Genomic DNA, 130008 nt, shown 5'->3' with positions numbered 1-130008 from the left:
GCCTGTGTAGGTAAGCTATGGTCCACCGTAAAGTCCCTAACGAAACCGACTACCGAAACCGATAATCTCCATCGCCTTTGGCGATAAAGTGCTGCCATCGTTCACGGTAAACCATCTAAAGCAGTAGGCCCAAACGGCGGCATAGCCATGCCGATGCTTAAAAAACTAGGCAAAGAGGTATTTAATTATCTAGCGCATGCCTTCAACCTGTCATCCCAAAAATGGAAAATGGCCAGGGTGGTTCCGCTATTATAGCCTGGTGTAGGGTTCTTATTATTTTTATTTAACTTTGTATTTGAGCTACTTTGAACTTTGTAATTTTTAAATGTTTTATCAATACTTTAATTTTCAACATTGATTTTTCAATTTTCAAAAATTTTCATGATGGTGAAAAATTTAAAAAGATATTGACGCATACATTTAGGCGTATTCTTTATTGAATAAAAGTTTTCTTTATATATAAAATTAAAGGTGGTTTCAATCACCACACATGGGAACCCAGCAAACATATCAGATTCTTATCGTCCAATATCTCGCCAAGACACCTGAAGCCGCTTCCCAAGGCCGTCGGTTCTATGTACCGGAGCGACTCGGGACTTTTCCCGACCAAGGACTGCCATTTCAGTGTAACCCCATTTAATTTGTTGCGTCCCTCCCACAAATTGTCATCCTCCCAGCAGCTTCTTGCAGCGGGACTGCTCCATATTCTCTTGCTCCGGGAAGGTATCGAACCCAATCCGGGTCCGTCTCCTGACCCCGGTCCTGAGAAATGGTTTTGCTGCATCTGCCGGAAAAGAATATTTTTAGGACGGTCATACTCTTGTCAGTGTGTCTCGTGTAAGGGATGGTTGCAACGGACAGGTTGTTCTGGGCTAGACCCCAAAACCCGACGTCCACGTAACTTTTATAAATCTTTTGTGGCTCCTTGCTGCTCACGCCCAAGGGCGTCCCGTAGTCTGCGCCTTAGCGCCCCCCCCCCGCTACCATCCAGCAGCCCCTCTGCTCAGCAAGCCACAACAACTACCCGCTGTTGCTCGCGCCCCACGGCGCCACCAACTCACACGGCTGCTCCCACTCATACCTACAATCTCCGCATCAGCCCCTGCCCCCGTCTTCTCCCCCCTCTTTTCCGACAGCAACTGTGTAGGTCAGGGAAACAGACTCTTGGTCCCTACCTCCCTTTGCACCGTGTGCCAGCACAGAATATATACGTTTGCGACATCCGCCCAATGCAGCTCCTGCCATGGACGGTGCCACTTTCCTAGATGTTCTGGCCTCCGCGACGGCAACCCCCCGACGGGTTTTATTGCGCCATGTTTCCAGGCCGCATACCCAAATAAACCCCAATGCCTACCAAAGGACGTCTAGTCCCAGGGCCTCAACAGCAATCGCGTACGGGCCTTCCACAACCCAGGCGTAGTCACCCGTCACTTACTCCCAGAGTAACGACGTCTCCTCCTATGCACTTCAGAATTCTGCAGTTAAACTGTAATGGATTAACTGGGAAGATCACGGAGATAGTCGACTTCATGAAGCGGCACAACATCCGCATTGCTGCGATTCAAGAGATTAAACTCACAGCAAGATCTGCATTGCAGACCTGTTCTGGGTATAATGTCCCTAGAAAAGATTGCGAGAGCGGAAATGGAGGCCGCCTCGCGTTTATCATACACCACACTGTGCAATAGCATATATTTGATCCCGACATCGACCGCAGGGACAGTGTCTTAGAACGTCAAGGATTATCTGTCCGGTCGGGCGATGCAAATCTAGAAATCGTCAACATCTACATCCCTCCTGTCACCTGTTGCCCAAGTGGATACCGCCCTGATATCAGCGGCGTACTCACTGGAAACAATCGCATTATCTTAGGCGATTTCAATGCCCATCACGATCTTTCAAACTTGCGGGTGGACAGTAGGGGTGAGATGTTAGCGGATCAAATAGAAGAAACTACGCTCTGCACTATAAACGGAGACGCCCCCACACGTATGGTAGGAAGCTGTCACAATTCGCCGAATATGTCAATCGAGAGCGCAGAACTCGTAAACTGCGGCAACTGGCAGCCGATGGTAACATTGGCATCCGACCACCTGCCTATAATTATTTCGCTCGAGCGTCCCGCCGATTTCATCGTCGCAGAAAAACGCACTTTCATTAACTTTAAAAAAGGAAAGTGGGACGAATACAAATCCTTTACAGACAACCGCTTTGCTGCTCTCCCTATCCCAACTGATGCCCGCGAAGGGGAGCGTGCTTTCCGCAAGGTCATAGAATCCGCCTCGGCTCGTTTCATTCCCGCCGGTAGAATTCCCGAAATTCGGCCCCACTTCCCGGGAGAGGCCGCAAGTTTAGCGAGAGAAAGTAACCTTATAAGACAGCTCGATCCCGGCGACCCCCAAATAAGGGATATAAGCCAAAGCATCAGATTGCTTGTGGATGAACACAAGCGGGCGAAATGGGAGGAGCACCTAAGCGGTTGTAACCTCTCTGCCGGTGTAGGTAAACTTTGGTCCACTGTAAAGTCCCTATCGAATCCGTCTAGGCACAATGACAAAGTTTCCATCGCCTTTGGCGACAAAGTGCTGTCGGATGCGAGAAAATGCGCGAGCGCTTTCTGCCGACAATACATAATGCATTCTACGGTCGACAAAAATAGACGGAGGGCCAACAGACACGCACGTAAACATAAGTTCAGCACGTCACCAATTACCATCACCGCCAAAGAGGTTGAGGATGCCATCGGTCGTGCTAAACCATCCAAAGCAGTGGGCCCAGACGGCATAGCCATGCCGATGCTTAAAAGCCTAGGGAAAGAGGATTTAAAATATTTAGCACATGTCTTCAACCTGTCTCTTTCCACCTTTGTCATACCCGAAAAATGGAAAATGGCCAAGGTGGTCCCGCTACTAAAGCCTGGGAAACCAGCTAACATAAGAGTCATATCGCCCGATATCTCTCCTATCGCCAGTAGCCAAGACGCTTAAAGCCACTTTGCTCCCCCACTTCAAAGCAAATTTGCAGCTAGCCTGTCATCACCATGGCTTTAGAAAACTCCATAGCACCACCCCCGCGCTAAATGCCATTAGCACCCAGATAAATTGTGGTTTAAATCAGAAGCCTCACCATAGAACAGTACTCGTAGCGCTAGACATATCAACAGCTTTTGATACGGTCAACCATGGCAGGTTACTGCAAGACTTGGAAGGGTCTACCCTTCCCCATGTCTTAAAAGGTGGACCGTAATTATATGGGTGGTCGGCAGGCATCGGTGCAATTCAGAAACGAAATATCAAAGCTAAGAAGAATTAAACAAGGGGTGCCTCAGGGTGGTGCCATATCCCCACTTTTTTTTATTTCTACCTATTTAAGCTACCTTCGCTACCAGAAACTATCGTTTCTTACGCCGATGACTCGAAGATAATGGCCACAGGCCCAGGCCCACAGATCGATGAGCTATGCAATAAAATAAACGGCTACCTCCCTGATCTCTCCAGTTTTTTCGCCTCGCGAAACCTGGCATTATCACCGACTAAATCTTCCGCGACCTTATTTACAACATGGACGCACCAAATGTCGACCATACGAAACATCCGCGCCGATGGCATTGCGCTACCGACTGTTTTACACCCAAAAATCATGGGTGTGACGTTCGATTATGATCTACATTTTGGACAGCATTCAACAGCAATTGTTCCTAAAATCCAGAGCCGTAATAAAATCCTGAAATCTCTTGCCAGCAGCACTTGGTTTAAAGACAAAGAAACGCCCTCAAATCTCTTGCCGGCAGTACTTGGGAGTGAAGATAAAGAAACGCTCATTACCACTTACAAAGCAATTGGCCAGCCGATTGCATGCTAAGCGTCCCCGATCTGATCACCAAGCCTCAAGACTACTCACTGGAAGATCCTACAGGCCTGCCAAAATACTGCCCACAGGCCTGCCTACAGAACCGCCACGGGTTGTCTTCTTATGTCCCCAAAACACCATCTACATAATGGGGCGAGAATATTCCCCAATAGGGAGAGAAATAAAATGCTAACCAAACAGTTCCTATTGAATACCCAGAAACCTAGTCATCGTAACAGACATCTGATTGATGAGCCAACACCGCCCAGGGGCTTAAGGAGTTGTTGTTGTTGTTGTTGTAGCAATGCTCGCCCCACCTAATAGCCGCGATCAATCACAAATTGTCATCAATATCCTCTAACGGGAGTCCAAGGAAACTTGCAGTTTCAACAGGGGTGGACCATAAGGAAAGGGGTGTTAGAGGCGTTGGTTCCACATTACAATTGAAGAGATGGTTGGTGTCATGTGGGGACACATTGCAAGCGGGGCATACATTTTGTATGTCGTGGTTGATTCTGGATAGGTAAGAGTTTAACCTGTTACAGTATCCAGAACGAAGTTGAGCAAGAGTGACACGCGTTTCCCTGGGGAGTATGCGTTCCTCTTCCGCGAGTTTTGGATAATTTTCGTTAAGTACTGGATTCACCGGGCAATTCCCGGCATAAAGGTCCGACGCCTGTTTATGGAGTTCACCAAGGACCTGCTTGTGTTTTTTCACTTCATACGGCTGAGTTCTCAGGTGCCGTATTTCCTCAAAATGCTTACGGAGATGACTCCTTGAGCCCCTAGGCGGTGCTGATTCATCAATCAGATGTCTGTTGGGATGCCCAGGTTTCTGGGTATTCAACAGGAACTGTTTGGTCAGCATCTCATTTCTCTCCCTAACGGGGAGTATTCTCGCCTCATTATGCAGATGGTGTTCTGGGGACATAAGAAGACAGCCCGTTGCGATTCTGAGAGCAGTATTTTGGCAGTCCTGTAGTTTCTTCCAGTGGGTGATTTTTAGGCTTGGCGACCATATGGGTGACGCGTAGCACGTAATCGGCTGGCTAATTGCTTTGTATGTAGTCATGAGCGTTTCTTTATCTTTACCCCAACTACTGCTAGCGAGGGATTTGAGGATTTTGTTACGGCTCTGAATTCTCGGAACAATTGCGGCTGCGTGCTCACCAAAATGTAGATCCTGATCAAACGTCATACCCAAGATTTTGGGGTGTAGGACAGTCGGTAGCGTAGTGCCATCGACGTGGATGTTCAAAATGGTCGATATTTGGGACGTCCATGTTGTAAATAAGGTCGCGGAAGATTTAGTCGGTGATAATACTAGGTTTCGCGAGGCGAAAAAACTGGAGAGATCAGGGAGGTAGCCGTTTATTTTATTGCATAGCGCATCGATCTTTGGGCCTGAGCCTGGGCCTGTGGTCATTATTGTGCAGTCATCGGCGTAGGAAACGATTGCGACTCCTTCCGGTGGTGAAGGTAGCTTAGATATGTAGAAATTAAACAAAAGTGGGGATAGGACACCACCCTGTGGTACCCCTTGTTTAATTCTCCTTGGTTTTGATGTTTCGTTTCTAAATTGCACCGATGCCTGCCGACCACCCAGATAATTTGCGGTCCACCTTTTAAGACATGGGGGAAGGGTAGACCCTTCCAGGTCTTGCAGTAACGAGCCATGGTTGACCGTATCAAAAGCTTTTGATAGGTCTAGCGCTACGAGTACTGTTCTATGGTGGGGGTATTGATTTAAACCGCAATTTATCTGGGTGCTAATGGCATTTAGCGCGGTGGTAGTGCTATGGAGTTTTCTGAAGCCATGTTGATGAGGGGCTAGCTGCAAATTTGCTTGGAAATAAGGGAGCAAAATGGCTTCAAGCGTCTTTGCCACTGGCGATAGGAGAGATATCGGACGATACGACTCACCTATGTTAGCTGGTTTCCCAGGCTTTAGTAGCGGGACCACCTTGGCCATTTTCCATTTCTCGGGTATGACATAGGTGGAAAGAGAGAGGTTGAAGACATGCGCTAAATATTTGAAACCCTCTTTCCCTAGGCTTTTAAGCATCGGCATGGCTATGCCGTCTGGGCCCACTGCTTTGGATGGTTTACCACGACCAATGACGTCCTCAACCTCTTTAGCGGTGATGGTGATTGGCGACGCGCTGAATTTGTGTTTATGTGCGTGTCTATTGGCTCTCCGTCTATCTTTGTCGACCGTAGGATACATTATATATTGTCGGCAGAAAGCGCGTCCGACAGCACTTTGTCGCCAAAGGCGATGGAAACTTTGTCTTTGTGCTTAGTCGGATTCGATAGGGACTTTACGGTGGACCAAAGTTTACCCACACCGGTAGAGAGGTTACAACCTCTTAGGTGCTCCTCCCATTTCGCCCGCTTGTGTTCATCCACAAGCAATCTGATGCGCTGGTTTATATCCCTTATTTGGGTGTCGCCTGGATCAAGCTGTCTTATAAGGTCACGTTCTCTCGCTAAGTTTGCGGCCTCCGCCGGGAAGTGGGGCCGGATTTCGGGAATGAAATGTGCCGAGGCCGATTTAATGACCTTACGGAAGGCACGCTCCCCTTGGCGGGCATCAGTCAGGATAGGGAGGGCAGCAAAGCGGCTGTCTGTAAAGGATTTATATTCTTCCCACTTTCCTTTTTTGAAGTTTATGAAAGTGCGTTTTTCAGTGACGATGAAGTCGGCGGTACGCTCAAGCGAAATAATTATGGGCAGGTGGTCGGATGCCAATGTTACCATCGGCTGCCAGTTGACGCAGTTTACGAGTTCTGCGCTCACGATTGAGATATCTGGCGAGCTGTGACAGCTTCCTGCCATACGTGTGGGGGCGTCTCCGTTTATTGCGCAGAACGTCGTTTCTTCTATTTGATCCGCCAACATCTCACCCCTACTGTCCGCCCGCAAGTTTGAATGCCATAGGTCGTGATGGGCATTGAAATCGCCTAAGATAGTGCGATTGTTGCGAGTGAGTAAGGCCCTGATATTAGGGCGGTATCCACTGGGGCAACAGGTGGCAGGAGGGATGTAGATGTTGATGATTTCTAGGTTTGCATCGCCTGACCGGACAGATATGCCTTGACGTTCTACGACATTGTCCCTGCGGTCGATGCCAGGATCAAATATATTATATTGCACAGAGTGGTGTATGATAAACGCGAGACCGCCTCCATTTCCGCTCTCGCGGTCTTTCCTGTGGACATTATACCCAGAGCAGGTCTGCAATGCAGATCTTGCTGTGAGTTTAGTCTCTTGAATCGCAGCAATACGGTTGTTGTGCCGCTTCATGAAATCGACCATCTCCGTAATCTTCCCAGTTAGTCCATTACAGTTTAACTGCAGAATTCTGAAGTGCATAAGGGGAGACGTCGCCACTCTGGGGGTAAGTGACGGGTGACTACGCCTGGGTTGTGGAAGGCCAGGACGCAATTGCTGTTGTGGCCTTGGGATTGGGCGCCCTTGGGCAAGCATTGGGGTACCCGGATGATTTGGGTTTGCGACCTGGCAACATGGCGCGATGAAACCCGTCGAGGGGTTGCCGTCGCGGAGACCAGAACATCTAGGAAAGTGGCACCACCCAAGGCAGGAGCTGCATTGAGCGGATGTCGCAAACCTATATATTCTGTGCTGGCAGACGGTGCAAACGGAGGCAGGGACTAAGAGTCTGTTTCCCTGACCTGCACGATTGCTGCCGGAAAAGAGGGGGGGAGAAGACGGGGGCAGGGGCTGATGCTCAGCATTGGGCGCTTAGGCGTAGACTACGGGATGCCCTTGGGCGTGAACAGCAAGGAGCCACAAAAGATTTATAAAAGTTACGTGGACGTCGGGTTTTGGGATCAAGCCCAGAACAACCTGTCCGATGCAACCATCCCTTGCACGAGACACACTGAACAGAGTATGACCGTCCTAAAAAGATTCTTTTCCGGCAGATGCAGCAAAACCATTTCTCAGGACCGGGGTCAGGAGACGGACCCGGATTGGATTCGATGCCTTCCCGGAGTAAGAGAATATGGAGCAGTCCTGCTGCAAGGAGCTGCTGGGAGAATGACAATTTGTGGGAGGGATGAAACAAATTAGATGGGGTCATTTGAAATGACAGTCCTTGGTCGGGAAAAATCCCGAGTCGCTCCGGTACATAGAACCGACTGCCTTGGGAAGCGGATTCATCTCCGTAAGCATTATGAGGATATGCTGCACCTGAGAACACAGCCGTATGAAGCCAAAGAACACAAGCAGGTCCTCAGTGAACTCCACAAACAGGCGTCGGACCTCTATGCAAGGAATTGCCTGGTGAATCCTGTACTAAAAGAACAATACCCCAAACTTGCAGAAGAGGAACGCACATTCCCTAGGGAGACGCTAGTCCCTCTAGCTCAACTTCGATCTGGGTACTGTAACAGGTTAAACTCTTACCTATCCAGAATCAACCCCGACATACAAAATGTATGTCCTAATTGCAATGTGTCCCCACATGCCACCAACCATCTCTTCAATAGTAATGTGGAACCAACGCCTCTAACACCACTCTCACTATGGTCCATCCCTGTTGAAACTGCAAGTTTCCTTAGACTTCCGTTAGAGGGCATTGATGACAATTTGTGATCGGCACCTATTGGATGTGGCGAAGCACTGCTACAACAACAACAACATGGCAGCCGGATCACGTAGTCAGGTTGGTCGAGCTGTAGTAGATTAAGATATGATATATATAGTACAGTAGGGTAGCAGTAACTGTATGGTAGCACTGCTACAACAACAACCATCAGTGGTGAATAAGTAACAATGTACACGGCGACACTATTTGAAATAAAACGACATTACTTTGTGAATATTCAACATATTCAACAATTTACTTAATACCACAGTTAACTATGCTTAATACTTACATTTGGTCCTAAGTAGGCATATAAGTAAATTTCTGGTATATCATGACTATTGTATCCCGCTACTTGTGCTTGCAAAACAATTCCTTTGGTTAGCTGACACAAAATATCTGTAGCTTCTGCTGACCATGTTGAATCTAGTATAATAGAAAATTGAATTACAAATAAATAATTAATAAAAAAAACCACGACGTACCCATTGGTTCCACATTTGATAAAACACATTCTGTTGCTTGGAATGGTGTATTCATGAAATCCGATCTTATTTGTCGCAGTTCATGAAAGTGTACATTCATATAGCCTCCAAAATCTAAAAATTTTACCACGCACCGCGCTTCATCTTCACTATCCTGTTCAACAATTTGAACTCTATACCAAATATCATTGACTGGTAGAACACACACAGCACTAATTTCGATTCCAGGCAACATAGGTGCATCTCTTGCTGTGTACGTATCATATAAACATTTTTGTAGAAGAGGTAAGTCAATATGTGAAGGATGTGAAGGATGTTGCACGAACATGTGAGCACCATTTACAACAGACGTGACAACTATGTCATTATTAATGCCTTCGATGAGTTTAAGCTATAGCAAAAATATATTATTTATTAAATTAATATGCTTAAAAATTTCAGTTAAACATTTAATTTGAGACGTATTCACAATAATTTCTCTAATTAATTTATTGTATTTATACTGGCTTTTAAATTCCTTCAGTTTTTCCATCATAAGAAAGATACAATAATTTAATAAGAGAAATTATTGTGAATACGTCTCAAACTAATGTTGTGAATATGTCTCAAACTAATTTACGAATGTTATAAATGAATAGACGATTAAATCAAAGATCAAAAAAATTAATATCACAAAAGGCTTGCCTGTAGATGAAGTATTCTTTCGGTAGGTAGAGGAACAACAGTTTGAGGGCGTATCCTTTGCATTGTGAAGTTAGGATAACGTTTGGCAGGTAGACGTTGTCTGATCATTGCCAAAGCAGCTTTAATTTCGCTATCAGAACCTTCAATGGCGCATATGCATACCAATTTGCCAGCATTGTTTGATTTGCGTATAACTACATTTGCTGAAGTTTTAACTTTAATATGATTTATAAATGAGTGTTTTCTACCATATAAATGACCAACAAAACTATTTGGAAAGAAGAATTCATATGTAGTTTTGGCACGATTTGCTTCGGAGCGTGGTAAACTTGAGCCTTTTCCGGAATCACCAGATTGTGCACTGCATACGCTTAATGATGGACTAGCAGCACCAACATCGCGCTTTTCATTTTCAGTTTCATCGATTTCTTCACTTATTACTTTGATTGATGCTTCTTTGTTACAATTTTCTTCAACATTCACTGGTTGCGGTTCATTTTCTTTCTGTTTGAATGACGTTGATTGGTTGAACCCTAAATTTAGTGCTTCATCTTGAGTTTCTTTTTCAACATTTCCTTTAGAATTTGTGTTGTTATTTTCTTCACACTCTTTGGTATATTTACTTTCAAGGAAAGAGTTCTCAGGCGATATTTTTGGGGTACGAGTAGCCCGAATCACAACCGGGGCATCATTTTTACAATTCACGTTGCGCGCATAAAAACTAATTCGGTTATCAACAGAATCTGGCAAATCAATCGGTGATGATAGATTTTCAAAGTCTTCATCGATTGAACGGAGGACTTTATTTCCCGCATCTTGAATTTTACTTTTTAGAACTTCGGAATCAATCTGTTGTTGCTTTACAGGTGAACTTCTGCAATTTTGAACAATTTTTATTGGAGCAGATTTTCCGAAAAGTCTGAGGGTTGGACTCTCATCGCCAGATGTTGCATTTTTTATGTTAACAGAATCGCTTGATAATGGATGTGAATTTTTCAAGTAGTTTAACTCTGAATGAGGTGTTGACGATCCATCGGATTTTTGGATATTCAAACTATCTTGTTCTCCCCCGCCACTTGTGTCTTCACCAATTATACGATTTTTATTGCGACGCCGATACCAATACACCCCCAGGATAAATACTACTCCCGGTAAAGACAAATATAAAAGGGGACGACCAGATACCATTTTCGTTGAATATTGGAAGCTGCAACAAAAAGAAGAAAAAAAAACATTTTTTTCCGTATTTATTACATATATACACATACATATTTTTTGTTAATTTAAAACTGGGTAGTTATTTCTGGGGTACATTAAAATCAAACATTTGGTGGTTAGGTATATGGAAAATTTCGGAATCAAGGGTCCAGCTTTTAAGTCGTACAGGGCCTTGTTGAATCCATCCAAATAACACAGCTCAGTATTTTTAAACAAACCTGTAAACCAAAGTTTAATTTGATTTGTGATTTTATATATCGCCCAACAAAGAAATATAATAGTGTAAAGAATATTAGCAACACTAAGGCATACTATCATCTCTATGCCGGTGCTAAGCAGTCACTTGCATATACATAAACAAATCAATCATTATGTCTACACATATGTACATATGAAGAGATATGCACAAACACATGCATATATCTGAGATAACTCACAAAAGTATGCAATCATCGCGCATATTGCTATGCGAGAAGCTATAAACATGCATCTGTAGTTTATAGTTGGTGAGTTTATAGCTGGTAACCAAGTAGTAAATTCTAGAAGAAGAAACGCCTAGAAATATGCCAACGAGGAAACCGAAGATTATAAAAGCAGCACCAGCTGTGGCATGAGCAATCAGTTTGATTTAAGCGAGCTATTGGCTGTGAAGTATCAGTGTTATTGTGAAGTACTTTAATAAAGGCCATTTTGCATTATTGAATATTAGTTATTTATTCAACAGTTTGGCGATACGAACGTTAGCAGAAGGTGTAAAATAAGCGGATTTTCACTAAATTCGTTACAATAGTTTATTTGCGAGTTAATTCCTATACATAGTACATACATACATTTGTCGAGTTACATATCAAAACGCATGAACATGTAATAGTTTCCGGAATTTTGATATATGTAATTATTTTTCCCTTTTCTATGTCTTCAGTATAGTTAGTTAGTTATTTATTTATTAAAGCCTAATTCAAGATACAAATAGTACTATTCTATCTTATAGATAGAATTTTATAAAATTCATATAATTTTGCCTTAAAAACTAAGATTTCATTACAGTTTTTAATTTCCAATGGGAGCTCGTTGTAACCCTTTAGGCCTTTGTAAAATTTATTTTGCTTATCTATTTCTGTTCGAAAAATGGCAATTTAAAATTATGTCTATTTCTAGTATTTATATTGTCTGTTTGCTCCACTAGAACTACGTTACTACTTAAATATTCAGCTACATTTCCATGTTTATATTAAATATCAATTTCATGGTATGAAAATAATTTTTTTGTTTGACAATCAACCAGTTCAACTTTCTCTCTCTCTAAAGAGAATAAACATCATACATCTATTTTGAAGCTTTTGTAGCTTATCAATTTCTTTGTCCGCTATTATGAATAATATCGATGGGCAATACACAAAGTGTGGTTCAATAATAGATTTATAAATAATTATTTTATATTTTTCTTGTATATACTTGGTAGATCTCTGCACAACACCAATCTTTTTCGCGACTTTCGCAACTGTGTAGTTTATATGTTCTTCAAATTTAAGTTTGTTATCAATTATAATCCCTAAATATTTTATGCTATTAACTTCTTGTATGCTTTCATTATTTATTTTTAGCCCACGTAAGTCCTCATCATTAATATTTTTTCTTGTTATGACCATACATTTGGTTTTGTTTATATTAAGCTTTAGCCTATTCGCACTGTGTATAAGTTGTTGAGATCATTTTGCATTTTTAATACCGCAGTAGTAGTATTATTATCACTGATCATAAGTAATGCATCATCCGCAAATAGTTTGATATCACAGTCTTGTATCGCATTAACTATATCATTTATATATATTAGGAACAATATTGGTGCTAGGACCGAGCCTTGTGGTAAGCCTATGGGCACTTCCAATACATCAGATATCGCTGTTTTTATAACTGTTCGCTGTTTCCTATATTTTAAATAACTGCGGAATCAGGCGCTCTATGTCTTTAATACCAATTTGTTGAAGTTTCTTTATAAGGATTTCGCTATCTACCGTTTCGAAGGCTCTTTTAAGGTCAAGAAAGATAGCAACCACCCACCACCTTCTTATTATTTAGATCATCTTTCCACTCCGATATCACAAATTTAAGAGCTGTTTCACACGAATGTTTTTTCCTAAAACCGGACTGTCTAGTAATTTCGTGAACCTCGTGCTTATTTATGAGCTATATACACGTATATTTGCAATTTGTATCCATATGCGTGTGTACATGTGAGCGGCTGATGATGACATGCGCTTGTGAGTATCTCTCTCTGTTGCCCCGCATGTATGTGTGCAGACATAATGATTAATTTGTTTACGTACATACAAGTGTAGCAGCTTGTTTCATTGTTGTTGTGGCTTTATTTAATTAGTATCAGATTAATGATGGGAGTATCACTTAGTGTCACTAATATTCGTCACAATACCATCGTTATCCCGCGCCAAGCAGGCCGTCGATTTAAGGTACTTCCACATATCTTTGGCGTTGTTTTCATATATTATAACTTTATTTTCCATGTATTTAATTTTCTTAATTTTAACTAGGTTTTTATACATTTTATTAATATTTTTGTATTCTTCCCACAGTCCTGTCTGTATAGCACATGTATACAAATAAAATTTATGTTTATTTATTTGTGCAAGTTCTCTATCGTACCACTTATTCATTAGTTTTATATGTACTACTTTTTCATAGGTTAAATTTTCCATCGCTTGCGTTAAAATGTGGTTCACTAGTTCAACTTTATCATCTATTAATAAATTTTCATAGAAAGTAAAATTAAAGGACCTAAGTAGGTTTAATAAACTGTCATTACTATATTTATCCCAAGCAATTATTTTCTTAATCACTCTCATCTTATATGATTTAGATATTTGAACATTGAACATTATTGTTTCATGATCAGAAATTCTGATATGCTTGCAAAGATTTACACTTTATTTCTTCAGAATTTGAATATATGAGTTCAATTTTAGATTCAGTTGTATCCGTTATTCGTGTATTAAAATCCACTTTTTGAACCATACCCATCACGGAAAATATTTCATTCAGTTTTGTACTGTATGTTGATATGTGATTCATGTTGGTATTAAAATCACCAACTAGTATATTGTAGTTACTTTTTTCATATTTATCAATTAATATTTAATTTAAATAGTATAGGAAGGCTGCATCACTTGTGCTGGGCGAGTGGTAGAGCACCCCTACTTGCCACTTTTTTCCAAGTTTTTTCAATTTTATTATAATGCACCACAAATTCATGTTTACACTACCATATATTAAAATTTATTTCTCTATGTACATATATTAGTACTCCGCCAGTATGCCTACTGTGGGAATCACATCTTATCATGTTAAAAGGTCCTATTTCTAATTCATTATCTTCAATATCTTTTGTTGTACACGTTTCAGAGCATAATATGATTGCCGGCTTGAGAACTTCCGCCGTCGCTTCCAATTCACTTTTATTCGACATATACTAGGTGTTTTTTTTTGGAAGCGAGCTTGAAAAAATGCTTCAACTAGCTAAACAGTTTCATTATGGCAAAACCATACAGATGGTTACTTTTTTTTAGCTGCTTTGACATTTCTACTTCTAGCGCAGTATGTTTTTGACACTCAAGTAGAGAATTACAAAAACAAAATACATGAAGTGCGTGTTTGTTTGTATGTATGTCACCCTGCCGCCACGCTGTTATTTCGTTATTTTTGTTTATCTGCACATTCGTATGTTCATTTCATTCGCTCGTTCACAATAGTGCTCTATTTTTGAATATGCAACACTATACAACACTATCAATCAGGTCGACAATTACCTAAGCGGTTTCAGTTGAAACCGCTTAGCCAACTCAACTCAATTACTTTTTATTGTTGCTTTCCATGCAATTTGGTAAGCTAGCTAGTGTTTTAATTGTAATAGTTTGCAACGAAATACAACTACTATTAATGTTTAGGTAAATACATTTTAATATATTGTTATCAGCTTTTGCAGACTTGCTTTTTCGATTAACTTTTGCGGGAATATAATCCTCAAGTTGATCTGTAACTTGAGTAGTGCATTAGTTGCTAATAGCCAAGTCTATGCTTTTTTGCACTTAAGTGCTTTAAATAAACCGGACCTTGTCGGCTATTACACAAGTGATTTACATCTAGCCCTAAGTTTAATTTTTCATTGGCCTTTATGCAATTTATACACTTGTTTATAGGCGTTTCATTACACTCCGTGGTTTTATGTTTACCCAAACATTTGCTGCACACCTCTTCAGTTTTACAATCGGTCGCTTTATGGTTGTATCCTTTACATTTGAAACATGTTGTCACATTAACACCATCGTAAAACCTGCATCTTTCCCATCCTACGTTTAGTTTATCTAACTTCATAACGTTGGTAAACATATCTTCATCCACCTCTACAATTGCATTATAGTAGTTTTTGTTGTTTGTTTTGACATTGTATTGTTTAATAATTTTTATTTCGTCCTGTTTTGGTTCTTTAAACACTCTATTAATTCAGTTATAAATATTCTTGGTTTATAGTCCCGTGGGATCTTTATTTCATATTCATCACTTATTTGTTTGTCCATAATTTCTTTGATTTTATCTCTTTCACTTTCATTTATACTATCAATCACCATAACACCATTTTGGCCTGTTTTGATATCAGTGATTTTTAGCTCTTTAGGGTTAATTTTATTGTTTAAATCTTTTTTTGTTTTTTCACTAGTTTGTTTTGTTTTCGGCTCCACAATTATAGGAGTGCGTTTCTTAAATTCCGGCACGTCCCTGTTTGTATGCATATTATGACTCATTTTCAATGCATTTGCATATGATTTTTGCTGTTGCGTTACACTGCCTTTATCTTTCACTATTGTTTTTATTTCGCTACATAATTTTTCATTTTCATTTCCCACTACTTCAACTTGTTTTATCATTTGCTCCGCTACCTCCCGCTCTTTCTTTATTTCTGCTGCATTTTTTAAGTACATTTCTTGGCGCATTTTTAGGGTCGCTAACCTTTCATTATACTTATCATCCATCGCTTTCATTAGATCTTTTAGCTCTCTCTTGCTGGTTTGTATTGCCCGTTCAAATTCATTTTTATATTCTTTTAAGTATATACTATTTTTGTTAACACATGCTGTTGCATGTCTCTTACAACTAAGTCAACATTACGTATATACGTAATGCACTCATCACAAATAAACTTCACCATTGGATGCGATCCTATTACATTGGCTTTGTAGCTATCCAACCCAGAACATTTTGGTGCAGAGTGGTATACCTTTCCACATACACCCACGCACCTGACACCTGTCTCTCAACGTATGGCAACTTTGCATTTATCACATTTGGTGGTTTCGGACATTTCGTCTTTGAAACCGCGCGCTTTTCACTATTTTATATTATTTGTATATATGTATCTCGTTAGACGAACATGCATACATACATATGTATATGTTTTATTAGTTTATTTGAGCCACTTTCTCACAATATTTTTGAGTAGACACAGTATATTGATATTTATAATCATAAGATTTTAAATATAACCTCTTCCTTAGCTTCCCGAGTCTCTATCTCACATTAATGACGATATTTCGACGATTTTTATATTGGTTTTGACCATGTTGTAAAACAAACTCCAAGAGCAAAATTATACACGTCCGACCCGCTTGAATAACAATTCACCTATCGTGTAAGGTTTAAGAATAATCGGTCTTACTTAAAACACTCTTTAAAAAATATTTTAACTAAAGCTCATTTGAGATTAAATTTTATGAGATAAAAGTCACAACTAAGAAATCGTTTATATTGTTTGGATAGGCAATCAAGTTAAAAGTAAGAAATAAACCAAAAAGTTTTTTCTTATTTCGACGGAATGATACATATTTGTTGGGAAAGTGAAAATCACAGGCGGAACAAACACACGAATGAAAGTGTTCGTACCGGAGTTTCTCTTGCTGACTTTCAAAGAACCAAAGCAATACTGTGGTCTATAGTAAATAGGCACTAAAGTTCACTTAATGCCTTTAAAGAATGTTGATGTCAATATATTTCTGCGATTATTTTATTCATTAACTAAACAAAATCTTTATATTTATATATGGACCAATTTCTGATATTTATGTTTGCTGGGTTGAGCACATATGGTCAAAAAATTAAAACACAGTTGTTGTTGTTTTCCCGACGCGTTTCGACGTTCTTTTTTCTCACGTCATCTTCTGGGGATTTTCTTTAATACTAAATATGTAAAAATAATATACATTTGATACTTTTTTCTAACAATAAACATGAAACTAACACTTCACACACATTTTTTCTTTTACTTACATTAATTATATTACAATTAAATTATAAATTGCATTTTATTTTTAAACAAACATAAAGAGTTGGCACTTGCATTTTTTTGTTTACTTTGATTTGCATCTCTGAATAACAGCTGAGTAGACGCTGCTGATGTTGTCAAAGTCTTCTTTAAAATTTAGTGTGTTGTGTATTTGTTGTTGTATTCTTATGCTTTCTAGAGACATTCTCGTTTTTTCTCTTTTTTCAATATCTAATATTTCGACATTTGAGAAGTCCGCTATATGGTTGCTCTTTGTTAAGTGATGAGCTAAACCGGTGTTCGTTTTTTTGTTTGCTGCGTCTTGTTGGTGTTCATTGATACGTATACCCAGTTGTCGTTTGGTTGTTCCAATATAACATTTTCCACATTTATCATCATCGCGACCATTGCCATTATTATTTTATGTAGTATTTGATTGTCAGTAAGACCCGGTATGTATGTTACACCGATGTACTTTTTATTAGTGTTATCCGGCGGTAAATTGTCGGGGTTTTGACTAATTCTGTTTATTGTGTTATTAATTAGTCTATAAATAAAGGTGCTTGGATAGCAATTTTTGAATAGTATATTCTTTATTTTCTTCATGTTTTCTTCAATGTACTCTTTCTCACTGAGTAGCGCTACTTTTCTTATCATACTTGTTGCGGTGTTAATTTTTTGTTTCCAAGGGTGGTTTGAATGATAGTTAATTAATCGGCCCGATGCGATGGATTTAGTGTACCAATTCATTAATAACTGTTTGTTTTTTCTAATTATTTCTACATCTAGGAAGGCTATTTTATTTTCCTTTTCTTTTTCCATAGTGAATTTTATGCTTGTATGTTGCGCATTTAATATTTTTAAGATGTCTTCCGCGCCCTTGGTTTTTATGATTGCGAATACATCATCTACATACTTGTTGATGTATTTGATGTATATGCCCTTTTCTTTTAATTCAGCTATGCTGTCGTCAAGTATTTTGTCCAATACTATATCCGCTATAGTAGGAGATAGTGGATTGCCCCTTGGCATCCCTTATGTTTGTTGGTACAACCTCGAGTTGTACATAAAATAATTATTTTCTCGTAAACAAAACTCTAATATATTTTGGAACTGTTTTCTTGAGATGTTTGTGTGTTTTTCCAATTGCGACCATTGTTTCATTATCGTCTGTATTGCTAGGTGTGATGGAGTATTTGTGAATAGTGAAATTACGTCGAACTATATGAGTACTTCATCATCTTCTATGTTAATATTCTTTAATCTCTCCTTTAGTTGAAATGCATTTTTTATGTTGAAATCTTCTGATATTATGTTTTTGAGTATAGCACCAATATGTTTGGACAACTTGTAACAAGGTACCCTCGCAGAAGATGAGATTGGTCTTAGTGGTATACTTTCCTTATGGATTTTTGGAAGACCGTATAATCTAGGCGCGACGGCTGCTGTACTAGCTAGTTGAAATTTTTCTCTTATGTTGATTTTGTTTTCTTTGAACAACTCATTAACAATTGCGTTATTCTTTCGCATAAGTTGTTGGGTTGGATCCTTTCTTATAGTTTTATATACCTTTCTGTCGCTAAGTAGATCACTCATTTTTTGTTCATACTCAGTTATGTTCATCAGAACCGTTTTGCTTCCTTTATCCGCCTGCGTTAGTACTACATTACCCTTATGCTGTCGTAGAAATTTCTTTGTATTTTCAAACATTTGAATTATATATTTTTCTTTAGGATTATTGTTTATTCTTCTCTGGTAGCTGCTGATTTTTGTGGCTATGTTGCTTCTTATTGTGTCTTTACTTCTGTCGTCCTCGATACCTTGTATCCCTTGTTCTAATTCTGCGATTAAATGTATGGGGGAAAATTACCTTTTGTTACTGGTAATGCAAATTTTGTGCCAAACGAGAGTAAACAAAGGCTTTCATATGGTACTTCAATGTTCGTTTTGTTGATGAACCCGTCTTCATTAAACCTAATTCCAAACTTGTCACTGTTTCGTGATATTTGAGCTTGTAGCTTTTTTTGGTGAATTTTTTCTGTAATAGTGCCAATGTGCTTTTAAAAATGATATTGTTTTTCCACCATAGGTTCATATTCATGTACCTCTAATCTCTCTCTTAGTGTTTTCGTTATTTGTTTCAAGTCTTTATCAATTATTTTAATATTTATGTTTGTTTCTTTTACTTCCAAATTCAGTATTTTTTGCAGAAAACCCGTTTCCAATTTTTTTAGTTGATGACGGGTAGACTGGTTTGTGAAGCAATGCGACAGATATTTTGTCTTACCTCGTAAGTGTGGTGGTGTGACCCCATAGCTTTTGCATTTGAGCAGAAACTTGAGTCTTTCTTTTTGCTTCGCAATAGTATATTGTATTTCTTCATTGTATTTTGTTTTGATGTGTCTAAAGAATTGTTTCATGTTTATGGTTGATTGTTGGATTTTTGTCTCGGATTTGCAATTTCTGATATTCATGTTTGCTGGGTTGAGCACATATGTTCAAAAAATTAAAACACAGTTGTTGTTGTTTTCCAGACGCGTTTCGACGTTCTTTTTTCTCACGCTATCTTCAGGGGATTTTCTTTAATGATTAATTATATTACAGTTAAATTATAAATTGCACTTTATTTTTAAACAAACATAAAGAGTTGGCACTTGCATTTTTTTGTTTACTTTGTTTTGCATCTCTGAATAACAGCTGAGTAGACGCTGCTGATGTTGTCAAAGTCTTCTTTAAAATTTAGTGTGTTGTGTATTTGTTGTTGTATTCTTATGCTTTCTAGAGACATTCTCGTTTTTTCTCTTTTTTCAATATCTAATATTTCGACATTTGAGAAGTCCGCTATATGGTTGCTCTTTGTTAAGTGATGAGCTAAACCGGTGTTCGTTTTTTTGTTTGCTGCGTCTTTTTGGTGTTTATTGATACGTATAACATCTTCCACATTTATCATCATCGCGACCATTGCATGTTATTTTATACACCACATCATTTTGTTGATCTTTTGGAATTGGATCTTTGGTTTTTGTAAAAATATAATTAAGTGTGTTGTTCGGCTTGTGCGCGTAGTTAATATTTTTGTTGTTTATTATTTTATGTAGTATTTGATTGTCAGTAAGACCCGGTATGTATGTTACACCGATGTACTTTTTATTAGTGTTATCCCGCGGTAAATTGTTGGGGTTTTGACTAATTCTGATTATTGTGTTATTAATTAGTCTATCAATAAAGGTGCTTGGATAGCAATTTTTGAATAGTATATTCTTTATTTTCTTCATGTTTTCTTCAATGTACTCTTTCTCACTGAGTAGCGCTACTTTTCTTATCATACTTGTTGCGGTGTTAATTTTTTGCTTCCAAGGGTGGTTTGAATGATAGTTAATTAACCGGCCCGATGCGATGGATTTAGTGTACCAATTCATTAATAACTATTTGTTTTTTCTAATTATTTCTACATCTAGGAAGGCTATTTTATTTTCCTTTTCTTTTTCCATAGTGAATTTTATGCTTGTATGTTGCGCATTTAATATTTTTAAGATGTCTTCCGCGTCCTTGGTTTTTATGATTGCGAATACATCATCTACATACTTGTTGATGTATTTGATGTATATGTCCTTTTCTTTTAATTCAGCTATGCTGTCGTCAAGTATTTTGTCCAATACTATATCCGCTATAGTAGGAGATAGTGGATTGCCCATTGGCATCCCGTATGTTTGTTGGTACAACCTCGAGTTGTACATAAAATAATTATTTTCTCGTAAACAAAACTCTAATATATTTTAGAACTGTTTTCTTGAGATGTTTATGTGTTTTTCCAATTGCGACCATTGTTTCATTATCGTCTGTATTGCTAGGTGTGTTGGAATATTTGTGAATAGTGAAATTACGTCGAACGATATGAGTACTTCATCATCTTCTATGTTAATATTCTTTAATCTCTCCTTTAGTTGAAATGCATTTTTTATGTTGAAATCTTCTGATATTATGTTTTTGAGTATAGCACCAATATGTTTGGACAACTTGTAACAAGGTACCCTCGCAGAAGATGAGATTGGTCTTAGTGGCATACTTTCCTTATGGATTTTTGGAAGACCGTATAATCTAGGCGCGACGGCTGCTGTACTAGCTAGTTGAAATTTTTCTCTTATGCTGATTTTGTTTTCTTTGAACAACTCATTAACAATTGCGTTATTCTTTCGCATAAGTTGTTGGGTTGGATCCTCTCTTATAGTTTTATATACCTTTCTGTCGCTAAGTAGATCACTAATTTTTTGTTCATACTCAGTTTTGTTCATCAGAACCGTTTTGCTTCCTTTATCCGCCTGCGTTAGTACTACATTACCCTTATGCTGTCATAGAAATTTCTTTGTATTTTCAAACATTTGAATTATATATTTTTCTTTAGGATTACTGTTTATTCTTCTCTGGTAGCTGCTGATTTTTGTGGCTATGTTGCTTCTTATTGTGTCTTTACTTCTGTCGTCCTCGATACCTTGTATCCCTTGTTCTAATTCTGCGATTAAATGTATCGAAATATCACGAAACAGTGACAAGTTTGGAATTAGGTTTAATGAAGACTGGTTCATCAACAAAACGAACATTGAAGTACCATATGAAAGCCTTTGTTTACTCTCGTTTGGCACAAAATTTGCATTACCAGTAACAAAAGGTAATTTTTCCACCATACATTTAGCCGCAGAATTAGAACAAGGGATACAAGGTATCGAGGACGACAGAAGTAAAGACACAATAAGAAGCAACATAGCCACAAAAATCAGCAGCTACCAGAGAAGAATAAACAATAATCCTAAAGAAAAATATATAATTCAAATGTTTGAAAATACAAAGAAATTTCTACGACAGCATAAGGGTAATGTAGTACTAACGCAGGCGGATAAAGGAAGCAAAACGGTTCTGATGAACAAAACTGAGTATGAACAAAAAATGAGTGATCTACTTAGCGACAGAAAGGTATATAAAACTATAAGAAAGGATCCAACCCAACAACTTATGCGAAAGAATAACGCAATTGTTAATGAGTTGTTCAAAGAAAACAAAATCAGCATAAGAGAAAAATTTCAACTAGCTAGTACAGCAGCCGTCGCGCCTAGATTATACGGTCTTCCAAAAATCCATAAGGAAAGTATGCCACTAAGACCAATCTCATCTTCTGCGAGGGTACCTTGTTACAAGTTGTCCAAACATATTGGTGCTATACTCAAAAACATAATATCAGAAGATTTCAACATAAAAAATGCATTTCAACTAAAGGAGTGATTAAAGAATATTAACATAGAAGATGATGAAGTACTCATATCGTTCGACGTAATTTCACTATTCACAAATATTCCAAGACACCTAGCAATACATACGATAATGAAACAATGGTCGCAATTGGAAAAACACACAAACATCTCAAGAAAACAGTTCCAAAATATATTAGAGTTTTGTTTACGAGAAAATAATTATTTTATGTACAACTCGAGGTTGTACCAACAAACATACGGGATGCCAATGGGCAATCCACTATCTCCTACTATAGCGGATATAGTATTGGACAAAATACTTGACGACAGCATAGCTGAATTAAAAGAAAAGGACATATACATCAAATACATCAACAAGTATGTAGATGATGTATTCGCAATCATAAAAACTAAGGACGCGGAAGACATCTTAAAAATATTAAATGCGCAACATACAAGCATAAAATTCACTATGGAAAGGGAAAAGGAAAATAAAATAGCCTTCCTAGATGTAGAAATAATTAGAAAAAACAAACAGTTATTAATGAATTGGTACACTAAATCCATCGCATCGGGCCGATTAATTAACTATCATTCAAACCACCCTTGGAAGCAAAAAATTAACACCGCAACAAGTATGATAAGAAAAGTAGGGCTACTCAGTGAGAAAGAGTACATTGAAGAAAACATGAAGAAAATAAAGAGTATACTATTCAAAAATTGCTATCCAAGCACCTTTATTGATAGACTAATTAATAACACAATAAACAGAATTAGTCAAAACCCCGACAATTTACCGCCGGATAACACTAATAAAAAGTACATAGGTGTAACATACATACCGGGTCTTACTGACAATCAAATAATACATAAAATAATAAACAACAAAAATATTAACTACGCGCAAAAGCCGAACAACACACTTAATTATATTTTTACAAAAATCAAAGATCCAATTCCAAAAGATCAACAAAATGATGTGGTGTATAAAATAACATGCAATGGTCGCGATGATGATAAATGTGGAAAATGTTATATTGGAACAACCAAACGACAACTGGGTATACGTATCAATGAACACCAAAAAGACGCAGCAAACAAAAAAACGAACACCGGTTTAGCTCATCACTTAACAAAGAGCAACCATTTAGCGGACTTCTCAAATGTCGAAATATTAGATATTGAAAAAAGAGAAAAAACGAGAATGTCTCTAGAAAGCATAAGAATGCAACAACAAATACACAACACACTAAATTTTAAAGAAGACTTTGACAACATCAGCAGCGTCTACTCAGCTGTTATTCAGAGATGCAAATCAAAGTAAACAAAAAAATGCAAGTGCCAACTCTTTATGTTTGTTTAAAAATAAAATGCAATTTATAATTTAATTGTAATATAATTAATGTAAGTAAAAGAAAAAAATTTGTGTGAAGTGTTAGTTTCATGTTTATTGTTAGAAAAAAGTATCAAATGTTAATATGTATATTATTTTTACATATTTAGCACTAAAGAAAATCCCCAGAAGATGACGTGAGAAAAAAGAACGTCGAAACGCGTCGGGAAAACAACAACAACTGTGTTTTAATTTTTTGACCATATGTGCTCAACCCAGCAAACAAAAACTTGTTCAAATTTCATATTCAAAGTTAAAACAAGATTTGAAATTTGATCAATAATTTAAATATATTGTCACTTGTATCTACATAAACGAATCAATCATTATGTCTACACATATGTACGTACACGCAGCGGAGAGAAAACGCACAAACACATGCATATATCTTATCTGAGATGCTCACAAAAGAAGGCAATAATTTGTGCAAGTATCACTCACATATACACGCGCATATGAGAAGCTATAAACGTAGTTATGGCTGGTAATTGTATAGCTGATAACTAACTAGTAAATTCTAGAATAGAAAAGCCTAGAAATATGCAACGATGAAACCAGACAGTATAAAAGCAGCAACAGTTGAGGCACAATAAATCAGTTTGATTTAAGCAAGCAATCAGTTGCGAAGTATAAGTGTTATTGTGAAGTACTTTAATAAAGGCCATTTTGCATTATTGAATAGTGGAGTTATTTATTCAACAGTTTAGTGATTCGAACGTTAGTAGAAGGTTGCAAATAAGAGGGATTGTCGTAAATTCGTTACAATATTGTTACGAATATTAGCAAAACTAAGGGGTGCTGCTATCTGTAAGCCGATGCTAAGCAGTGACGTGAATTCACATCAATAATTCAATCATTATGTATCTACATAAACGAAACAATAATTGCGTCTACACATATGTACCATGTATGTATACGAGCAGCGGAGAGTCAATGCACAAACACATGCGTATATCTTATCTGAGTTGTCACAAGAGAGGGCAATAATTTGTGCAAGTATTACTCAAATGAGAAATTATACATCTGTAGTTGTAGCTGAGAAATTTATAACTAAGTAAAATTCTGGAAGCGCCTAGAAGAGGCCACGAAGAAATCACAGAGTATAAAAGCATCAGCGGTAGAGGCGCTATGGGCAAATTTCGATTCAGACGCTATCTAGCGAGCAATAGCAGTATTATTTTTGATAGTAAATGTTCATTTGAGCTATCAATCAGTTTGGTTATTAAGCAAGCTATTCGTTGAGTTGTTGTTGTTGTTGTTGTTGTAGCAATGCTCGCCCCACCTAATAGCCGCGACCGATCACAAATTGTCATCAATATCCTCTAACGGGAGTCCAAGGAAACTTGCCGTTTCAACAGGGGTGGACCATAAGGAAAGGGGTGTTAGAGGCGTTGGTTCCACATTACAATTAAAGAGATGGTTGGTGTCATGTGGGGACACATTGCAAGCAGGGCATACATTTTGTATGTCGGGGTTGATTCTGGATAGGTAAGAGTTTAACCTGTTACAGTATCCAGAACGAAGTTGAGCAAGAGTGACACGCGTTTCCCTGGGGAGTATGCGTTCCTCTTCTGCGAGTTCTGGATATTTTTCTTCAAGTACTGGATTCACCGGGCAATTCCCGACATAAAGGTCCGACGCCTGTCTATGGAGTTCACTAAGGACCTGCTTGTGTTTTTCCGCTTCATACGGCTGGGTTCTCAGGTGCCGTATTTCCTCAAAATGCTTACGGAGATGACTCCTTAGGCCCCTAGGCGGTGCTGGTTCGTCAATCAGATGTCTGTTGGGATGCCCAGGTTTCTGGGTATTCAACAGAAACTGTTTGGTCAGCATCTCATTTCTCTCCCTGATGGGGAGTATTCTCGCCTCATTATGCAGATGGTGTTCTGGGGACATAAGAAGACAGCCCGTGGCGATTCTGAGAGCAGTATTTTGGCAGGCCTGTAGTTTCTTCCAGTGGGTGGTTTTTAGGCTTGGCGACCATATGGGTGACGCGTAGCACGTAATCGGCTGGCTAATTGCTTTGTATGTGGTCAAGAGCGTTTCTTTATCTTTTCCCCAGGTACTGCCAGCAAGGGATTTGAGGATTTTATTACGGCTCTGAATTCTTGGAACAATTGCGGTTGCGTGCGCACCAAAATGTAGATCCTGATCAAACGTCACACCCAAGATTTTGGGGTGTAGGACAGTCGGTAGCGTAGTGCCATCGACGTGGATGTTCAATATGGTCGACATTTGGGGCGTCCATGTTGTAAATAAGGTCGCGGAAGATTTAGTCGGTGACAATGCCAGGTTTCGCGAGGCGAAAAAACTGGAGAGATCAGGGAGATAGCCGTTTATTTTATTGCATAGCTCATCGATCTTTGGGCCTGGGCCTGTGGCCATTATTGTGCAGTCATCGGCGTAGGAAACGATTGTGACTCCTTCCGGTGGTGAAGGTAGCTTAGATATGTAGAAATTAAACAAAAGCGGGGATAGGACACCACCCTGTGGCACCCCTTGTTTAATTCTCCTTTGTTTTGACGTTTCGTTTCTGAATTGCACCGATGCCTGCCGACCACCCAGATAATTTGCGGTCCACCTTTTAAGACATGGGGGAAGGGTGGACCCTTCCAGGTCCTGCAGTAACCAGCCATGGTTGACCGTATCAAAAGCTTTTGATAGGTCTAACGCTACGAGTACTGTTCTATGGTGGGGATATTGATTCAAACCGCAATTTATCTGGGTGCTAATGACATTTAGCGCGGAGGTAGTGCTATGGAGTTTTCTGAAGCCATGCTGATGAGGGGCTAGCTGCAAATGTGCTTGGAAATAAGGGAGCAAAATGGCTTCAAACGTCTTTGCCACTGGCGATAGGAGAGATATCGGACGATATGACTCACCTACGTTAGCTGGTTTCCCAGGCTTTAGTAGCGGGACCACCTTGGCCATTTTCCATTTCTCGGGTATGACAAAGGTGGAAAGAGACAGGTTGAAGACATGCGCTAAGTATTTGAAACCCTCTTTCCCTAGGTTTTTAAGCATCGGCATGGCTATGCCGTCTGGGCCCACTGCTTTGGATGGTTTAGCGCGACCAATGGCGTCCTCAACCTCTCTAGCGGTGATGGTAATTGGTGACGCGCTGAGTTTGTGTTTATGTGCGTGTCTATTGGCTCTCCGTCTATCTTTGTCGACCGTAGGATGCATTATATATTGTCGGCAGAAAGCGCTCGCGCATTTTTTCGCATCCGACAGCACCTTATCGCCAAAGGCGATGGAAACTTTGTCTTTGTGCTTAGTCGGATTCGATAGGGACTTTACGGTGGACCAAAGTTTACCTACACCGGTAGAGAGGTTACAACCTCTTAGGTGCTCTTCCCATTTCGCCCGCTTGTGTTCGTCCACAAGCAATCTGATGCGTTGGTTTATATCCCTTATTTGGGGGTCGCCTGGATCAAGCTGTCTTATAAGGTCGCGTTCCCTCGCTAAGCTCGCGGCCTCCGCCGGGAAGTGGGCCGGATTTCGGGAATTCTCCCGGCGGGAATGAAATGTGCCGAGGCGGATTCAATGACCTTACGGAAGGCACGCTCCCCTTGGCGGGCATCAGTCGGGATAGGGAGGGCAGCAAAGCTGCTGTCTGTTGCAGATTTATATTCTTCCCACTTTCCTTTTTTGAAGTTTATGAAAGTGCGTTTTTCGGTGACGATGAAGTCGGCGGTACGCTTGAACGAAATAAGTATGGGCAGGTGGTCGGATGCCAATGTTACCATCGGCTGCCAGTTGACGCAGTTTACGAGTTCTGCGCTTACGATTGAGACATCTGGCGAGCTATGACAGCTTCCTACCATACGTGTGGGGGCGTCTCCGTTTATTGTGCAGAACGTCGTTTCGTCTATTTGATCCGCCAACATCTCACCCCTACTGTCCGCCCGCAAGTTTGAATGCCATAGGTCGTGATGGGCATTGAAATCGCCTAAGATAATGCAATTGTTGCCAGTGAGTAAGGCCTCGATATTAGGGCGGTATCCACTGGGGCAACAGGTGACAGGAGGGATGTAGATGTTGATGATTTCTAGATTTGCATCGCCTGACCGGACAGATAGGCCTTGACGTTCTAAGACATTGTCACTGCGGTCGATGCCAGGATCAAATATATGATATTGCACAGAGTGGTGTATAATAAACGCGAGGCCGCCTCCATTTCCGCTCTCGCGGTCTTTCCTGTGGACATTATAACCAGAGCAGGTCTGCAATGCAGATCTTGCCGTGAGTTTAGTCTCTTGAATCGCAGCAATGCGGATGTTGTGCCGCTTCATGAAATCGACTATCTCCGTAATCTTCCCAGTTAGTCCATTACAGTTGAACTGCAGAATTCTGAAGTGCATGAGGGGTGACGCCGCCACTCTAGGGGTAAGTGAGAGGTGACTACGCCTAGGTTGTGGAAGGCCAGGACGCAATTGCTGTTGTGGCCTTGGGACTGGGCGCCCTTGGGCAAGCATTGGGGTACCCGGATGATTTGGGTTTGCGACCTGGCAACATGGCGCGATGAAACCCGTCGGGGGGTTGCCGTCGCGGAGACCAGAACATCTAGGAAAGTGGCACCACCCAAGGCAGGAGCTGCATTGAGCGGATGTCGCAAACCTATATATTCTGTGCTGGCAGACGGTGCAAACGGAGGCAGGGACTAAGAGTCTGTTTCCCTGACCTGCACGATTGCTGCCAGAAAAGAGGGGGGGAGAAGAAGACGGGGCAGGGGCTGATGCTCAGCATTGCTACCAGCTCTACTACGAAGGTAGTAGTTATGAGTGGTATCAGCTGTTTGAGTTGTTGGTGCCGTGGGGCGCGAGCAGCAGCGGGTACTTGTTGTGGCTTGCTGAGCAGCGAAGCTGCTGGAAGGTAGTGGGGATACGCTTAGGCGTAGACTACGGGACCCCCTTGGGCGTGAGCAGCAAGGAGCCACAAAAGATTTATAAAAGTTACGTGGACGTCGGGTATTGGGATCAAGCCCAGAACAACCTGTCCGATGCAACCATCCCTTGCACGAGACACACTGAACAGAGTATGACCGTCCTAAAAAGATTCTTTTCTGGCAAATGCAGCAAAACCATTTCTCATGACCGGGGTCAGGAGACGGACCCGGATTGGGTTCGATACCTTCCCGGAGTAAGAGAATATGTAGCAGTCCTGCTGCAAGGAGCTGCTGGGAGGATGACAATTTGTGGGAGGGACGAAACAAATTAAATGGGGTCACACTGAAATGACAGTCCTTGGTCGGGAAAAATCCCGAGTCGCTCCGGTACATAGAACCGACTGCCTTGGGAAGCGCTATTCGTTGAGTGTTATTGTGAAGTACTTTATATATATATTGAAGTACTTTAATAAAGGCCATTTTGCATTATTAAATATTGGAGTTATTTATTCAACAGTTTAGTGATTCGAACTCAGCAGAAGATTCCAAATAAGACGAATTGCAAGTAAATTCGTTACAGTATTATATTAGTAGTGATAATAAATTTGTAAATGCCATTAGGTTTTGGGGGGAAATAATTCATTTCCTACTAAATATTTCGTGAATTGAAAAAGGGTTAAATTGGTTTGGTCATTCTTTCAGAATTCGTTTGAAGAATTTCATTCAAAAATACACTATCTCAAAATTTGTCTCAAAACTCCAAACAAGCATTCTGATATAAGGCGTTCTTCAACCTAATTCTGATATGAGGCGTTTTTGTGACAAATCCTGAAATGGGAAATTATTAAAAAATATTTTGAGATAGGACGATTTTGAACTGGCAGCCGACATGGCGTCTACTCAGCCGAACTTAGAACTTTATATTCCGGCCTTGACTTTAACAGAAGAGACAAGCTTTTGTACGGTCCTGCTACACAGGGAGTGTTTATTTTTTTATTTTAAAATTTTCCGTTTAAGTATTCATCACCCCTATTCTGCATTTCGATTACGTTCCCGTTCTACGCTCCGCTTCAATCGAAGTTTGGTATTCTGCATTACGACGGAATCGTAAAGAGAAGAGGAAGAGCAAATGATTTTTCGAAATCAGCTGTTGGTACGGAATGTGTGAACATTGGAACAAAATAAATTAAAGAAAATTTGTAAAAAACACTGAAAAACGTTTATATTTTATTATCCACGCCATTTTGTACAGAAAAAAGCAATAGAATATATTGCCGCAGTGTTATATTTTTTTGAGTGAAGTGCTTTCATAATTGTAAGTGTGTTTTGTCGTTCTTTTGGCCAATTCCCTGCCGTGGCCACCAAGTTTTGTTAAAACGGATTCCTGCACGAATATAGTTGACATTTTCTGAATTTTAAGGATGCTAATTTCATTGCACTGGCCTAAATACTTTATAAAGGTTTATTTATTCTTTCCGCAAGGATTGTTTACGTTTTCGCTTCGCCTTCCTCTACGCCGGCAGCTTGCTTTGGCATATAACTGGACCCAACGAACAGACACAAATTATAGCTGTCTATTATAATGGAATCAATAGCCGCGGTATTATTTATGGAGTTGGAAAGCAACGCATACGAAAATTGCCAGGCGAGAATGGAAAGGCAAATATTGCGAGATTTGTGTAATACATTTGAGATGAGTGACGAATTGTAAGAAATTGAACTTAAAATTGGTAAAGTTTAATGACTTATTTTCTTATTTAGGTTCAAAAAAAAACGTTCGACTTAACAAGGATGCTTTAAAGTATGTGTTAGATACATTTGCGGGGCAAGAAGAAAGTGCGAACGTCAAGCTGTGAAGTTGTGTTTTGATTTCTACTGTGCCTTATTTTGTCTTAAATAAATAAATTTGTTTGTTTAAATAATTATTGTGCTAAAAATAAGTGTAAACACGGTGTGTACTGCATTCGCAATTTAAAGTTCTGCTTTTCTTTACTAAAATAAATTGTATCTTAAAAATAATTGATAAAGTGTGTATATCCATACATACATACATATTTGCCGAGTCACTTTGCATATTTGTTGTTGCATTTGATTGGCATTTACATATTTTCAGTTTTCAATTGTTATTTGCTCGTGCACATTTACTTCATTTTCTTTTCACTGCCACAGCTGTTTGCATTGTGTGTTGTTAAGCGTCAGTTAATAGCGATCTTAAACTGCACATACAGTGATCTTCAAACTGCTCAAACAGTGATTTTCTTACTGTGATCTCCAAACTATTTTCACTGCCTCCGTCTGTTTAATCAATTTTACTTTAACTTATAATGTCTTGCAATTTTGTTAACTGTGAAAGGTGATACCGAGCGTTTCGTGTCGTGCTGGCTTTGTGATGAGCTTGCTCATATGAAGTGCGCTAGTTTGACAGCAAGGGTGTGTGATGCGATCAACGATAACAAGGGTGTGCGTTGGTCGTGCTTGAAATGCAGATCCACCGAAGTGGATCTTTTTAAGCTTTTCAAACATACCCGAAACGCATTCTCCGAAATCGGTAAGGAACTTTCCACATTAGGGGATAAATTCAAGTATTATGAAAACTTGTTTAAAACTTTCAAATGTATTACCGATTCAGCTGCTAATGCTAACAGCGACAGTCGTGACAGCAAACGAAAACGAACTGATGTCTCGGCTGGCGTATTGACCCTAGACCCCGTTCAAAACATCCAGAACCCAATCGTTCCTACACCTAGCACGATAGAATTAATAAACTTAGCATCTCCAAGTCCTCTTACAGTAGAGCCTTCAACATCAAAGGCACCTCCAACAAAACTAGCAGCTAGAAAAAATATTGAACCTGCAAACCGTTCTCAGGCGACTGAGCCTGGAACTAGGAAGTTGGTTGTAGTCCCTCCTCAAAAATCGATATTCGTGTCAAGATTCGACAGGGATACTACTGAGGAGGATCTGAAATCGTATATCTTCTCAAAAAGGAAAACCCATGACGTAACAATTCGGAAATTTAATTTTAGTTATGAAAGAAACGTATCTTCCTTTAGATTAGATGTACCTATTGACCATTTTGACACTATCTTGAGTAACGATTTTTGGCCCTCTGGGGCACTTGTGCGGGAATTTGAATATAGGCGGAATAAGAGTGTTCCAAACTTGGCAAAGATCCCTGTTAATAACACTGAGTCAAAAAACTGAACGAAAAATCTGCTTTAGATATACTTTACCAAAATGTTAGAGGCTTAAACACCAAGTTAACAGAACTGTTTTTAAAATCATTTAACTCAAGCTACGATATAATTGCTTTAACCGAAACCTGGCTGAAACCTCATGTTTTTAACTCAGAGATCCTCTGTAATGACTACCAGATATATCGAAATGACCGCCTGAACAGGGTTGGAGGTGGGGTTCTGCTTGCTGTACACTCTTCAATACCATCTGAAGAGATTTGCGTAACCGCCACCGATACAACTGAGTTCTTGTGCATACGCACACAACTAGCAAATATCCACATTTATTTGGCCATCTGTTATATGCCGCCATCTTCTGAACTGTCCGTTTATATGAATCACATTTCCTTGCTAAGAACTGTTAATTCGATGCTAAAGCCTTCCGATTCCATTATTGTCTTGGGTGACTTCAATATGCCACACATATCATGGTGCATCTCTGACTTTAATATCGTACCAGTTTCGTCAAAGTCTTCCAACAATGAATTTCTAGACGGAATGTCTGAGCTGTGCCTTCAACAAATCAACATCCAATCGAATAAATTCGGAAGAGTGTTGGATTTAGCCTTTGTGGATGATGAATCTAAATATTCCATTAGTCGATGCGAACCCATTATTGAACCTGAAGATGCTTACCACCCTTCCCTCAAAATAGTTTACGAAGTTGTAAATTATGCTTGTAACAGCGGAAATAAACGATACGACTCCAGTTATCGCTTCGACTTTGCGAAGGCCAATTTTAAAAAATTAAATCGTGATCTATCTCGAATAGTGTGGCCAACATTTAATGCTGATGTGGAGCAAAGCGTTTCTCACTTTTACAATACCATTTACTGTCTTTTTGAAAAATACGTACCTAAGCGGATTTGTGTACATTCCGATACAAGCCAAGTATGGTTCACTAAAGAGCTGAAAATTTTGAAGAATAAAAAGTCTCGATCTTTCAAGTTGTTCAAAAAGACGGGTTTACATAACCATTACTTACAGTACTCGATTCTACGCTGCAAGTATTTTCAATTGAACAAAAAGTGTTACAAAGCTTATCTTTGTAAAATGAAAAGAAATATAACTTGCAACCCGAAGGCGTTTTACGGATTCGTAAATTCTAAACGCAGGGTGAAAGGGTTTCCATCATCCATGAAATTCCAAGATAATATTTCCAGCGATGATCAAGAGATCGCCGACTTCTTTGCGGAATTTTTCAAATCAAATTACTCTATTGAGACCAACGTTCCACCTAATGAATACCCATACCATATTGATTCATGTTATTCAATCAGAGCTCCATTTATATCTTCAGAAGATGTATTATCTTATTTAAAAACTTTAAAAGTATCATATTCATACGGCCCCGACAGGATCCCGACACACTTTCTTAAAAAATGTGCCGCAAACATCTATCAGCCGCTAACAGATTTATTTAATTTATCTTTAATTTATGGCGTTTTCCCAACAATATGGAAGGAATCTTTTCTTATTCCGCTTCATAAAAATGGAAGCAGGTCTTCAATAGAAAACTACCGGGGCATAGCAAAGTTATCCGCTATCCCAAAGTTATTTGAGGCTATTGTTACCCACCACCTAACATTCCCTATTTCCCCCATAATTGCAAGCTCGCAGCATGGGTTCTGTAAGGGCAAATCACCTATCACCAATTTACTAGAATTTACCACCCACGTTTCTAATGGATTTAGAAAAGGCCTTCACACTGATGTAATTTACACCGATTTCAGTAAAGCTTTCGACAAAGTATCACACCCATTACTTATTCATAAGCTCAGTCAACTCGGTTTTCAACCCCGTCTTATATGTTGGATTTCTTCGTATCTTGGTTATCGTACGCAAAAAGTAATCTTTAAAAATACACTTTCTGGGGTCATCAATGTTTCTTCTGGTGTTCCTCAGGGCAGCCATCTTGGTCCGATTCTGTTCTTGTTGTTCATAAACGATATATCTGGTACAATTAAATACTCAAAAATCTTGATGTACGCAGACGATGTAAAACTTTTCAAATCATGTGCCTCGGTTGAGGAACATTCCTTGCTTCAAATGGATTTAAATCACTTGGTTACCTGGTGCAATGTAAATTATATGCCGCTCAATCTCAAAAAATGTAAATTCATGTGTTTTTCTCGGAGAGTTTCGCCACCAGCTTCATATACAATTAACAACTATAGTCTAGAAACTGTAAATAATTTTATTGACTTGGGAGTCATGATGGATTCCAAACTTAGTTTCAATCTTCATATTAATGCTACAGTGAATAAAGGCAAAGGTGTTTTTGCATTTGTTAAACGGTGGTCAAAAGAATTTAACGACCCTTACATAACTAAAGCACTTTTTACAACATTAGTTAGGCCAATATTAGAATACGGCTCGATAATTTGGAATCCGCGTTATCAAGTCCATGCAGACAGTCTCGAATCAATACAAAAACAATTTTTACTATTTGCCTTAAGAAATTTCCAATGGGACTCTTTAACTAATCTTCCACCTTATACTAATCGATTAAAGCTTATCAATCTTCCAACTCTTGCTAGTCGAAGGGAAATGCTTGGTGTGATATTTATGACAAAACTTTTAAATGGATCAATTTCGAGCCCATTCCTTCTGAATGAAGTGAACTTTTGCGTTCCCTCTCGGACATCGAGACACTTCAAACCTCTTCTGCTGAAACAATGTAGAACGAATTTCGAACAAAATGAACCTTTTCGGCGTTTATGCCAAGATTATAACTCTCACTCAAACACATTTGATAGCTCGGACTCCCTTTTTTCTATAAAAAAGATTGTTCTCACCTCTCTAAATTAATGTATAATACGTTTGCTTCTGTTCTCTTTAAGTATTACGCTTGGCTGATGAAATTTCTTCTGTAGCTGAGCAGTCTCAGATCGTGACGCTTGACAAACCGCTGCCCATCAAAGACTCGGCAAAATAAAAAAAAAAAAAAAAAAAAGTTATTATATATATATATAAATCGATCGCGTGAACAGGATTAGCCTGGTTTCATTGGGCCACTTGAGGGCAGCGCGCTGCCACAACGTCCATTAAAAAAAAAAAAAAAAAAAAAAAAAAAAAAAAAAAAAAAAAATACGTCCAAGGACTTCGACATCGACATGTTGTTTTTGACCTGGAAACATATAAAAAACAATCATCATCATCAAGCCTTCTACGTTTCTTAACAAGTTTTACTTACATTTTTGTTAAAATTCTGTTATAAATTAATAAAAAAATAAAAAGAAAACGTTTTTCCGCCAACAAATTTGCAACTTAGAAAAACGGAACTACGATCGAAATGCAGAATACAAAAAATCGAACGATTCGAAGTTGGATCGAAAGAGATTGGAACACAGAATACCAAAATTGCCAAATCGAAAAAATTCCAATCCAAGTCGAAATGCAGAATAGGGCTGCATGGAAGTGTTCCGGATAAGTCATTAATTTTGAATTTGGAACACGTTCGTTTGATAGTACCTCAAGAGGTCCGTCTTGGATGGAAGCGAATGTTCCGAACATACGGAATGAATAAGTTAACATGCTCAATGAGTTATGGCATTTGTACGTGAATCGATTTACAAGTCGAGTTTTCGACTTTGGTTTAGGATTCGTATGTTCATAGGTTTACGAAAGTGCACGACTCTTTGTGTCCGTAATTTTCATAAAATTACCTAGGCTCAGCCACAACAACACTATGGACACATTCAGTCTATATGAAGTCTTTTTTGACTGGCCAGTGCAACCTCCTATGCTCAGCCACACTAGTAGATCATGGCATCATAAAATTAAAAAAAATGTTCTAAGGAATTATGCAGTTTAGTACTTATCGGATATTTGTAAACTGAATGCTTCCTATTTCTACTACTAACATTTTAAATTTCGAAAACACAGTTAACGGCTGTCAATTCGATTTGGGAGCAAAATGTCAAAAAATTTGTCAGCCGAGCAAACCTCTTGTGATTACTTACTTAATTGGCGCTTAACCGTCTAACCGTCTATGGCCGTCCAACAATGCGCGCCAGTCGCTCCTTCGCTCCGCCAACCAGCGCCAATTGGTCACACCAAGAGAGTTTAAATCGTTTTCCACCTGGTCCTTCCAACGGAGTGGGGGCCGCCCTCTACCTCTGCTTTCATAGGCGGGTTCCGATAGAAACACTTTCTTGGCCGCAGCATCATCTTTCATTCGCATAACATGGCCTAGCCAGCGCAGCCGCTGCGTTTTAATTCGCTAAACTATGTTAATGTCTGCGTATAGCTCGTGCAGCTCATCATTAAATCTTCTTCAGTACTCGCCATCGCCAACGCGTAGAGGTCCATAAATCTTTCGAAGAACTTTTCTCTCAAACACTCCCGAAGACGCTTCATCTGCTGTTGTCATGGTCCATGCTTCTGCCCCATATAACAGGATGGGTACGATAAGTGACTTGTAGAGTATGATTTTCGTTCGCCGAGAGAGGACTTTACTTTTAAATTGCCTACCTAGTCCAAAGTAGCATTTATTGGCAAGATTGATTCTTCGCTGGATTTCAGTGCTGATGTTGTTGCTAGTGTTGATGCTGGTACCCAAATAAACGAAGTCTTTTACTATTTCGAAATTATGGCTGCCAACAGTAGTGTGCAGTGTTGCCATGTTAGCCTTTTCGAGGCTAGATTTAGCCTTTTTTTTGCCGTTAGCTTCGAAATTTTGGGTTTAGCTTCGTGACTTTTTTCTAGCCTTTTTTTACTCCGAATGTATTTTTAATAATTTCTAAAATAAAATAATTTCAATAGTTCCTGTGAACACCTAATACCTAATAATATGAGTTCTCTACAAAAGATTTTTTTTCTGATGAAAATTCGTTGAAAGTTTCAAAGCCAGATGTATTTTCTTACTTTGAAAAAGAGAAGTATAGTTATTCTTCAAGTCAAATAGCATTAATAAGAGCTGCAGTGGCGAAAACTTATAACAATACAATGGAAAAATGTACACTCCACCATGGAATTTTGGTCGGAAGTCCGAGAACATAAAACTGCATTAAACGAACCTCCTTTTTTAGAACTTGTCGAATTCATATTTAGTTTTTTTAGTATTACCACTCAGTAACGCGGAGGTTGAAAGAGTTTTTAGTGGCATGAAAATTCTGAAAACTAAATTAAGGAACAAACTAAAAATTAAAATTCTTAATGCGCTGCTTAATATTAGATGCTCGTTAAAACGCTTATCTAAATGTTGTAATGACTTTGAAATTACCTATGATCTCATATCTATGGTAAATAGCGAAACTTTATACCCAGACATAAGCTCTTCTGATTCTTCAGATGGGGAATATTTAAATATAAATAATTAGTTTGTAATATTTTTTTATGTATATACACATACTAGCAGACCCATCAGACGTTGTTCTGCCCTAAATTTGGTCTATCTCCATACATTTTAATAAACTTTTTCCGTCTAACTCTGCCCCCCCTCCCCCCTTCACTTTTTCTTAATCCTTTTATTCACTCCTCCCTCCGTCTTTTCGCTTCATCTATCTCTATTTTCGTCTCACTCTATCTCTTTCTCAGTCTCCTTCTCCTTCCGTCTTTTCTCTTCTCTAAAGTTTTTCCCATTCTTCTTCATTCCTTATTACCAGGCAAATCGAATAGGACGTATGTAAATAGTTATGTGGGTATTATTAATTCATGTCTTTATTTCGGCTTCGCATGCACATTTGTCAGTTTTGCCAGGTTAATGCAACTAAATCGAATATCACAATGAAAATTACTTTAAAGCTCTCGGCAACAACTTTCATTTGATATCCATATTACACACACATTCTAGGGGTATCCGGGTCCAGGTTTTGCCCATATTTTGAGACCCTAGTCACCCAGCGGTATAAAAATTACTCTGTACTAAAGCACTCATGAACAGCTTCAATTTTATACCCATAATGTAAAAACACATCCTAGTGTTACCCTGATGCACGTTTTGGCCTATATCTCGAGACCCTTCACAAATAGGTATGAAAACTACCCTGTCCTAAAGCACTCATCAACAGCTTTCATTTGTTGTCCATATTGTATAAACACTTTCTAGGGGTACCCGGGTCCACGTTTTGGCCTACATCTCGAGATCCTTCACAAATAGGTATGAAAACTACCCTGTACTAAAGCACTCATCAACAGCTTTCATTCGTTATCCATATTCTATAAACACATTCTAGGGGTACCCGCGTCCACGTTTTCGCTTATATCTCGAGACCCTAGTTACACGCGGGTACGAAAAATACCCCGTATCAAAGTACTCATAAACAGCTTACATTCGATACCCATATTGTACAAACATATCCCAGGATTACCCAGGTCCACATTTTGATAACAAGACCCTATCCAGAACGAGATAAAATTAGCCTATGTCTGTCTCTTGGTTCTAAGCTACCCCTCCACCAATTTTCAGTCAAATATGTTCATCCGTTACTTCCTCTTCAATCACTCTTTTTCTATTAAAAAAAAAGCGCATCAAGATCCGTTGCGTATTTTTAAAGGTTACATATTCGTCTACTAATAGCAAAAGCGTACTTAATACCTACGCTGCTTTATGGTTGTGAGGTTTACTCCAATTGTGACTATGTATGTAATAGGAAACTTAATGTTGTGTATAACAATATTGCTAGATACGTCTATGGGTTGAAAAGACTTGACCACGTCTCTCAACATGCTTACAGGTTGCTAAACATTTCTTTCGATAACCTTATTAAACTTAAAACGCTCACTACGCTACATAAATTAATATATATGAAGGAACCTGACTATCTGTATCGGAGGCTAAATTTTCTCCAGTCGTCTAGATCTGTTCTCCTTACCCACTTCAGACATCGTATGCTAATATCTGATCGCCAGTTCTTCATTAATTCCATACGTCTTTGGAACTCGCTCCCTTCTAGACTTAGGCTTATAAGCAATGCTCTGCTCTTCAATAAAGAATTAACAAGTTTCTATAATAACCTAGACAATTAAAATACTGATTCCTTCTAAGCAAATGTACTCTATCATTCCTTTATTTATCTATTTACTATTTATTAAATATATTATTTGTTGTAACCTTTTCTTAGCCATAGTCATTAGCTTTAAGTTTCAAGATTAGATTGTTCCTATTTTATGCCTTTTACCGACTAGCACTGTAAAATAATGTTTGTCAAATTGTTGTGCTGGGATGAATTGCCTAATAAATACAAATACAAATACAAAAGCATTCAAAGGGACATAGGGACAGAAAAAGCCACTTTGTTTTATACTATGTAGTGATCCATACATACCTATAAACTTACGCCCGAAGTTAAATAACGCAGCGAATGCTATATATGTACGTATGATGTGTCGCATCAAGCCTCACTCAAAAGCAATTAGCGCGGACAGTTCACAGCGAACAAACACACATACGCATTTTTTGATAAAAATGTTACTTTTGTTTAAACAATTTGGCTGATATAAGAAAGGAATCAAGTATTTTTTTGATGCAAATCGAAGGTAAATATTTCAAAGTTTTACTGAAAAGTAGAATTTTTTAAATCCATCCATCCGTTTATGAGTTATAGCTGTGTAAACAAAAATTTTATGATTTTTTACTACATTTTGGCAATTTGCCACGCCCCTATAATATATACCTTCAAATTATATTAACTGTACCATCTCACGTAGCTAAGCTTTCAAATGCAAAAAACCGTTTTAAAATCGGAGCATTCTGTGTGAAGTTATGTGCATACATGGCATTTAGCGACTTTATTTTATAAGATTTATAGATGCAATCATTTAAAGTAATTCCATGTGCTAGTCAAAGAAAATGTGCCTGATATGTTTTGAAACAGGAAATTATGCTTAAGTTATGTTTATTATAAGTTTTTATTTACAAATGTGTAAACTAAAATATAAAAAAAATTTAATGAATTAACCAAAAAACTTCTGGCCTTTTTTTAGCTTCTTTTTTTTCTAAATTTAGCCTTTTCTAACCTTTTTTTTTTGCCAATCTAGCTTCTTTTTTTTTGCATCACCTGGCAACACTGGTAGTGTGGTTGCCAGGACGCGTATGCGCTGACTCTTTGCTCGATGACAGCAGGTACTTCGTTTTGTCCTCATTCACCATCAAACCCATCTTTACCGCTTCTTTTTCCAGTTTGGAGTAAGCAGAACTAACAGCGCGGATGTTTAGGCCGATGATATTAATGTCATCAGCATATGCCAGTAATTGCACGCTTTTATAGTATATTGTTGCAGTGCGGTTAAGTTCTGCAGCTAGTACAATTTTCTCCAGCATCAAATTAAAGAAATCGCACGATAGCGGATCACCCTGTCATTACCCCCGGGCTTTGGAGGGGCCCGGGAATCTCAAAATGCTATCCAAGCTTTTTGCTTACAGAAAATAAACAAAACACACCTTTAATCACCTTTCGTACATATATAGCAATCATTTTAAATCTCAACAAATTTTAAAAAACTCTTAACGTGTCTGCACCCCGCATAAGGTGTTGTTGGTTTTTGGCGTTGGCTTTGTAGCATACAGTTGAATTCGTTTTCTGTTCCAGCAGAAAAATTCGGTATGATACAAATTCTTTTACAGCGATATACATGTATGTATGTTTGTAAAAACGTTGGGGATAACAGTTTTTTGAAAAAAAAACCAGATATCTTTTGGGTTTAGGGGAGTGTTTCGGTTGAAAAATTGACCCGTTCGCTATTTTTTTCCGCAGGCTCGAAAATTATTTTTTTGGGTATGCGTAGTGGAACTTTTTCTTCCTAAGCCCAAATCCTATCGAAAAATCGATGACGTGATATCGGTTAATAAATCGACCCAGCCTAATACGTATGCATGTATACGCTTAAATATACTTTGTATATACAAATGCATATAAATATGTAAAAGATGGTAATTCTGATTTTGAGAATTCGTTCATTTTAGTATAGGGACCCGTATTTTTTTTGCCCCCGGGCCCGGATTTTCTCTCGACGGTCCTGTGGTCCAGTCCTAGGACATCGCAATGTTAACTGGACCATATTTTTTGTATGAATTGTGGGTAATTTCGGAGCACACGCTTGGTCCATAGCGAGTACTCTATACATGCATGCATGGAGTACTCGCGATTTTTGCAGGAATTTGCCATAGATCGGCAAACTTAATATTTGCCTTTTAATGAACACTCGGTGGTGAATGTTTCAAGTTTACCCAAGGAAAGTGAGAAACTACAGGATATTTATCGCCAGTTTGATCTGATAACCCTTCCTTATGTAACTAGTAAAACTAATGTCCTGGAAGAATTTAACGTTAGGTGAAATGCATGTGATACTCTATGAAACGTGACGCTAACGTACGTACATATGTGGCATCAATTTGTTGTTTTATAGAGATCCAATATGGTCAAGACGTTTTCTCATAGACACCTACGGGACCCTATTCGTAACTATTTCGTGAAGAATACATTAGAACCAAATGAAATTTGGCGCAATGTCAACGCTTTTCGTTGTATTCTTTATATATTAGTAAATAAATTAACCAAAAGGTATATAAAAATTCACTTTTGAATTTTTTTGGATCCCAAAACATACCTTATCAATTTTGTATTTGTAATAAAACGTTGGGAAATAAGGTTATTACTTCGACTAGTCGGTTAAATTTTCGTTGACAAATTTTTGCAATTATCAATTCGTAGTTATGACATTTTCTTTAAAGAAAAAACATAGCATTGAGCGTATGTATATGCATAAAACCAATTAATTGCTATCAATAATAGCGTTCACTAATTTTGTGCACAGGGTCCATTATTACTAAAACATTTGACCAAAAAATAATTTATATTCGCAGAAAAGATGGTTTTTTGCATAGCATCTTCCTCCGTTATGGCACAAATCATTTAACATCATGTGCATTATTGCACTTTGTGTAATCACAACATCTGTACATTTGTATGGGACATCCTACAAATCGCCCACAATCATTAAGCGTTCGCACTATTTCAACTGTGTGCCTTACTAACGGAAAATTTAGTTCCTCCTAAAACTAGAACGTATTTTTAGAATGGGCATTCAATTGGATGCCAGCGGACAAACACAAACACCATATCTATTAGCGAAAATTCAAAGTGTTGAAAAAAAGAGAAGCACTGAGAGGGCATTTTACTTCATAAAACTCTTGGTATAAATTGCAGCGTACATAGCTGGTTTTATTCAGAAGGAATTAATTATTATGGAATAAAAAAAAATTAATACAATAACATAGATCATTATAAATATTTAGAACGCAAAAAGTTTGGCGACATAAATAATTGAACCGCCATCAAATATGAATATATTTACGGGGCAAAAATTTATTAGCTCTGTATTTTTATCAACATCCGTTGATCTTTATGTTGTTGTTGTTGTAGCGATAAGGACTGGACTTGACACTGCCTTCTGGCGTCGCATGCCTTAAAATTAGGCTTGGCCAGTGATAGCAAATGTAGGAAGTGCGGGTTGGAGGAGGAAACGATTGAGCACGTTCTATGCCTCCTCATGGTCCTCGTGGACCGGCCAGTTCAACCTAACCTAACCTAGCGATAAGGACACCCGCCGAAGGCCTTGGGGAGCGTTATCGATGTTCCGGTACCAAGCCCGACCATATCGGGAACGATTTGTTATGACCACATGCGACCTTCTTGGCCATACTGCCCTCCCACCCCCTATATCCACGAGGAGTGCATGCATGGAGTACTCGCGATTTTTGCAGGGAAGCCCTTGAAAGGTTGCATTCCACAACCCCTTGAATCATTTGGGTATTTTAGTCGCCTCTTAGGCATACCTGCCGCGGGTATAATCTAAGCCCTATTTACCGCTGAATTAAAAAAATGCAGTCTCATAGAAAAAAGAAATAAATTATACGGCCTAACATTTCTTAATCAAATTGGTGTTGTAATATTTCGATGTTGTTTGACAAGTATGCAAAGAATAAAATTTGCAAATATTCGTATTCTCCTGTTATTAAACTTTTCCCCCTTTTCCAGTAACGATCGCTAATTCATATCTTTTTAAGTTTAGGTATTTGCTGTAAGCCGTACATTCTTCCCAACATCTTAACATTTGTTTAGACTTAAGGAAAAAGTATGTCAAATCCATCAATGCTTTATTTTATGTTTATAAAAGAAGGGCAACTCCATAAAAAATTTTTGCAACTACAATTATAATTTTAAATATTCTTCAAATTATCTAGTTATCAACTTTGAGCTAAGCTTACGTTACAATAGCAAAGTGCAAAAAATTTTAATAGAGTAATTTAACTTGAACGCATTTAAATGTTTTTCGATAGTGCAAGATGAAATTGCCCAAACAGAAGTCGCGACATACCTATGAGGAGATTAAGGCCAAGCTTATTTTTTTATTATCCTTTTTTTTCAGAAATTGCCCGGAACGGATCCTACAAAGCATACGATTGAAAATTTGTGTTTAGAAAACATCTGTTTTTTTTTTTTTTTGTGGATTTACATTTTATGTTTTAATAACAGGCCGGTGTAATTGAGTTGAGTCTCATGTAATACGCAATGAGAGGAAGTGGGTAGATAAATGCCTTCGCACCTTTGCACCGTTTTAAATTTTGCTCATTGAAAATGCTTAATTTTTGAATGTAAAGTGAATCAGTACTGAATAAATTTGTATTCTACTATAAAGACGTTTTTTTTTTATACTACACTGATGTATTCAGAAATACTCCGTATTTACTATGAATGATGTGTTTGGCGGGATAATTTTTTAAGTTCAGAGTATTCAACATTCTAAAATGACAAAATTTTAATTGTGCTTTCGCAAAAACCTGAAATTTTGCGTTACATATGTTTCTAATACAACATATATATACACATATCTATATATATAAAAAGAAATGTACATTTTGATTGTCACTCCATAACTCGAGAACGGATAGAAAGATTGCCATGAAATTTTTAGGAAAGATACAGGAAGGAGAGATGATGGTTAGCTGATTTTGAAATCCCAAATCGGTTTAGCCATACATATATAAAAATGAATGTCTGTATGTATGTCATCGATGAACTCAAAAATTACTGGACCGATTATTATCAAAATTGGTGTACATATGTATTTTTCCATGGGGAAGGTTTGTATATTAAGTACTTTGATACCGGGTGACTAGGGTCTCGAGATATAGGCCAAAAAATGGACCCGGGTAACTCCAGGAAGTGTCTGTACAATATGGGTATCAAATGGAAGCTGTTTATGAGTACTTTGACACTGGGTATTTTTCGTACCCCTGGGTGACTACGGTCTCGAGATATAGGCCAAAACGTGGACCCGGGCACCCCTAGAATGTGTTTATACAATATGGATATCAAATGAAAGCTGTTGATGAGTGCTTTACTACAGGGTAGTTTTCATACCTATTGGTGACTAGGGTCTCGAGATATAGGCCAAAACGTAGACCCGGGTACCCATAGAATGTGTTTATACAATATGGATATCAACTGTTGATGAGTGCTTTAGTGCAGCGTAGTTTTCATACCTATTGGTGACTAGGGTCTCGAGATATGGGCCAAAACGTGGACCCGGGCACCCCTAGAATGTGTTTATACAATATGGATATCAACTGTTGATGAGTGCTTTAATACAGGGTAGTTTTCATACGTATTGGTGACTAGGGTTTCGAGATATAGGCCAAAACGTGGACCCGGGCACCCCTAGAATGTGTTTATACAATATGGATATCAAATGAAAGCTGTTGATGAGTGCTTTAATACAGGGTAGTTTTCATACGTATTGGTGACAAGGGTCTCGAGATATAGGCCAAAACGTGGATCAGAGTAACACTAGGATGCGTTTTTACATTATGGGTATCAAATTGAAGCTGTTGATGTGTGCTTTACTACAGATAATTTTGTATACCGAAATAAAGACATGAATTAATAATACCCACATACCTATTTACATACGTCCTATTCGATTTGCCTGAAATTTGGTATATAAATTTGCCTATATTAGTATTTACGATGCTTTTTTCCGGGAAGTAGACCAGAGACGGACTGGGACTGGGATTAGGACTGGGATTGAGACTGAGACTCGGAATGGGACTGGGACTGAGACTCGGAATGGGACTGGAACAAAATACATACCACCCTCTGGGACTGGCAATAAGATATGAAGAAGAATGAGAAAAACTTGAGAGAAGAGAAAATAGAGAAGGAGAAGGAGACTGAGACTGAGAAAGAAATGGAATGAGACGACGATGGAGATGAAGCGAAAAAGACGGAGGGAGGAGTGAATAAAAAGATTAGGAAAAAGTGTAGAGGGGTAGGGCAGAGTTAGACGGAAAAAGCTTATTAAAATGTATGCAGATATACCAAATTTTCTTTTTTTTTTTTTTTGACAAATGAAAATATTTTATTTTTATTTTGCAAATTTTGGGTACAAATATGTAACGAAAATCAAGGTTCTTGTGAAAAAAAAAACAACAAACGATCGTGCAATATTTATTTGGCTATATTTTCATAGTTTGATTGTGAAAAAATTTGATGAAAAATGAAATGAAAAAACTCAACAATAACATGTCAAACTTATTAATTTTGTGGGTAATATAAAGCAAAAATAAAGTAGTGTCATATAAGTATAAGAAGCAATATTTTCCAAACATTGATTTATTGTTTGCATCTCTAGATAATAGTAAGGACATTGCAGTTTCAACAGTGACAAGATACCCAATTTGACAAGCACTTTCTAATGGTCCTACTAACATGCCTATTATTAAATCCTGATATTTTTCAAGGCCTTTAGTCTGCAAATCAGGGTATGATGAGAAAGTGTATCGCTAGAGGAAAATGTGCCAGAATCAAAGTGAATTTAACAAAAACTGATTCAGTTGAATATGATCGTCTTGTATGGGACTATTATGTAAAACATTTTAAACAAATGAATTAACCCTATGAGGTGCATCTAGCATTTTATAGCTTCTGTTTTTATACCTTTCATGAACATGAAATGGTATATTAACTTTGGTCCGACGTTTGTAACGTTGAGAAATATAGAAGAAATAGACTCACCATTAAGTATACCGAATTGATCACGGCGACGAACTGAGTTGATATAGCCATGTCCGTCTGTCCGTCCGTCTGTCTGCTTGAACGCAAACTAGTCCCTCAAATTTTGAGATATCTCAATGAAATTTGGCACAAGGATGTATTTTTGTATTGTGACGAATATTAGTAACACTAAGTGATACTCGCATCACTAATCTGATACTAAGTAAATAAAGCCACAACAATAAAGCAAGCTGCAACACTTGTATGTACGTAAACAAATTAATCATCATGTACACACATTAATACAAATAGCAGAGAGATACTCACAAACGCATGTCATCATCAGCTACTACTTCGCTCACATATACACACGCATATGGTTACACACTACAAATACACGCGCTTATGGCTGGTGACCAGGTAGAGGATTCTAGAAGAAGAAACGTCTAGACATTTGGGCAGAAAGTATAAAAGCAGCAGAAGCTGAGTAGTCCGTATTCAGTCTGATTTAAGCAAGCTATTGGTTGTGAAGTATCAGTGTTATTCAGTGCACGGACTTTACCACTTTATTGGTAGATCTACCAACTTTTTAGCCCATTTTCATTTTCGACCACTTCTACCATCAAAGCCAAAAAATCTACCAACATTTGCCTTTGTAAGGAAATTAAGAAACTATTCAATTTCGAAGAAGAAAAATTACACCTTTTGGAATATTTTGATGCAAAACATATTCAATCTAGTCAAATGACAACGACTGTTCCCTTACTTAAAGCTTTTCCATTTCACAAGACTTCCATGGGAATTCTTAACAACGAAAGGCGATCGTTGATGTTATATGATAAGGAAAAAATAGAAAAAATATTTTCCGACGATATTCTTAAAGGATGGATAAAATTGGGAACTGAAAAGAGTGTTCTAGCAGAAAATTTGAGTGAATAAATATGCTCCTTAGCAATATTACCTCAAAGTTATGCAGCCGCAGAAAGGTCGTTCTCTATATTGAACGACATAAAAACCGCCAAGCGTAATGGATTAAAAATTTCAAGCATTTCCAATCAAAATTAATAAGTAAAAGAGTATTGTGTCGGACGGAATTTATTTCAGCCTCCAATTGAATTAATAAGGTTTTATAAAAAATTTTAATTTGTAGGTGATTTTGTTCCTTGTATTTAATAGCACTCATATGGCACTAGATTTTTCTTTTGTTTTTTTCTGAAAATTTTTTTTGTCGACAATTTGGTTTTTATTTTGAAAAATTTGTGCACAAATTCAATACAAGAAATAAATTTTTTTATGAAAGAAAGTATTAGTATTCATCAGTTATTATTGAATAATTTTGAACGAAAATAAAAATGTTTTAAGTAAACGATAACATGCCAGTGTGGCAGAAAAATACTGGTACATTGGAAAATTGTTGTTGTAATGAGACGTATCGATAAATTTTCCTCAGTATTTCAAGCTCAAAATACAGGAAAAAAGCAAGTATCATATAGGCATAAGCTATATATATACAAATTTACATACATTTTTTTGTTTTGTTTACTTGTTTTTTAAAGTGTTATTTCCGTGAAATGTGCTTTGTTTTACAATAAAATATGAATTGTTTTGTACAAATATAAAGTGTAGCTATGGTTTTCTTGAAAAAAAAAAACAAAATCTACCAACTTCTACCATTATTTTAATTTTTTCGTCTACCAACATTCTCTTTTTAAAATTCCGTGCACTGGTGTTATTGTGAAGTACTTTAATAAAGGCAATTTTGGATTATTGAATATTGGAGTTATTTATTCAACAGTTTAGCGATACGAACGTTAGTAGAAGATGTGAAATAAGCGGAATTGCAGTAAATTCGTTACAATTAGTGTCAGAAGTGGAATTATTGAATAAATTCCGAAGACTTCGAATACAACTTGGTCATGGCAAAGTTGAGTGAATTGACGATCCAGCAACTGAAGGAGGAGTTGGAAGTCCGTGGATTGGCTACTTTTGGCGATAAATCCCAGCTACAAAGACGACTAAGTGTAGCTATGGTATTTGAAGGAATCAATGCTGAGTATGTATTTCATTATGATAGCAACAAAACAACAACAAAAATGGAAGAAAAAAACGAAACACCGCAGACAGTGACGAGCACAATATCTGCACAAACATCGACAATGGCATCTCAGCTGGAGTCACAGGAGGCACGCATTTCAGAAATGGCGTCGCAAATGTCATCTCAATTGGAAGAACAGAAGACTTATGTATACGTCATCTAAACTGGAAGCGCAAACGGCACGTATATCTGGAATGTCGACAAAAATTTCGAAACAGGTATCAGCGTAGCTATTTGCGAAACTGGAAGAACAGGATGCAAAAATTTTACAACTCGAGGACAAAACTGATCCCGAGATAGAAGCGTTGAAAGGTCTTATGCAACAGTTACAACTAAATCGCCCAGCTGTTCCAGCGAGCAATCCGAAGGTAAAAACTCCATCTTTTGACGGTTCTGTTCCTTTCGAGGCATTCAAGCTTCAATTTGAGAAGACGTCAGCAGTGAACAACTGAAATGCTGAAGATAAAGTTGCTGCACTGTACGTGGCATTGAAAGGGCCTGCACTTGAAATCTTACAGACATTTCCAGAGTACGAACGGAAACACTATGAAACATTGATAAGCGCTCTAGAGAGACGTTACGGAAGCGAGCATAGGAAACAGATATATCAAATTGAGTTGCAAAATCGTTACCAAAAGGCGAATGAAACTTTGCAGGAGTTTGCGTCGGATGTTGAAAGATTGGCTCATCTCGCAAATGCAGACGCACCCGTGGAATACAACGAGAGGGTTAAAATTCAGAGCTTTATAAATGGAATACGGGATGCCGAAACGAAACGAGCTGCATATGCGAACCCAAAGCCAAGATTTGCTGAAAAGGAATCCCATGCACTGACTCAGGAAACAGCGTCACTTTTGAGTAAGCCCGCATACAAAGCTCATCGCGTGGAAGTGGAAAGGCCAGATTGGGTAGACACAATTTTGGAAGCACTGAAGGGATTACAACAGAAAAATGCCGGAGTTATGAAGTGTTTCAAGTACGGTAACCCAAGTCACATTGCACGTCACTGCAGCACCGGTCATGGTAGTTCCAACTTGGCTGGTCGTAAACGCAAAACTGGAAGATATAAGCAAGAGCGAGTCAGATGTAAAGATGGAGAACTTGCCCCAGCTATTGAATGTCGTGCGATACCTATCTCGCAAACTGGAAGGAAATCGAGCAGTCTTACCATCAAAGGAAAGGTGGATGGCAAGGAGCGTGTACTGACTGTAGATACGGGCGCATCTCATTCTTTAACCCGATCTGATTTGGTCAACAGGAGAGTAAAGCCATTACCTGGAGCAAGATTGCGTACGATTACTGGCGAGTATAACCAAGTCCAGGGAGAAGTGGTATGTGAAGTCTTAAATGGGGAGGTCATGGTTCTAAACAAGTTCGTTGTCGCAGAGATCGTTGATGAAGTCATATTGGGAGTGGATTTCTTTGTTGACTATGACATCTGGGTCAATATGCAGAGAAGGATTAATGCAGTATAAGAACAAGGATGTGCCACTTAACTTCAGGTTTGAGCAAGGGTTCAGCAGTAAGCGAGTGCTGGTGAAAGAGATTCGACAAAAGCCACAAAAGTCAAAGGCAGTAGATCGGGAAAAGGTTGATGGAACGAATCAAAAGAAATCAAAGATACCTGCGAAAGAAACACTGGCATAGACAAAACCAAATGGACGCACTAAAACGAAGGAAAGAACTTCCCAGAAAGAATGCAAGGGTAGCTTCAAGCCAGGGCGCACTACTCAAGTTCAGGCTCTGCGAAGTAGTTCATTGGCCAAACAACAGAGTGTGAGGGAACGGTCCAGGATAATGAGTAGTAGGATGAAACACAGGTACGACAAGAACAATTCGGAAGGTTTCTTGGAGGGAGATTTGGTACTGCTATACAACTCTCACCGGCGGAAAGGTGTTCCATCCAAATTTTGGTGCAGTTGGGAAGGCCCGTGCAGAATTGTGAAGAAGATCAGTGATGTCATCTACCGCATACAAACAATTGGGAAACCACAAAATAGAAGAGTGGTTCATTTTGAGAGGCTAGCAGAGGTTAGATCGAGAGATTTGTCTGATCGGGACGATCAGACTTAGGTGGAGGGCAGTGTGGCGAATATTAGTAACACTAAGTGATACTCGCATCACTAATCTGATGCTAAGTAAATAAAGCCACAACAACAATAAAGCAAGCTGCAACACTTGTATGTACGTAATCAAATTAATCATCATGTACACACATACATACAAGCAGCAGAGATATACTCACAAACGCATGTCATCATCAGCTACTACTTCGCTCACATATACAAACGCATATGGTTACACACTACAAATACACGCTCTTATGGCTGGTTACCAGGTAGAGGATTCTAGAAGAAGAAACGTCTAGACATTTGGGCAAAGAGTATAAAAGCAGCAGAAGCTGAGTAGTCCGTGTTCAGTCTGATTTAAGCAAGCTATTGGTTGTGAAGTATCAGTGTTATTGTGAAGTACTTTAATAAAGGCAAATTTGCATTATTGAATATTGGAGTTATTTATTCAACAGTTTAGCGATACGAACGTTAGTAGAAGGTGTGAAATAAGCGGAAGCGCACTAAATTCGTTACAGTATTATATTAGACATTTGCCGGATCCGGTAGGATCGGACCACTATAACATATATCTCCCATACAACCGATAGTTCAGATAAGACGATTTTGGTCATTCCTGCCGCAATTTAGAAAGTATAAACGTGAAACTCGGTGATATATATTCTAATATATCATAGAAGATATCCTGAAAAAATCACTTTGATCGAAGCTATATATAGTTATATCCCATACAACCGATCGTTCAGATAGAAAGATTTTTGGCCATTTCTCCCTTAATTTAGAAAGTATAAACGTGAAACTCGGTGATATATATTTTAATATATCATAGATTTTCTGAAAAAATCACTTTGATCGAAGCTATATACATATAGTATATATCCCATACAACCGATCGTTCAGATAGAAAGATTTTTGGCAATTTCTCCCTTATTTTCCAATATAGAAACGTTAAAATTTATGATATTTATTCTAATATATCATAGATTTCATGCAAAAATCATTTCGATCGGAGCTATATATAATTTATATCCCATACAACCGATCGTTCAGATAGATTTTTAGCCATTTCTCCCTTAATTTCCAATATAAAAGCGTTAAACTTGGTGATATTTATTCTAATATATCATAGATTTCCTGAAAAAATCACTTGGATCGGAGCTATATGTATATAGTATATACCTATCCCATACAACCGATCGTTCAGATAGAGATTTCTGGCCATTCCTCCCTTAGTTTCCAATAAAAAACGTGAAGCTTGGTGATATATATTCTAATATATCATAGAAGATTTCCTGTAAAAATCATTTCGATCGGAGCTATATATAATATATATCCCATACAACCGATCCTTCAGATAAGGGGGTTTTTTGCCATTTTTTACTTTATATTTATCTTAAAAATCGTTTAGGTATGTACATCTGTTCACTATATATTTCTTATCTTATACATCCGATTATTTGGAGATTACGAACGGAATAAGATTATTGTTCAGCCCCATTTATGAACGGTATGAAGTCTTCGGTACAGCCGAAGACAGTCCCGTCCTTACTTGTTTTTTTTTTTTTTTTTGCTTGTGTGACAGAATTATTTACGACTACAAAGAAAAGAATATTTTATTTATTTATTTATTTATTTACAGTCTTGTAGACTTAATTTCTTAAATTTCTAAAATTACATATATGAGATCTCTTTATGTTATTGCAAATGATTTTTGTGTTTACATCATTTAATTATCTAAAAGGCATTGTTTTGCAGTAGTTAAACAATAATTTCTTAAATTTATCGCTATTTCGACATCGTTTTATATCATTTGGTAGCTCGTTGTATTCTCTTATTCCATCGTAATATATATTTTTTTTGTCGAATTCCGATATTAAAGCTGGCAAATGAAAATTGTTTCAATTTCTCGTTTGATAAGCATGGACCTCATTATTATATAACACGCGGTCGTTCAAATATATCGGCAGGTTACCTAGTTTGACATTATGTATAAATTTTAAAGTGTAGTAAACAGTGAGTTTTTTACACTCAGCCAATTTAGGCTATTAAGCATTTCGTGTATTGGAGTGTCATATCGTTTTTTGAGGATGAACCGCATAGCTTTATTTTGCTTCACCTGTAGTTTTGTAATGCTCGAGTCAGCTAACGTAAATAAAATTGCAGGGCAATATATGAAGTGCGGTTCTACAATAGACCTATAGATCATTGTTTAGTAATATTTGCTCACGTGCTTGCACGTTCGGCACATAAATCCAATTTTTTTTTTGATATTTTTGCATCTATATATTTCAGATGCCCATCGAACTTGAGTTTCTCATCAATTATTACTCCTAGGTATTTCATTTCATCAACCCTTTGCATAGTACTATTTGCCATTTTTAGGGTAATATTGCCTTATGTTATTTTTCTCCTCATGATCATCCATTTTGTTTTTCCAATATTTAGTTTTAACTTAATTTGGCACAACCACTAATATATAGCATCCAAATCCGCTTGCATTTTCGACACAGCTTCTATCTCCGTTGGACAGCTTATTGTCAATAATGCATCATCAGCGAAAAGTCGTATCTTGCAATGGCTAAGACAGTTTTTAATATCGTTTATGTAAATAATGAACAAAATTGCTGCAAGTACAGATCCCTGCGGTAGACCTATTTCAACATCTATTTCGGGCGACTGTGCATTACTGATTACTGTTTTTTGTTTTCTTCCAGTAAGGTAGCTTTTAAACCAATCAAGAGCCGTATTTCGTACTCCTATTCCTTTTAGCTTTCTCAACAAGATAACCCTGTCTGTCAATTGTTTCGAAAGCTCTTTTTAGGTCTATGAAGACCGAAACTGTTATTTGTTTTTTTGACATGGCTTCTTTCCATTCCGTTATTACCAAGTTTAGGGCAGTTTCACAAGAGTGTTTAGACCTGAAGCCCGATTGCTCATGTATTATAATTTTCTGATTGTTCAGGTACCCTAGAAGCTGGTCCTTCACGATTTTCTCTATAATTTTTTCATCGCTGGGCAACGTATTAATGGTCCGTATTTCCTCTGGTTTTTCCGTCCCTTTGACTTTTTCAACTGGTACAACTGTTGAGATTTTCCAACTTGTCGGAAAGACACCTTTTTTAAAGCTTTCATTGATAATACACGTATGTATATGCGTATCCTAAGTATTCCATACTGTCTTTAAATACACCTTCAGATATCAGCTTTTATCCTCCGTACTTATTTTTTAAAGTCACACTTGTTCTCATGAGCTGTTCCACGTTTATTTGTTTAAATTTAAATACACTTCTAATACTATCCTCTGGGGTTTCATCTGGTGTAGTTAATATTATTGCAAATTGTTATTATGCTCTCGACGAAGTAAAGGTTTAGTTGGCTTGCAATTTCATAGTCTTGTTCAATGATCATATATTTATAACGATGCGTTTTATTTGCGATGCGTCACTGTTCAAGTTTCTGGCATCTTTTAGACATTTCCACATTAGTATTTGATTATTGTAATTTGCCACTATTTTATTTTCATAAATTGTTTCTTTTTTATTTTAATTGATTTCTTATAGTGCCGTTTTGTATGATTATAATTGTCCACTCATTTGTATTTTTCGCAAGCTTTAAAAGCTCATATTTTAATTTGTTAAGTTCAGTTAGTTCGCGGTCATACCACTTATTTACTAATTTTATTTGTACTCGTTTCTCGTAGGTAAGCATTCCCATTATATCACACAAGACAGAATTTATTGTTTGAACTTTAAGTCCTATATCACAATCATTAGCTTCCACGAAGTTGTAATTTTTAAATAGAGCTATTGGATTTTATTTTGTATAGTTATTCCACCACACGCGAATTTCGTATATTCTCATTTTATGCCTTTTTTGAACAGGCAGATTGAAGCAGATGGTTTCGTGGTCAGATATTGTTTGGTTTTCCATATTTTTTATTTCTATTTCATCACTATTACTGTAAAGTAGGTCTATTCTATTTTGCGACGTTTCATTTACTCTTGTATTGAAATTAATTAGTTGGTGCATTGACGTTGTCGCGAATGTATGGGATAGCTGGTTTGTGTATGTTGACTGAAGATTTACATTTATGTTAAAGTCGCCAATTACATGAGAACCTTAAAAGCCGACCGTAATTGTTTCAATAAAACCAAACACAGAAGTTAAATTTGCCTATCTGGCATTATACTAAAAGGGTATTTTTCTAAAAATAAAACATCTGTTTACAAACCCCTTATGCCTTTTTTTTTTGTATTTACTTGCCCAAGATTTATGCCTTTCCGCATTCATCATCATATACCTAACCTCCTCGAGCCATGTTCCATATATTATATCATTCGGAAGACTGCTTTCGAAATGGCTTTCTTTTTGAGTTTCCAAATTGGAAACATATATGGTATGTAACAGTTCGCCAGACTTATCAATCCCGAGCGCAGGACTAGTAAACTACGTCAAATGGCAGCCGTGGTAACATTGGCATCCGACCACCTACCCATACTCATTTAGCTCGAGAGATCCGCGACTTCATCACCACTGAAAAACGCACTTTCGTCAATTTTAAGAACGGAAAGTGGGATGATTACAAAACTTATACTGAAAATCGTTTTGCTGCCCTCCCTACCCCGACTGATGCCCGTCAATGGGAGCGTGCTTTCCGCAAGGTCATTAAATCCGCTTCGGCTCGTTTTATTCCCGCCGGAAGAATACCGGAAATCCGGCCACATTTTCCAGCGGAGGCCGCAACTCTAGCGAGAGAACGTGACCTAATAAGACAACACGACCCCGGCGACCCCCAAATACGAGATATAACGCATCAGATTGCTTGCGGATGAACAAAAGCGGGCGAAATGCAAGGAGCATTTAAAGAATTGTAACTTCTCTGCCCGTATAAGTAAGCTATGGTCCACCTTAAAGTCTCTATCGAACCGGACTAAGCACAATGACAAGATTTCCATCGCCTTTGATACAAGTGCTGTCGGATGCGAAAAAATGCGCGAGCGCTTTCTGCCGACAATATGTAATGCATTCTACAGTTGACAAAGCCATACGGCGGGCCAGCAGACGCGCACACAAGCATATATACAACGCGTCCCCAATTGCCATCACCGCCAAAGACGGCATAGCAATGCCGATGCTTAAAAATCTATGCAGAGGGATTTAATTACCTAGCGCATGTCTTCAACGTGTCCCTGTCCACCTTCGTCATCCCCGAAAAATGGAAAATGGGCAATGTGGTTCCGCTATTAAAGCCTGGGAAAACAGCTAACATTTGAAAATCTTATCATCCCATATCTCTCCTATCGCCAGTAGCCAAGACACTCAAAGCCATTCTGCTTCCCTATTTCAATGCAAATTTGCATCTTGCCAATCATCAGCATGGCTTCCGAATATTACATAGCAATACCACCGCGCTAAACGCCCTTAACGCGCAAAAAAATTGCGGATTAAATCGAAAACCCCACCACAGGACAGTACTCCTTGCGCTAGACCTACGAAAACCATTTTATACGGTCAACCACGGCATGTTACTGCACACCTGGAGGGGTCCTCCTTTCTCCAAGTCTGAAACGGTGGACCGCAAATTATATGTAAGATCGGCATGCATGGGTGCAATTCAGGAACATATCATCTAAGCCCTGAAGAATTAAACAAGGAGTACCACAGGGTGGTGTCCTATTCCCGCTTCGGTGACCTTATTTATAACATGAACGCGGCAAATGTCGACCATATTGGACATCTGGCATTACGCTACCAACTGTCTTACACCCTAAAATTTTGGGTGGGACGATCGAGCAGGGTCTACATTTTGATGAGCATGCAGTCGCAATTGTACCGAAAATCAATAGCCGTAATAAAATCCTTAAATCTCTTGCCGGCAGCACTTGGGGTAAAGATAAAGAAACGCTCATTACCACTTACAAAGCAATTGGCCGGCGGATTGCATGCTCCGCGTCCCGGATTTGGTCGCCCAGCCTAAAGGTTACTCGCTGGAAGAAAATGTAGGCCTGCAAAAACACTGCACTCAGAACCGCTACGGGCTGTATTCTTATGTCGCCAGAACACCACATCCCCATTAGGGAGAGAAAGTAAATGCTGAAAAAACAGTTTCTGTAGAATACCCAGAAACCTTGGCATCCCAACAGACATCTGATTGGAAACAGCAAGTTTTGTTATCGGTCACACCTGTTGGATGGGGCGGCGAAGCACTGCTACAACAACAGAGCAAAATAGTTAGCCGGCTCCTTGGCCAAAATGAGACACTGAGGAAAGCTAAAATGAAATGTATTAAAATTAAACGCTCTAAGCAAGAAAATAGAGGGCAACATGTTAATGCAGTTATAGAAATAGAACATAAATATTATAAGGTTATCTTGGGAAATAAGAAAATTAGTGTTAGATGGGATCGCTGCCCAGTTTACGCCGGTTAAACTGTAAAAAGGTGCTTCAAATGTTTAGGGTTTAACCACATAGCTGCCAATTGCACCCTGAAATAGAGATGTAGTAAATGTCTACGAGAACATGGGGTAGAAAACTGCAAGGAGAGTATACCCAATAATAAATGTGGCAATTGCGTATATGCCAATAACCAGTTGGGTTTTAAACTCAATATAGAACATAACATTATGAGTCATGACTGCCCAGTTTATCAAAGGAAGCTTAAACTGGAAAAACGAGTTGGTTTTTAACAACCAAGACGTACTAGCCCAGTGATAAAGCGGAGCTCGAAAGAATGTTAGCGCGCAACAAATCGGTACGCCCTTGAGTACCTAAAGTTACAAATTTAATCTACTTCAAAATACAACCTTGTGGCTGTATGTCAAGTAAATCGCCGACACGAGCTCAACTGACGTCAAGGCATTGCATTGGAGCTTTTGCCTTTTCCCCTTTCTTTTCGTTGGCGGCGTTGAACAAGGAGGACAAGCAGCACAAGTATTTTAGCGACCACTCTTATAATTAGAATTACAATCATATAATTTCAATATAAGTTAACAATTTCCTTTGTACAGAATTACATCTGAATTAAATGAATTTTACAAGGTAAAACAGCTTAAAAAACGTGTTATTTTTCCACCCGCCAACATTCTTGTGGAAAACGACAATCGAAAGCACGCTGTGGAAAATATATTGTTGGGAATTTCTATGCATCCACCATTTGCTAACACGCCATGAATGACTTGCAAAATTCCGAAGTTGCCCTTGTTAGTGATGCACCTCCGCTTATTGGTGCATTCAGCAGTTATTCGCAATCGCACGTTACGGGGGGCAATTTATCAATTGGAACAACTGCTACCACAATACCAGCGAGTGTGCCCGGAATATTTTCCACGAATAGTGCTTACCAAATGTCACCATACACATCGCTACATGCCGGGCTCGGAGGCCTGGGTGTACCCATAAACCAACAGCCATGTTATACTAGCACACATATGATGCATAACAAATATCTTTATAATGGTGTACCCTCTTATATTGGTAAACCTCAGCTAAACTCAACGTTTGCTCACCCATCTGGGTGCGTGTACGGTCAGAGCCGTCACGGACCAAATAGTACCATCACAGGCTGACGTAGGCACTGCACATATAGGAACATATGGCGCTGCCGCACCATATCAACCGGTCTCACCAGTGCACGGCTGGTCCGGGCAACCACATGGAAGTTTAGCGCCCGTCAGCGACAGCACGTGGTGTGGTCTATACACGCAGCCTCGGTACAATCTCGACGTAAGCCTGACACCATCACAAGCGGCAGCACGACACGTGCTTAGTAAAGATCTGCCACCCTTCTCTGGAAAACCAGAGGAGTGGCCACTCTTCATCACGAACTACGAGCAATCAACTGAGCGTTGTGGGTTTACCGAACAGGAAAATCTAATTCGACTTCAAAAGTCACTACGCGGGGCGGCTCTAGAAGCTGTGAGAGGGAAACTAATGATGCCCTCCACCGTTCACCTTGCCATTGCTACATTGCCCATGCTTTTCGGGCGACCCGATGTAATCCACGATACACTCCAGCGCAAGTTGAGACAAATGCCAACAGTAAAAACTGATCGGTTGCACACTTTAATCGATCTCGCTCTGGCCGTTCAAAATTATAGGGCCACGATGCAGGCGTTGGGTCTTAGCGACTATCCCAATGATCCAATGTTGATAAATGAGTTGCTGGCCAAACTTCCAGGGGATATGAAACTAGATTGGGATCGCCGACGAATGACCACAGCTCGCGTCGACATTATAGCATTTGATGATTGGCTTTTCGGCCTAGCATCGTGCGCCAGCCAAGTGACACCACTTAGTTCTCCCACTTATACGACTGGGGAAGAAAAGGCGGGACGAAGAGGCAACAAAGAACGAGTCCTCATTCACGACAGTAATTCAAAGGGCATGATAGAACAAAACCTCCCTGTCATCTGTGCGGCAACGACCATAATCTCTCCGAGTGTCAAGACTTCAAGGCAAAGAGCAGAAATGAACGTTGGCAGGTGGTGAAGGACAAAAAACTATGCATCCGTTGCTTCGAAACGCATTTGCTTCGGCGCTGTGCATCCAAGAAAGAGTGCGGAATTGACGGTTGTAGAATGGCCCACAACCCACTCTTACATAGTCGATCATCTACAGCTGACAACAGCAAGGTGGACAATAATGACGGGCCCACAGTCATATTTCATCAGCGTAAATTCAAAAGAGCAATCTTCCGCTACATTCCGGTGACTCTTTATGGACCGAAATCAACTTTAGAGACGTTTGCCCTGATTGATGAAGGAGCATCATGCACACTGATGGACAATAGTTTGGCCGAGCACTTGGGGCTTGACGGTCCCAGCGAAGAACTTTGTTTGAGATGGACAAGAGGCTAATTCGAAGTTTGTAGGTTGCGAAATATCTGGCAGAGGAGAAAACTCAACACGATACCGTATGCGTAACGTGCGCACCATCACTAACCTAGAGCTACCGCAACAATCTCTAAACGCCGAAGAGCTGGCAGAGCACCATCACTTGAGACCACTGCCTATTGTAACATACACTAATTGCAGAGCACGTTTGTTGATAGGTTTGGATAACACAAAGCTCTCCATTCCGATAGAGGTACACGAAGTCGAGGGTGATGATCTTGTAGCTGCGCGTTGCAAGTTAGGGTGGTCGGTATATGGCCATAAAAATTCCGATCATCCATTAGAGGAAAGCTTGTTGCACGTATGCCCTGCACGCGAGATAATCAAGTGGACAGCTTGATGAAAACATATTTTTCCATAGAATCGATAGGTACCAGTCCCACCGTCAAACCGCTCAGGCCAAAGGCAGACGAACGTGCATATACCATAATGCAGAATACAGTCAAATATAAACCATACGAAAAGAAGTGGGGAAACTGGCCCCTTATGGAGACATAATTGATTTACCCGACTCCTTCCAAACGGCTTATCATTGACTTCAATGTCTTGAAAGAAAGATGGAAAAGTGCGCCGAATTGAAAGAATTCGTCATTGAGAAAATGAATCACTACATCGACAAGGGGTACGTTCGAAAGATTTCCGCCGACGAAGTCACTAAAGGAGGTAAGTCCTAGTTCACACCGATGTTCACCGTCATGAATGTTAACAAAAATAAGAGACGAATCGTATGGGATGCGACGGCCAAGGTGCAAAATACAAGCCTGAACGACGTATTGCTTACAGGCCCTGACCTCTTACGATCGATGGTGGGTGTTTTAATGCGGTTTCGCGAACGACCGGTGGCTATATGCGGGGACATCCGTGAAATGTTCCACCAAATACATGTGAGTATAGAGGACCAGGTGGCGCAACAGTTTCTTTGGAGGGATGGCGATACCAGCCGGCGACCTGATGTATTGACTATGACCGTGATGACGTTTGGAGCGTCTTGCTCCCCATCTTTAGCCAACTATATAAAGGACAAAAATGCGCTACGTTTCGAGAATGAGCTTCCTCAAGCAGTGGCAGCAATCGTTCAAAACACATTTGTGGACGATTGGCTGCATAGCGTGGACGACGAAGATGAGATGATTCGCTTAGCTAATGATGTCCGCCACATCCACGGTGAAGGCGGGTTCGAGATGCGGAGTTGGCTGTCAAATTCTGCGCGAGTTGTGCAAGCACTCATGGGAGGATCAGAGTCCATAAACAAGTGCTTTGACGAGCCAAGTTCGGAATTCCAAAAGGTTCTCGGCATGTGATTGCTGCCGAACAGTGATGAGTTAACCTTCAAACATAATTTCAAGCAGAATCTTTTTGATAAATCATGCATACCAACGAAGAGGCAAATGCTCCGAGTGGTGATGACGATATTCGATCTTTTGGGTCTGCTAAGCTTTTTTATGATCGAGACCAAGGCAGTTCTGCAAGATGTTTGGCGGTCAGCTGCATGTTTTTGTAGACGCCGGTGTATCAGCATATGCGGCTGTAGCATTCCTGCATTCCAACGTAATCGGCGAAGTTCAGTGCAGCCTAGTAGCATCAAAAACCAGAGTCGCCCCATTGAAGCCACTGTCTGTTCCGAGGCTTGAGCTGATGGCTGCAATTCTTGGGCTTCGGCTCGCTAAATTTATACAGCAAGAGATCTCGATACGTATTAGCCGTCGTATCTTCTGGTCCGATTCGAAGGACGTGTTATGCTGAATATGGTCTGACACCAGAAAGTTCCACCAATTTGTGGCCGTACGCGTTGGCGAAATCTTAAAAGAATCAGAAGTCAACGAATGGCGGTGGGTGCCATCAAAGCACAACGTCGCGGACGACGCCACTAAGTGGAATCCCAAACTCGACGTTAATAACGCTGACAGATGGTTTAGAGGATCGGACTACCGGACACTTCCTGGCACATCCGAAATACAACAATCGCAATCCACCCTGGAAACAATACAGCACATAGCAGCTGACATCTCGGTTGAAGAGGGTGCATCACCAGATCCCAAAAGATTCAGCAAATGGGAGAAACTACGTTCAGCACAGATGTGCGTTCTCCGTTTTCTTCGATCGACTATAAGAGCTCCGATGAAAAACCCTATAACTCAGATACTGCTGTACGATACGACTTGCAAAAGTGCCGAGCTTCTGATATTTCGTATGTGCCAGCCCGAATGTTACAGCGAAGAACTCAATCAACTGAGAACCGGCGGGGTAAGTCGTAAAAGTTCAATTTACAAACTTTCTCCATTCACACGGTCTGCTGCGCGTAAAGGGACGAATCGACGAAGCAGGGGGCGTGCCATCAGATCTAAAACAACCGATAATTCTCCGGCGGCATCACAGCGTTACAAATCTCATCGCAGACTTCTACCACCTCAAATTCCATCACCATCACAACGAGATAGTGGTAAATGAGATGAGGCAGCGATTCTGCATTCCGGGATTACGTGCATTAGTTAGAGCGGTTGCAAAGGTCTGTGAACAATGTCGCAACCAACGGGCCACGCTAAATCCTCCAGAAATGGGCAGACTTCCGGCAGATCGTCTTGCAGCATTTACTCACCCCTTCGCATACACAGGGGTTGACTATTTTGGACCCTTTGACGTGTTGGCAGGAAGAAGGCATGAGAAACGTTGGGGAGTTGTGTTTACGTGTATGACCATTCGAGCCGTTCACATTGAGCTTGCGCCATCACTCTTGACTGACTCATTTCTCCTCATTTTGAAACTGTTCATTGCTAGAAGAGGCGTTCCCAGGCGAATTCTATCCGACAACGGGACCAATTTTAGAGGCGCCAGTCGAATACTGGCGGAAGAGATCGAGAAAATATCGTCCGACGCTATTTTGCAAAAATATCCTGAAATCGAATGGTCCTTTATACCACCAGTTGCAACCAAATAACAGTATTTAAAACAAAATTATATGAATATTGTAAAACCTTAGCTATAAGATAAAAAACTGTAATATTTTCAAATTTACGAATGTTAGCGCGCCACAAATCGGTACGCCCTTGAGTACCTAAATTTACAAATTTATTCTACTTCAAAATGCAACCTTGTGGCTGTATGTCAAGTAAATCGCCGACATAAGCTCAACTGACGTTAAGGCATTGCATTGGAGCTTTTTGCCTTTTCCCTTTCTTTTCGTTGGCGGCGTTGAACAAGGAGGACAAGCAGCACAAGTATTTTAGCGACCACGCTTATAATTAGAATTACAATCATATAAATTGCAATATAAGTTAATCATTTCCTTTGTACAGAATTACACCTGAATTAAATGAATTTTACAAGGTAATGCAGCTTAAAATACGTGTTGTTTTCCACACGCCAACAAAAGAATGTTAGAAGAAGTGGATCCGGATATTGTTTTATGTTCAGAAACACGTATAACTTCAGATATTCTTGATTCTGAAATTAATATTGCACCGTATACACTAATTCGTAGCGACTCTCAATAGTAGACATATGGGAGGGGTAGTTTTATTACTGAAAAGGGAAATCGAGTACAAAGTCAGGTTTAATAGATCAATTGATACAAACGTATGGTGTGATATTTTAGATAGATAAATAGATGTTGTGAGGTTAAGCACTGCGACCTATTGGTCTATTGTGCCCTCATTCTCTTTACAACACTTCATCCAAGCCGAGTTCTTTGAGAAAATCCAGAATGGTTCTCGGCTTCAGAGAGTGTATGTGACTATTTCCTAGTTTGGATGAGCCTAGGATACTAAGTCTTCGTCTCGCGACTGCCTCACATTCCTTCAGGATGTGTTCTGCAGACTCATCTTCGACATCACAGAATCGACAGAGGCTACTGGCTGATATGCCCAATTTATGCATATGGCTCTTTAGCCTACAGTGACCTGTGAGTATACCTGTTAAAATCCTAAGGCTACTTTTTGGGAGGTTAATCATAGCATTATATCGCTTCGAGTTGTACCCTCCTATTAGTGCCTTTGCCTGCCGAAGTCCTAGACTTTCGCGCCAGTGTTGTTCTCTAAGGCACGCCTCCTTTTGTCTAAAGTACTCCCTTATTGTATGTGATCCTATTGGCACCATAGGCTCGGGCCCTATTGCTTTCCGCCCGATGCCAACCTGGCAAGCTCGTCCACTCGCTGTTGTTGTTATTGTTGTAGCATTGCTCGCCCCACCTAATTGCCGCGACCGATCATAAATTGTCATCAATATCCTCTAACGGGAGTCCAAGGAAACTTGCCGTTTCAACAGGGGTGGACCATAAGGAAAGGGGTGTTAGAGGCGTTGGTTCCACATTACAATTGAAGAGATGGTTGGTGTCATGTGGGGACACGTTGCAAGCGGGGCATACATTTTGTATGTCGGGGTTGATTCTGGATAGGTAAGAGTTTAACCTGTTACAGTATCCAGAACGAAGTTGAGCAAGAGTGACACGCGTTTCCCTGGGGAGTATGCGTTCCTCTTCCGCAAGTTTTGGATAATTTTCGTTAAGCACTGGATTCACCGGGCAATTCCCGGCATAAAAGTGCGACGCCTGTTTATGGAGTTCATCAAGGACCTGCTTGTGTTTTTTCACTTCATACGGCTGGGTTCTCAGGTTCCGTATTTTCTCAAAATGTTTACGGAGATGACTCCTTAAGCCCCTAGGCGGTGCTGGTTCATCAATCAGATGTCTGTTGGGATGCCCAGGTTTCTGGGTATTCAACAGGAACTGTTTGGTCAGCATCTCATTTCTCTCCGTGATGGGGAGTATTCTCGCCTCATTATGCAGAGGCGAGAATACTCCCCATCACGGAGAGAAATGAGATGCTGACCAAACAGTTCCTGTTGAATACCCAGAAACCTGGGCATCCCAACAGACATCTGATTGATGAACCAGCACCGCCTAGGGGCTTAAGGAGTCATCTCCGTAAACATTTTGAGAAAATACGGAACCTGAGAACCCAGCCGTATGAAGTGAAAAAACACAAGCAGGTCCTTGATGAACTCCATAAACAGGCGTCGCACTTTTATGCCGGGAATTGCCCGGTGAATCCAGTGCTTAACGAAAATTATCCAAAACTTGCGGAAGAGGAACGCATACTCCCCAGGGAAACGCGTGTCACTCTTGCTCAACTCATTATGCAGAGGCGAGAATACTCCCCATCACGGAGAGAAATGAGATGCTGACCAAACAGTTCCTATTGAATACCCAGAAACCTGGGCATCCCAACAGACATCTGATTGATGAACCAGCACCGCCTAGGGGCTCGCTCGTTACCATCTACTCCTCTGTGTCCAGCTGTGTGCTATTTTAAAATTAACGCAAATGGACATTAAGTGGCAAATAGGTGTGTTGTACCATTCCCCAAGTTGCAGCGACAGTGAATTTCTAAATCACGCCGAGAGCATTTTAACAGAAGTATTAGAATCAGGTACGAATACCTCTCTAGTTGGAGATTTCAATATTAACTTAAATATTAATTCTTAAGAGTAGCTAAAAACTGAATGAAATTTGTGCACGTAGCGCAATGAAACAAAAATTAATTAAATACAAGAGTCGCGGAAACGTCCCAAACAAAAAAAGATTTATTGTATGCAAACGCTTGTTGTTATTGTTGTTATAGCGATAAGGTTATTCCCCGAAGGTTTTGGGGAGTGTTATCGATGTGATGGTCCTTTTCCGGATACAGCTCCGGCACGCTCCGGTACACAGCACCATTAAGGTGCTAGCCCGACCATCTCGGGAACGATTTATATGGCCACATTAAACCTTCAGGGCATCCCTCCCTCCCCACCCTCAAGTTCCATGAGCAGCTTGGGATCGCCAGAGCCTCGTCTGTTAGTGAAACAGGATTCGCCTCGGATAGGTGAGGTTGACAATTGGGTTTGGAGAAGCTATATTACTATTATTTTTATAATCATCATAGTTTACAAATAAATTTATAAACTATGGTTCCCTGCAGGAGAAGCTATATATTTCGCTGGCAACCCCTTGATTCACTTTGGTATTTTAGTCGCCTCTTACTCACTAGAAGAACATACAGGCCTTCAAACCAGCAAGCGGACAGCAGGGGTGAGATGTTGGCGGATCAAATGCACAATAAACGGAGACGTCCATCGCGAGCGCAGGTCTGGTAAACTGTGTCCAGCAGAACATTGGCAACCTAGCACCTGCCTATACTTATTTCGCTGTATCGCCGCGACCGATCACAAATTGTCATTAATATCCTCTAACGAGAGTCCAAGGAAACTTGCCGTTTCAACAGGGGTGGCCCATAAGGAAAGGGGTGTTAGAGGCGTTGGTTCCACATTACAATTAAAGATATGGTTGGTGTCATGTGGGGACACATTGCAAGCGGGGCATACATTTTGTACGTCGGAGTTGATTCTGGATAGGTAAGAGTTTAACCTGTTACAGTATCCAGAACGAAGTTGAGCAAGAGTGACACGCGTTTCCCTGGGGAGTATGCGTTCCTCTTCCGCAAGTTTTGGGTACTGTTCTTTGAGTACTGGATTCACCGGGCAATTCCCGGCATAAAGGTCCGACGCCTGTTTATGGAGTTCACCAAGGACCTGCTTGTTTTTTTCGCTTCATACGGCTGGGTTCTCAGGTGCCGTATTTTCTCAAAATGCTTACGGAGATGACTCCTTAAGCCCCTAGGTGGTGCTGGTTCATCAATCAGATGTCTGTTGGGATGCTCAGGTTTCTGGGTATTCAACAGGAACTATTTGGTCAGCATCTCATTTCTCTCCCTGATGGGGAGTATTCTCGCCTCATTATGCAGAAGGTGTTCTGGGGACATAAGAAGACAGCCCGTGGCGATTCTGAGAGGAGTATTTTGGCAGGCCTGTTGTTTCTTCCAGTGGGTAATTTTTAGGCTTGGTGACCATATGGAAAAAAAGTTGGCAACCCTGGTGTGTGAAAGCTAAAGTAATTTGTGCTCCTCTTTAAATTTTCAAATTCATTGTTTATTGTGAGTCTTAATTCTTACAACCTGTGTCTAAACATTAATAAACGTGACATTTGTCTGTGGAAAGTAAGATCCTCTGTCCAGGTGATCTCCAATTCAACTTTACTAACTTGGCAGTATATTGCGATTGGTGCTCCTGTTTTGTTGTTGTCAGTCAACTTGTTTTTCTTTGACACCTTCATCAACTGTGTATCTTCCCGCCAAAAGTTTTGTAGTCACTGAAGTTTGTTTGTGCTTCAAGCTTTATTTTGTGGTTTGCGTCTATGCTAAACTTGAACCTGCGTCATAATAATCTAAGCTGCGTTAGAGCTGCCACCCAGTTTCTTGGAGCAATATTTTTTGGCCCGTTTTTTTCGAACACCATGGATCAAGCCAATGGTAAACGTCGTGGTGACGACCTTAATAACGAGGTTGATAGCGCCAAAAAGGTGCAACGGATCAGCGGCTTCTCTCCTAGTTTAATGCAAAGCATGGATCAGCGATTTGCTAAGTTCAACGATCTGATTGCTAAGCAAATTTTGGACTCGGAAAAAAGGCTCATCGAATTCGTATGCAAAAAACTAGAAGACAAATTTGTGGTGCTGAAGAAAGAGGTCAGTGAGCTTAATGCAAGAGTTACTCAGCTGGAGAGTGTGTTCGAGCGCGTTGGTTATCTCGAAGAGGAATTAAAAAAACTCAAAAACAATGCGTCAAAGCAAGAGAGCCATATTGCCGCAAGTGAAATCCGTGTACACGGAATTCCCTTTAAGGAAGGAGAAAACTTAGCAAGTGTCTTTCATCACCTCTGTTCCACTCTTAGATTGCAACCAATACCTATAATGAGCATTTTTCGGCTACGGAAAATAGACAACAGCGTGACAGATCCGGCCGTAATAATCAAATTTCAGTCGCCGACAGACAAAAACAAATTGCTAAAAAGTATAGGCACCTTTAGGCGCCAAAACAATCCAAACATCAAGGGTCTGCAATTACTTCATGTGGGCATAAATTCAAATGCTCCGATTTATGTAAATGCTTCGCTGTCTAGGCAAAACTATGCGATCTTCAAGGCAGCGATCCGTCTAAAGAAGAAAAGGAAGGTAGTGGCGGTTTTTTCTAAGAAGGGTCTGGTACATATCAGACGAACAGCCAACGCCAGCCCTGAAGCAATACATAGCTTGGATTTTCTAGAGCGTCTTGAGAATACCGGCGAAGAAAGCGCGAGTTCCTTTCGAGTTGATGATGCGCCAACGAATAATGATCAATAAATTAATTTCTATGTATGGTATATTACTTAAGTTCTTGAGTCTCTTCGTTTCTGTCTTTATCTCTCCCTATCATACTTGTAAACAATCACTTATGTTGTCTTTATTGTTACGCATCGCAGAGCATTCTTTATATCCCATATATAGTGATGGTCCTAGACTATAGGTTGTCTAGTTCCAAAGACTGCTTACATACACTGTTGCGCGTATTCAACAAACGTACTAAAGGGCTCAAAGTCATCCATCTTAATGCGCAAAGCCTATATAAAAAGCTGGATGAATTGAGATTCATATCTGAGGGTTCTGATATAGATGTTATATGTATTTCCGAAATCTGGTTTTCTTCATGTCACAAAAATGATTTGGTGCAACTAAATGGATATCAACTTTTCAGGGCTGATAGACGTGGTCATGGTGGTGGTGTTGCTATATATGTTAAAAGTAGTTTATCCTGTAAACTTTGGTGCAGTGCTAGTCCAAGTGATTTTGTCGAATATGTGTTCGTAGACGTGTTCTCTGTAAATAATGAAAGGCTTCTTATCGGCTGTGCATACAGACCTAATCGTGGAGTTGACTTCTCTGGCTTTATTGAATTTCTCGAGCCTCTACTTATAAGCTATGATAATATAATCATCGCTGGGGATTTCAACTCCAACCTTCTCGTCGACTCAACTCTAAAGCTAAGTATGGAGACTCTTGGACTTTTTCCCACCAATTTAACTTCACCTACACACTTTACTGACTCAAATTCTTCTTTGCTGGATTTATTTTTTGTGAATGATCCCCTGAAATTGCTCCACTACGATCAATTGTCGGCATCTTGCTTTTCAAAACACGATCTGATATTTCTTAGTTACAACTTTCAAACGTCACACATACAATGTTCCTTTACATATCGTGATTTTAGAAGCATAGATTACAGTTCCCTTAATGCAGCGGTGGAGTCGGTTGAGTGGAGCTTGATTCGTACACTGACATCGGTCGATGATCAGGCATCATTCCTACAGAACCATATTATTAGGCTTTTCGACAACTATGTGCCAGTGAAACTCAAAGCTGCTACACACAATAATACCCCTTGGTTTAGTGCCAATCTAAAACACTTAATTCACCAGCGTAACCTTGCTTACTCACGATGGAAAAGATACAAAACCCTGGAGGCTCACAACTGCTTCAAAACAGCTAGGATCGCTGCAAACAAAGACATTAGGTCAGCTAAGCAGAAATTTTATAATAACAAGTTTAGTGCTGCTTTGAGATCGAAGGAAACCTGGAAGTCGATTAAACATATTGGTATCGGAAAATCCAAATGTGATATTTCTGTCCTCCCTGATGTAGACATTAATGAGATAAATATAAATTTTGTAAATCTGCCAATCTCAACTGACAATATATGTGCTGATAATTATTGTATTCGCGCTAATGTTGATTTTGGTCCTCTTGAGTTTGCTAGTGTCGATGATTGTGATGTCGTTCAAGCCATTCTTTCAGTAAAGTCTAATGCTATGGGGTTCGATGGTATATGTCCGAAATTTTTAAAAATAATTCTTCCTAAAATCCTTCCTCACTTAACCTACTTGGTTAACTCTGTGCTGACGTCCTGTGTATTTCCCAAATGTTGGAAAGTTGCTAAGGTAATCCCAATCCCCAAGCAAAACAAGGAGTATAGGCCTATAGCTATTCTGCCTTTCCTTTCCAAGGTCGTCGAACGAATTTTGCACTGCCAGATAAATACTTATGTGCAGAATAATAACCTTCTCACATATTCCCAGTCTGGATTCAGGTCAAATCGTAGCTGTAAAACTGCGCTCGGTGATAGAGGATATTCGAGAACAAGTTGACAAAAATTTTACTGCTTTCCTGACTCTTCTCGACCATTCAAAAGCGTTTGACTCGGTTGACCACACCGTTCCCTGCAAGAAGCTGGACAACCTATTTAATTTCTCCAATTGTGCAACAGCCCTAATCAGATCGTATTTGGCCGACCGAACTCAGGCAGTAAGTGTTGGTAGCAGAAAGTCTGACTTCGTCAGTGTTTTAAGAGGAGTCCCACAAGGCTCAATCCTTGGTCCCCTGTTATTTGTTTTGTATATAAACGATTTGCCTGGTGTTCTCAAGTATTGTAATATTCACATTTATGCTGACGACGTACAATTGTATATGTGCTGTCCTAGTGATCGTACCAGTTCATGTATTAATAACTTAAATTACGATTTGTGTCAAATTGGTACGTGGGCTTCTATGAACGGCTTATGTCTTAACCCTAAGGAGTCGAAATGTATAGTCATTCATAGAAGGTCACTAGATAAAAGTGGAATGGAAAATTTAATTTTAGACAACACTATTATAGAATACGTTGACACGGCAAAAAATCTAGGTATAGTTTTTAACAAAACCCTGACATGGAAAGATCACATCTTCCGCACAGTGGGAAAAGTGTATGGGATGCTTCGTACACTCTGGCTTACACAATATTTTACTCCGTTACATATTCGTCTACTAATAGCAAAAGCGTATTTAATACCTACGCTCCTTTATGGTTGTGAGGTTTACTCCAATTGTGACTATGTATGTAATAGGAAACTTAATGTTGTGTATAACAACATTGCTAGATACGTCTATGGGTTGAAAAGACTTGACCACGTCTCTCAACATGCTTACAGGTTGCTAAACATTTCTTTCGATAACCTTATTAAACTTAAAACGCTCACTACGCTACATAAATTAATATATATGAAGGAACCTGACTATCTGTATCGGAGGCTAAATTTTCTCCAGTCGTCTATATCTGTTCTCCTTACCCACTTCAGACATCGTATGCTAATATCTGATCGCCAGTTCTTCATTAATTCCATACGTCTTTGGAACTCGCTCCCTTCTAGACTTAGGCTTATAAGCAATGCTCTGCTCTTCAATAAAGAATTAACAAGTTTCTATAATAACCTAGACAATTAAAATACTGATTCCTTCTAAGCAAATGTACTCTATCATTCCTTTATTTATCTATTTACTATTTATTAAATATATTATTTGTTGTAACCTTTTCTTAGCCATAGTCATTAGCTTTAAGTTTCAAGATTAGATTGTTCCTATTTTATGCCTTTTACCGACTAGCACTGTAAAATAATTTTTGTCAAATTGTTGTGCTGGGATGAATTGCCTAATAAATACAAATACAAATACAAATATGGGTGAGGCGTAGCACGTAATCGGCTGGCTAATTGCTTTGTATGTAGTCATGAGCGTTTCTTTATCTTTTCCCCAGGTACTGCCAGCGAGGGAATTGAGGATTTTGTTACGGCTCTGAATTCTCGGAACAATTGCGGCTGCGTGCTTACCAAAATGTAGATCCTGATCAAACGTCACACCTAAGATTTTGGGGTGTAGGACAGTCGGTAGCGTAGTGACATTATTATTATTATTATTTTTTTTTTTTTTTTACGTGGATGTTCAAAATGGTCGACATTTGGGACGTCCATGTTGTAAATAAGGTCGCGGAAGATTTAGTCGGTGTTAATGCCAGGTTTCGCGAGGCGAAAAAACTGGAGAGATCAGGGAGGTAGCCGTTTATTTTATTGCATAGCGCATCGATCTTTGGGCCTGGGCCTGTGGCCATTATTGTGCAGTCATCGGCGTAGGAAACGATTGTGACTCCTTCCGGTGGTGAAGGTAGCTTAGATATGTAGAAATTAAACAAAAGTGGGGATAGGACACCACCCTGTGGCACCCCTTGTTTAATTCTCCTTGGTTTTGATGTTTCGTTTCTAAATTGCACCGATGCCTGCCGACCACCCAGATAATTTGCGGTCCTCCTTTCAAAACACCGGTCCACCATTAAGACAAGACAAGACAAGACAAGACAAGACAGACTTATTTCGCTCGAGCGAACCTACGACTTCATCGTCACTGAAAACCGCACTTTCATAAACTTTATGAAAGGAAAGTGGATGAGTACAAATCCTTTACATACAATCGTTTTGCTGCCCTCCCTATTCCGACTGATGCTCGCCAAGGGGAACGTGCTTTCCGCAAGGTCATTGAATCCGCTTGTTGTTGTTGTTGTATCAGTGCTTCGTCCCCATCCAATAGGTGTGACCGATCACAAATTGTCATCAAAATCCTCTAACGGCAGTCCAAGGATATCTGATACGTTGGTTTATATCTCTATTCAGAACTATTCAGAACTGAAATAGATCAGCAATATTTTTTATAAAGGTGTAGAAAGTTTCAATGAACTGCCTATAGATATAAAAAGTTGTAATGAAATCGGAGCTTTTAAAGCAAAACTTTATGAATATTGTAAAACCTTAGCTATAAGATAGTAAATTGTAATATAATTTAATTTATGAATTGGGCTTTTTTGCCGTAATAAATAAATGAAATGAAATGAAATGAAATCCCTCATTTGGGGTTTGCCGGGATCGAGCTGTCTTATAAGGTCACGTTCTCTCGCTAAATTTGCGGCCTCCGCCACCTAATTTCGGGAATTCTACCGGCGGGAATGAAGAATCAGAGGCGGATTCAATGAACTTGCGGAAAGCACGCTCCCCTTGGCGAGCATCAGTCGGGATAGGGATGGCAGCAAAGCGGTTGTCTGTAAAGGATTTGTATTCATCCCACTTTCCTTTTTTAAGGTTTACAAAAGTGCGTTTTTCTGTGACGATGAAGTCGGCGGTACGGTCGAACGAAATATGTATACGCAGGTGGTCGGATGACAGGTGGCAGGAGGGATGTAGATGTTGATGATTTCTAGGATTGCATCGCTTGACCGGACAGACACTGTCCCTGCGGCCGATGACGTGATCACATAAATGATATTGCACAGAGTGGTGTACGATAAACGAGAGGCCACCTCCATTCCCGCTCTCGCGATCTTTTCTGGGGAAATTATACCCAGAACAAGTCTACAGAGCAGATCTTGCTATGAGTTTAGTCTCTAGGCGATAAGGCGTAGGCTACGCGACGCCCTTGAGCGTGAACAACAAAAAGCCACAAAAGAATTAGGGTGTACTTCGCAGAAGGGCATCACCGTGACGGTAGCCACGGTTACACCACACACCCGGACTTGCCATGACGTAGACCAGGGTTATTTTTTATAAGCGCGGCCTAAGGCCCGCCTATGCAGAAAGGTGTTCTACGCAGAATTACTGTGCATGGCGGAGCCGGTGTTGGATCGGCTAACATAACAATAAACATAAGAGTTATAAAGTAATATCAACTCGTTCACGATGCCATTAGCACCCAGATAAATTGCGGTTTAAATCAAAACCCCCACCATAGAACAGTACTCGTAGCGCTAGACCTATCAAAAGCTTTTGATACGGTCAACCATGGCTCGTTACTGCTAGACCTGGAAGGGTCTACCCTTCCCCCATGTCTTAAAAGGTGGACCGCAAATTATCTGGGTGGTCGGCAGGCATCGGTGCTATTTAGAAACGAAACATCAAAGCCAAGGAGAATTAAACAAGGGGTGCCACAGGGTGGTGTCCTATCCCCACTTTTGTTTAATTTCTACATATCTAAGCTACCTTCACCACCGGAAGGAGTCACAATCGTTTCCTACGCCGATGACTGCACAGTAATGGCCACAGGCCCAGGCCCACAGATCGATGAGCTATGCAACAAAATAAACGGCTACCTCCCGGATCTCTCCAGTTTTTTCGCCTCGCGAAACCTGGCATTATCACCGACTAAATCTTCCGCGACCTTATTTACAACATGGACGTCCCAAATGTCGACCATTTTGAACATCCACGTCGATGGCTCTACGCTACCGACTGTCCTACACCCCAAAATCTTGGGTGTTACGTTTGATCAGGATCTACATTTTGGTGAGCACGCAGCCGCAATTGTTCCGAGAATTCAGAGCCGTAACAAAATCCTCAAATCCCTTGCTAGCAGTACCTGGGGAAAAGATAAAGAAACGCTCATGACTACATACAAAGCAATTAGCCAGCCGATTACGTGCTACGCGTCACCCATATGGTCGCCAAGCCTAAAAATTACCCACTGGAAGAAGCTACAGGCCTGCCAAAATACTGCTCTCAGAATTGCCACGGGCTGTCTTCTTATGTCCCCAGAACACCATCTACATAATGAGGCGAGAATACTCCCCATCAGGGAAAGAAACGAGATGCTGACCAAACAGTTCCTGTTGAATACCCAGAAACCTGGGCATCCCAACAGACATCTGATTGACGAGCCAGCACCGCCTAGGGGCTTAAGGAGTCATCTCCGTAAGCATTTTGAGGAAATACGGCATCTGAGAACACAGCCGTATGAAGCGAAAAAACACAAGCAGGTCCTTGGTGAACTCCACAAACAGGCGTCGGACCTTTATGCCGGGAATTGCCCGGTGAACCCAGTACTCAAAGTAAAGTATCCAAAACTAGCGGAAGAGGAACGCATACTCCCCAGGGAAACGCGTGTCACTCTGGCTCAACTTCGTTCTGGATACTGTAATAGGTTAAACTCTTACCTATCCAGAATCAACCCCGACATACAAAATGTATGCCCCGCTTGCAATGTGTCCCCACATGACACCAACCATCTCTTTAATTGTAATGTGGAACCAACGCCTCTAATACCCCTTTCCCTATGGTCCACCCCTGTTGAAACAGCAAGTTTTCTTGGACTCCCGTTAGAGGATATTGATGACAGTTTGTGATCGGTCGCGTCTGTTAGGTGGGGCGAAGCACTGCTACAACAACAACAACAACAACTCGTTCACGAATGCAAAAGAGCTTTTCAAATTTTTGATAAATAAAGACTAGAAAAGTTAAAGATATATATACATCAGATGAAAGGTATTTTTATGAGTTTTTCGATTCTGCACTTGTTCCGTTTTTTAGATGTGGCAGCACAGATTTGTAATGTCATAAAATATATATACGTATACACATATAAAAGTTGTACAGAAATTTGCAAACTTTAACAACAAATATCTTTTAAATTATAAGTTTGCGCACATTAAAATATATATATATGTGATCGGGAGAACTCCCTCTTTCATTTGATACCAAGTTAAACCCCGAACTCGGGTGGTGCTAAACTAAATCGCTGCCTACACGTCTTTTGACACCTCTCTCGATATTTTTGGTAGCGTATTAGCAGTCGACCCCTCAACTAGACTTTTACCCCTTCTTTAATTTTAATTACATAAATTTAACAAATCAATTTCTGTTATGCTTCCGATTTTTATTAAATTGGTCTACGGAAGCATTTGTTTTGTGTTACCCCGCCCGCCGTAAATACATTCGGATTAGTAAGTTATTCCTTGTAGTTGGTGTATTTACTCCCGAACAGCTATTATTGATTTTGTTGCACAAGAATTTTGCAGAAAACAATATAAACCATAAATATATTTTTTGCAATGCCAAATCCCAATTAAATAGTTAAAAAAAATTATATATATTAGGGTGTACAACACTAAATAATACGCACAGCAGACATCGGACTAGGTTATGTTGTTCCGATAATTCTATGCACTTACCTTTCCACGAGACAATAAAAAACTAATATTTCCTACACCTTGCAGATAAAATATCGCTTCAATTAACACACTTTATGTTTATTTTCAAACTTTTAACTCTTCGTTAGAATTGGCAAAAAAAATCCGCGTTAAACACGTGTCTAGAATATTTTCTTTCATACACACAATAACAATATGGCCGGCGTACGAATTTTCCAATACGGTTCGAAGTATTTCCAAATTTTCGAAGATTCAACTATGCACAGTGTTGCATATTATGGTAGATGCCATACCTAACCGAAACATATTAAAAAGTCGTAAGCTACCCTACAAGCGCTCATATTTTATTCACACTTTTGACAGTGCTGGGGGTCTATTCCCTAACTGTGAAAAACTCAAAAATGTACACTCATTGAAAACTCATTTGCACACACAATTTACACTTTCAATTTTCATGCGATTCTGTAAATTACTGTGTAGATTGTTTTGCTGAATGAGCGCAGAATGTAAAAGTCTTATGTCAGTGAGAAAATATTCATCAAACGCCATGAAAACAAAAAAGTCATTCTGCAACAGTGCGTATGAGTTTTGAATGTCAGAATAGTGTAAATTGGCTGCCAAGAAAAATCACGAAGTTTTTATCAGTGAGATTTTTTTGTTCACAGTTTTGCTTTACAGAATCAGAATTTCAAAGTTTACACAATTTCTTGTGTACACTTTAAAATTCACAGTTATCGAATAGGGCCCCTGATCCTGTGCTATACGCATTGAGATTAGAAATTGTGTATTTTATTTTTTCGCACACACGTGCCCGTTACGAAAACATCCTATGTGAGCTTGAATTCAATACATATTCATTAATTGAAAATTTCGAAGGACTTTAAAGACGCGACAATGCTGATTTGAGTATCATATGACAGTCCCGTGAAACTGTTTTTCATATATAAGATTTTAGTGAGACTGACATCTATCTCACAATCATAATGACGTCTACTGTATGTTCTTCTATTATACAACAGGTGTCCGAAGATGTCCAATCGAAGTCCTTTTACATGACTTCCAGTAGTCGCTGGGGACAATCGGATCATTCTATATCATAAACCACTTTTTCTAAAGTAATTTTTTGTTGGTTTTCCCGGAACTTAAACCAGGACCAGATGTGGTAGAGAGCCATAATTATAGTTTCAGAGCATTTCCAAATAGTGACAACTGGCGAACAGCACTTGTAATAGCTTAGATCCCTATGCAGATGTAAAACAATAATAAAATCCAAAATATCGTGTCAATATCCGAGATTAGACATTTTAAATGTTTTGTTCAAATTGAAAACTTTTCTAGACTTGCTTTATTACAAAAAAAGTAGCAAAGTGAAAGAAAAAAAAAATCGCACGAAACAAGAAAAAATACAAATAACATACATAGGGTATACGTTAAAATAAGGTTGCATAAAAGCATTTATTGAAAAAAAAAAATGTAGCAAATGTTTTTGCTAATTATCTTTTATTATTTAAATATATTATTCTTAAAATGTAAGTTTATTAGTAATGGAGTAACGTTTTACAAGATGGGTGTACCACCTAATTTTTATCAAAAATTATCAAAGGTGGTATCAAAAGACGCGTCTCGACCTCCGTTTTTAGAAAGCGAAATTTTTAATTTTTATTTCTGTCTCGGGGTAATTTTATGATTTTTTGTAAATAACTTTCGACAGAAATACAACTTTTGATTTCCGCTTTCGGATTCTTAAAACGGAGATCGAGGCGCATCTTTCGATAAAAATTAGGTGGTGCACCGCCTTGTAAAACGTTACCAATAATGGTACCGAAACACATCCTTCGATATCCCTCACAGTTTTTCTGTACCTGTTTTTCAGAGGAACCGAAAAATAACTTCTCGTTAACAAACACAAGATCAAGCAACCTAGAGCAAAGATGACCTAAGAAACGTATTAAACAAATGATTAATATTTTATAAGGATAGCTATCACCTACAACTTTGTGAGCGAGGAACTGTGAAATAAAGAATCTTGACTTTGATTTTTACCGGTAGGCAAGTAACATGCAGTTGTCAATGCGTACGATCACGGAAAACTCTTCACATGTACTTTAAATAAGATCTTTGCTTTGGAGAATGGTTTCACTGAAAAACCGGGCAATAATAGCTGTATACAAACCATGCTCGATCATTTCCTCCTCTAACGCACACTTCCTACATTTGATATCGCTGACCAAGCCTAATTTAAAGGAATGTCAGGCTAGTGTAAGGTTGTAAGACTTACACATGATCTTTGACACTTAAAAGCCCCGCGTTTGGGCTCATGCCTTTCTCAACTGATCAGTCATGTACAACTATTGCTTTCTCTTAATCTCACCCAATCTAATTGAACCGTCTACGGATAAGCTTCGTGGGATGAGCCATTTTTAAGCTAGGTCAACCGCTTTTTCATTCCATTTTATTTCCATATGCCCTGGAACCCAATATATAGGTATGCTTCTCACTACCCCGACCCTCTACAGGGACTACTTACATTCCAACACACTTTCAGATGATGTACCATGCAAGATTATTAACCTTAGTGCTGCTTGGCGGTCAAGATAAAAGTTGCGCTGCTACTTTCGTCTCAAAATCGCTACAGTGATCTGGCAGCTTTTAGGATCTGTTTATTTCTGGACCAGCTCAGTATACCTTAAACTAGTTTGGAACCATCTGTGTACACGTGTATCGCCTCGTCCGCCATTTGGGCACACCTGCGCCAAAAATCCACTTCTATTGTGGCTGTAAGAGCCCCTTCGAAGCGCAGATACAGTATGATGCCGCTATACCACTATGACCGTATGGTCGGCGCTCAAGCTGCCCTGTGGCACTGAGCCTTGTTGCAGTTGTTAGCGCTGTGTTCTTTGCCACCTGGTCTACATGTGGTTTGTGCAGAATAGCATACAGTTCAGCCGTCGCGGTTTTTTTCAGGGCTCCTGTAATGGCTAAGAAATGATAGGCTGCATACCTCCTCTAATTTCTTTTTCTACCAACTTTGTTGCATGCAGTTATCGCACGCCCGTTTAAAATATTGAATCTTCAGATATTGACTGGAAAATTGAGAAATAACCCATATGTTTCTACCAATCGTTTTGATTTTTCGAAAGCCAATTTCAAAAAATTATATGAAGAACTTTTCAAAATTACTTGCGCTCAACATAGTGCGGACATAGATCAGAACGTTTTTTATTTTGATGGTATCATTTATACCTTATTTAAAAAGTATGTGTCCAAACTTATTTCTTCATATGATGCACCAATACAAAATAGGATCACTAAAGAACTAAAATCTTTGTAAAACAAAAAGTCACATTACTTCAAATTATACAAGAAGATTAGCTTACATTCGGATTACGTTCGTTATGCTATTCTGCGTCATACTTAATAAAAGTGCTATAAAGCTTAAGTTTGCAAAATTAAGAAGAAAATTATTTGCAACCCGAAGTCGTTTTACTGTTTCGTAAAATCTTCCGCTACGAAGTTTAATGGTAACATCTCTAACTACAATCAAGAGATAGCGAATTACTTCGCCCAATTTTTCAAATTTAATTATTCAGTTGAGATTGCTTTGCCACCTGGGAAATATCTTTATGAATTGCATTCAAGTAATTCAATCTCTGCTCCACGTTTATTACCCTAAGGCAAGGTGCACACGAGGCTACGCGTCATAGACGCGTACAAGACATTTCATATAGCTACAATTTCTCTACGCCTCAAGATCTGCAAACGTAGCTACTTTCTAGCGTCGCTACAAAAAGCAAACAATTATTGAAAAAAATTTAAATTAAATTTCTTCAGCTTTATCCGTCCCCGAAACCAAAGGAAAATAGGTATTAAACGTTGTTTGCATCTCCGTGCCTTTGTAAATTATGAAAGGCAATTTTAAACCACCGCAGACTAGATAAAAAGGTTATTTCTAGTTTCCAACACTATTTAGCCTTTTAAACGCTTCAACAATGTCTAACCAAGCTGTTGTGGTATTTAATACTCTTTTTTGCTTTGGTAATATACCTTTCACGCACTTTTATTAACTAAAGTAACATTTTTTAACTAATTACACAAATTTGCATACAAAAAAATGTAAACAAACATCTTGTTCTTCCTTTTTTTCAAGCGTACGTACGCTCAGCGACCAACATTGCTGTACGCTTATGCGGCAGTTACCCACGAACGTACGTAGAAAAAACGTGTCAGCTGACACGACCTATCTTATGAGTGTGCAATGTAAACGAAAACTCACCGACGTGCAACGCCCGTACGTACATAGCCCGGAACGTAGAAATCAAAACAATTTTGATTTCTTCCGTAAGAACGTGTCAGCTGATCGCTCTCTCATTAGACAGAGTTGCCTAGTAAACTTTTGTGCGCTAATTTTTGACCGTTTGCAATTTTATGCAAAAACGCCTAATTAAAGTTGGAAAAACGTGGAAATAATTCGAAATAAATCTGTAAAAGTGCTGATTATAAATATTTAATCTATTTATACTTATTTAATATGTATTCCGGCCTTTTACAATATCAAAAATTAAATTGGAAAAAGTTGATGTTTCCATAAGCATACATGCAAAATGGTCAATGGCAACAGTGCTTATCTGTAAACAATACACACACAAATATGTTATGTACATGTACACAGACGTACACATTGATTCCTACGGGCTTGAGAGTTCGGTCACACGTGCTTCGTACGACAAACGTCCTTACGTACGGCACACGTCGGTGGGTAACTGCCGCATTAGCTACACGAAAATTTCATGCTTTGTCGCTTTCATGCAGCTGACGCCCCGTATGCAGCTCTCCATTTAAATACGTGTGTTCGGCATCAAAGCGTACAAATTTCGCCTGCAGCGTCTATAACGCGTAGCCTCGTGTGCACCTTGCCTAATGCCCGGTTTTTCAGAGCGAGTTTAAACTACAGTTAAAGTTGACTAGAGTTTAAAGGCTCCATTACTGATACTTAGCATAGACTTGACTTGGCTTGCGAACTGTCACTTACAGTTCTGTTAAATGAACATTGCATGTTACTGATTACTCAAAACTTAACTTGACTTAGAAGTCTGTTGAATTTTGATTTTCTATGTAAGTTCTAAGTGACGTTTACATTTTGTGATGCCATTTGTTTGTTTCCATTTCATTTTGACATTTTGTCGTACAAATTGTCACGTACACGTTGCTTTGGTTCCAGATGGTGGCCTTAGCTAGCTCAGTACGTTTGGCAGGCCGTGGTTCTCAACCCGCCATCTTGGAACCGGACGCACACATATATTTACTTACTTCCGTTCACCTCTTCGGACTCACTTACACACCGCACAACAGGAATCCCACCCAACCTTGGACCGCTCGCATCATGGAACCTATTCTGCGGTCGCCCTAATGCCATGCTCCATACTCCTACTTACCTCCTCGTCATCCCATCCTTACATCCCGCCCCAAAAGAAATTAGCAAGCCATACTACTGCTCTTTTCAGTTCAATGACGTATTTTAATAATTAACATGATCTTAAACTCTGTACACTAAGGAAATAAAATCTTACATACAAAGACTCAAGCTCCGTTTAAATTAAACAATATTTTCCTTCAAACACTTCACTTACATATACATACATGCAAATTTGAAATTAACATATATGGGTTTATTCTTTATCTCGCAAAGGAAAACGTATATATATATATATTTACACATATCTATAAAAGAAAAAATTAACGTATGAAAACAGTATTTCTTAACGTATACAAAAAGTATAATAAGCAAAAAAAAAAAATCAAAATGTGTACATAAATTCCGTATAAAATAAAAACATCTATGACCAATATTATTTTGAGACTATGTTCCTGGGTCTTTCCGTCGCCAAAATTACCAAACTCTTATCTACTGAACTGGAGTTATGTAAAAAAAAAGTAGTTTTAAAACACACCCTAATGCCTGCCTAAAAGAGCTCTTTTATGTGGGGATTGGGGGGCTTATTGGCGCAGGGTTCATACTCTCTGCAATAAAAAAGGTACGACAAAAAAAAAACAGTCTAAATCGTTTTGGTATATCTTGTGACTGATAGACACCTTACGATTTTATAGAATTTCCGATCTACTAGGAACATTATGTTTAAGACTAAAACGGATAATTGACTCGGATGCATGTCAAGGCACACCCATGTGATATTCAGATTTTATAACATGTACAATTTGGGATACAAAAAAAACAATTTTAAGACTACTTGTTTGTTAATTCCTATCTACCATAAAAAGCTTTTATGCTGCGTGCTACACTGAGGTAGGTCGCTCCAACGTTAAGGTAAATGGCTAGACGAATAAATAAATCCAATTGGACGCAGCTTTCCGAGATGCATGATTTGTTGTAGGGTTTTGAATAGATCGGCGATCGAATGTGTAGCGGATTTGCGCGCAATAACGCCGAGTACGTATAAAAATGACGTCGAATGTGTAGAACGAATATGGACTTTGCATCAAAATGGTGTCGAATTTTATAAAAGGGTTGATACTCGCAACGATTTTGATGTCGAAGTTGCACAACGAATTGTTGTATTGAAAAAAATTTGAAGCCGAATTCGTAGAAATTCGTAGCTTCGTAAAAATTGTGATTTTTGTACGATACGTGATTCGTAAAAAAAAGGTGATTCGCAAAAAAGTTTATGATTTTGTACAAATTGATGATTTTGTAAAAATTGATGATTTTGAAAAAATTGACGATTTTGAAAAACTTGATGATTTTTGTAAAAATTGATGATTTTGAAAAACTTGATGATTTTGTAAAAATTGATGATTTTGTAAAAACTTGATGATTTTGTAAAAATTGATGATTTTGTAAAAAAAATCGTGATTCCCTGGCGCTTTGAAAATGCTTCACTGTCCACCTCCGGTTCCCACTGATTATTAAATATTCCACATCTCTATGCCGCGAGGAAATCCTGTCCTGGTGGTTGGGTTTTGTATCGCCCTTCTCTTTTAGAGTTTTCGATCGACGCCGCGCTTTTACATAAAGGCAGTTAGCCTGATATTAAAATTTACAAATTACTGAGATTATACGGCACTACTCTGATCCTTTCTGGACCCTCGCGCACAGGGAATTTCAAAAAAAAAACTTACTCACACACAACAAGTTAAATATTTTTTCATTTATTCGCAAAGCGGCGCGCGCTCCTTCAGTTACCCCCTTTTATACTATCCGAACCGCTGAAAAGAACCGTTTCCTTATGCCGTTTCCCACGGTCTTTCTTTTGTCTATTGTAATCATGACCACCCTATATCTATCCCTGTCCTTATTCTCACCATATCATGCACGCCCATCTGGCAATCTTGCAAATAAAGCTTTTTTTCCTCATTGTGAACTTATGCGAATTCACAATGGTGTTTTTGGGACATTTCATTTGACATTTCTCGTGTTTACATTTCTGGTAAACACGATTTTTATAAATTTTATTATGAATAAAATCTAGTGGGGGATCGACTGCTACCCAAAAAAAATTTCGAGAGAGGTGTCACAAGACGCGTCTTAATCTCGATAACCATGCTCCGAAGGTGCAAAAATAAAAATTGTATCTATCCGGAGGTATTTGGTGTAGAAGTTGGTGATTTTCATGTGATTGTTGTTATGTTGAGTACCCAACAAAAAAAACTGTGAACATAAGTGTTTTGCGTGGATATAGTTTTGGTCTCCAAACCGGTGTTGGACCCACCCAGGGTACTATTTTATAAGCGCGGCCGAAGGCTGCCTACGTAGAAAAGTGTTTTGCGTAAACATACTGTGGATACCACCCCTGGTTTAGGAGGGAGACCCCCTGGTAACTTTTCGGTTTTTTTGTTCATATATTTTGAACGAGCAAAAAAAAATGTATTTCAATATTGCTGTTTTAACAGCGTACTCCACCTCACATATGAGGCTCTATACATCCGAGCGGGCCAAGGTGTGAGTGAAGCTCAACGCGGGGACGACCCACGACCTGACACTGTCTCCTGCTTCGCGAGCTATGCCGGGCATTTGCGTATATACTGGATATTGGACCTCTCCGGACGACTTGACCCTCATCGCCGGAGACAGATTTACGGGAAGTATTATTATATATAAAACTGCCATATAAGCGAGTTACTTTATGGATATTTTGTTTATCTTTCTTTCAGGTTGGCTGACATAATGGATCGGTTGTGGCTCTCCGGACGACTTGACCCTCGTCGCCGGAGAGATAGTGATTGAATGAAGGAGGACTATTGTTTGAGGTCCTTGGCATGCCACGCACCTAAGCTTCTTCCCGACAACGTTTCCAACAGGTACATGTTTTTACCTAACGCTCTCGTTACTCTGCACTTAATAAACTTTTTGCAAAACTTCGCGTTTACATTTTTGTTAAAATCGCTTAATACGAAGTTGCGCTTATATATTTCTTGTCCGGGTACAAAGCGCACCTCACGGGTTCTTTTGTTGTACCGAGCCGCGTTTGTTTCATAGGTTTCGTGTAAATTTTCTTTAATTTTCTCTCTCATTAATCTTATTCTGTCGCTGCCGTTCAGCAACAGTAATTCGTTGTCATTGAGGGAACTTAGTTTCCGAGCCAGCTTATAGTCTGCACCGCTGGTAAACATGTGCATGCCGAATAAGGCGAAATATTATGGCGACACACCCGTTGCGGAGTGTATGGCGCTGCGCAACGCGCACTCAATCTCTGGCAAATATAGATCCCAATCCCTCTGGTCTGTTTTTAAATATGAGCGGATAGCAGCCAAGACCGATTGGTTGACCCGCTCAGCGGCATTTGATTGTGGCGAGTAAAACGCGGTTTTCAAGTGTTTAACGCAGTACGTTTCTATCATTTTGGCAAAATGTTTAGAGGTAAACTGTTGCCCATTATCTGAGTGTATTATTTCCGGCACACCAAACTTATGAAAGATTTCCTCGGTGAGGAACTTCACGACATTGGTGGCCGTAGCCTCACGCATTGACTTTAAAAATGTGAACTTGAAAAAATGATCCACGACTACAAAGATATAGGCGTTGCCTCGTTTGGACCTAGGGTATTTGCCTAAAAAGTCAATATAAATTTTCTGAAAGGGGCGTTCGGTAACTACCTCCGATCGTATACCAGGTTTCAAAATAGCGTTGCTGGGCTTGCTTTCCTTACAAACCTGACAGTCGCGGACGTAGTTTCGGACTTGTACTACCATGTTTGGCCAGTAATATAAACGTCGCAAGCGATGCAAAGTTTTTGCCATACCACCGTGCGCAGCAGTTGCGCAACCGTGCGCATTCTGGATTAAGGTCGATGTCAATGCTGCCGGCACCCACAACTTCCATTCGTTTTCCTCCAGTTCTACATCTTTCGCCATCATTTTTTTTGAAAACAAACCCGTCTTCGACTTTCAGGTCCGGCAGCCGTTCAGCATTTTTTTGTATCGTGCCTATCAAATCTAAATATTCCTCCGACTCAAACTCTACCGTATCCATTCCCGCTATCGATGATTGAGCTAACTCCTCGATGCACCGTGACAGTGTATCTGCAACCACATTTTCAGAGCCCTTCCGGTGCTCTATTTCGAAATTAAATGCTTGAAGGTGCAAAGACCATCTCGCTAATCTACCACTCAGATCTTTTAGCCCCATGAGCCACTTAAGACTGGCGTGATCTGTCACCACTGTGAACGGCATCAGCTCAATATATGGGCGAAATTTTTGCACTACCATCACAGCCGCGAGGCATTCCTTCTCGGTAGTGCTATATTTGCGTTGGCAATCGTTTAGTTTCTGAGAGAAATAAGCAATAGGGTTTTCGGAATCATCGTGATTTTTTTGAAATAACACCGCTCCTATGCCATAATCGGAGGCGTCACATTGAACCCAAACACGTTTAGTAAAATCCGGGTGTCTTAGGACAGGCGCACAGGTAAGCGCCCTTTTCAATTTATTGAACGCCTCGACTGCTTCAGGTGTCATCTCGAATTTGTTCGTCTTCTTAAGGGCATCGGTCAACGGGGCCGCTATCGCCGCAAAATCTTTAATGAACCGCCTGTACCAACCGGCTGTTCCTAGGAAGCTCCGAACTTGCTTCATGGTTTTCGGCACCGGGATGTTCACGATCGCTTTTACCTTTTCGGGATCGGTCTTTAACATGCCCCCGCCCACAATATATCCTAGATACGGCAACTCCTTGAAACAAAACTTTGACTTTTTTAATCCTATTGTTAATCCTGCTTCTCTAAGACACATGGCAACTTCTTGCAACGCATGCAGATGTGAGTCAAAATCGGGAGCGATTATAAGTAAATCGTCCAAGTATATAAAGACATTTGCCTTCAATCTCTGTGGTATGACTCGATCCATCAATCGGCATAACCGTTGCGCCGCATTGCATAGTCCGAAAGGCATGACCACGAACTGATATAAGGGACGCCCCGGGACTGTGAAAGCGGTGTATGGTTTGCACTTGTCTTCCAGTTCTATCTGCCAAAAAGCGAACTTAAGATCTACGCTACTAATAAAATGTGTATCATCTATGCGGCTAATTATGCCTTCTATATTCTGCAGCGGATAAGCGTCTTTAGTGGTCAAATCATTTAATTTTCGGGCATCTAAACAAAATCTATTTTTACCGGGTTTAGGTACTATAGTGGTCCGATTACTCCACGGCCTCTCACTTTCTTCGATTACCCCCAATTCTAACATTTTGTCTATTTCTGTGTAAACTATAGATTGCATGGAAGGTGATAGTGGGTAATGGCGATCTTTCACAGGAACTGCATCTTCCACGAGTTTAATGGCGTGTTTTTCCAGCGGTGTACGACCTAAACCATCCTTTTCAAACGTTTTGAAACTTTCGACGACCTGATTTAAGCGCTGTTGTTGTTCAGCCGTGAGGTCATGAAGCACACGCCGTTCATTCCTGTCTTCCGCCGTCACCATCTGCTGCTCTAACTTGGACAAATCGATTTCATTTACATCTATGACATTCGGGGCCAATTGGAAAACGCGCCAGAAATCTATCCCGAGGTAAATGTTTTGTTCAAGGTATGGACATAAGTAAAACGTTATTTTATTCTCTAAATCTTTGTATATGACAGGTATAGTCATCTTTCCTAATACCGTATGTGCGCCACCATCTGCAGTTGTAACCTTCGAAATGAAACGTTCGATAGGTACCCCTAACTCCTCGACTAACTCACGGCATCCTCTACCTAATAGACTAACAGATGCACCTGTGTCCAGTAGCCCTCGTTTTTGGACACCGTTTATTTCGATGTCCGCGTACACCCGTGGGTCATATCGGCCTGCCCTTTTAACCGTGGCAACAACTGCTCGACGTAGCATCTTCCGGTTTCGAAATCGATCCCTTGCCTTCCGTATCTTGCGTGACACCCTGCGACGACCTAATAACACGCCGTCTGCAAAGATTCTTTCGCGGGCTTCCTTGTACCTCCTCATACGTTCTTCAAGGGACAGTCTAGCCGGGTTATTTGTTTTGTTATTAATAGTATAATTTGTTAGTTTTGGTTTTATCCGTGATATCTGCTGATCGTCCCCTCTCACGAGGTCTTCATCTACTGTGTTAGTCGACGCGTCTACTCTAGCGGGAATTGTGTGGAGCGCGATACCCCCGCTGTCATCGCGTTCCGTTTCGCGTTTCCCGATAAGCTACATATTGGACACTTCGGCGTGATGACGTCCGCCTTCCCACACTCAAAACAAAATATGCGCCTCTGAAGTGACATGCAATCGGTGAATGCATGTCCTTCGGCACCGCAATTCCAACACAACAGGTTTTTACGATTTGCTTGGTCGCGAGACGATGGGTGTTTGGTAACGCGCTGATAGCGGAGCTCCTCCACGGAGACTTGACCCTCATCTCCGGGGGACTCCTGCTCTTCCCTTCTTCAACTATTTCGTTCACTTGGTATGTACGAGGCACAAATCCACCTTGGGGAACTCGATCCCTGCGAGGAAAACACCTTTCAACTTCCTTACACTCCATACGGAGTTGCTCTATAGAGTAGACCGCAATGGGGTATACTAATTTGGCCAACGATTCCCGCAAGTTCCCTTTGACGAGCCGAGCCATTTCGTATTCGGGTATGGGGTTCCTTAGACGCGAACGCAGTATGCCGACAGCGTGAAAAAAATCATCAATCGTCTCTCCGGGTTTTTGTTTGCGTTCCGTGATCTCTCTCATTAGATCGAAATCCGTTAGCTGAGATCCGAACTGCCGTTGTAACGCGAATTGTAAACTTGGCCAGTCTAGGTTGCGATTCGTTCGGATGTACAACCAGTACCATTCACGGGCCTCCCCACTCAGCAGCCGATGAAAGTCTCTAATGATCTCAGCCCACGAACACCCATACTGCTCTTTCACATACTCCACCCTGAATAAAAAGTCCTCTATGGTCATGGAATCGCGGTGACCCTGGTAACTGATCCCCCACTTTTCTATATTCAGTTCAGCTCGGTAGGTACCAGCTCTGTATTAAGGCTCAGGTGGTGATCTTTGTGAGGAAGAACGATGGTCTGGTGCTGCAGGGCCTAGGATTGGACGCTGATTCGCCTGATTATTGAACGCCGGTAACGGACCTACCGCCGACCTAACAGGAATATTATTATGTGCATTACGATTGTTGTTGACGTTTTCATTAACTCTTTCGTTTTCAGGTATCGAACGCCTCGATTCTGCCGACTCGCTGCTAATGTTATGCCTCCTTTTTTTATACTGTATTCGTGGCCTATTTGTCTGACGCCCAGCTCCCACTTCGACACTGGAACCGCGTACGGTTTCAAACATCGCCTGCATACCCGCGCGCATTTCCGCTAAAAGGGCTTGTTGAGTTTCCGCCATCATACCTTTTATTATTGGTGTTACGTGCTCACGTATGTTTGGTGTTATAGGCCTACTGGCCACAAGATTAGTTGCGAAATTGTGAACCGGAGGGGGCGCGGAAATGGTAACGACGGTGGCCGGATGAGTACCGATTGGGTCACTTGGGCTTGACCATATTGTTTGGGCATTGTCCCCGTACTAGTTGTTAATGCTTGCACACTACCTTGTGGTGCGCCTTGCCCACTACCGCCTACATTTTCATCCCCTTTGTTTTTCGTACCTACGAACCTATCTGAAAGATCGATGGATGCGGGATCACCCTCATTCATTTGCTTATTTGCGTCTTCTGCTGGCATGTTGGCTGTCTTTGTTCTTGCTCGTGTATTATGGGCTGGTGGAGAGTGATTCATACGAGTAATGCAACAAACAATTTTTTTTAGGACAAAAAAAACTTTATGTAACGAGGCACCAAAAAAGACACACTGTAAATGTATCTATGTATATATATTAACTCTTTATGTACCCCTAAAAGGGAAAACTATAATATGAGAACACAAAATGTATGCTAACTCCTATGAGCCTTGAATGTCTACGGACACGTCTTCACGTACTAGCGCTTTAAAAAGATCAAAAAGAAATTTATGTAAAAGAAAATTTAAATCAATATAAAATATATGTATTTGTGCGAAATTATATGTACCCGTATTAAACAAACAAAAATTTTTTGGTAATGAACCACTTTAAAAACCATGTATATAAGTCGAAATGACTGCGTATGTATGTATGTATATTAGATCCTATAAAATTTTAATCTCGGCTAGCCCACACCACCGTATCAGCGCCAATAGTAGTAAGCAAAATCCAATTATTTTAGTAATAAAATAGAGAAAAAAATTTGGATGTATCAAAAAAAGGAAAAAATATACGATCTAAGGACAGTAGATGCACGTTAAATTCCCTCTGAATTGACTATGCGCATATACGACCCCATATATTAACACCCCATGTAATATAAAAAAAAAATAAAACGTGTATTAATACAAAAAATATTCATATATATAAAACTATAAGATAGGATATCTGTATATGCGTATGTTCAACCCTATAGGTACTGAACCTTATGAAAAAAATGTATATCTATTGGTATAATAAAAAAAAATATTTATGTAAACCAAAATATCAAGCAACCAAAGTAATCTCGATGTAATCTCAAAAAGGAGAATATACGACATAGCAAAATATATGTATGTTAAATGCTATAAACATTGAGTGTCTACGAGCACGCACCCATGTATTAGCGCTTCATACAACCCAACACAAAAAAATTATATACAAAATATATATATATCGATTAAAAACAAGTGTTTGTATTGATGAATATATATATAAGTAGATATTGCATGCATATAGTATATCCGTGGGTCAAATCCTTTGTTAACTGAATGTTCATAAACTTATACTGACGTATTAACGCAACACGTACACCAAAAAAAAACTCAAACCTTTGTACACTGACTCCAAAAAAAAATTAATACCAAATTTAAGATAAGAACTCTCCGATATAAAAGAATGTATACACAGAAAATTTACAATTTAGAATATTACGAGTTGGCGGGTGTTCGGATGGCCTGACTCCTTGAGGAGGCTTAGGGTTCTGGAGCATAGTTGTTCGTTCCTGTGTGGGTAGGTAGGTGAATCCTCACTGATAAACTAAATAACGAAACAAATTACGAAACGATTTTATGCTTCACAACATCTACCAATCGCAATGTAGTTGTGCTCACAAAATCTACTACTTATGGAACAACAAAACTCAAGACCTATGTTTTGGCTTCCACATTTGTAGCCATATTCCTGACACTAACTCTCTATAAAAGAAACAAACCAAAAAACTGAAATCTAAAATAAACTTTTGCGTTGTAAAAATGTCGATGCTAATAGATCACCCTCATGTTTTGTGCCTATGCCACCGTTTGGTTTTTATCAGATATGGTGGGCTTGCTTTGTAACACATAGACAAGCAAGTCACCTAACTAGCTTAGATACCCGCTTACACCATACCTTTTTTTCAAATGAAGGTTTTTTTTTTTTTTTTTTTTTTTTTGAAAGCTTGAATACATTTGTAAGTGCAAGATCACTTGAGTAAAAAAAAGACAATTTTATCTTTGCATTTCTACTAGATGTTACAGAGGGATATTTAATTTCTTACGAGGGCGCCAATTCAAGCTTCTTCTCCTGCGCTCTGTTGAATTATAAAAAAAAATTATTTCTCGGGTGCTATAAGAAATATAGCGATCCCTTCATGTGTTTTTAGTTTGGGCGCCATTTATAAATATATGTCACGTACGCGTTGCTTTGGTTCCAGATGGTGGCCCTAGCTAGCTCAGTACGTTTGGCAGGCCGTGGTTCTCAACCCGCCATCTTGGAACCGGACGCACACATATATTTACTTACTTCCGTTCACCTCTTCGGACTCACTTACTCACCGCACAACAGGAATTCCACCCAACCTTGGACCGCTCGCATCATGGAACCTATTCTGCGGTCGCCCTAATGCCATGCTCCATACTCCTACTTACCTCCTCGTCATCCCATCCTTTAATCCCGCCCCAAAAGAAATTAGCAAGCCATACTACTGCTCTTTTCAGTTCAATGACGTATTTTAATAATTAACATGATCTTAAACTCTGTACACTAAGGAAATAAAATCTTACATACAAAGACTCAAGCTCCGTTTAAATTAAACAATATTTTCCTTCAAACACTTCACTTACATATACATACATGCAAATTTGAAATTAACATATATGGGTTTATTCTTTATCTCGCAAAAAAAAACGTATATATATATATATTTACATAGATCTATAAAAGAAAAAATAAACGTATGAAAACAGTATTTCTTAACGTATACAAAAAGTATAATAAGCCAAAAAAAAAATCAAAATGTGTACATAAATTCCGTATAAAATAAAAACATCTATGACCAATATTCTTTTGAGACTATGTTCCTGGGTCTTTCCGTCGCCAAAATTACCAAACTCTTATCTACTGAACTGGAGTTATGTAAAAAAAAAGTAGTTTTAAAACACACCCTAATGCCTGCCTAAAAGAGCTCTTTTATGTGGGTATTGGGGGGCTTATTGGCGCAGGGTTCATACTCTCTGCAATAAAAAAGGTACGACAAAAAAAAACAGTCTAAATCGTTTTGGTATATCTTGTGACTGATAGACACCTTACGATTTTATAGAATTTCCGATCTACTAGGAACATTATGTTTAAGACTAAAACGGATGATTGACTCGGATGCATGTCAAGGCACACCCATGTGATATTCAGATTTTATAACATGTACAATTTGGGATACAAAAAAAAACAATTTTAAGACTACCCTGACTTGTTTGTTAATTCCTATCTACCATAAAAAGCTTTTATGCTGCGTGCTACACTGAGGTAGGTCGCTCCAACGTTAAGGTGAATGGCTAGACGAATAAATAAATCCAATTGGACGCAGCTTTCCGAGATGCAAGATTTGTTGTAGGGTTTTGAATAGATCGGCGATCGAATGTGTAGCGGATTTGCGCGCAATAACGCCGAGTACGTATAAAAATGACGTCGAATGTGTAGAACGAATATGGACTTTGCATCAAAATATTGTCGAATTTTATAAAAGAGTTGATACTCGCAACGATTTTGATGTCGAAGTTGCACAACGAATTGTTGTATTGAAAAAAATTTGATGACGAATTCGTAGAAATTCGTAGCTTCGTAAAAATTGTGATTTTTGTACGATACGTGATTCGTAAAAAAAAAGGTGATTCGCAAAAAAGTTTATGATTTTGTACAAATTGATGATTTTGTAAAAATTGATGATTTTGAAAAAATTGACGATTTTGAAAAACTTGATGATTTTGTAAAAATTGATGATTTTGAAAAACTTGATGATTTTGTAAAAATTGATGATTTTGTAAAAACTTGATGATTTTGTAAAAATTGATGATTTTGTAAAAATTGATGATTTTGTAAAAAAATCGTGATTCCCTGGCGCTTTGAAAAGGCTTCACTGTCCACCTCCGGTTCCCACTGATTATTAAATATTCCACATCTCTATGCCGCGAGGAAATCCTGTCCTGGTGGTTGGGTTTTGTATCGCCCTGCTCTTTTAGAGTTTTCGATCGACGCCGCGCTTTTACATAAAGGCAGTTAGCCTGATATTAAAATTTACAAATTACTGAGATTATACGGCACTACTCTGATCCTTTCTGGACCCTCGCGCACAGGGAATTTCAAATAAAAAACTTACTCACACACAACAAGTTAAATATTTTTTCATTTATTCGCAAAGCGGCGCGCGCACTGTAGCCCGATATGATGCTATATGTTACTTTACTTTTGTTCTCCTCCAGTTACCCCTTTTATACTATCCAAACCGCTGAAAAGAACCGTTTCCATTTGCCATTTTCCACGGTCTTTCTAGTTGAGGGTTCGACTGCACACTTCGTTTTGTGACGTCGTCGCGTAAAGTTCGGTTGTCCCCACAACTCAACCGTGTGTTATAAAGCGACTCTACTTATGCGGTTGAGAATAAAATGGCGGATTAGTGCGAGTCGAAATGACAAAAATTTAATAAAAATATTTATAAATACTTACGAATTGTGCGCGTTATCAGTTCGTCATAAAAATATGTAAATTGTGCAAAAAGTTTCAACTGCTATCGGGCAAAAATCTTAAAAATCATTAAAATAAAAATACGCACTTTGTGCAAAAATATACATATAATTGCTATCGGGCAAAATCAAATTTAACATAAAAATGTTAATAAATACAATAAACATATAAACAAATTTAATTTAAAATTAAAGGGGAAAAAAGCATATAAGTAAAACTTTCGTTTTATACATATATATAACTTTATGATACCATCATCAAAGTGAAACAAACGAAACATGTAACGGGGTAGTGATTACCTTATATATAAATTACAAAAATACATATAACGCCACCGAGGACAAATAACGGGAAACAAAATATCCTCATATTTTAATGTACACATGACTAGAGCAAATATTAATTCTATAAAATATAACACTAAATACGAAAGAAACACTTTTACAAAAATAATAAACACGAAAAATAATTATTATAATTTAATTTAAAATACGCAAATTAATGGATAATTAATAACCTAGGACAATTTGAATATAACCTGGCGTGGTGCCATTTAAAATACCATTTTACAAATCGCAGATAGTTAAATACAAATAGCATGCTGATACACATGGTTCTGGCCATTTGGCATTACCATTGTGTACTAGTGGATCCAAACTTACATACATACATTGGAAAGTTAATCCAGAAATTAATCATTTTTGCATTGGAAAATAACCTGGATCTGGGACTTTCACATATAAGAAGGTCCTCCTCCATGCAATCAAATTCCGAAAAAAAGGAGGGATCGACTGCTACCCACAAAAATGTCGAGAGGGGTGTCACAAGATGCGTCTTAATCTCGAGAACAATGCTCCGAAGGCAAAAAAAATTTAAATTGTATCTCTGTCCGGAGATATTTGCTGTTGAAGTTGGTGATTTCCATGTGATTGCTATATGGCGTCCCCACCAAAAAAAAACTGTGAACATAAGTGCTTTGCGTGGATATAGTTTTGGTCTCCAAACCGGTGTTGGACCCACTCAGGGTACTTTTTTATAAGCGCAGCAGAAGGCCGCCAACGCAGAAAGGTGTTCTGCGCAAAGATACTGTGGATACCACCCCTGGTTTAGGACGGACCCGCGGATAATTTTTCGTTTTTTTTTTTGTTCATATAATCTCAACGAGTCAAAAAACTTATTTTAATGTTGCTGTTTTAATAGCGTACTCTGCCTAAACATATGAGGCTCTATACATCCGAGTGGGCCAAGGTCTGAATGAAGCCCAACGCGGGACGACCCACGACCTGACACTGTCTCCTGCTTCGCGAGCTATGCCGGGCATTTGCGTATGTACTGGAAATTGGACCTCCCCGGACGACTTGACCCTCATCGCCGGAGAGAGATTTATGGGAAGTATTATTATATATAAAACTCACATATAAGCGAGTTACTTTATGGATATTTTGTTTATCTTTCTTTCAGGTTGGCTGAAATCATCGATCGGTTATTGCTCTCCGGACGACTTGACCCTCGTCGCCGGAGAGATAGTGAGTGAGTGAAGGAGGACTATTGCTTGAAGTCCTTGGCATGCCACGCACCTAAGCTTCTTCCCGACAACGTTTGCAACAGGTACATGGGTTTACCTAACGCTCGCGTTACTTGCCACTTAACAAACTTTTTGCAAAACTTGGCGTTTATATTTTTATTAAAATCGCTTAATACGAAGTTGCGCTTATATATTTCTTGTCCGGGTACAAAACGCACTCTACGGATTCTTTTGTTGTACCGCGCGGCGTTTGTTTCATAGGTTTCGTGTAAGTTTTCTTTAATTTTCTCTATCACTAATCTCATTCTATCGCTGTCGTTCAGCAACAGTAATTCGCTGTATTTAAGGGAACTTAGTTTCCGAGCCAGCTTATAGTCTGCGCCGCTGGTGAACATGTTCATGCCGAATAAGGCGAAATATGGCGACACACCCGTTGCGGAGTGTATGGAGCTGCGCAACGCGCAGTCAATCTCTGGCAGATATAGGCCCCAATCCCTCTGGTCTATTTTTAAATATGAATGGATAGCAGCCAAGACCGATTGGTTGACCCGCTCAGCGGTAGTTGATTGGGGCGGGTAAAATTTCCGGCACACCAAACTTATGAAAGATTTCGTCGGTGAGGAACTTCACGACGTTGGTGGCCGTAGACTCGCGCATTGAATTTAAAAATGTGAACTTGGAAAAATGATCCACAACTACAAAGATATAGGCATTGCCTCGTTTGGACCTAGGGTATTTGCCTAAAAAGTCTATATAAATTTTCTGAAAGGGTCGTTCGGTAACTACCTCCGATCCCACACCAGGTTTCAAAATAGCGTTACTGGGCATGCTTTCCTTACAAAGCTGACAGTCGCGGACGTAGTTTCGGACTTGCAATACTATGTTTGGCCAATAGTATAAGCGTCCCAAGCGATGCAAAGTTTTTGCCATACCGCCGTGCGCAGCAGTTTCGCAACAGTGCGCATTCTCGATTAAGGTCGATGTCAATGCTGCCGGCACCCACAACTTCCATTCGTTTTCCTCCAATTCTACATCTTTTGCAATCATTTTTTTGAAAACAAACCCGTCTTCGACTTTCAGGTCCGGCAGCCGCTCAGCATTTTTTTGTATCGTGCCTATCAAATCTAAATATTCCTCCGACTTTAACTCTACCGTATCCATTCCCGCTATCGATGATTTAGCTAGCTCCTCGACGCACCGTGAAAGTGTATCTGCAACCACATTTTCAGAGCCCTTCCGGTGCTCTATTCTAAAATTAAATGCTTGAAGGTGAAAAGACCATCTCGCTAATCTAGCACTCAGATCTTTTAGCGACATGAGCCTCTTAAGACTGGCGTGATCTGTCACCACTGTGAACGGCATCAGCTCAATGTATGGGCGAAACTTTTGCACCGTCATCACAGCCGCGAGGCATTCCTTCTCGGTAGTGCTATATTTGCGTTGGCAATCGTTTAGTTTCTGAGAGAAATAAGCAATAGGGTTTTCGGAATCATCTTGATTTTTTTGAAATAACACCTATGCCATAATCAGAGACGTCACATTGAACACAAAAGGCTGACAAAATATCGACAAACGTCAAATACGCATATATATATAGTTTGTTGTTTGTATTTTACATTGTGTTCACAAAAACGTTTAGTAAAATCCGGGTGTCTTAGGGCAGGCGCACAGGTAAGCGCCCTTTTCAATTTATTGAACGCCTCGACTGCTTGAGGTGTCATCTCGAATTTGATTGTCTTCTTAAGGGTATCGGTCAACGGGCCCGCTATCGCCGCAAAAACTATAATGAACCGTCTGTACCAACCGGCCGTTCCTAGGAAGCTCCGAACTTGCTTCACGGTTTTCGGTACCGGGATGTTCACGATTGCTTTTACCTTGTCGGGATTGGTCTTTAACATGCCCCCACCCACGATATATCCTAGATATGGCAACTCCTTGAAACAAAACTTTGACTTCTTTAACTCTATTGTTAATCCTGCTTCTCTCAGACAAATGGCGACTTCTTGCAACGTATGCAGATGCGAGTCGAAATCGGGAGCGATTATAAGTAAATCGCCCAAGTATATAAAGACGTTTGCCTTCAATCTCTGTGGTATGACTCGGTCCATCAATCGGCATAACCGTTGCGCCGCATTGCACAGACCGACTGTGAAAGCGGTGTATGGTTTACATTTGTCTTCCAGTTCTGTCTGCCAAAAAGCAAACTTAAGATCCACGCTACTAATAAAATGGGTATCATTTATGCGACCAATTATGCCTTCGATATTCTGCAGCGGGTAAGCGTCTTTAATGGTCAATGCATTCAATTTTCGGGCATCCAAACAAAACCTATTTTTACCGGGTTTACGTACTATAGTTGTCCGATTATTCCATGGGCTCTCACTTTCTTCAATTGCCCCCAATTCTAACATTTTGTCTATTTCTGTGTAAACTATGGATTGCATTGCAGGTGATAGTGGGTAATTGCGATCTTTTACAGGAACTGCATCTTCCACGAGTTTAATGGAGTATTTTTCCAGCGCGGTGCGACCTAAACCATCTTTTTCAAACGTCTTGAAACTTTCGACGACCTGATTTAAGCGCTGTTGTTGTTCTGCCGTGAGATCATGCAGCACACGCCGTTCGTTCCTATCTTCCGCCGTCACCATCTGCTGCTCTAACTTGGAAAAATCGATTTCGTTTACATCTATGACATTTGGGGCCAATTGAAAAACGCGCCAGAAGTCTATCCCGAGATAAATGTTTTGTTCAAGGTATGGACATAAGTAAAACGTTATATTATTTTCTAAATCTTTGTATTTGACAGCTATAGTCAGCTTTCCCAATACCGTATGTGCGCCACCACCTGCAGTTGTAACCTTTGAAATAAAACGTTCGATAGGTACCCCTAACTCCTCGACTAACTCACGGCATCCTCTACCTAATAGACTAACTGATGCACCTGTGTCCAGTAGCCCTCGTTTTTGGACACCTTTTATTTCGATGTCCGCGTACACCCGTGGATCATCTCAGTCTGCCCCTTTAACAGTTTTAGCAACTGCTCGATGTAGCATCTTCCGGTGTCGAAATCGATCCCTTGCCTTCAGTATCTTACGTGACACCCTACGACGACCTAGTAGCACGCAGTCTGCAAAGATTCCTTCGCGGGCTTCTTTGTACCTCCTCATACGTTCTTCAAGTGACAGCCTAGCCGGGTTATTTATTTTGTTAATTAAAGCATCATTTGTTAGTTTTGGTTTTATACGTAATATCTGCTGATCGCCCCCTCTCACGAGGTCTTCCTCTAATGTGTTTGTCGACGCGTCTACTCTAGCGGGAATTGTGTGGAGCGCGATACCCCCGCTGTCATCGCGTTCCGTTTCGCGTTTCCCGATAGGTTATATGTATATTGGACACTTCGGCGTTATGACGTCCGCCTTCCCACACTTAAAACATATGCGCCTCTGAAGCGACATGCAATCGGTGAATGCAAGTCCTTCGGCACCGCAATTCCAACAAACTAGGTTTTTACGACTTGCTTGGTCACGAGATGAGGGGTGTTTGGTAACGCGCTGATAACGGAGCTCCTCCACGGAGACTTGACTCTTGTCTCCGGGAGACTCCTTCCGGCGATGTAGCAACAATTTCGTTCACCTGGTATGAACGCGGCACAAATCCGCCTTGAGGAACTCGATCCCTACGAGGAAAACACCTTTCAACTTCCTTACACTCCATGCGGAGTTGCTCTATGGAGTAAGCCGCAATGAAAAATAAATAAAAAAAACCGCAATTGGGTATAATAATTTGGCCAACGATTCCCGCAAGTTCCCTTTGACAAGTCGAACCATTTCGTATTCGGGTATGGGGTTCCTTAGACGCGAACGCAGTATGCCGACAGCGTGAAAAAAGTCATCAATCGTCTCTCCGAGTTTTTGTTCAGTGATCTCTCTCATTAGATCGAAATCCGTGAGCTGAGATCCGAACTGGCGTTATAACGCGAATTGTAAGCTTGGCCAGTCTAAGTTGCGTTTTGTTCGGATGTACAACCAGTACCATTCGCGTGCCTCTCCACTCAGCAGCCGATGAATGTCTCTAATGATCTCAGCCTACGTACACCCATACGGCTCTTTCATATACTACACCCTAAATACAAAGTCCTCTATCGTCATGGAATCGCGGTGACCCTGATAACTGATCCCCCACTTTTCTATATTCATTTCAGTTCGGTAGGTACCAGCTCTGTATTGAGGTTCAGGTAGTAATCTCTGTAAGGAAGAACGATGGTCTGCCGCTGCAGGGCCTAGGATTGGACGCTGATTTGTTTGATTGTTGAACGCCGGTAACGGACCTATCGCTGACCTAACAGGATTATTATTATGTGCATTAAGATTGTTGTTGACGTTTTCATTAACTCTTTCCTTTTCAGGTATCGAACGCCTCGACTCTGCTGACTCGCTGCTAATATTATGCCTCCTTTTTTTGTACTGTATTCGTGGCCTATTTGTTTGACTGCTAGCTCCCACTTCGACACTGGAACTGCGTACGGTTTCAAACATCGCTTGCATGTCTGCGCGCATTTCAATTAAAAGAGCTTGTTGAGTTTCCGCCATCATACTTTTTTTTATTGGTGTTATTTCCTCACGTATGTTTGGTGTTATAGGCCTACTGACCGTAACATTAGTTGCGAAATTGTGACCCGGAGGGGGCGCGGAAAGGGTAATGACGGTGGCCGGATGAGTACCGATTGGGTAACTTGGGCTTGACCATATTGTTTGGGTACTGTCCCCGTACTAGTTGTAACTGCTTGTATAATACCTTGTGGTGCGCACTGGCCACTACTGCCTACATTTTCATCCCCTTTGTTTTTCGTACCTACGAACCTATCTGAGAGGTCGATGAATGCGGTATCACCCTCATTCATTTGCTTATTTGCATCTTCTGCTGGCATGTTGGCTGTTTTTGTTCTTCTCGTGTATTATGGGCCGGTTGCGAGTGATTCATACGAATGATTCAAAAAAAAAAAATTGTGGACTTAAAAAAAATCTTTGTGTACGAGGCAACAAAAAAAAATGTAAATGTGTATATATATAAAATAATCCTCTATGTAACCCTAAAAGGAAAAACTATAGTACAAAACACAAAAAGTGTGTTAAATCCTATGAGCCTTGAGTGTCTACGGACACACCTTCACGTACTAGCGCTTCAAAAAGATCAAACGAAAATTTATATATAAAAAGATTTAAACCAATATAAAATATATGTAAAAAGGGGGGGAGGGGGTAAAACCCTATGCGAAATTATATGAAACAACGTATTGAACGAAAAAGGAAAACAAAATTTGGTAATAAGCCAAATGTAAAGACCATGTCGAGATGACTGCGCATGTAGTATGTATGTATATTAGATCCTATAAAAATTTAATCTCGGCTAGCACACACGACTGTATCAGCGCCACTCGTAGTAAAACAAAAATCCAATTATATCGGTAATAAAGTAGAGAAAAAAATCTTGATGTAATCAAAAGAAAAAAGAAACAAGTAAGGAAGGCTAAGTTCGGGTGTAACCGAACATTACATACTCAGTTGAGAGCTATGGAGACAAAATAAGGAAAATCACCATGTAGGAAAATGAACCTAGGGTAACCCTGGAATGTGGTTGTATGACATGTGTATCAAATGGAAGGTATTAAAGAGTATTTTAAGAGAGAGTAGGCCATAGTTCTATGGATGGACGCCATTTAGGGATATCGCCATAAAGGTGGACCAGGGCTGACTCTAGAATTTGTTTGTACGATATGGGTATCAAATGAAAAGTGTTACTGAGCATTTTAAGAGGGAGTGGGCCTTAGGTCTATCGGTGGACGCCTTTTCGAGATATCGCCATTAAGGTGGACCAGGGGTGACTCTAGAATGTGTTTGTACGATATGGGTATCAAATGAAAGGCGGTAATGAGTATTTTAAAAGGGAATGGGCTTTAGTTCTTTAGGTGAACGCCTTTTCGAGAAATCGTCATAAAGGTGGACCAGGGGTGACTCTAGAATATGTTTGTACGATATGGGTATCAAATGAAAGCTGTTAATGAGTATTTTGAAAAGGAGTGATCCTTAGTTCCATAGGTGGACGCCGTTTCGAGATATCGCCATAAAGGTGGACCAGGGGTGTCTCTAGAATGTGTTTGTACGATATGGGAATCAAATGAAAGGTGTTACTGAGCATTTTAAGAGGCAGTGGGCATTAGGTCTATAGATGGACGCCTTTTCGAGATATTGCCATTAGGGTGGGCCAGGGGTGACTCTAGAATGTTTGTACGATGTGGGTATCAAACGAAAGGTGTTATTGATCATTTTAAGAGGGAGTGGGCATTAGGTCTATAAGTGGACGCCTTTTCGAGATATCGTCATTAGGGTGGGCCAGGGGTGACTTTAGAATGTGTTTGTACGATATGGGTATCAAACGAAAGGTGTTACTGAGCATTTTAAGAGGGAGTGGGCATTAGGTCTATAGGTGGACGTCTTTTCGAGATATCGCCATTAGTGTGGGCCAGGGGTGACTCTATAATGTTTGTACGATATGGGTATCAAACGAAAGGTGTTACTGAGCATTTTAAGAGGGAGTGGGCATTAGGTCTATAGGTGGACGCCTTTTCGAGATATCGCCATTAGGGTGGGCCAGGGGTGACTCTAGAATGTGTTTGTACGATATGGGTATCAAATGAAAGGTGGTAATGAGTATTTTAAAAGGGAGTAATCCTTAGTTCTATAGGTGGACGCCTTTTCGAGATATCGCCATTAGGGTGGGCCAGGGTGACGCTAGAATGTGTTTGTACGATATGGGTATCAAACGAAAGGTGTTACTGAGCATTTTAAGAGGGAGTGGGCATTAGGTCTATAGGTGGACGCCTTTTCGAGATATCGCCATTAGGGTGGACCAGGGGTGACTCTAGAATGTGTTTGTACGATATGGGTATCAAAAGAAAGGTGGTAATGAGTATTTTAAAAGGGAGTAATCCTTAGTTCTATAGGTGGACGCCTTTTCGAGATATCGCCATAAAGGTGGACCAAGGGTGACTCTAGAATGTTTGTACGATATGGGTGAGTAAGGGAGTAATCCTTAGTTCTATAGGTGGACGCCTTTTCGAGATATCGCCATTAGGGTGGGCCAGGGTGACGCTAGAATGTGTTTGTACGATATGGGTATCAAACGAAAGGTGTTACTGAGAATTTTAAGAGGGAGTGGGCATTAGGTCTATAGGTGGACGCCTGGGTGGGCCAGGGGTGACGCTAGAATGTGTTTGTACGATATGGGTATCAAACGAAAGGTGTTACTGAGCATTTTAAGAGGGAGTGGGCATTAGGTCTATAGGTGGACGCCTTTTCGAGATATCGCCATTAGGGTGGGCCAGGGATGACTCTAGAATGTTTGTACGATATGGGTATCAAACGAAATGTGTTACTGAGCATTTTAAGAGGGAGTGGGCATTAGGTCTATAGGTGGAGGCCTTTTCGAGACATCGCCAATAGGGTGGGCCAGGGGTGACTCTAGAATGTTTGTACGATATGGGTATCAAACGAAAGGTGTTACTGAGCATTTTAAGAGGGAGTGGACATTAGGTCTATAGGTGGACGCCTTTTCGAGATATCGCCATTAGGGTGGGCCAGAGGTGACTCTAGAATGTTTGTACGATATGGGTATCAAACGAAAGGTGTTACTGAGCATTTTAAGAGGGAGTGGGCATTAGGTCTATAGGTGGACGCCTTTTCGAGATATCGCCATTAGGGTGGGCCAGGGGTGACTCTAGAATGTGTTTGTACGATATGGATATCAAATTAAAGGTATTAATGAGGCTTTTAAAAGCGAGTGGCCCTTAGATGTATATGTGAAGGTGTTCTCGAGATATCGACCAAAATGTGGACCAGGTGATCCAGAAAATCATCTGTCGGGTACTGCTAATTTATTTATATATACAATACCACTAACAGTATTCCTGCCAAGATTCCAAGGGCTGTTGATTTCGCCTTGTAGAACTTTTTCATTTTCTTCTACTTAATATGGTAGGTGTCACACCCATTTTACAAAGTTGTTTCCAAAGTTATATTTTGCGTCAATAAACCAATCCAGTTACCATGTTTCATCCCTTTTTTCGTATTTGGTATAGAATTATGGCATTTTTTTCATTTTTCGTAATTTTCGATATCGATAAAGTGGGCGTGGTTATGGTCGGATTTCGGCCATTTTTTATACCATGATAAAGTGAGTTCAGATAAGTAGGTGGGCTAAGTTTAGTAAAGATATATCGGTTTTTGCTCAAGTTATTGTGTTAACGGCCGAGCGGAAGGACAGACGGTGGACTGTGTATAAAAACTGGGCGTGGCTTCCACCGATTTCGCCCATTTTCACAGAGAACTGTTACCTTCATAGAATCTATGTCCCTACCAAATTTGAGAAGGATTGGTAAATTTTTGTTCGACTTATGGCATTAAAAGTATTCTAGACAAACTAAATGAAAATGGGCGGAGCCACGCCCATTTTGAAATTTTCTTTTATTTTTGTATTTTGTTGCATCATATCATTACAGGAGTTGAATTTTGACTTAATTTACTTATATACAGTAAAGATATTAAATTTTTTGTTAAAATTTGAATTTAAAAAAAAATTTTTTTAAAAAGTGGGCGTGTTCTTCATCCAATTTTGCTAATTTTTATTTAGCACATATATAGTAATAGTAGTAGCGTTTCTGCCAAATTTCATCATGATATCTTCAACGACTGCCAAATTACAGCTTGCAAAACTTTTAAATTACCTTCTTGTAAAAGTGGGCGGTGCCACGCCCATTGTCCAAAATCTTACTAATTTTCTATTCTGCGTCATAACTTCAACCCATCTGCCAAGTTTTATCGCTTTAACCGCCTTTGGCAATGAATTATCGCATTTTTTCGGTTTTTCGAAATTTTCGATATCGAAAAAGTGGGCGTGATTATAGTCCGATATCGTTCATTTTAAATAGCGATCTGAGATGAGTGCCCAGGAATCTACATACCAAATTTCATCAAGATACCTCAAAATTTACTCAAGTTATCGTGTTAACGGACGGACGGACGGACGGACGGACATGGCTCAATCAAATTTTTTTTCGATCCTGATTATTTTGATATATGGAAGTCTATATCTATCTCGATTCCTTTATATATGTACAACCAACCGTTATCCAATCAAACTTAATATACTCTGTGAGCTCTGCTCAACTGAGTATAAAATATAAAAATATATGATTTAAGGAAAGTCTATGCACTTGAAATTCTCTCTGAATTGACTATTCGCAAATATGCACCCATATATTAACAAACCATGTAATATACAAAAAAAACATGTATTAATAAAAAAAATATTTATATATATAAAAAAAAGCTATAAAATAGGATATCTGTATATGTGTATGTTCAATCCTATAGGTACTGAATCTTATAAAAAAATATATATATATTGGTATAAAAATGTTGAAGTAAAACAAAATATCAAATAGTTACGTGCCTCGATATAATCTCAAAAAGGAGAATATACGACAAAACAAATTACCAGTATGTTCAATGCTATAAACCTTGAGTGTCTACGAACACGCACCCACGTATTAGCGCTTCATACAAAATCAATAAAAAAAATGTATACAAAATATATATATATATCGATTAAAAAAATGGTTGCATTGATGAAGAGGTATGAATATAGTATATCTGTAGGTTAAAATCCTATGCTAAATGAACGTTCATAAACGTATAATGACGCAATACGTACACCAAAACAATCAAATCTTTGTAAAAAAACTGACTCCAAAAAACCAATACCAAAATTAAGATAAAAACTTTCCAACATAAGAATATGTATAAAAAAATTCAATTATTTAGAATATTATGAGTTGGCGGGTGTTCGGATGGCCTGACCACTTGAGGAGGCTCAGGGTTCTGGAGCATAGTTGTTCGTTCCTGTGTGGGTTGGTATGTGAATCCTCACTGATAAACTAAATAAACTAAACAAATTAAAAAACACTATTTTATGCTTCACAACATCTACCATTCGCGATGTAGTTGTGGTCACAAACTCTACTACCTATGGAACAACAAAACTCAAAAATCTATGTTTTGGCTTCCACATTTGTAGCAATTGCCCCTATTACGGTATACAACTCAACTTAGTTGGGTTGTAATTAAAACAACTCAACCTTCAGGCAACTCAACTCCTGTTTGGTATTACGAATTACAACTTATTTCAGTTGAAGTTGAATTGGTGCTGCCAACCTAAGAAAGTGATGATTTGACAGATAAATGGACAGCTGATCAATTTGTGGCGAAAATTTAAGCATTTGCAAAAGTAATTTTGTTATTACGAGATATTATATGATATGAAATCTATTTCATACTGGCGAAAATGTTGGTGATTAACATGTCGCGAATGCGGAAAACATTCGCGTGATCATTCCAATCCCTTGGAACTACCAAGCACCAAGTAAGAAAATGTTTAAGTGACAAATGATGAGCTTCAAATGAAGTTATTTTGCAGATTTGAACGGAAGCATTTTACTAAACAAAATTAAGGACCAATTCCGCAAACGCTTTCGAGGGAAAGCTGTACCCCTATTTTAAAATCATGCGCCACATTCAGATTCCAGCTATCAAAAATGCTGTGGAAATGATTTTGGTGTTGGAATGGTTTTAGATATTATTGAGAAGCATTTTGAGCGAAGTGGATTAAAACCCAAACAGCAAAAATTGTATCTTACTCTAAAACAGGATGCCCAACGCGGGGACGACCCACGACCTGACAAAATTGACATTTATTTAAAAATAAATTTCAACGCTGATTATGATGCCAGATTTTATGCGCCAAGTTGAGTATAATCGTGGCTAAGTTGCCAAGTTTACGCCAAGTCAAGTCAAGTCTATGCTAAGTATCAGTAATGGGGGCTTAATACTGCCACTTCGGGCGCTTAAGCTGAGGTGAGCAGCAAAATTTTATGTTATCGAACAAAGTGGCAGGGTTAAACTCTAGTCAACTTTAACTGCCAAAATACCGGTCTCAAATCCGCTACAGACTGTCTTCTTATGTCCCCAGAACTCCACCTACACAATGAGCGGGAATGCTTCCCGAGATATAAAATGCCGAACAAACAGTTTCTGTTGAATAACCAGAGCATCCCAACAGACGTTTGATTGAAAAGACCACGCCTTCCAGGGGCTTAAGAAGTTATATCTCAAGCATTATGAGGAGGAAATACGGCACCTGAGAACACAGCCATATGAAGGAAAAAACACAAACAGGTCTTCAGTGATATCCACAAAAAGACCAGGAATTGCCCGGCTAACCAAGTTATTAAAGAAAAGTACCCAGAACTCGCAGAAGAGGAACGCATTCTCCCTAGGAAGGCACGCGTCACTCTAGCTCAACTTCGATCTATATACTGTAACAGGTTTTACTTATCCAGAATCAACCCCGACATACGTAATGTATGTCCTGCTTGCAATGTGTCCCATCATGACACCAACCATCTCTTTAACTGCAATGTGGAACCAAGCATCCCTTTTACTCTGGTCCACCCCTGTTGAAACTGCAAGTTTCCTAGGACTCCCGTTCCGTCACGCATATTGCATGAGGCGAAGCACTGCTACAATAACAACAAGTACGGCTCAATGGTCTGGAATTTGCGTTTTCAAGTCCATGCAGTCATGCTCTAATCAGCACAAAAACAGTTTTACTATTTGACTCAATGAATTTTCAATGGGACTCATTATTTTACCTTCTACCTAACACTAATCGATTAAAGCTTATACATACATATATGAAACTACTTTATTTTGTCTTGGATTCCAAGCTTGAAAAACTGACGAAACTTTATCGGAACGTCAAATTACAAGAAAACTTTCGGAAAGGGAAAGATTTCGACATGTTTTTGTTTACTTTTAAAATTTTATTTTTTATAAATTTTGTATTTCATCAAGCATTATCGTAGCTTAACAATGAGGATGTTTGCTGCCTTTTCTTAAGCAATGCAGAAAAGTTTCGTATAAAAATAGTGATAGTCATATCATATATATTTTGCACGTTACTAGTGATTATAACAACTCACAAATCTATATTTTTAAAAATTATTTATTTTAAGTTCAAAGTATAAAATCTTATAATATCAAAAAATTTTGATTTTGTAATATCCAAAATTTTCATTTACAAAAACGAATGCGATTACAAAATATTTAAAATTTAAAGTATAAAATACAAAGTTAGTAATTTTATAAGAAACTAGCTGACCCGACAGACATTGTTTTGTCACTGTACTCTTTTGTAGTTGTTTAAAAAATTTTCATACCTTCCGAGCATGGAACTGATAACTTTACTTTTCCAGTACCTTGCACGCCTGTTGATGAAGATAATTTGTGGTTTACAGCCGTTAAGTTGAACTTACTGTCATTTGAATGAAATACTTTTTAATTGTAGATAGAATAGTTGCTAAATTATTTTTAAAACCTTTTGAAAACAACAAACATTTTAGTGTTAAACAACAATCCGCAATATCAGTAAATTGGCCTACTATATTTTCGTGTCAATTCAAATTATATTTTCCTATTTGAAATTTTATGTCACACCAAAAGATGCAACATTATCCGCTGGGTGTGCTACCATAAGTGAAAAATTTATCTTCATAACGATGGATTTTATTCTGCTCAAAGTTATACACAAAATCTTCAAAGTTTTAGCTAGTATACCTTTTGAAAAATCTGTGGCATAGAGTTATGGGACATAAAATTGTTAGCTTTGCCAAATAAATACAGGACCTTGAATTTTAAAAATATTTCTACAATTTTGATTAATTTGGGATGATTAAGTTATTTCCTCGATTATATATTTTTGGTATGACTTTAAGCGGCAAAAAATCTATCAATATAAGAACACATTTTTACTTCAAATAATTCATTTGACGCACAAATAGTCATTTTTATATATAGATTACAAAAGTCTTGTGGAATTCTCAAAAGTTGGCATTGGAAAAATTTAAATTTATGTTGCATATACGAAAGGGTTATATAAAAGAAATTTATTTAGGGCGTCATCTGACAAAATTTTTTCCATCCACTCTGATTCATATACTGGTGCGTAAAACAACCAAAGCCGCATGAATAAATTGAAGATTTCCCAAATTTTTTTTTGCTCTAAATGAACAGTCAGTCCGATCGAAATAAAGGAAAGAAAAAAATTTTGAAATCGGTCAAACCGTTTTTGAGTAATATCTAAAATATTTTTTAATTGAAGTTTTTTAAAAACATTTTTTTGTCGTAAATGATCCCTGAATCAGAACGAAAATAATAGAAAAACAATTATTCAAATCGGTGTAGCCATTTTCAGGGTTTACACCTAACGCACACAAATTCATTTTTATATATATAGATTACAAAAGTCTTGTGGAATTCTAAAAGGTTGGCATTGGGAAAATTTAAATTTGTGTTGCATATACGAAAAGGTTATATAAAAGAAATTTATTTAGGGCGACATCTGACACAATTTTTTCCATCCACTCTGATTCATATACTGGTGCGTAAAACAACCAAAGCCGCATGAATAATAACAACCAAACTCGTACTATTAGCTAAACTATCGATAAATTGAAGATTTTCCAATTTTGTTTGCTGTAAATGAACAGTCAGTCCGATCGAAATAAAGGAAAGAAAAATTTTTGAAATCGGTCAAACAGTTTTTGGGTAATAACTAAAATATTTTTTAAATGAAGTTTTTTAAATAAATTTTTTTGTCGTAAATGATCCCTGAATCAGATCGAAAATAATAGAAAAAAAATTATTCAAATCGGTGTAGCCGCTTTTCAGTTTTGAACGACCTAAGGCACGCAAATTCATTTTTATATATATAGATTACGAAAGTCTTGTGGAATTCTCAAAGGTTGGCATTGGAAAAATTTAAATTTGTGTTGCATATACGAAAGGGTTATATAAAAGAAATTTATTTAGGGCGACATCTGACACAATTTTTTCCATCCACTCTGATTCATATACTGGTGCGTAAAACAACCAAAGCCGCATGAATAATAACAACCAAACTCGTACTATTAGCTAAAATGTTGATAAATTGAAGATTTTCCAATTTTTTTTTTGCTGTAAATGAACAGTCAGTCCGATCGAAATAAAGGAAAGAAAAAATTATTCAAATCGGTGTAGCCGTTTTTCAGTTTATAACGACTTAACGCACACAAATTTATTTTTATATATATAGATAATAAACACTATATTTACTCCCCCTCCAAATAAAAATAAAAATAATTTAACAGATAGTTATTAATTAAGATTAAATGTAACTGTTTTTGGTTTTTTGTGTGTAAGTGTATTTGAATCTGTGTTTGTTAGAATGTTTGCTGGTTGAGTAAGTATATTGAAAAAATTTTAACAGTGTTTCCGTATTGACTTTTAAATGTTTTATGATGTTTAGAGATAACTTTGAAAGGTCCTTCATACGGTGCTTCTAAATTAGATTTACGAATAACTTTAACAAACACATATTCACAACTTTCTGAATTTTTTGGAACAAAATAGTTTTCTTTATGATGATGAAAAACTTTGAACGAATAAGTGAAAAATATTCTCTTAACCAGTGAAGAGTTTCATTAGAAAAATTATTTTCATTATTATTGTTGGAAACAATTAATTCACCAGGTACTCGAAGTGTTTGTCCGTAAACAAGTTCAGCAGAATAACACTTTAAATTTTCTTTAATGGAAGTTCGTAAGCCAAGAAGAATAAATGGTATAATTTCAGACCAATGAACAGAATTATTTGATGCTATAATTACTGTTTTTAATCCTATGAAATCTCTCTATCATGCCATTTGCTTTGGGATGATAGGCAGATATGTGAATTTTTTGAGAACCTAATAATTTAGTTAATTCTGTAAAAAAAATTTAAGTGAATTGTGAACCTTATAAAATAAAAATAAATGTAAAGTGCGATAACCTCCGAAGAGATCTAAGGCCGAGCTTCTCTTCCAATTTGCGTCGTGCTCCTCTTGATTTTCCCTACAAATTGACCTACATGTTTTATGCCGACTCCGAACGGCATCTCCAAGGCAGATGAGTTTTCACTGAGAGCTTTTCATGACAGAAATACACCCGGATCGCTTGCCAAACACGGCCGAGGGGCGACCCGCTTAGAAAAATTTTCTTCTAATTAAAAAACCTTATTTCTAAAATTTTGATGTTGCTTTGCCCGGGGTGCGAACCCGGGGCATACGGTGTGGTGGGCGGAGCACGCTACCATCACACCACGGTGACCGTTGTGAACCTTGGTTTACTGTAATATTTAATGTAATTTTGAATAAAAGTTGTTGCTATAGTATTTGTTGAAATATCTCTAAGTGGATAAGCTTCTGGCCAACGTGAGTATCTGTCAATAATTGCTAAAATGTAACGATTTTCATTTGAAACTGGAAGAGGACCAACAATATCCATATGGATATGTTCAAAACGGCAAGATGGTATTTGAATGTTTCCAATAGGAGATTTAGTATATCTTAAAATTTTGGATTTCTGACAACTAATGCAAGAAGAAGGACAGTCATTAATTTCTTTACGCATGTTGGGCCAGAAATATTTTGATTGAGTGAGGCGTCTTTTAGTACGAATGCTTGGATGTGAAAGAGAACGAATTTTGTTAAAAATGATTTTTCTCATAGAGAGTAGAACGTACGGATGAAAAGATTTTTGAGAAATATCACACCAAATATTTAAATTAATAATTGGAATGTTAATTTCTTTTAAATTATTTTTAGAATTTGGATTAGAAATGCCATCTAGTACATTATCGTCAGTTAGTTGTTATTTATGTAAAGTCTGTAAATCGATATCTTGTGTAGAAATTGAATTAACTTCTGGAATAAGGGAAAGTATGTCGGCAACAATGTTGTCTTTTCCGCGTATGTATTGTATATCATTTGCAAATTGGGTAATATATTCAAAATTACGTAACTGTCGAGGAGATCAATCAACTTTAGAATTTAAAACATGAGTAAGTGGTTTATGATCAGTATAAATTGTAAATGTTATACCTTCAAGAAAATATTTAAAATGCTTAACCGAATTATAGATTGCCAAAAGTTTCTGTTGGAGTTAGTTTTCTTGAAAAATAAGCTAATGGTTCCAATATATTATTGCTAGTTTGTTGTAAAACTGCTCCAATAGCAATGATAATGTACCATTTTCGTCGAAATGAGTAAGTAAAATAATTTGGGCAAAAAGTGTTTTAACATTTTCGAAAACTGTTGTGGTTTCATTTGTCCAATTTAATTGTTTGAGTTTGAGGAGAGGACTAAGTTCTGTTGCTAATATTTTAATATATCTGTGAAAGTAATTTATCATACCTAAACATGTTTGTAATTTATTTATAGAAGCAGGTTTTTCAAAATTAGTGATGACTTCAATACGTTCTAAAGAAGGTCTAATACCTGGAGAAGAAATTTCGTATCTGAGAAAATCTGATTTATTTACTCCAAAGATACATTTATTCGGTTTAATATTTAAATTATATTTTTCGAGTCTTTGAAATACAGATTTTAAATGTTCAATATGTTGAACTTCATTATCACTAGCAACAAGTATGTCATCAATGTAAACAAAAGAAAAATCTAAACCTGAAAATACTTCATTAATAAAACGTTGAAATGTTTGAGCACTGTTTCGAAGACCAAATTGCAGACGTATAAACTCAAACATGCCAAATGGAGTAGTAATTGCTGTTTTTTGAATATCTTCTTCTACCATTGGAATCTGGTGATATGCACGAACAAGATCAAATTTACAATATTTGTTGTTATATCGGCCTACTGATTTAAGATCGCGGGTTCGAATCGAGCTCAAGGCCTAACAATAATTTTGTATCATTATTATTGTTATGATAAATTGTTTCTTAATTGAAAAAATTTTTTAATTAGAATAGAAGAAAGAAAAAATTTTAGACAACTGCCAAAGCTCGTTGTATAGATCCATTTCGGGAACTGCTAAATTCCTTCATCGGCAACGTTTAGGCGCCGCTGCTATAACCATTCAGCCACCACAGCGGTTTTTTGTTTGTCTTCATTAATCCTACTTCTATTCTGGTTCGTGCCAATTGATATTCACACCACTGCGACATCTGTTGCAGAATAGCTGTGAAAATTGGACTTGTTTGTTGGCAATGCTGCCATAGTGTCATATTTTATTGACACTTGTTTTTCCCCGTGCTCTGGGATGTATTAACAATTTTTGTTGTTATATCGGCCTACTGATTTAAGATCGCGGGCCCGAATCGAGCTCAAGGCCTAACAATAATTTTTTATCATTATTATTGTTATGATAAATTTTTTCTTAATTGAAAAAATTTTTAAATTAGAATAGAAGAAAGAAAAAATTTTAGACAACTGCCAAAGCTCGTTGTATAGATCCAATTCGGGAACTGCTAAATTCCTTCATCGGCAACGTTTAGGCGCCGCTGCTATAACCATTCAGCCACCACAGCGGTTTTTTGTTTGTCTTCATTAATCCTACTTCTATTCTGGTTCGTGCCAATTGATATTCACACCACTGCGACATCTGTTGCAGAATAGCTGTGAAAATTGGACTTGTTTGTTGGCAATGCTGCTATAGTGTCATATTTTATTGACACTTGTTTTTCCCCGTGCTCTGGGATGTATTAACAATTTTTGTTGTTATATCGGCCTACTGATTTAAGATCGCGGGTTCGAATCGAGCTCAAGGCCTAACAATAATTTTTTATCATTATTATTGTTATGATAAATTTTTTCTTAATTGAAAAAATTTTTAAATTAGAATAGAAGAAAGAAAAAATTTTAGACAACTGCCAAAGCTCGTTGTATAGATCCATTTCGGGAACTGCTAAATTCCTTCATCGGCAACTTTGTTGAACAAAACGACTTACGTATTTTAAGCATGCTAACTTTTAGCCCGGTAAGCAAATTAAAAAAAACGGAATATGTAGGCTACACGAGAACGGAGCCGTCGGGTAACGTGCGTGTACGTTCTAATGGAAACTTGCCTGGTAGTGCAACGGGCCACGACATACATACATACATACTCAAGGATTTTAGTAAGAAAAATCAAAGTTTACTTTTATTTTATCTAAAAAACGTCTTTTAGGAAATAAAATAAAAATTTAAGCAAAAACTTACAAGTTTTTATTATTTTTGTTAAAGATTTTTATATAATTTAGATGAGAATTTGTAAAAATGGTACTGAACTTAAATTGATAAATAAAATTGTGTTTGTGAATGTGCAAATGTAAAGAGATACAGGGTTGCACGAAACCAAATTTAATTGATAAAAAGTAGGCCACATACCAACTTTGGGTAATAGTCTACATACAATAACATTAATCGACTTCTAATACGCGTCCACAAATATCGACAGTAATAATCCGAAGGCGGAAAATAAAAATTTTAACTCGTTAAAAATATATTACCGAAACACGAAAAATTACCCCGGGTCCCTCCGCAACCGGGGTCGGATCCACAGTTCTGCGTTGGCGGCCTTCAAAATTAAAAGCGTACAAAATCTCTTTGTATAAACAGTTTTTTTCAGTGCACAACAACATTAAAACAACCACATGAAAATTTCCAATTTCCACTGCATATATTTCCGGACAGAGATAAAATTTTTCTTTTCCGCCTTCGGCTTATTGTCGAAATTAATACGCATCTTTTGACACCTCTAACGGTATTTTTGGACGCGTATTAGCAGTCTAGACTTTTACCAAACTTTGTTGCATGCAATTATCGTACGCCCGTTTACATTATTCCATTCTCATAAACTGATTGCAAAATGGATCAGTTTAATCGCCTTTTGAAGTTCTGTTTATATTTACAAACGCAACATCCTGCGCGATTGTCACAATGTTCACCTTTGCATCTAAGCTCATGAACATGAGAAAACTATTCTAACGAAGTCATAAGCCAGGCGTTCATTGACATCAGCTGTTTTTTTACACGCCTATATGTTTACGTTTGCGCGTAAAATAACGCTTATCCTCTCTTAGATAATGCTTAGGAAACCCATCTCGCGCAGTGGTTAAATAACTAGTTACAGAACAGGGTGTACCTAAAATCGGAGACACCAACCTCTGGTGGCCATAATGTGTAAGGTTCTTTAAGCGCAGCGGAATTATAACGCGTGACCGTTCTGGTTAAACTCTTTATTTCAACTTACTGTTACAATAAAATGGTATGATGTCTATACAGCTAATCTCTTCAGTTATTGTAAAGTACATCAGCCTTATATACAAAGTATACATAGTACATAGAAATTGAGTGAAATGCACGATTGGTTTGCAGAGTTGTATTAGGAATTCAACAAACGCCCCTTCAAACCAAATTTGTGCATGAAACTTTCAAATTTAAATATTTAAGTTCATTAGTTTGCAATTATAAATACACTTCTGCTTTCCCAATGGTTTCGTAAGTATGTCCGCTGCATTCTCATTTGTTGGTACATATTCCACTTCGATATGCCCGCATTCATACATTTCACGGATATAGTGATATCGAATGTCGATATGTTTGCTTCGTTTTTGCACCATCGGATTTTTTACCATGAACTGCGCGCTTTGATTGTCACACAAAATTGACGTAGGACCTTCTGCATATTGATGATAGCCCAACTCGCCTAAAAGTCCACGAAGGAACACCGTCTCTTTAGTACCTTGACACAACGCAATATATTCGGCCTCCATTGAACTTAAGGCAACCACAGACTGTTTGCGAGACTCCGAGGATACAGCGCCGCCTGCCATTAGAACAAGGTATCCTGTGAAGGATTTCCTATCGCCACTATCGCAACCCCAGTCTGCATCTGTGAAACATACAACATTTTTACAATTAGCAGAAAAAGTTAATTTACCGACAGAATTTTTCTTTAGTTATCTCAGCACGTATTTTGCAGCTTGCATATGCTCTTTATGTGGATGCGAATTATATTGCGACAGTTTGGAAACTATATGCGCAATATCTGGACGAGAGATGACAGCCAGATACATGAGCCCACCAACTAAGCTTTGATAAGTTTTTGTTTCTAACGCGTCGCATTGTTTGTCGCACTTTCGCAAAACCGTACCCGGTGCCCATGGAGTTACTGCTGGCTTACAGTCAGCCATGCCCCATTGCTGAAGTAGTTGCTCGACGTATCTCTTTTGACGTATGGTTATGTCACCACGATCACCCTCTCTTTCAATTTCCATCCCAAGATAAAAATATATTGGACCACGATCGACCGCCTCGATGTGCTTATTTAATGATTTGGTAACTGCCTGCATTTCTTGTGTACTGGAACTCGCTATTATCATATCGTCGACATATAGACCGATGATATTCAGCCCTATTCTGCATTTCGACTTGGATTGGAATTTTTTCGATTTGGCAATTTTGGTATTCTGTGTTCCAATCTCTTTCGATCCAACTTCGAATCGTTCGATTTTTTGTATTCTGCATTTCGATCATAGTTCCGTTTTTCTAAGTTGCAAATTAGTTGGCGGACAAATATTTTCTTTTTATTTTTTTATTAATTTATAACAGAATTTTAACAAAAATGTAAGTAAAAGTTGTTAAGAAACGTAGAAGGCTTGATGCTGATTGTTTTTTATATGTTTCCAGGTCAACAACAACATGTCGATGTCGAAGTGCTTGGACGTATTTGCCCCGCAAAAGTATCTAACACATACTTGAAAGTATCCTTGTTAAGTCGAAAGCTTTTTTTGAACCTAAATAAGAAAATAAGTCATTAAATTTTACCACTTTTAAGTTCAATTTCTTACAATTCGTCACTCATCTCAAATGGATTACACAAATCTCGCAATATTTGCCTTTCCATTCTCGCCTGGCAATTTTCGTATGCGTTGCTTTCCAACTCCATAAATAATGCCGCGGCTATTGATTCCATTATAATAGACAGCTATAATTTGTGTCTGTTCGTTGGGTCCAGTTATATACCAAAGCAAGCTGCCGGCGTAGAGGAAGGTGAAGCGAAAACGTAAACAATCCTTGCGGAAAGAATAAATAAACCTTTATAAAGGACTTTAGGACAGTGCAATGAAATTAGCATCCTTAAAATTCAGAAAATGTCAACTATATTCGTGCAGGAATCCGTTTTAACAAAACTCGGTGGCCACGGCAGGGAATTGGCAAAAGAACGACAAAAACACACTTACAATTATGAAAGCACTTCACTCAAAAAAAATATAACACTGCGGCAATATATTCTATTGCTTTTTTTTGTACAAAATGGCGTGGATAATAAAATATAAACGTTTTTCAGTGTTTTTTACAAATTTTCTTTAATTTATTTTGTCCCATTGTTCACATATTCCGGACCAACAGCTGATTTCGAAAAATCATTTGCTCTTCCTCTTCTCTTTACGATTCCGTCGTAATGCAGAATACCAAACTTCGATTAAAGCGGAGCGTAGAACGGGAACGTAATCGAAATGCAGAATAGGGGTGATTAATATTGTTTTTATCGCGACGAATATAAACGGATGGGTCAGACCTACATCTCAAGAACCCCATTTTCGACAATATATCTGAGACTTTCCTGTTCCACTCACGACCAGCTTGTTTCAGACCGTACAAAGCCTTTCTGAGCCTGCACACTTTATTCGGATGATTTGCGTCTTTGAACGTTGGTGGTTAATACATGTAAACCGTTTCTTCCAAATCCCCATTTAAGTATGCTGCAACAATGTCCACATGATTTACAACCAATTTGTGTTTTGCCGCTAACGCCAACAGTAAACGAATCATTGAATGACGTACAACTGGAGCAAATGTTTCATTATAGTCAACATTGTACTTTTGTGAACACCCCAATGCAACTAATCTTGCCTTGTATTTTTCAACCGTACCATCGGGCTTCCGTTTTATAGTAAATACCCATTTACAACCAATGATATTTTTATTGACCGGTTTGTCTACCAAGTCCCAAGTGCTATTCCGCATTAACGAGTCATATGCCAGCTTCATGGCTTCCTTCCATTTCTCCGCCTCTGACGAGTTTAATGCTTCTTTCACCGTTCTAGGATTGTCAACAACACTATTCAACAAATCGGCATCAGCTTCCATGCAGTAAACCTTTCTTGGTCTTCCTACACTTCCAGTTCGAATGATTTTTGGCCTACCTCGCTTTCGCTTATTGTTAGCCATCGCCACCTCTTCATAATCCGACTCGGTATCTTCCTCTTCTTCTTCTACTACTTCTTTTTCTTCATCTACTTGTTTTTCTTCTTCGTCGTCGCATTCCTCATCTTCTTCAACCGTATCGTCACTCATTACGTGTTTATTTTGGCTTAAAAATGATTATTCGCTGATAAAAAATGGTTCCTCCCGGTTTTCCTCATCTCTTGAATTTGTCTCAAAAGACCTCTCAAAAAATATAACATCGCGTGCAATTGTTACTCGATTTGTTTCCAAATTAATTAATCGATACCCCTTTGTTGACGCATGATAACCAACGAACTTTAGCTTAATTCCCTTTGGCAAAAATTTACTTCCACGCGGCTTCGGACCCTTTTGCAATACCACTGCATCGCAACCAAAAGTTCGAAAATGTGACACGCTTGGTTTTCGTCCATTCCACCTTTCATAAGGCGTTACAGATTCCAAAATCTTCGTAGGTGACCTGTTCCGGATATATACCGCCGTACTCACCGCCTCTGCCCACAACGATTGAGGCAACCCAGACGCGTTTAGCAATCATCGCGCCATCTCGACCAATGTCCGGTTGGCCCTTTCAGCAACGCCGTTTTGCTGAGGACTATACGGAACCGTAGTTTGGTGTCGAATACCCCGCGCATTAAGAAAATTCTTGACCTGGGAATTGACAAATTCTTTCCCATTGTCGCTACGAATTGTTTTTATTTTGTCTGCTTCTCCGCGATCGTAGTAAAAAGTTTAAGCACTTCAAACGCTTCGGATTTGTTTTTCAAAAAATAAACCGCTGTATATCGCGAATAATCGTCTATAAATGTCATGAAGTATGATGCGCCACCCACCGAGTTAATACCTATCGGTCCACATAAGTCTGTATGCACCAACTCCAAGACGTCTTTCGTGTAAACTTTACGATAATTTGCGTAGGGCTTACCATGGATTTTACAAACTGCACATGTAAAACAGTCAATTTTCTTAGGAAATTGTAGATTTAAACCATTCACCATATTTGTTTTTGTTAATTTTATTAAATCATTTGAATTTATGTGGCCAAACCGCCTATGCCAGTCACTCACATCATCACTAACAGCATTTACGCTTTCTATAGTTTTATTAGCTAATACATTTGCTTCATAGATTCCGCTTTCCAATTTAGCAGTCAAAATAGTGTCTTTGTTTTTATTTTTTATAACCGCGCTATTTTGTGCAAACGTCACGACATTATCACCCTCATTTGCTTTGCTGATAGAAAAAAAATTTGAGTGAAGATCAGGCACATACCAAACATCTCGCAATTTCATTGTTGTAAAATTTGTTTTTAATTCTACCGTGCCTTTTCCTTTTGCATAAATGCACGAACTCGACGCTAAAATAATTTTATGCTTAAGGGGAACAAGCGAAACAAAACTATTTGCATTTTTGCACATATGCGACGTCGCCCCGCTGTCAATGATCTAAGTTCCGCTGAAATCGCCATCTCTCTCAAATAATGACCAAGCTTTTTCATCTACCAACGAATTGTTACCTGAAGAAGAGCACTGTGAGCGTATGTGCCCTCTCCGCCCACAACGAAAACATTTAACGTTGTTGTATTTGCCTGGCTCGTTAGTTTTTCTATTTTCTTTCTGCCTTGTCTTCGTATCATTACTGCTGCCAAATCCTCTGCCACCACCTGCGCTGATTTCACTGCTCGCACCTTTGCCGCTTCCAATGCTGGTATCACCGCTACCACCTCTGCTGCTGTTTACATTTTTGCTACTTCCAGCTCCGTACCGTCTTCGCGCTTCGTTTGCTGAAAAAACTATTTCTCCACCGCTGCTCTGGTCACCATGTCTTTGTTCTTCTTCCAATATTTTTGCTGTGAGTTTATCCACTTTGGCAATGTGTCCCTACTTTCGATTGCCACCACAAAATTTTCCATTTCGTCTGGTAACGAACATAAGAGCAAAATGGATAAAAATCGTCTTCCATTGTTATGCCAACTTCCTTTAAATCGTCTATTATACAGCAAAATTCTTTTCATTGGACCGAAAATTTACCGCTACTTGAAAATTTAAAGCGAATTAATTTTTTAAACAAATTTACTTTGCGACATGCCGTGTCTGATTTGTAAAGACCGCTAAAAACGTCCCAAGCACTTTTTGCTGTAACGCAGCTTTTTATGTGTATAAGCTCACTAGGTTTAACGCTCAAAGTGGTAGTTGCAAGTGCTTTTCTATCACTTATCAACCATGCTGTTTTTGCTTCCTCTGCTTCTGGAGGAGAATCCACTACAACAGACCACAAATCTAACGTAATTAGCAAACTTTTTATTTGTATGCGCCAAGTAGAATAATTATCACTACTTAACTTCTCAATATTCGATAACACATTCGCCATTATACCGCGATTATTGCTTTTAACACCGGATAAGCAAAACAACTGAAAACACAACAAATTGTCTTTAATTAGTCTTTAATTTTTCCGAATTAAAGATTTTACCAGATTTTACTATCTGGGCCCATAACCAATTGTAAAGCTGGAGTCATTGGTGCCGTATGTCGTATCGCTGTATCCGTATCCCTAACGTAATCAGCTGTTTATCGTTACGACGGTAAACCAAAACCCAATTGGTTGGCTTTAAGCGCAGCGGAATTATAACGCGTGACCGTTCTGGTTAAACTCTTTTTTTCAACTTACTGTTACAATAAAATGGTATGATGTCTATATACCTAATCTCTTCAGTTATTGTAAAGTACATTAGCCTTATATACAAAGTATACATAGTACATAGAAATTGAGTGAAATGCACGATTGGTTTGCAGAGTTGTATTAGGAATTCAACATAATGTATAACATATAGCTGAATGGGGTTGCGATGAATAGTGGATACAAAACATTTTTAAAGGTGATACGTAGAATTTGAATTCAGTTACATCTGAGTATAATGCCTATTGAAATTTAGTAGTACTAACTTTATGCGCAGCAATTTCAGAGGAGTATTTAAAGTTTCACGCTTAGCAGTCCATATAAAGTTCCTGCGTAAACGTCTATAGATGTAAAAAAACACAGCTTTCATCATTGAAAAGCGAAGTGCCGGGCAAAGCGTTCTATGTATTTACGCCTGCAGTCAGAAATGGTAAGGGAAAGCAACTAATCTAAATTTTAAATTGTGCTGGCAATATGTGAAGTTAAGGTATTTCACATTTTTCTGCCAACCATCTTTCCGCCTTTTGACAATTGCTGGGTGAGCTATAGTTAAAGTTTTCTAATGATAATATCCTAAAATATATTGAGCATCACGACAAAACATTATAAAATCGTATTTGGAATTTTTTTGAACCTTATATTTCTATGTTGTTTAATAATTTGTTTAGAAAATAATGTTCGGAATTTGTTTACATTCCAGCAAATATGGCAGTACGATACGAACTTTGCATTGGTCTCAATAAAGGACATAAAACCACAAAAGTGAAGAATGTGAAATATACCGGCGACAAAAAGGTGAAAGGCCTCCGGGGATCACGTTTGAAGAATGTGAGTTATATCAATATATATATATACAAACAAAATTATACTGTATTTGGATTTGTAGATTCAAACTCGTCACACGAAATTCATGCGCGATTTGGTTCGCGAGGTGGTTGGTCACGCTCCTTATGAAAAGAGAACCATGGAATTGTTGAAAGTTTCAAAAGACAAGCGTGCTTTGAAATTCTTGAAACGCCGGTTGGGCACACACATTCGTGCAAAGAGGAAGCGAGAGGAACTTTCCAACATTCTTACGCAAATGCGAAAGGCTCAAACTCATGCTAAGTGACTGTCGTAATAGAAGTTAGAAATAAACCAATAAAGATTTATACTGAACACGGTGAAAAGAAGCTTCGGTGAGAGTTTAAAATATTGCGGAATCAGCGAGCTCAGAATTTTCATATTAGACGTAAAAATTCTTGTAGCAGTGCTTCACCCCATTCAATAGGTGCGATTACTCACAAATTGCCATCACTATCTTCTAACGAAGGTCCAAGGCAAATTACAGTTTCCGCGGGGGTATAGTGTAATTTGGGGACACGTTACATGCAGGACATACATTATGTATGCCGGCGAGAAAAACACTCCCGAAGGTTTTGGGGAGTGTTATCCATGCTAATGGCCCTTTGCCAGATATAGACCCGGTACGTTCCGGTAACAACTACCATTAAGGTACAAGCCCGACAATATTGTTTTAATTCTCTTACGAAAGGCATACCTACCGCGGGTATATTCTAAGCCACCTAACCCGATGGGGGGAAAGTGGCGAACGTCTTGTTGAAGCAGTGCATGCAATAGGTGCAACCAATCACAAATTGTCATCAATGTCCTCTAACGGGAGTCCAAGAAAACTTGCTGTTTCAACAAGGGTGGACCATAATGAGAGGGGTGTTAGAGGCGTTGGTTCAACAGTTGAAGAGATTGTTGGTGTCATGTGGAGACACATTACAAGCAGGACATATATTTTGTACGTCGGGGTTGATTCTGGATAGGTAAGAGTTTAACTTGTTACAATATCCAGATCGAAGCTGAGCTAGAGTGACTCGCGTTGCCTAGGGAGGATGCGTTCCTCTGTTGCTAGTTTTTGGGTATTGTTCTTTGAGTACAGGAATCACCGGGCAATTCCTGGCATAAAGGTCCGACGCCTGTTTGTGGAGTTCACTGAGGACCTGCTTGTGTTTTTTAGCTTCATACGGATGTGTTCTCAGGTGCCGTATTTCCTCATAATGCTTACGGAGGTGACTCCTTAAGCTCCGGGGGTATAGGCTCATGTTGTTGTTGTTGTTGTAGCAATACTCGCCCCACCTAATAGCCGCGACCGATCACAAATTGTCATCAATATCCTCTAACGGGAGTCCAAGGAAACTTGCCGTTTCAACAGGGGTGGACGATAAGGAAAGGGGTGTTAGAGGCGTTGGTTCCACATTACAATTGAAGAGATGGTTGGTGTCATGTGGGGACACATTGCAAGCGGGGCATACATTTTGTATGTCGGGGTTGATTCTGGATAGGTAAGAGTTTAACCTGTTACAGTATCCAGAACGAAGTTGAGCAAGAGTGACACGCGTTTCCCTGGGGAGTATGCGTTCCTCTTCCGCGAGTTTTGGATAATTTTCTTTAAGTACTGGATTCACCGGGCAATTCCCAGCATAAAGGTCCGCCGCCTGTTTATGGAATTCACCAAGGACCTGCTTGTGTTTTTTCATTTCATACGGCTGGGTTCTCAGATGCCGTATTTCCTAAAAATGCTTACGGAGATGACTTCTTAAGCCCCTAGGCGGTACTGGTTCATCAATCAGATGTCTGTTGGGATGCCCAGGTTTCTGGGTATTCAACAGGAACTGTTTGGTCAGCATCTCGTTTCTCTCCCTGATGGGGAGTATTCTCGCCTCATTATGCAGATGGTGTTCTGGGGACATAAGAAGACAGCCTGTGGCGATTCTGAGAGCAGTATTTTGGCAAGCCTGTAGTTTCTTCCAGTGGGTAATTTTTAGGCTGGGCGACAATATGGGTGACGCGTAGCACGTAATCGGCTGGCTAATTGCTTTGTATGTAGTCATGAGCGTTTCTTTATCTTTTCCCCAGGTACTGCCAGCGAGGGATTTGAGGATTTTGTTACGGCTCTGAATTCTCGGAACAATTGCGGCTGCGTGCTCACCAAAATGTAGATCCTGATCAAACGTCACACTCAAGATTTTGGGGTGTAGGACAGTCGGTAGCGTGGTGCCATCGACGTGGATGTGCAAAATGGTCGACATTTGGGATGTCCATGTTGCAAATAAGGTCGCGGAAGATTTAGTCGGTGATAATGTCAGGTTTCGCGAGGCGAAAAAACTGGAGAGACCAGGGAGGTAGCCGTTTATTTTATTGCATAGCTCATCGATCTTTGGGCCTGGGCCTGTGGCCATTATTGTGCAGTCATCGACGTAGGAAACGATTGTGACTCCTTCCGGTGGTGAAGGTAGCTTAGATATGTAGAAATTAAACAAAAGTGGGGATATAACACCACCCTGTGGCACCCCTTGTTTAATTCTCCTTGGTTTTGATGTTTCGTTTCTAAATTGCACCGATGCCTGCCGACCACCCAGATAATTTGCGGTCTACTTTTTAAGTCCTCGGGGAAGGGTAGACCCTTCCAGGTCTTGCAGTAACGAGCCATGGTTGACCATATCAAAAGCTTTTGATAGGTCTAGCGCTACGAGTACTGTTCTATGATGGGGGTATTGATTTAAACCGCAATTTATCTGGGTGCTAATGGCATTTAGCGCGGTGGTAGTGCGGTGGAGTTTTCTGAAGCCATGCTGATGAGAGGCTAGCTGCAAATTTTCTTGGAAATAAGGGAGAAAAATGGCTTCAAGCGTCTTTGCTACTGGCGATAGGAGAGATATCGGACTATACGACTCTCCTATGTTAGCTGGTTTCCCAGGCTTTAGTAGCGGGACCGCTCTGGCCTTTTTCCATTTCTCAGGTATGACAAAGGTGGAAAGAGACAGGTTGAAGACATGCGCTAAGTATTTGAAACCCTCTTTCCCTAGGCTTTTAGGCATCGGCATGGCTATGCCGTCTGGGCCCACTGCTTTGGATGGTTTAGCGCGACCAATGGCGTCCTGTTGTTGTTGTTGTAGCAATGCTCGCCCCACCTAATAGCCGCGACCGATCACAAATTGTCATCAATATCCTCTAACGGAAGCCCAAGGAAACTTGCCGTTTCAACAGGGGTGTACTATAAGGAAAGGGGTGTTAGAGGCGTTGGTTCCCCATTACAATTGAAGAGATGGTCGGTGTCATGTGGGGACACATTGCAAGCGGGGCATACATTTTGTATGTCGGGGTTGATTCTGGATAGGTAAGAGTTTAACTTGTTACAGTATCCAGAACGAAGTTGAGCAAGAGTGACACGCGTTTCCCTGGGGAGTATGCGTTCCTCTTCCGCGAGTTCTGGATATTTTTCTTCAAGTACTGGATTCACCGGGCAATTCCCGACATAAAGGTCCGACGCCTGTCTATGGAGTTCACCAAGGACCTGCTTGTGTTTTTTCGCTTCATACGGCTGGGTTCTCAGGTGCCGTATTTCCTCAAAATGCTTACGGAGATGACTCCTTAGGCCCCTAGGCGGTGCTGGTTCGTCAATCAGATGTCTGTTGGGATGCCCAGGTTTCTGGGTATTCAACAGAAACTGTTTGGTCAGCATCTCATTTCTCTCCCTGATGGGGAGTATTCTCGCCTCATTATGCAGATGGTGTTCTGGGGACATAAGAAGACAGCCCGTGGCGATTCTGAGAGCAGTATTTTGGCAGGCCTGTAGTTTCTTCCAGTGGGTAGTTTTTAGGCTTGGCGACCATATGGGTGACGCGTAGCACGTAATCGGCTGGCTAATTGCTTTGTATGTGGTCATGAGCGTTTCTTTATCTTTTCCCCAGGTACTGCCAGCAAGGGATTTGAGGATTTTATTACGGCTCTGAATTCTCGGAACAATTGCGGTTGCGTGCGCACCAAAATGTAGATCCTGATCAAACGTCACACCCAAGATCTTGGGGTGTAGGACAGTCGGTAGCGTAGTGCCATCGACGTGGATGTTCAATATGGTCGTCCATGTTGTAAATAAGGTCGCGGAATATTTAGTCGGTGACAATGCCAGGTTTCGCAAGGCGAAAAAACTGGAGATATCAGGGACAGAGCCGTTTATTTTATTGCATAGCTCATCGATCTCTGGGCCTGGGCCTGTGGCCATTATTGTGCAGTCATCGGCGTAGGAAACGATTGTGACTCCTTCCGGTGGTGAAGGTAGCTTAGATATGTAGAAATTAAACAAAAGTGGGGATAGGACACCACCCTGTGGCACCTCTTGTTTAATTCTCCTTGGTTTTGATGTTTCGTTTCTGAATTGCACCGATGCCTGCCGACCACAAAGATAATTTGCGGTCCACCTTTTAAGACATGGGGGAAGGGTAGACCCTTCCAGGTCTTGCAGTAATGAGCCATGGTTGACCGTATCAAAGGCTTTTGATAGGTCTAGCGCTACGAGTACTGTTCTATGGTGGGGGTATTGATTCAAACCGCAATTTATCTGGGTGCTAATAACATTTAGCGCGGAGGTAGTGCTATAGAGTTTTCTGAAGCCATGCTGATGAGGGGCTAGCTGCAAATGTGCTTGGAAATAAGGGAGCAAAATGGCTTCAAGCGTCTTTGCCACTGGCTATAGGAGAGATATCGGACGATATGACTCACCTACGTTAGCTGGTTTCCCAGGCTTTAGTAGCGGGACCACCTTGGCCATTTTCCATTTCTCGGGTATGGCAAAGGTGGAGAGAGACAGGTTGAAGACATGCGCTAAATATTTGAAACCCTCTTTCCCTAGGTTTTTAAGCATCGGCATGGCTATGCCGTCTGGGCCCACTGCTTTGGATGGTTTAGCGCGACCAATGGCGTCCTCAACCTCTCTAGCGGTGATGGTGATTGGTGACGCGCTGAATTTGTGTTTATGTGCGTGTCTATTGGCTCTCCGTCTATCTTTGTCGACCGTAGGATGCATTATATATTGTCGGCAGAAAGCGCTCGCGCATTTTTCCGCATCCGACAGCACCTTATCGCCAAAGGCGATGGAAACTTTGTCTTTGTGCTTAGTCGGATTCGATAGGGACTTTACGGTGGACCAAAGTTTACCTACGGCGGTAGATAGGTTACAACCTCTTAGGTGCTCTTCCCATTTCGCCCGCTTGTGTTCGTCCACAAGCAATCTGATGCGTTGGTTTATATCCCTTATTTGGGGGTCGCCTAGATCAAGCTGTCTTATAAGGTCGCGTTCCCTCGCTAAGCTCGCGGCCTCCGCCGGGAAGTGGGGCCGGATTTCGGGAATTCTCCCTGCGGGAATGAAATGTGCCGAGGCGGATTCAATGACCTTACGGAAGGCACGCTCCCCTTGGCGGGCATCAGTCGGGATAGGGAGGGCAGCAAAGCTGCTGTCTGTTGCAGATTTATATTCTTCCCACTTTCCTTTTTTGAAGTTTATGAAAGTGCGTTTTTCGGTGACGATGAAGTCGGCGGTACGCTCGAACGAAATAACTATGGGCAGGTGGTCGGATGCCAATGTTACCATCGGCTGCCAGTTGACGCAGGTTACGAGTTCTGCGCTCACGATTGAGATATCTGGCGAGCTATGACAGCTTTCTACCATACGTGTGGGGGCGTCTCCGTTTATTGTGCAGAACGTCGTTTCTTCTATTTGATCCGCCAATATCTCACCCCTACTGTCCGCCCGCAAGTTTGAATGCCATAGGTCGTGATGGGCATTGAAATCGCCTAAGATAATGCGATTGTTGCCAGTGAGTAAGGCCTCGATTTTAGGGCGGTATCCACTGGGGCAACAGGTGACAGGAGGGATCTAGATGTTGATGATTTCTAGATTTGCATCGCCTGACCGGACAGATAGGCCTTGACGTTCTAAGACATTGTCCCTGCGGTCGATGCCAGGATCAAATATATGATATTGCACAGAGTGGTGTATAATAAACGCGAGGCCGCCTCCATTTCCGCTCTCGCGGTCCTTCCTGTGGACATTATACCCAGAGCAGGTCTGCAATGCAGATCTTGCTGTGAGTTTAGTCTCTTGAATCGCAGCAATGCGGATGTTGTGCTGCTTCATGAAATCGACTATCTCCGTAATCTTCCCAGTTAGTCCATTACAGTTTAACTGCAGAATTCTGAAGTGCATGAGGGGTGACGCCGCCACTCTAGGGGTAAGTGACGGGTGACTACGCCTAGGTTGTGGAAGGCCAGGACGCAATTGCTGTTGTGGCCTTGGGACTGGGCGCCCTTGGGCAAGCATTGGGGTACCCGGATGATTTGGGTTTGCGACCTGGCAACATGGCGCGATGAAACCCGTCGGGGGGTTGCCGTCGCGGAGACCAGAACATCTAGGAAAGTGGCACCACCCAAGGCAGGAGCTGCATTGGGCGGATGTCGCAAACCTATATATTCTGTGCTGGCAGACGGTGCAAACGGAGGTAGGGACTAAGAGTCTGTTTCCCTGACCTGCACGATTGGTGCCGAAAAAGAGGGGGGGGGGGGGGGAGAAGACGGGGGCAGGGGCTGATGCTCAGCATTGCTACCAACTCTACTACGAAGGTAGTAGTTATGAGTGGTATCAGCTGTTTGAGTTGTTGGCGCCGTGGGGCGCGAGCAGCAGCGGGTACTTGTTGTGGCTTGCTGAGCAGCGAGGCTGCTGGAAGGTAGTGGAGGGGCGCTTAGGCGTAGACTACGGGACGCCCTTGGGCGTGAGCAGCAAGGAGCCACAAAAGATTTATAAAAGTTACGTGGACGTCGGGTTTTGGGATCAAGCCCAGAACAACCTGTCCGATGCAACCATCCCTTGCACGAGACACACTGAACAGAGTATGACCGTCCTAAAAAGATTCTTTCCTGGCAAATGCAGCAAAACCATTTCTCAGGACCGGGGTCAGGGGACGGACCCGGATTGGGTTCGATACCTTCCCGGAGTAAGAGAATATGTAGCAGTCCTGCTGCAAGGAGCTGCTGGGAGGATGACAATTTGTGGGACGGACGAAACAAATTAAATGGGGTCACACTGAAATAACAGTCCTTGGTCGGGAAAAATCCCGAGTCGCTCCTGTACATAGAACCGACTGCCTTGGGAAGCGAGCGTTTCTTTATCTTTTCCCCAGGTACTGCCAGCGAGGGATTTGAGGATTTTGTTACGGCTCTGAATTCTCGGAACGATTGCGGCTGCGTGCTCACCAAAATGTAGATCCTGATCAAACGTCACACCCAAGATTTTGGGGTGTAGGACAGTCGGTAGCGTAGTGCCATCGACGTGGATGTTCACTGCAATTTATCTGGGTACTAATGGCATTTAGCGCGGTGGTAGTGCTATGGAGTTTTCTGAAGCCATGCTGATGAGGGGCTATCTGCAAATTTGCTTGGAAATAAGGGAGCAAAATGGCTTCAAGCGTCTTTGCCACTGGCGATAGTAGAGATATCGGACGATACGACTCACCTATGTTAGCTGGTTTCCCAGGCTTTAGTAGCGGGACCACCTTGGCCATTTTCCATTTCTCGGGTATGACAAAGGTGGAAAGAGACAGGTTGAAGACATGCGCTAAATATTTGAAACCCTCTTTCCCTAGGCTTTTAAGCATCGGCATGGCTATGCCGTCTGGGCCCACTGCTTTGGATGGTTTTAGCACGACCAATGGCGTCCTCAACCTCTTTGTCTGGTAAAAGATTTGTATTCGTCCTACTTTCCTTTTTTAAGTTTATGAATGTGCGTTTTTCTGTAATGATGAAGTCGCCGGTACGCTCGAACGAAATAAGTATAGGCAGGTGGTTGGATGCCAATGTTACCATCGGCTGCCAGTTGACGCAGCTTACGAGTTCTGCGATCACGATTGAGATATCCGGCGAACTGTGACAGCTTCCTACCATACGTGTAGGGGCGTCTCCGTTTATTGTGCAGAACGTCGTTTCTTCTATTTGATCCGCTAACATATCACCCCTACTGTCCGCCCGCAAGTTTGAATACCATAGATCGTGATGGGCATTAAAGTCGCCTAAAATAATGCGATTGTTGCCAGTGAGTAAGGCGCTAATATTAGGGCGGTATCCACTGGGGCAACAGGTGGCAGGAGGGATGTAGATGTTGATAATTTCTAGGTTTGCATCGCCTGACCGGACAGACAGGCCTTGACGTTCTAAGACATTGTCCCTCCGGTCGATGACAGGATCAAATATATGATATTGCACAGAGTGGTGTATGATAAACGCGAGGCCGCCTCCATTTCCGCTCATGCGATCTTTTCTGTGGACATTATACCCAGAGCAGGTTCGCAGTGCAGATCTTGCTGTGAGTTTAGTCTCTTGAATCGCAGCAATGCGGATGTTGTGCCGCTTCATGAAATCGACTATCTCCGTGATCTTCTCAGTTAGTCCATTGCAGTTTAACTGCAGAATTCTGAAGTGCAAAGGGGGAGACGTCACCACTCTGGGAGTAAGTGACGGGTGACTACGCCTGGGTTGAGGAAGGCCAGGACGCAACTGCGGTTGTGGCCCTGGGACTGGACGTCCTTGGGCAAGCAAGGCAGGAGCTGCATTGGGCGGATGTCGGAAACATATAATATTCTGTGCTAGCAAACGGTGCAAACGGGGCTAGGGACTAAGAGTCTGTTTCCCTGACCTACACGATTGCTGTCGGAAAAGAGGGGGGGGGGGGGGGGGGGAAGAATTAAACAAGGGGTGCCACAGGGTGGTGTCCTATCCCCACTTTTGTTTAATTTCTACATATCTAAGCTACCTTCACCACCGGAAGGAGTCACAATCGTTTCCTACGCCGATGACTGCACAATAATGGCCACAGGCCCAGGCCCAAAGATCGATGAGCTATGCAATAAAATAAACGGCTACCTCCCTGATCTCTCCAGTGTTTTCGCCTCGCGAAACCTGGCATTATCACCGACTAAATCTTTCGCGACCTTATTTACAACATGGACGTCACAAATGTCGACCATTTTGAACATCCACGTCGATGGCACTACGCTACCGACTGTCCTACACCCCAAAATCTTGGGTGTGACGTTTGATCAGGATCTACATTTTGGTGAGCACGTAGTCGCAATTGTTCCGAGAATTCAGAGCCGTAACAAAATCCTCAAATCCCTCGCTGGCAGTACCTGGAGAAAAGAAACGCTCATGACTACATACAAAGCGCTTCCCAAGGCAGTCGGTTCTATGTACCGAAGCGACTCGGGATTTTTCCCGACCAAGGACTGTCATTTCAGTGTGACCCCATCTAATTTGTTTCGTCCCTCCCACAAATTGTCATCCTCCCAGCAGCTCCTTGCAGCAGGACTGCTCCATATTCTCTTACTCCGGGAAGGCATCGAATCCAATCCGGGTCCGTCTCCTGACCCCGGTCCTGAGAAATGGTTTTGCTGCATCTGCCGGAAAAGAATCTTTTTAGGACGGTCATACTCTGTTCAGTGTGTCCCGTTCAAGGGATGGTTGCATCGGACAGGTTGTTCTGGGCTTGATCCCAAAACCAGACATCCACGTAAGTTTTATAAATCTTTTGTGGCTCCTTGCTGTTCACGCCCAAGGGCGTCCCGTAGTCTACGCCTTAGCGGCCCCCACTACCTTCCAGCAGCCCCGCTGCTCAGCAAGCCACAAAAAGTACCCGCTGCTGCTCGCGCCCCACGGCGCCAACAACTCAAACAGCTGATACCACTCATAACTACTACCTTCGTAGTAGAGTTGGTAGCAATGCTGAGCATCAGCCCCTGCCCCGTCTTCCCCCCCCCCCCCCCCCCCCCCCCCTCTTTTTCGGCACCAATCGTGCAGGTCAGGGAAACAGACTCTTAGTCCCTACCTCCGTTTGCACCGTCTGCCAGCACAGAATATATAGGTTTGCGACATCCGCCCAATGCAGCTCCTGCCTTGGGTGGTGCCACTTTCCTAGATGTTCTGGTCTCCGCGACGGCAACCCCCCGACGGGTTTCATCGCGCCATGTTGCCAGGTCGCAAACCCAAATCATCCGGGTACCCCAATGCTTGCCCAAGGACGCCCAGTCCCAGGGCCACAACAGCAATTGCGTCCTGGCCTTCCACAACCCAGGCGTAGTCACCCGTCACTTACCCCCAGAGTGGCGACGTCTCCCCTTAAACTGTAATGTACTAACTGGGAAGATTACGGAGATAGTCGATTTCATGAAGCGGCACAACATCCGCATTGCTGCGATTCAAGAGACTAAACTCACAGCAAGATCTGCATTGCAGACCTGCTCTGGGTATAATGTCCACAGGAAAGGCCGCGAGAGCAGAAATGGAGGCGGTCTCGCGTTTATCATACACCACTCTGTGCAATATTATATATTTGATCCTGGCATCGACCGCAGGGACAATGTCTTAGAACGTAAGGCCTATCTGTCCGGTCAGGCGATGCAAACCCAGAAATCATCAACATCTACATCCCTCCTGCCATCTGTTGCCCCAGTGGATACCGCCCTAATATCAGGGCCTTACTCACTGGCAACAATCGCATTATCTTAGGCGATTTCAATGCCCATCATGATCTATGGCATTCA

At 39.8% G+C, this 130008-nt stretch overlaps 2 protein-coding genes across 2 annotated transcripts; one reads left to right on the top strand and one right to left on the bottom strand.

Moving 5' to 3' along the window:
- Positions 1-8717: 8717 nt before the first annotated feature.
- Positions 8718-74867, bottom strand: spoon (spoonbill). The gene is made up of 4 exons (XM_067778893.1): positions 74690-74867; positions 9631-10837; positions 8947-9337; positions 8718-8887 (listed from the first exon to the last, which is right to left on the bottom strand). Exons 2-4 carry the CDS (start codon positions 10816-10818, stop codon positions 8733-8735), a joined length of 1734 nt encoding a protein of 577 aa, XP_067634994.1. The 5' UTR covers positions 10819-10837; positions 74690-74867; the 3' UTR covers positions 8718-8732.
- A 44112-nt stretch (positions 74868-118979) lies between these two features.
- RpL36 (ribosomal protein L36) lies at positions 118980-119766 on the top strand. The gene is made up of 3 exons (XM_067778892.1): positions 118980-119132; positions 119295-119422; positions 119481-119766. Exons 2-3 carry the CDS (start codon positions 119300-119302, stop codon positions 119703-119705), a joined length of 348 nt encoding a protein of 115 aa, XP_067634993.1. The 5' UTR covers positions 118980-119132; positions 119295-119299; the 3' UTR covers positions 119706-119766.
- The last annotated feature ends 10242 nt before the right edge of the window (positions 119767-130008 follow it).

The sequence above is a fragment of the Eurosta solidaginis genome, chromosome 4, assembly GCF_040869045.1.
Source record: "Eurosta solidaginis isolate ZX-2024a chromosome 4, ASM4086904v1, whole genome shotgun sequence".
Taxonomy (NCBI): Eukaryota; Metazoa; Arthropoda; class Insecta; order Diptera; family Tephritidae; genus Eurosta; species Eurosta solidaginis.
Note: the sequence above shows the minus strand (reverse complement) of the source record. Positions and strands in the feature narration are given on the sequence as shown.

What these genes read in the sequence shown, in the direction of transcription:
- spoon (XM_067778893.1), bottom strand. Translation starts at nt 10,818, where the DNA reads ATGGTATCTGGTCGTCCCCTTTTATATTTGTCTTTACCGGGAGTAGTA. An exon ending in AAAGAATACTTCATCTACAG is followed by an intron (nt 9,338 to 9,630) that starts GCAAGCCTTTTG and finishes TTTTTGCTATAG; the next exon opens with CTTAAACTCATCGAAGGCAT. An exon ending in ATCAAATGTGGAACCAATGG is followed by an intron (nt 8,888 to 8,946) that starts GTACGTCGTGGT and finishes CTATTATACTAG; the next exon opens with ATTCAACATGGTCAGCAGAA.
- RpL36 (XM_067778892.1), top strand. Translation starts at nt 119,300, where the DNA reads ATGGCAGTACGATACGAACTTTGCATTGGTCTCAATAAAGGACATAAA. An exon ending in GGGGATCACGTTTGAAGAAT is followed by an intron (nt 119,423 to 119,480) that starts GTGAGTTATATC and finishes TTGGATTTGTAG; the next exon opens with ATTCAAACTCGTCACACGAA.